This window comes from Ursus maritimus, unplaced genomic scaffold (genome assembly GCF_017311325.1).
Source record: "Ursus maritimus isolate PB19 unplaced genomic scaffold, ASM1731132v1 scaffold_21, whole genome shotgun sequence".
In the NCBI taxonomy this organism is placed as follows: domain Eukaryota; kingdom Metazoa; phylum Chordata; class Mammalia; order Carnivora; family Ursidae; genus Ursus; species Ursus maritimus.
Window position 1 is genome coordinate 48,247,433 of NW_024424564.1, and position 108,710 is coordinate 48,356,142.

Below are 108,710 nucleotides of genomic sequence, written 5' to 3' on the forward strand. Positions count from 1 at the left end.
AATAACTGAATTAAAAACCAAATGGGAAGATTTAACAGCAGATTAGACACAGCTGAAGAGAGAACTAACTGGAAGATAGGTTGGAAAATAATCACCCTGATTCAGGTAGTAAGTTGCAGTATTCTGTGGTGAAGTGTCAGGATATCTGGACCTTCCTTTCAAATGGTTCAGCAACACGTGTGTGTGTCTACCTATTTACCTGTCTACATAATGTGTATGCAGATATAAACATGTTTAGCAAGGGAGGGAGATACAGCGAACATGGTAACATATTAACTATTAGTGAATCTTGATGGAGATTTAGATTTCTATCAACTGTTACGTTCCAAAATTTAAAAACTGGCAAAAAGGTAGCATTTACAATAGCACAAAAGTATCAGGCATGAAAGGATTAAATCTTTAAAATAGAAACAGAAAGCCTCTGTGGGGGACATAATGAGTTTACTGAAAGAAAACTAAGAGAACACATAAATGAACATAAAGATATACCATGCACATGGATTGGCAGACGAAACATAAAGCCTTTTATAAGAGGAGACCCATAGAAACATACAGATAGACATGCTCCTAGATCAGAAGATTAAATTTGTAAAAAAATTCCCTAAATTACCATATGGTGCACCTGAAACTAATATGACACTTCATGTTAATTAACTGGAATTTTAATAAAAACATTAAAAAAATCTAATAGGATTTGGAAAGAACTTGGAAAGGCGCTTTTGAAATGCATATGGAAGAGGCAAGGGCGAAAAAGAGAAAAGCACTGTAGGCTCCCAAACACTACACACTGTACTGTTTTGTTCCTACCTCAGTATAGCTCCTTCTCAGCCCCATTCATTGATTCCTCAACTTCTTGATCTTCTTCTGTTAGAATGACCCAGGGCTCAGGCCTTCAACTTCTCTCCACTATCACACTCACTCCTTTGGCAATTTTATCCAGTCTCATAGCTTTAAATAACCGCCAATTACTAAACCCCAGCCTCCATTCCAGTCTAGATCTCTCTCTCAGACTCAGCTCCCACATCCAATTGTTTACTTGATATCTCCACTTGGGTTATCGAATACACATCTGAGATTTAACCTATCTAAAACCGAATGCCTCAAAATTCTCCCTATCTGCAACATTCCTCATTCCAGCTGATGGCAAGTTCATCCTGAATTTCAATTGCTCAATCCAATACCTTGGGTTTAGCTGTCACTCTTCTCTCTCATATATTTTATCCAAACCATCAGCAAATCCCTAAATGAATCACTTCTCATGTACCTTCACTATGCCTACCCTGGTTTGGTTCACTATCCGCTCTTCTCTGGATAATTGCGATAGCCTTCTAATTGTCTTACCTGCCTCACCCCATGGTCCTGCCTCCGTCTCTCCCCCAAAGCCAACATGATCATTTAGAGCCCTAAGATCATCTTTTTACCCTAAAACCTTGTCACAATTTTTATTTCATAGAGTAAAGGCCAAAATCTCTAACAAAGGTCTTCTAGAACCTATGTCATCTGGCACTACTCCTGCTCTTTCCTCTATGACCTCAAATCCCCTACTATTTTCCCCTTTCCTCACTTCACACCAGCCACAGTGGCTTCCTTGCCCCTCCTCGAATATGTCAAACCTCCTCCCACGTCACAGTCTTCCCTCTACCAGTTTCACTAGCAGTTCCCTCTAGTTCTTAAACCAGTTAACACGGTGAAAATCAGTTTTGGCTTGGGAAGGCAGCCAACATTAGAATATTTTTGAAATGTCCCATATTTCTTCAAAATAATCAGGAATTATTTTAGCTTTTAGTTGGTAATTGTCGAAACTGAGTGATGGGTACATGGAGCCCTTGCACTGTCCTTTCAAATTAATGCAGAACAGAATAAAAGCATCTCTGGTGATTCTAATGTGCAGTAGGGTTGAGAAGCACTGGTCTATGACCCCCAAACTAGATCATTTTCCCATAAATGTAAAAATTGAGACATTTCTACTTGAAAGCCTGTCTTAATGAATTAAAAAGATACATATTAGATGAAAAATATCAAATTTATTTTTCCAAATACAAGAAAAAAGTATGCATTTGAATTCACTTTGCAATATACATTAACAATAAAAACTCCTTCCTGTTCCGTGTCCTACTTGTCTCAATGTAACCCCCAACCAACAGTGGCAGCCACTAGAAGGGAAAGATTGCTGGCCCTTGGTCTGAGGAATCTGAAACTTGGCATGAGACCATAGGAAAACTCTACCCCAGGCTGTGAAGGGCTTCTTACTGCTGCTTATCCCAAAGCTCTAGACCAGCCATTTGCAGTTTAAGGTCTTCCCACAACTTCCACTAATGTTTAACATATTTTGAGGTAAAGTCCAGAGAGTGGAAGAATGAAATTCTCTTCAGTTTCAAAGGAACATTAGTTCATATCTAAACTGATAATATTATAAAAGGTGATACCTTTTCTCTTTAAAAAGTAAACCAAATGAGTTTATTGGTTTGAAAGAGATTTGTTAATGAGCCTGACAAGGAAAAATCAAACCACCACCCTATTTTTGCCATAATAATGAGAATCTATAGGAGGTTAACTTAGTCTTTGGGAAGTGGAACCACGTGAGTTCTACCAAAAAAGACTATGGAGCTTATTAGATGTGATCTGAGTTCCCCTCAGAAGACTGGGGAAGCTGTGAAGACTGGCTTAGTTGCAGACTATTCCCGCTCATGCTCACCAGACGGCTGTTGATGACATGAAGCTCCCGTATCACCATGCTCAGGTCTTCATGTAGTTTGACTATGGCATTTTTTACCTCCCCGAGGAGAATTTTAACAGAATTGTTTCCTTCAGGCTCTCCTGGCAGGGCTTCAGTTGTCTGAAAACTCGGACAGGACATAGAGGTGAAGTGGTCTACCTTTGCAGTGGAAAACTCTGCCCAATTACTGCCAGAAGCAGGACTTGGGTGCTTCCTGGCCGACTCAGAGTTATCCGGAACACGTTTCAGTAGATTGAGGTTGTCATTTTCCTCGTCATCAGAAGACACTAGGCCCCTAGGAGCTAAGGGGTCATGAGCCCTGGCTATCTTATCTTCATCCTTACAGGAGACAGAAGACTGTTGATGAGACAGAGTCCAGAAGGAAGGTCCAGCCAAAATCGGGTGTAAGAGATGAACAGACTTCTCTGAAGAGGCTGAATCAGGAGGTGACATGGATAAAGTGGAAAAGGAGGATGTTCCTTCAGAGGTGGTTGAGACTAAAAGGTATAAACGGGAGAGAAAGATTATGCAACATACAAACGAGAATAATAGCTAAAATAATTCTACCATGTAAAAGGCTGTGGGCACGGTCTCAACATAAATATATGACTTATAATGTTATATGTTAAATATTCATAATAAGCCTAAATAAACCCAAAGCTGGAGGTGGAGAAAATCTAAAGGCGTATCATACACCAATACCGCCATGGAAATGAAACTAACATGTAAGTATCAATACTCGCCTTGGCTCTGAACTGTGTCCGACATATTTTTACACTACACTTACCAGAGAGAACAGAAAAGTAAAGTATTACACCCTATTCTACTGGCTGGTGGCATTTTAAGTTGGCATTTAAATTAGACGGTGTGAGAAAGCTGTAACTTAGATTCCTTCATCTTTTTTTTTCTTCTACAGAGAATATTATGGCAAAATGAACAACCAACTACAAGTACCCAAAAGCTGTGAAACAAATCTCTTTCTCTAACTGCTCAAATACAGTTGAGACTGAACTCCAGCCCACCTGAGATCTGGAACATTTGAGTACACATATATAATTTTTTTTTCACCAAGAAACAAGTAAAATAAAAAGCATTCTAAACTTGTTTTTTGTAAAATTAAAAATTTGATAACATTTTAACTTCATTTCAGGCAAAATCATACTAACTCTCTTCTGCACTTCACTCTAAATCATTATTTCCCTACCTGAGGACTGTTCTGAGGAATGCTGTGTTCCTTACGGTGTAAAGATGTTTCGTGAAAACGGGATTGTAAAGTCAGAGAAGACTGGGCAATTGCATATTGTGCCTCTCTTTAGGAGATTAACAATGAACATTAGCACACTGAAAGTTCTGAGAAATCTACAGTAATTTATTCAAGTGGTTTCCAAACTTTCTTTGACACAGAACTGTTTCTTGTCTTGGGATGGCTTTTTACACGCATGTGTGTATGAGGTGGTATGAACTGGCAAACTCAGGTTCCAACGTCGTCGCAGCTAACTAGACTTGCTACTCTATAATAATAATAATAAGAAGAAGAAAAAGCTGAAGTCATAGAACAGGGAAATTAATGCTGACCCCTTAGCACACGTGACTTATATATTATTTTATTTGCTTTCCATCTGCATGTCCCTTTAAACTAAATTGAATCTCCTGTTAAAAAAACACGGCTGGGGCAGGCGGCTTCTATTTTCTGCTTCAAAGCTCTCTGAGGCCCGTCTCCAGCTTTTAGGAAAAATTCCAATCACAAGACATTTTGGGGGTGAAATGAGTATTCTCAGCCGCCGCAGTAGCAGGACACGAAAAGGAAAACAGGAACTTCATCGGCACATGGTCGAGGCAAGAGGAGCGCACAGAAGAATCTAGGTCAGCCTTATCCTGACGCCTGTCCTTGGACTGAAAAGAGGGCATGATGGTGACAGGCGTGCTAATGATGAGAGCGCCTCAACGCGTGTGCATCCTGAGTTACTCCGCCGCTCGGTCTGGCTGTGCTCTGTTTGGGTCACAGCTGTCACCTGACACATCCTGCACCATCCCCTGTGTTGGTTGTCCTGTTCTCTATATCCCATGTCTCCCTCTTTCTTGGCGTACGCCCGTTCTGGGGTAGCACGTTCTCCGGCAGTTCACTGGAAAAGGATAACACAGTTGTGGTCGTCGCATGGGTGTGACGTGATGAAGATAACCTGGTTAACTTGAACCTGGTTTCCCTTGATGCCAGTGGTTCTCAGAGTGCGATTGCCGAACACGCGGCAGCAGCACTCGGGAATTTGTTAGAAATGAGGTTCTTGGGCCCCATCCCCTTAAACGAAATCAGAAACTGGGGTGGTGCCCAGGAAACCGAGGTTCAGCAAGGCTCCGGGTGCTTCTGCTGCCCGCCAAAGTCTGAGAATCACCGTGTCCTCCTCTCTGTCCACCTTTCCTTCGCATTGTAGCTACAAGTGCTGACTAACTGGCTTATCGTTGTTTACAGTTGTGTGGCTTCGATTCACAGGCGTTTGCTCATAAAAAGCCACTCCATCTCTAATTGCCGCACACCAATTTACTTTTGTTTCCAAACACACCACAGCTGTAGCAGACACTTCAAGCTGTACTTCAGGGGCCTTTCCTGCCCGTTTTGTTACCCTGCTCCGGCTCCCGCTCGCTCCAGAACGTATGCGACTATCTCATTAACGTTCATCCTCTTCCTACAGTGTACCCACCAGAGCTGAAACGCAGCAAATACGCGGCTCTAGTTGTAAATGTAAATTTTTCTGTTAGCAGCAGGTCCTTGGTCAACTAAACACTTCTAACTGCTCACTGTAAAACCAAGGAACTTTTTATTCTTCGTCCAATTCCTCCCTCTCAGTTTTCCTGATATATAATGACTGTTGAGTTAACTATACACATGAATTAAAACAGTCTGATTTTTGTTCTGTGATGTAAAAAGTAACATTTTACATAAATGTCCATAGCAAAATTATTCACAATAGCTAAAAAGTGGAAACAACTCAAATAACCACCAACTGATGAATTTAGGATAAATAAAACGTGTTTATCTCTACAGTGGAATATTATGCAGCCAGAAGAAAGAGTGAAGTACTGATTCATGCAACAACATGGATGAACTTTGAAAACACCGTGTGAAGTGAAAGAAGCCAGACACAAAAGGCACATGTTGTATGATTCCATAACATGAAATGTCCAGAGCAGGCAAAGGGAGAAAGTAGATTACTGGTTAGGGGGAGCGCCAGGGGGAGGGAGGAATGGGAGTGACCACTAATGGATGCAGGACTTCTCTGGGGTGATGAAATGTTCTGGAATTAATGGTGATGATTGCACATCTCTGAGAATATACTAAAACCCACTAAATTGTACACTTTAATAGGGTACGTTTTTTGGTACATGAATTAGATCTCAGTTTTTAAAATACAATATTTGAAAATTTACTTTAATGTTATTATTATAAATAAGCTACATGAAAGCAAAAGATTTAGGAAGAACATAGGGTTAGAGAGAAATGCTAACGAGTCTGCTCCTAATCACTAATACTAAATTGTTATTGGGACGATTGGATTATTGGATTAATGATGACTTTTCTCACTTACCTATGAACTATAAATGTGGTTTACTGAATTAAAAAAATCAAACCGGTGTGTCGTTTTGTCTGCAAGAAGGCAGGCAGGAGCTGCACAGCTGGAGGGGTTGCTGGGGCCGTGTCTGGGGGCCGCGCAGCCGGGTGCTGCCCTGACCTCCCTGCCGGGTATGATAGACCCCCTGCCACCCTCCACTCTGCTGCTGCTTCTGAACCAGCCTGACCGGGAGCTCAGGGTTAGCTGAGACAGTTTGCAGAGCTGTTTTCTACCATTTCCCCCATTTCTTTTTGGGAAATGTTCATCATTCTGGCTCTGAAGCCTTTATAGACAAAAAGTCAAAGAACGTGCGTGCACGCATGTGTGTGCGTGTGTGTGCGTGTGATGTTTGGTTTCTTTCCTTAGCGAGGATGAGGTGAAAAGCAGCTCTACCGAACAACCACTACTGAAATGCAGAGCACAAAAATGGAATCAATGAGATATAAACAAAGGATGGAGCCAGTGAGAATGCTCACCACCATCCCAGCATAAGAATGTATAGATTTTTTTTCCTCCCTCCAAATTAGAAAGTGAAGTCCAGCACAGTCTAACACACTCGCCCAAACTGTGGCTCATGAATATTATGGTCTGGCTCCTGTGCATCTACTGGCTCCTTTCTTCTTTTCAGTGTGTGTGACAAACGATCTAATGACTTAAAGGAATAGTCTGACCTCCAGATAAATAACTTTAAATTTAAACGGAGGAGGAGAAGGAATGGACTGTTCTAGGAACAGAATTATTTAGCATCAAAAGGTCAAAGGAGGTTGCTGCAGCAAATCTGTCATTCAGTGAAAGTATCAGAATGAGAATATTAACGTGTAATTGGTGGCTGCCTTGGACAGCCCCCTGACGGCTGGAATCTGCTATCCTGTGAGTGTATAAATCTTATTAAATGTACCCAGCTCATTATCTCCAAAGTGTTTATACCACCAGGCCTGGACCCTTCATAGACACAAATACTTCTTAAAACAATAAAATAGAAAAAGCAGAAAACAGATGCTATCTTTTCTAGCTTCGATCATCCAGTGTCCATGGAGACTAGTGGTACATCAATCCTACCTCATCATTTCCTGAATTCCTCAACCAGAGTCACCTTCAGCCACTCCTCTGAGTACTTCCTAGAACACGTCATCACTCAGAACTGCCCTACTCTGAAATCCTGCTTCCAAGGTTACCTTTTCTTGATTGCATCCAGCCCTCTCATTCCTTTGAATGCATCTACACTTTGGCCTCATCGAGACAGTAGATCCAATGATCCTTTTATTTTCTCTCACTCCATCAGTGCCCACCTGACTCTCCTTTCTTGTCTAGTCTAGAATCCCATTATCCATCACTTGAACCACTTTCTTGCTCCACTCCCCCCATCACTCCCTGCCACGTTCTCTGCTTTATCTGCTGCGAATTCCTAATCCAGGAGTCAGCAGACCTTTCCTGTCAAGGACCAGATTGCAAATATTTTAGGCTTTACGGGACATACAGTCTCTATTGCAACTACTCAGCTCCGCTGTTGTGGCACAAAAGCAGACAAAGGTTACATGTAAACCAGTTACTGCGGTTGTTCAATAAAACTTCATTTAGAAAACCAGGGAAGGGCCTTGTTTGGCCCCAAAGCTATGGTTTGCAAGTTTCTGTCCTAATCCCATTTCAATTCAAATATCTACCTTTTTCATTCCTACCCCCAGGCTGCTCAGCACTGTTGGAGAAAAGGATCCTGCAAATTAGGATTCCTATAAATTACCACTCCTGGCTCCTTCAACGAATCGGTGTCTTACGGCTCCTTCTTCCATTCTCTGGAGTGGCCGTTCTAAATCTTACTAGTCCTTTCACCGCACTTCCACCACTCCAAACCCCTCAGTCTGGGCAGGCGACCTCAGACAGTAAGATATGGAGGCCATGACATAACGTGTGGCGCATGAAAACTCAATACATCTTAATTATTAAAAACCACAAAACCCTTCCCTCACATCTGTTAATCCTTTCCCCTCCTTCCATAGAGGCCCTCAGGATGAGGTGAGTATTTTTTCTGTTCTGGATTCTAGCCCACTTGCCCCGGGCCATGCCCCATCTCAGGCTAGCCGCCCTCCCCTTTGCCTGCTTGAGTCTTCCGTCTCCCACCCGGTTTCCTTCCCAGCAACAGCCTCTGCCCGGCTCCCTGCCCCAGTTTCCCACCCTCCGTGACAATCCTCCACATTCCCTGACACAGTAATTTTTCTAAAACACATTTAAAAAGCCACTCACCCGGCCTAACACCTTTAGTGACTTGCATTCTCTTCAAAATAAAGAAAGTCCAAGCTTCTTAACCTGGCACACACAGCTCCTCATTATCTGTCCTGGCATAATTTTTCCAGTGTTTTCTTCTGTTACTTCTTCATGCACACTTTCCATCCCTGCTTTACTAGGTTGCTTTTGATTCACTTATTAAATATTGGGAACCTATTATGTACAAGACACTGTGTTTGGTGCTGGAGATACAATAATAAAACAGGCAGACATGGTCCCTTCCCTTAGGAAGATGCCATTCCACTTGGGGAGTGGGGGAGACATTAAACAATTCAATACATACATAATTCTGTTGAATTAGAATATGGGCTAGAAGGATAATTATAGGTACTAAGACAACATATAGTGGGAGGGGGATCTGAAATAATCAAGGGGCTCATGAAATATTGCAGAAGTGCTGTTTGAGCTGACCCCTAAAGGAGGAGTAGGAGTGAACTGGGGGAGGGGGGATCAGAAATGTTCTGGTCCAAGGGAACAACAGTACAAAGGTGGTGAAGCAATTTGGTTTACTTGACAAACAGAAAGAACACCAGGCTGCTGGGCGAGGCAGGAGCTAGACCGCACAGGGTGCGGAAGGCTATGTGATCTCTAGGAACACAGAGAGAAGTCTGGGGTTTCAGTGGGGAATATGAGCCCTCATGTCATCTGGCTGCCCTGTGGAGAATGAACTGGAGCTCCCTAGAATCCCTTTGTTCAGTCACAACTGTGCATTATTCCTCAGGCTGGAATGCCCTTTCTGGAAGCAGAGGAGTTTCCTCGTTCCTGAGAATAAGCAGGGAACTCCTGGGTACTAATGGGAAATAACCAGAATGGATCTGGAGGGTTAGGAGGGGTCTGAGGGCTTAGAGCTTGAAAAGTGGAACTAAAAATACAGACACTGGAGTAACAGCAAACTTTTCTATGGCATTTGCCTGCTACCAGATCCTGCCCGGATCCATTTCATGTTTGTGAATTCATGGACCCCCTCCAGCAGCTGTGTGTGGCAGTGCCAGCCCTATCCCATTCTGTAGATGAAGACACTGATGCATTCGGGTCACGCGGCCAGTGGCTGGGCTGAAACCATGAGCCCTGGCGGTGCGGCCCCAGAGACTGAGCCCCTAACAGCTCTGCAATTCAGCCATTCTCTGTGCTATGTTGGAACCTATACTCCATCTCCATCTTTTAGAACCCAAACACAGTACGAAAATTTTGCCTTTAACAATCACATGCATTAAAAAAAATCAGAATAAAAATAAAGTTTATATTTACCCACATATTTATAATTTCCAGTGCTCACTTTTTCCCCCCACCTAAAGCACTGGGGTCTTCCCCTCTATGTATAGTTCGTCAGTCAAGGATTCAGGCAGAGTTTATATACGGAATGTGGGGTGAGGTTCACCCCTCCCAAGTTTCCCTCCCTGTTGGGATTTCCGGCAGAACTGCCCAGCTCCTCTGCCAGGACCGAGGCTCTCTTTTGATACCTCATTTGACTGAAGTGTGCCCTCCAGGTCTTCATGTGGGCTACTGTACTTTTCAGCTCTGGAACTTTCATTTCATGCTAGTATTCTGATGAAATTCTCCATCTTTCCCTCTGTGCTCTTTTTTTTTTTAAAGATTTTATTTATTTGACAGAGATAGAGATAGCCAGCGAGAGAGGGAACACAAGCAGGGCGAGTGGGAGAGGAAGAAGCAGGCTCATAGCAGAGGAGCCTGACGTGGGGCTCGATCCCATAACGCCGGGATCACGCCCTGAGCCAAAGGCAGACGCTTAACCGCTGTGCCACCCAGGCGCCCCTCCCTCTGTGCTCTTGATCCTATTAATCACAGTTATTTTAAAGTACCTATCTTATAACATCAGTATCTAGCTTATCTGTGGGTCTGTTTCTGCTGTCTGTTTTTCCCCTGAATTTTAAATGCCAAAAATTTTGCATGAAAAACAATAGGAGCTCTTAAGAAAGGATTGCGTTGTCTTCCAGAAGATAGACGGGATATGAAGCAATGACTTTGCTCTCACTGGAGTTGGGTTTCAGCATTCGTGGGGGCTGTTCTGGTTCTGGTTTACCCTTCCCCCTAGACGGTAGTCCTGGTGCTCTGGGTGGGGCCTGTGGGAGGTGCCCGCTGAGAGCCCGGAGCACTCACCAGAGCCGCTACAACCTGGCAGATCCGGAACTCCAACCTCTGTCTCCTAGTCCCATGATCAGAATCTCTGCTTAGTGTGTTGGCCCCTTAGAGGCTGCTTCGCACTGAGTGTCTTGGCACCACACCCAGAATGTGGGCAGCTTTAGCAGGAGGCAGATGTTCCAGTAGGAAATTACACAAAGACTTTTGGGCCTTCTCCTCTGTGACTTCTTCTCCTCTGGAATATTGACCCCTGGAGTGCCTGCCGCCTGGGAAGCCCCAAACTCCAGTCCTATCACCCAGGCTCAGTGAGATCGTGGAGAGTCCAAGCCTCTGACTTTCCCTCAGTTTCTATCATCCTGCTCTGCTAAGAGGCAAATGATCCACGTTTAGTTGGGACCAACTAAAAGTAAACTAGTTTCCTACTTTATTCATATCACTCTGATACCAAATGTGTGGGTTTTACACACAAGGATTTCTCTCATTCTCTGTATGTGACACCAACTGGGTATCCTATAATATAACTCCATTCTGACACTACCCAGAGTTAGTGCAGACCTCAGAGATTAAGGGCTCAATCCCTTAATCTCAAGACTCAGGTTTCAAGATTGCCATCCACTTTAGATGCCAATCAAAAGTCTAGGCCTCCCGTATTTCTGACTTGCCGGCTATAAATTGAGGGATCCTATGATCCCCTCCGTGGTTTTGATGATTCACTACAATGGCTCATGGAACTTAGGAAAGTGCCTTACTTACTATTACTGGTTTATCATAAAGAATACAACCAGAACAGCCACATGGAAAGGATGCACAGGGCAAGGTATGGGGAAGGGGCCCAGAGCTCCCAAGCCTTCTCTGGGCATGCCACCCTCCCAGAAACTTCATGTGTTCACCAACCTGGAAGCTCTCTAAACCCCACTGTCTAGGGCTTTTCATGAAGGTTCCATCATAGAGACATGACTGATCAAATCATTGACCATGGGCGATTAACTCAATATCCTGAGAGGTCAAGGGGTGGGGCTGAAAGTTCCAAACCTCTAACCACCCGATTGGTTACTCTGGCAACCAGCCCCAACCTCCAAGGGTCACCTCGGAAAAACACAGGTATGGAAGAAAGGGGCTTATTACAAATAACAAAAACAGAACTCTTCTCACCCCTATCATGCAGGAAATTCCAAGCGTTTTAGGAGCTCTGTGCCAAGAGCCAGGGATGAAGACCAAATATATATTTCTTGTTATATCACAACATTCCAGTCCTTTTCCAAAGGATCTTGACCCATTCTGTGTTTTCTACCTTGGTTGTTTTACAAGACTTCCAGCTTTCACTAGTATTTGTGGTGGGAGGCTTAGAGTAATACTACCTGCTTCATTATGAAGAGAAGCAAGTCTCCCTTGCTAACGGGCTTTAGAGGGGCTTCCAGCTAATTTTTATATCTAAGTGTACTTGGTATACAGGCAGCGGCCAAAAACTCTGTTCAATAATCTTTTGGGGGGTATTTGTGAAAGAAATGAAGTCAAAGGAACAACTTCCCAGGGGACAGCCATTCACCGAAACCGTCACAGTCACCGTGACCAGTCCTGTGTGGTTTCCGCAGTGGCAGTCTCTGCAGAACAGTTAATTTGGTGACTAATCTAAGAATCGGTTTATTTTTAGGCTATTTTGTCCCCCCAAGTTCTGGAAAGGGCAGGAAGGAGAATCTGCTATCATTCACTGACCTTACCAACACCAAGGTAAATCTCTTTAGCCTCAACACGTTGGCTTCCATTGTTTGTACATATACGGCACTTTGGACCTGAGTTTGAGGCAGTTTAAAATATTTATATGAAACACTTTATGTTTATATGAGTTAGTCGGCATTATTATACATAAAAACCAATAACTACAAAATGCATGAGCAAACAAATTATTCTTTTACTAATTGACTTTAAAGAAGAAAGCATAATTATACAATGGATTTGGTAACTGACAGCCAACCACCTGGATTCCCAATTGGCTTTATCCTTTACCACCCAGGCTCAAGAATATTGCAACCCCTTGGATGTTTTATAGGACAGAAAAAGGCAGAGATTCTCCACCACTGTTTTGCAGTCAGTACACAACCCTTTAAAAAAAGGCCGCACGAGCACGCGTGTGCACACACACACACACACACACACACACATATTGTGTGTATACACAACAATACGAATAACTAATTCTTTTTAATATAGTTTCTTAATAAGTAACCTAAATGCCTAACAGGAAGCTCTTATTTAATGCTAGTTCTTTCTAATTTGTTCAGCATTCCAATTGCTCAGAACCTGTGCTTCAAACAAGCACCTGGAGCCCCCAGTGACGAACCGCCTCTCAGGTCTTCAATAAAAGGGATCCCTTCCCAACTGAGAAGTCCCTCTCTCTGGTGTGTACCTTTTAATACCACTGGATGGAAAGTGAAAGTAGGGAACCAAAAACAGAGGTAGAAAGCACAGAAAAGTAACAGAAGAATGCGCCAGAAGAGGGGTGTGTGTGTGTGTGTGTGTGTGTGTGTGTGTGTGTGTGTGTGGACTCACCCCACGTGGTCACAGGCTTGAGGTTTTCCTCATCCATCGGAACAATGCTGGATGGTGCTGGCTTCTGAAAGTTCTTATTGCTCACAATCTCCTTCACGGGGTTAAATGTTTTAAATGAGGGAGAGACATAGAGAGTCTCTACAGAGGCCTGGTTATAGAAAGTAGACTCTGACTTTGACATCCTTAAATTAGGGCTGATAAACTCTTCTTTATCCGATGACCAAAATGATGGTAAAGCTGTCAACGTTTCAAAACTTTTTGCAGCTGACTGCTTTTCTAAAGGCATTTGCAAAGCGTGTTCGGTTACAGTGTTTGTAATGGTACTGTCTGATTTCTTGTCCAAACTCACATTTGTCTGCAGAGATGGGCTCTTTTCTGAGGGAGCAGGGACGGCATCTGTAAGATAACAAATAAAAACTATGATCAAAAAATACAACTGAAAATATTCTATTCCAAGTCCTTTGCAATTTTATTTATTTTCTATTTTTATTTTTTTAAAGTAAACCCTACACCCCGCGTGGGGCTCGAACTCATGACCCTGAGACCAAGAGCTGCATGCTCCACGGACTGAGACAGCCAGGCGCCCCCAAATCCGTTACAATTTTAATAAATCCGATTTTTTAATGCCATAACAGGATTCTCTATTTAGTTGTTTCTCCTTTGTTACTATGTTTCTCTTCTGCCTATATAAAGTATACCCCGGCTATTACTGATGCATTAGTCATTTGGTGGCTGTTTCTCTCTCTCTCTGCACTGAAGCACAAGGCAAGGAAAGCTTCAAATAACTTGTCTTTAAATATTTCTCTCTTCACCCACTTATCTGTCTCTGAAACCACTGTATTTTTAGTACCTTCAAACATTCATCTTTTAAAGATAAACTAGAGAAAATATGCCACATCATATTGGTCTATCCCTATAGAACCCCCAGCTACAAAAGAAGTCTTTTCCCCCTATATATAAAAAAAAGTCTTCTTGTCCCAGTGTCTATGCAAAGCCCATGAAAGAAAACCCTACTTTAGGTAGCAGCCTAATTTTAATAAACCCTTTGTCTGTGTAGGAGAACAATCTTTCAGAGCCGCTGTGAGGATTACCAAAACGTAAGTTCCATCAGGTCGGAATCTTTGTCCATTTCATTCATCACTATCACCACAGTGTACCCAGACTATAACAAAGTACCTGGAATGTAACAGACAAGTAATATCTATTACAAATAGAAGGAATTGAAGGGAACAGATATTTAAGGTGGGTCTGATATATGAAGATCTATTGAATCTATAAATTATGAGCCTGATCCAAATTTCTAGATGTGAATTGCTATCAACACTCAGTGCTAGGGCTTGCCCTCAAGTTGTTTTACCTGAAGTTGGATATGGAAGGAAAGAGAATTATTTTAAGAGATAGAGTTGATGAAATGAGAGGCATAACGAGATGAGAGTGGGCAAAAGGAAGATGAAACCATTTGAGCTCCTAGAAGAGAAGAGGATACAGGAACTGTGTAATCTGCTATCAAGGGCTGACATATCACAATGTACATCATAACCTAGTTACAACGCACGCTTATATGCTGTCACCGTCACTGTCAGCCTCGGAGTTAGTAAAGAAAAACAAATTTCCTGTGACTCTAAAAACCTTCCTTCCCCTTTTCATCCACCGTTGGAGGCCACGCTGGGCAAAAGGGCTGCTGGGAAGCCACAGCATTGGACCTCACTGTCTCTGTCAGGAATCCCACTTCTTCCCAACCCTCTCAGCTGCGAGCTTTCTCATCTTTTCAGACTCAATTCACGTTTCACGTTCTCCTGCCCAGATCCTTTCCTTTTCTTTCCTTGCCCTATCCTGTTCTTGTTTTTCTTAACCACACCCTGTTTGGAGCCCTGTGGGTCATCATTACACTTCATCTCGTTTCTCACCAGTCTGGCCCCTACCTGAGAACAACCCTGAGGAGACCTTAGTGGGGGTCCTGTCTGTGCCCCTTAACAGCGCAGCCCCTAGGATGTGCTCAGTAAATGCTTGTTGAGGAAAAGGACAAATCAAAGCACAAGGATAAAGAAAAAATAAAAATAAAAAATAATCTTCCTTTTGCCCACTCTTACCTCGTTATGCCCTCATTTCATCAACTCTGTCTCTTAAAATAATTCTCTTTCCTTCCCTAGGCCCCTAGGATGTGTTCAGTAAATGTTTGTTGAGGAAAAGGACAACTTGAAGCACAAGGATAAAGAAGAAGTAATGCCTTTGTTTTTTAAAAAGCAAATATAGTTTACTAAATAATAATTAAGAGAAACAGCAAATCAGTAGATGAAAATAACTTCTAAAATATTTCTAATTTGCATATGACCGAGTTATATCTAGTTGGTAAAAGGTTCTGTTAAAAACACTAATTTACTCCTGGTAGAATAAGCTAGATTTACGGTATTCCCAAGTACATGTGTACATCACCATATTTACATAAAAGCATTCCTTAGAAGTGAATTGTAGTCAAAGATTTCTCCATTGATTTCCATTTTACATCTGAGAAAAATGGGGGGAAAGCATTTTTCTTTAGTAACAGAATCATCTTAAAATTTAGCAATATATAAAGTAAAATAATTCAGAATGACAATGACTTTCTGATGGAAATATTCATAATAAGACTCAATCTAAATCTCAAAACTGGGATGTATAAACTCATCTGTATAGCCATCATTTTACTTTATTATTTATTTTTTTAAGTAATCACTACACCCAACGTGGGGCTCCAGCTCATGACCCCGAGGTCAAGAGTTGCATGCTCTATCAACTGAGCCAATCAGGTGCCCCTGGTCATCATGTTAATGTTAGTACAAAAGCTTAAAACTACAAAAGAAGATATTATCTTAAAATTCAATGAGACAGGGGCGCCTGGGTGGCTCAGTAGGTTAAGCTCATGATCTCAGGGTTGTGAGATGGAGCCCTGCGTCGGGTTGGGCATGGAGTCTGCTTGGGATTCTCTCTTTCCCTCCCCCCAACCCCCCACCGGCTGCTCATGCTCAGTTCTCTCTCTCAAAAAAAAAAAAAAAATTCAATGAAACAAACCAGACTCACGTCTATCTACCCTCTTTCCCAATTGTCCAGGAGGAACAGAACACAGTCTTCTGATTGCTTAGGCTTTCTGTTCGTTTGTTTGTTTGTTTTAAAGATTTTATTTATTTGTCAGAGAGGGGGAAAGCACATGCAGGGGAGCAGCAGGCAGAGCAGGCGGAGGCAGAAGCAGGCTCCCTGCTGAACAGAGAGCCCGATGTGGGGCTCAATCCCAGGACTCTGGGATCATGACCTAAGCCAAAGGCAGATGCTTAACCAACGGAGCCCCTCAGGTGTCCCTAGACTTTGTTTTTTAGATTGGAAACTTTTATTTTTTTTTTAAGATTTTATTTATTTGAGACAGAGAGAAAATGAGCTGGGGAGAGAGGCAGAGGAAGAGGGAGAAGTGGACTCTTTGATGAGCAGGAAGCCTGATGTGGGGCTTGATCCCAGGACCCTGAGATCACGACCTGAGCTGAAGGCAGATGCTTAACCGACTGAGCCACCCAGGCGCCCCTAAACTGTAATCTTTTTAATGAATAAAACACTATGATCTGAAAGAGGAAAGTATGACAACTCAAAAATAATGATTTTAAATGCAGAGTAGATGACAGAGGAAAATGTTTACTAAACTAGAAGGTGGAAGAGGCCTGAAGAGTCTAGAGAGTGAGCTGTGCTGGGGGCCCCCGCCACCTCCCTGCTCCACCCCTCCTGTGTGACACACCAAACAAACCCTCTGCAGTCCAACCACTACTCTATTTGTAGTTAATATTCACAAATACTTCAAAAACTCCCTCTTGTTTCAGGGACAAAGTCTAAATTCCTTGGGTTTTAAAGGCCCTCCATTGTTGATTCTTTTTTTTAAATTCATTTTTCCTTTTCTTTTCTTTTTGATTACTGTCACTCTAGAAAACTAATATACCTGCTAAGGCCTTTACTGAGCTAAGAAACTCTGAGCCACTTGCATCTGGCCCTCCGTGGTCTGGAGGTATCAAGTGTGGGGTGTCAGCCATACTGCAGAGTCAGGCTAGCGCTAAATGCAAAGTGGGAGGTGGGAGAGTTAAGATCTTGCAAATGCTCTCCCAGCAAATCCTTCCAGTTTCTGGAGAGCACGACCCTGAGTAACAGCTTTAATTCTTCATCAAAGGACCCTGAACACCTTTCAACTTGATTTCCACTTATTTACACATTATCTAGAAACCTCTACTGCCTTTCAACTTTTAAGAACTTCACTTTTTTATTGTTTCTTCTTTTTTTTAAATCGAGCTACAATGGACAGATAACACTGTGTTAGTTTCAGGGGTACCCATACGGATGGGATATGTGCCTATACCGTAAGACGATCACCACAGTAAGTCTCACTAACATCCACCACAGTCACATATTTTTTTTCTTTTGATGAAAACTTTTAAGATCTACTCTCTTAGCTGCTTTCAAATACACAAGACAGCGTGGTTAACCTCAGTCACCATGTCGTACGTTCCACCCCCAGGACTCATTTTATAACTGCAAGTTTGTACCTTTTGATCACCTTCACCCATTTCTTCTTTTCCCATTATTGTTACTCTATTGCTTCTTTTCTTTTCTTTTCTTTTCTTTTTTTAAGATTTTATTTATCTATTTGACAGAGATAGAGACAGCCAGCGAGAGAGGGAACACAAGCAGGGGGAGCGGGAGAGGAAGAAGCAGGCTCCTAGCGGAGGAGCCTGATGTGGGGCTCGATCCCAGAACGCCAGGATCACGCCCTGAGCTGAAGGCAGATGCTCAACCGCTGTGCCACCCAGGCGCCCTCTATTGCTTATTTTCTATTGCTACTCGACAGGAAACTAACTTCTGGTCAGGTCATCTCTTCCTCACTCACATATCCCACGTTCATTAGGGTCCCGTTAGCTTCATTCTCCATGGTTCTTTATCTTTACTACCATCCATTTCTCACCCTGCACTCCAACACTGGAATACCCTCCCCTTCTCTGTCTATTTCAACCCTACCAACTTCTCAGGGCCCATCTCAACCATTTCTGGAAACTATTTCCAATCATGTCTACCTAATCCTTCCCTTCTCTGCACAGTAAATATTAGTTTCTGTAAATCCATTTTTCGGTAAATTCATTTTTTTCACTAATTATGTGCTCTGTAGAGCCTGTAACACAACATACTAAGTTCCCCCCTCTGACTTTAGAGCCTCCACCATGCTTTTGCATGTAGGAGGTATGCAAGTATTTGTTTAATAATTTGTAAATTATCTAATATAACATACGTTATATGTTGATTTTGTGTATAATAATATACACTGTATGTGAAGGCTAAAAGGAAGAATGATCAATCAAGGAACACTTGCTGAGCACCTACTGTTTGCACTGGACTGTATTAAACTCTGGAGCCATACATAAGTGCAAGTCATAGTTTCTACTGTTGTCGAACATAAGATCAAGTGTGGATTTTATATAGGTCGATAGGTAGAATATATATACATACTTGCATATACATATGTATATACATACAAGTATATGTATGATAAACACACAGAAATAACTATAATACAAGTTACCAGTTCAATTTCATAATGTCTAAGAGATTGTAGCTTCTCAATCCGTGAGTGAACATAAAGAATACATTTGTATAATACAGTAAATCGAACATGTTTCAGATTGGGTTCCTCGGGAAGCAGACTCTGAGGAAGAGACTTGGCTGCAGAGAGCTGATCTGGCCAGCCATCCCAAGAGCATGTGTGAAGGAGTGGGAAAAGTAAAACAAAAAAGGGATAAAGTCAATAGAGTGTGTTAATGGCCCGATGACCACTGTGGCCAAATGAGGTCCGATCCTGCTGGGCGCTGCAGAGCTGTCCTTTCAGGAACGGGAAGGAGTCTCTTGCCTTCACTGGTTCAGTGTTGCCCCCATGAGTAATCATCTGTGGCACTTCTAGGCTGTCCTGCGCTTAGGCTGAGCAAGTCTCCAGGCTCCAGAGGAAACTCTGGTAGAGAACTTGGGAGACGCAGGCACTCTCGGGGTGTATGGGAACCAGTCACTGGGACTGCAGGGGTCCGCAGAGGCAGGCAGAGAATATGGGGTGGGGCATTCACAGCGTTGCTGCAAGACAGCTTTCCTTTCCCAAAACCCTCTGGAGTGACACGAATGGGACAAAGAGGTATAAATCTAGAAACGCAAATAGAACGGGAGAGAAGAGAGGACAACAGAAGATGAGAGATGTCGGCAAACTGTTAGAAAAACAACAGCTGATGGAGTAAGGAAGCACACCCCCAGACACCTGGTGAGGGGAAGCCAACGTGAAAAAAATCAATTCCTACCACAGAACTCCAGAAGGCTTCAGGAAGGGGAGGGTGAGGCACCTTGGAAGGCTGGGGATTTCTGCCTCGTTATTTTGGGGAGAGGATCTGCATTCGGACAAACAGTGAGAGATGTGTTTGTTGCCCGGATGCTGAGTAGCCAGTGGATGGGCTGGGCCGGTTACGAAGCTATTGTCTCCTGGCTTTGTGACACTGGGGACAGGACACGACAGACCACACCTCTGCTTTGCTGCCTCATTTTGTAACACATTCTTCCTAAAACTGTCTGATCCTACTACGCTTAATTTCTTTCAGTTCTTCGAATTTACCATGTTTCTTCTTTGTACCAAGCTTTCACCCTTGCTGTTTAAGTGCCTGAATGCCCTTCTCCCTCTTTATGTCTGACTTCCAGTTTCCACGCTGATGTCCATTGGATAGACACACATTTGCATATCTCTGTTTTTGCTCACGCTGCTCCCTCAGTCTAGAATATCCTTCATCCCTACCCTTCTCCTCTATCAAAAATGGTTTCATTTGTCTAAACTCAATTGAAATACTACCTCTTTTGTGAAAACTTTATCCTCCAAGCTAAAATGAATCTTTTCTTTGTTTTTGCATAATACAATGTGGATATTCATATTTTCCACTTACATCATTATTTCAAATATTAGTCACTCATTTGACAAATACTTATTAAGTACAAGGACGTGACAGGCACTATTCTAAGCTCTGTAAGAGCAGCAAACAAATTTGTTGTCTATCATTCATTATAATCTCTTGTTTACGGATGTGTTACCTCCAGTAGACGGCAGACTCCTTCAGGGCACACATCTTACCCAACCTGCTCAACCCATAAGTGACCAGCAGAATATGTGACAGTCATTTGATAAATGTTTGGTCAACAAATCATTATATGGATGGTCTAGTCATTAAAATAAACTCAACTGTCGAGGAAAAAGTCATGGGGGACATCCTAATTCAGTCCCTTTGCGATATACATGAGAACTCGAGACTTTCAGGATCGGGGGGGCAGGGTAGAAGCTCAGATTCTTGAATTCTAAATCAATGCTGTTTTTATTAGGGGCATAGAAGAAGAAATAAAAAATGTGGTAGAACCAGCTGTACTGAGTACTTCTTCACTGACAATTCTTCTAATGGTTCCTAACTGTGAAGTGACTGAAGTTCACCTTGGGGTCACTCCTGTTGTCCCTGGTGCCACTTTTACAGATACAGGACCATGTGGAGGAGGACTGAGTTAAGTACACAATTGGCCCATGTATCTGTGCCTATTTGCCTCCTCCCAGGAAGGGCTTTGGGGTAGATGTTTTCTTGGATCCATATAAAGAATGCATAGAATTTATGGAACATTTTCTGAAGCCCATGGGAACTCCTGAGGATTTGCTGGAAAACAGCAATTAATATTATTTCTATATGGTTGAACGCAAAGCACATAAATGTATACTGGGTAAACACTAAAGCAATTGTTTCATGAGGGCTTCCCAACTTTCTCTGGGAGAGAATTTCTCTGAATTCCACTAAAAAGCAGAGAGGACTACAGAGTGAATTAATTTGGTTGGCTTGCTTTATCTGGTTTCTCATTTTCTTTCAATTTAAACCTGAATGTCAAAGAGCTTTGTTCTCAAGTATCTATCTGGCAGACTCCTGGATGAGAAGCTCAGTATTAAATTATGAGACTGTACCCAGTTTTCTTTATTGTACAGTGCTTTACACCTGCCAATATACTTGATTAATGCAAAACAGGACCTTGAAACATCGGTCATTGTAAAGCTGGTTTGATTACTCTTGATAGCTACCTTTAGGAAGAAGCTTATTCCCTGTGTAAGACATCAGACTGTAAATGTAAATACAGACTAAAATGCCTGAAGTAAGGGGGAGAAAAAAACCCAAACAACACCTCTCCATGCTTTGAGCCTAAGGACAAAAGAGAAGAGCTATGCTGTTGAAGGTACTGAAAATGTTTTTGCTCCTTTGGAGACGATGATGAAATAATTTTTGAAAGGGAACATCAGATTTAATTCTGAGTTAAGAGACTTTGCCTACAGATAGGAACATTCTATACTGGTAACTCTTTTTCATTTTTCAGTAATTCCACTGCCTTATTTCAGGTACTATAATCATCGCATATTATTTTATATTCTATTACATGGTGAATCTAATAATGGGTGTTAATTCCAGCAGAGCTATCGCTGTGATCAATTCTCCTGTTGGTCTGATACATTGTAACCAATTACAGCTACAAAGCACAGAGCTGGCAAGCCTGACAAAAGAGGGGTGCCAAAATATGTCTTTCTGTAGTTTAAAAATGTGTAACCCAAGTAGCTTCTATTTTGCAATTATGTTAATCAAAGGAAATTGGATCTGACGATAAGAAGTCCATTTTGCTAAGATGCCACAGTTATAAATTATTAATATCGAGGGATGATTTGAATTGCTCATTAATATATTGGTTTAAAGTAGATAGAAAGCTAATTTAAAATGGATACTGAAGGTGAAACTTGAATAACATGTTTGATGTGACATTCTTAATATATTTTCTTACAGTATATGCATAAAACCCCAAATAATCATGTTGGAACAGCTATAATCGCCCTCTGATCTGTGTTAAGTATGTGTGTGTACCTAGCTGTAGGTTTTGAAAATTTCACGTCATCATATATCATTACATTTAACTGCAGAATATATTGCACCCAAGTTTTAAAAAAGGAAAATATTTTGGAAAATGTGGCTATGAAATATGGCAAGTATATTTATCACTTCTTTCAATATAAATTTGAGATGATCGTTTAACTTCTCATAAGAAAATAGAGATATGCACACGTTTAAAGGTGCTTAAAAAATCTCTTCAAGTAGGGCAGTTGAAGACTTTCAGGCCATGAAAATGGATCACAGTGAATGGATTATAAAATAGGTACCGGATACTCATTATTAAATTTTATATCCTAGTTATGGCTCCATCAACAATAAAAATTGTAATTTCCCTTAAGAGATTATCACTATAAAAACTGAAGCTGAGCATGTCTTTGGGAAGGTAGTGACCATTACCTATCACCATGTTTCCTGTTGTGTAGGCTGGGGTTGAAACGGAAACTGATCTCTGGCACATGAAGGTCTCCTGCTTTACAGAGCGTCCTCCAGGCTGAAGGAGACGAGCAGGTGGCTGATGGCACGAACGTCTGTGACCATCAGACCAAACCTTAGCATACCAATAAAAGCCTACCTGGCACCCTAGGAGAATAAGAAATTAAGATAAATTGGTCAGAGGTTCAATTCTGACATGAATTAAACACAGGAAAAGCTTGAAGTGGTACCTGGCACACGGTAAACGCGACATAGGTCCTGGGTATTGTCATTATAGAGCAGTCTGAAGGAGGGGATGGAACTCCCGAGGCGTTCCCGCGATGGCTGTGACTGGAAGCAGACGGACACTGGCCCGCACCAGGTACTCTCCCTTCCCCCTGGAAACTCCTGGATACACAGATGGCAAGTGTGATGCGCGGTCCGCTGTGCCCACTGTTCTTAGTAGGCAGTATTTGAGACCAAGAGAACTGATGTTCTATGGAAAGGTGACGCTGAGATGAAGACCTATCATTCTCAAACATTTTCCTTATTAGATGTACAGACCAGTGATTAACCTGGACTTCAATATGGCATAAAAGTCATGTCTGAGTCTGCAACACTGCAACAAACCTGAGAATATCATTTAAATTGTGAATTCAGATGAAGTATTACTTCTCATGAATTATGAATGCTCTATTTACAGCAATAAGCCAAGGAAAAAACTTCACCTATTACAACTCCCTATGTTGTACAATATACGTCCCTGTGGAAAACACCTTCCTGCATACCTAAGAGGACATATACCATTTCTCTTTCCCAAGCACAGTCCATGTACGGTCCTCGTTCTTAGAGCCCTTTGCTTATATTTTTATAATATGGCTTACGGCACTGTACTGTAATTTACCTAATAATGTTTCATTTGCTCTCTTTATTCCAGCACCTTCCACATATTTTCATTCACTATCATTTATGCAACAAATATATCGAGGATGGACCATGTACTATGCACTGTGCCTGAAAGTGCAAAAGCCACCAGAATTATACCAGCAAGATCTTCCAACATGGTAATTCATTTCAGTTACAAAACACAGAGGATAAAATAGCCATCAATATACTTAATATGTTTAAAGAAATACAAGCTTGAAAATATGAGTGAGGAATAAGAGATTATAAAAACAAAACCAAGTAGAAAATCCAAGTAGAACTTCTCAAAATGAAAAATAAATAACTGAAATTAAAAATATAATTGGTGACTTACACGGCAGATTAACTCCAGTTAAGAAGAAAACTGGGAACTGGAAGACAGGTACAAAGAAATATTTAAAAATATAGTACAGAGATCACAGAGATCAAAGTGAAAGAAAATCCAGGCATTGAGTTGAGACAATATGGCGGATGGAGTGTTTTCACACTAACGCCATGTCTAGTCAGAGTGCAACATTCCTTCCGGTCTCTAGTGACCCACCCCAACACATGTCAGCCATTCCGAATCACTAGAAAGAGTCCCCACACACCTGGTACCATCATACCTCTGGGCTTTTGTGCTGGCTGCTCTCCCTCCCCGGCCTGCTTTTACTTCTCTTTCCCTTCTCTCATCTGGAGGTTGACTTTGACCTACTTAGGGGACAAAGCTCCCTCCTCTGAGCTCAGCTCTATTCAGTGTCAGAGCAGAGACAGGGGAGTGAGAGACAAGTGTCTATCTCTTCCTCATCTGGCCACTGTCCGGTCAAATATCTCTTGGTTGCTACTACTGCTTTGGCTAATATGGCCATCCACAGGCTCTCCACAGCAGGCACCCAAACACTGGCTCTCCTGTGGAATGAATATGAGAGTTCTTCAGTGCACCCTGTGGAGCACCTAACCACAGCACCAATCCCTAATATGGGGCTTCCAGGTCTGGTCCAACCATTTCCCTGCTGTACCCTCCCCACAGTGACTTTCAATGTTTGCATCTAGCACCTTGGGCCTGGCACATATTTGACTCCCTTCTTCCTCTCCTCTCCTAGTGTCAGGAGCTAGTTGGACAGTTAGGGAGTCAGGGCCAGGGTCCCCAACAAGAAAAGGTGGAGTCAGGACAGCTAAAACAGCACTGACGTCCTGCCTGCAGCTTAGATGGGACAGCGCTAACATTCTGCTTCGCAACCTTTGCAGAAATGACTTCTACAAAACGTCCTATAATAAAACAATTAACCACAAAGCATTTGTCACCATCACAGGCAAGGGGGAGTTAAGACATAAGCCCCCAGACGTCAGCCAAAAAGGACCATCAGCGCGTAGACATTAACCTAATTGGTAGACAAATACGTGACAAAAGCCCTGATTGGCAGGACTCAGCACACCCTGAAAGCTTAAGATAGTTCTGCAAGAGAGCTCATAAACCCCCTAACCTTAGAAACTCTGAGGGCAACCCTCTCCAGCCCCCCTCCCTCTCCGGGAGCTTTCACTCAATAAACTTCGCCTTGCTGCCCACCACTCTTCATCTGGTCTACCTCTTCGTTCTTTGAAGCGGCGTGACCAAGAGCCATGGACACTAAGGGGACAAAAAATCCTGTAACACCAGGTGACTGACTGCTCCTGGGGAAAAGTCACAACTGTTAAGTTCAAGGTCTCCAAGCCCCATGCGTACTCAGGACTGTCCATGAACCCTTTTGTTTGTCCTTTGCTCTCCCATTTCTCTCAAAGACAATTCCAAGCCTTCACTGCCCTCCTCAAGCACCCTTGTCAACTGCACCTTTTCTTTCTTGTTTTTTAGGAGATGATCTTCCCTATTCCTCAGGAAAAGAGAGGCTTTTCAACGATCTGTTTCAGCTTCTCATCGTCCCGCCAGCCAACTGAATTACAACCCACAACTACTCCTCACTCCCTTCCCTTCAGTCTTGAGGGTCAGAAACCCTTCCTATGACTGTTCAGACCTGTCCTGCCACCTGTGTCACCCAAACACCACCTAAGTCACCTGCCGTCTTAATCTTCAGCTCCTTTTTGTTAGCTTTCTCCTCTCAGCTGACAAAGGTGCCTGGTCTCTTTTATTTTAAATACTTCTCTGGGCCTCTCTGTTAGTGTTTCTCTTGCTCCCCTCACCCAAACACACTGAAAAACAAATGTCCCCCCACCCACTGAATTCATTTCTGTCTTTCCTGTTTGCCTCCTCAGACCACTACAATCTGGCTTCCATTTCTACTCCTCGACTGAAGCTGTCCTCTCTGAGGACCACTGACCTTTTCATTGCTAATTCCAATGAACACTTCTCAGTCCTATGTCATAGGACATCTCTGTGTCATTTCAGCTCCATTAGCCTCTCCTCCCTCAGCACCCCTTCATTTTATACACTTTCTCATTCAGAAGATATTTATCAGCCAGTGTGGCACACACCATCCTAGGAACTAAAAATAAAACCGTGAACAAAATCACCAAGTCTGCCCGGAGCACAGTTACAACATGCATTACAGGGGGGAATTGTTAACAACCAAAGATTCACACACAGTATGTCGGACGGTGATGAATTCTGTGGAGGACAATGAAGTGGTCGGGGGCATGGGGAGGGCCAGGGGATGAGCAGGCCAGCGGGGGGTGGGCGGGAGGTCTCACTGTGAAGGTGGTGCTTGAGCAGAAAGCTGAAGAAGACGGGAGACAAAGGCATGTGGAGTAGAGGAGGGCAGCATTCCAGTCAGAGGGAAGAGTCACTGCAGGACCCAGAGGCACGAGGGCGCCTGGCAGTCCCCAGAACAGCCAGGGGCCTAAGATGGACATGGCAGAATGAGCAAGGACAAGAAGGGACAGGAGAGGAAGTGGAAGGAAACTGGGAGTCAGATCGGAGCTACTCTTGTGCGAGGTAAAAGTCCCTGGCGGGTTTTAAAGCAAAGCGATGATAGGACTTCTTTAAAAAAAAAAAAAAAATCACTTTGTCTTCTTTCTGAAGAAAGGCCAAGGGGGAATCAGGGGAGAGGGGAGGTCCCAAGCAAGGAGACCACCGCAGGCCCCGTGTGAGCAATGACTGTAGGCAGGACCAGGACCAGAGGTGGAGGTGTCCCGTGTCTGGGTGTGTTCTGAAGGCAGAGCTGCTATGAGAGAAAGCTGGGGGGGTGACTCCAAGGTTTGCAGGGATGAGCACCCCTGTCCAGCAGCCTGTTCATGACACCGTCCTCACGGACCTCCAGCCTCTTTCTGCTGAGCTCTTGCTGTCCTTCAGGCAGCCCTACTGGACAAGACCCAAGATGACCACCGTGGCTTTCTTCCCATATGGCATACATCAGCGCAGCAATAACCCTGATCAACTGTGGGGCACAGGCCAGGCCCTTGTGGCCTGACCTCCAAAGCTGCAGGTCAGCTTGTCTTTCTCCCAGGCCAGAGTCAGATCCCGACTACGATCTCAGGCATGGGTCGGGCACTGGTCCTCCAATTCCAGGGAGCATATGTCAAAGCCTCTCTCACTGGGGCTGGGTGTAAGCAGCAGTGTCCCTGCTTCCCCAAAGAGGGTCTGGGTATAGCCTCAAAGCCTGGCAACAGTCCTCCTCCCCAGAAATCTCCTCACTAGATTCTTCCTGTCCCGCCACACTGTCCCCTTAAAATCTTCCAAACTCTATCTTTCTCTATGTGTGTGTGTGTGTGTGGTGAAGGCGGGGCTCAAGAGTTACAGAGCAGGTTTTCATCCATTTTTTAAAAAATCTCCACAAAAGGATTGGATATCCGGCATCTATTTTATTATTAGCACCTGAAGCAAAAGAGAGTCAGAAGAGTCCCATTGAACGTTAATACACATACGTAGCCTGGCAGAATCTAAAGTTAATATAGTAACCTAACTCCTGAGTTATTATTTGGAGACATTTAGAACCTGTAACTCTAACCTACCCTCCCTCAGTTGCACGCCATTGTTACCCAGTATTTTAGTTCTAGCACCAAAATTAGATGTTATAATTAATTGTAAAAGACTACATTTGTTTAGATTTATGTACATATTTACGAATTTCTTTTGGGGGATGAGAGGGGCAGAGAAAGAGGGAAAGAGAGACTCCCAAGCGGGCTCCATGCCCAAAGCCGAGCCCGACGCAGGGCTTGATCTCCCAACCCTGAGCTCATGGCCTGCAGCAAAATCGAAAGTTGGATGCTCAACCGACTGAGCCACCCGGGCGCCCTGACCAATTTCTTTGTTCGCTATTCCTTCTCACACCTCAGACCTTCCTTCCCAAATATTTCCTTCTTCCTGAAATAAAGGTCTACGAGTTCCTTTACCGGGAATCTGTGGTGATAAACTCAGTTTTTGTTTATTTGAAGCCTCTTTCTTGGAAAATATCTTCATTTCACTCTTGCTCTTAAATGACTACCCACTTTGGGTTGGCAGATATTTTCCCTGCGAAAGCAGATGATATTCCCCGTCTTCTTGGCTTCTAATGTTGCTGTTGAGAAGTCTGCTCTGTTATTCTTTAATGGATAATCTGCCTTTCTATCTCGGGTGTTCTAGATGTTCATTATAACATATGAGTTTGCAAATTTTTGTAGTTATTTATCCTATTTGGTATATATTATGCTCCCTGTATCTTTGTTGTTGTTTTTTTTTTAAAGATTTTATTTATTTATTCAACAGAGATAGAGACAGCCAGCGAGAGAGGGAACACAAGCAGGGGGAGTGGGAGAGGAAGAAGCAGGCTCTCAGTGTAGGAGCCTGATGTGGGGCTCGATCCCACAACGCCGGGGTCACGCCCTGAGCCGAAGGAAGACGCTTAACCGCTGTGCCACCCAGGCGCCCTGCTCCCTGTATCTTTGAATGCATGCCTTTCATCAGTTTTGGAAAAATGATCTTCTATTATCTCATCAAATATTGCCTCCAATCAGCCATACTAAACTCATTTATCATTTCTGTCTCGGCTTTTAAAAAATATTTTCTACCTTCTTGGCCTCTTTACTACATTCTGGGGAATTTCTTCGGATACACATTCCAATTCAGTAATTCTCACTTCAGTTTTATCAAATCTAGTGTTGAAACCATCCACATCCACAGAGCTTTTACTTTCAGTTTTTTCTCTTTCCAAAAGTTTTATTTGGCTATTTTCCAAATTTGTCTAGTCATCTGTCCCCTACTGATGCCATCCTTTTTTTTTTCTCTTTAAACATTTCATAGTCAGCTAATACTGTGTAGCTAACAGTTCATATCTGAAATCCTTGGAGGCTAGATCTGCTGTCTGTGTCCCTGTGCTTTTGGCAATCACGGATTGTGACACCATGTTTGGTTGAGGTTAATCTGTTAATCTTGGGTCTCAGTGGGGTCTCCAGAAAGCGTCTGTATTTTTGTCAGGAGCTGGGACGACACCCCTGAAGCCAGGGCAGCCCCCTCCCGTGCTCCCCTGAAGGCCAGGTCTAAGGCTCCACGTCCTCCCCACCGGCTCAGGGAGGCGTCTGCGTGTGTGCCGTCAGGGAAACCTGCCTTCAGACTCCTTCACACTCACAGCTCCCTGCTCCAAAGAGGTTCCAGGTCTCAGGTTTACACTGCACGGTTTTTGTTCTGTTTTGCCCTTCGAGATTTCCTTTAGTTCCCATGAACCCAACAATGTATTAAAAGGTATCTTTCATCCAGAATCTAGGTTGTTGGGGTTTTTTTTTTTTCTCCCATAGCAAGAGGCTCTTCAGAGCCTCTAGTCCACCACACTACTGAAAAATGTCAGGAGTACAGTTTTTATCCTGTAGATAATGAAAAGCCATTAGAGGCTGTTTTGAAGATTTGTGTGTTAGATCTCTGTGGAGTTTATGTGGCTGATAGGAGCGAGGTTCAGGCACAGAGATCACTGACAAAGGTATCTTAATAGTGCAGGTGACAGATGACAAGAGTCCCCAAAGTAGGGACAGAGATGACAGTTAAGATATGATTGTCAAAGAACTCACAATTGAGTGACTGAATATTTCTGAATAATTAAGCTTCTCCCAAGTTTGTAGGTAGCAAAGGACTGGTAACTATATTAGCAAAGCATTAAGTACTCCTTTCTGGGTTTTTCTTTTCTAAGTTAAATGAATCAAATACCTTCAAGGAAGCAAAATGCCCTTTTAATCTATATTTATTCCAAGTCTTTGACCTTGGCATGAGCCACATGAAGCTATCAAGATTTGGAACTGCTGTAGCCCTTGGCTGATCTTGTGGCAAGGCCATACTGCGCGCTGATCTGAAGTATAAAAGAAACACCTGCGGCCAAACTCCGAGCACTTCCAGAATACCTGTGTAGTGCAGTAGTGCTACCATCTCTATCTCTCTCTCACACACACATGCACACACGTGCATGCACACACACGTGCGTGCACACACACGTGCGTGCACACACACACACACTATAAAATCTTTCAAAAGGAAAAAAGGACATTTGCAGTAGTCTAATCAACCCATCAGAAAGTAGGTCATTCATTGTCTACTTCGCCCAGTCCTCTAAAGCACCCATACTCTGGTGTATGGAGGACAGCAACAGGAAGAGGAAAAATCAAGTACCACTATTTATATTTGGTGAAAACTGCTAGCTTCAGGGAAGGTGAAGCCGTGGTTTGAACACATAGGGCACGCTGGGCTGAAATCAGTAACGAGGGCAAAGAGACGAACAGCTAGATTGCTCTCAGAATTGTATTAAGGGATTGGGCATGTCCAGTGATGACCTACATTTGAGGTTTGTGGTGCCTTTTTTTTTTTATATATAGTAATGGAATGCTCAGATCTCTGAAATGCAGAGCAGACATACAACCAGCATCCCGAAAGCACAGTTAGGATTTTTTTTAAAAATTAGGTGTCTCAAGGAAAGAGAAACTGATTCAATAAGTAGGAAAACAATCATCTAAGTTCCAATTTAGTTACTTTAGTGTACTGATATTCAGTATTTCCAGAATACAGGAATTTAGATGGATGTCTCACAGGCACCTCAAACGTAACATATCGAAGCCACAGCCCTTGACATAATCCCCAAACTCGCTCCCTCCCCACCACCTTCCCCTTCTCAGTAATGCCATCACACACACACACTTCCCAATGGTGGAAAACTATGGCTCATCCTCGTTTCCACCCTCGTCCTCACTCCAAGCACCAACCATCAGGAGTCCTGAGGGCTGAAATCCAAAACGAATCTCCAATCTGTACACCTTTCTCCATAGCCACTGCTTCCGTCCTCAGTCATGGTCACTTGGACAGTCTACCCATGTTCTTCATTCATCTTTCTGCTTCTGTCTCTCCCCACAATGCCTTCTCCCCCAGTTTAGATTTAGGTAAACACAAATCAGATGATAGCATTCCTGTGCTTTGAGTGTTCCCAGTGTGCTCAGAATTCAGTCTGAAACCCCTCCCTGTAACTGCACAGTCCTGCGTGACATGGCTCCTGCCTACTGTTCTCTGATCTCTGCTCAGAACACTGTCCCCTCATTTCCCTGCAATTCTAGGAGCAAGCTAACCTCTTCTTCCTGCCCCTGGGCCTTTGAACTTGCTGTTCCCCCTGCTTGGAATGTTCCTTCCAGGCCTCTTCATCCTTATCTTACAGGGCACCATCTCTGTGTAGGAGCTTTCTCTTACTTCCCTAACAAAAGCGTACAAGCTTGCATCACCTCACTGAAGCTCCTGTGCATTTCCTTAATAGTACGTGTTACACTCAGTAATATGTTATTGGTTTATGACTGGTTACCTTCACCAGAACAGAAGTTCCTTGAGGCAGGTAGGGCCTGCTCTGCTCACGGCCGTATCTCCCTGCCTACCACCAGTGCCTGACACATGATAGAAACTCGATAAGTGCCTGTTGTATTAAAACCAAATTTCTCAATCTTCCCTTCTAGAATTTTACTCCTGTTTAGCAACCAATACCTAGTTGTTGATAGCCATTTCAGTTCATGCCTATAAAAAGCTGGACAATCTCTGGGTTTGGCTCAAATTTAGAGAGTTAGTTTACTAAGCTGGGGTCTAGGGAACACCTGGCATTACAATCAGTAAGAATTATAGCAAAACTCCTCATTAGTATTAAAATGAACAAATCGTGTGTCTTTGTTGAACTGAATTCTGTTTCAGCAAAGAATTGACGATACTGAGCATTCTTCTAGATCTCATTCCATCTTTACCCTGAAGACCCCCCCGCCGCCAAGCTTCCACTCTTCTCCCTTCAATATCTCAATAATTTCTGACTCATCAAGTATTCAATTCAGTAAAGATGAACTGAGAACCCACTCTGGGCCAGGCACCATGCTAGGAACTGGGGCCACAAAAGTAAAAAGATGATGGATGAAGTACCAACAGGCAGCATCTCCCTCTCCACAAACTGAATCCCCAAGGCCCTTCACCAAGCAGATCCCTAAATGCGAAGTTCCTGTGCTCAGGAAGAACTGTCTTGACGAGTCAGAGACAAAGACTTAGATTAGAAACAAAAGCCAGAGTAACTTGTCACAGAGGGAGTTTGGGGAGAATATCGCTTCAGCCTGTCTCGCTGCCCCACCCCTCTAAGCACCCACCTCAGACTAAAGAGCCTCTGAGGGAGGAGACAAACAGAAGCAACAAGAGTTAGATCCTGGCCAGGAGGTCTTGTGCCCTGAGTCTCTCCAGAGCCCAGTTGTGGGAGCTGAGGAGACCAGGGAGAGGCCAGTCATCCCTCTACCTACCAAGTATTTCTTGGGCGCTTACTGTTGGCTAGCCACCCTTCTAGGCCCTGCACATTCAGCAGGGAAGAGAATAGAAAAACATTCTTTCCCTCATGCTGCTTTCATTCTGAGGATGAAGAGGATTTCTGCTTGTTCCCCCAGGTGGAGCCTGGAAAAGTGACACTGAGAATCCCTTCACCTGTCTTTCCCTCAAGCTAGTGGCACAGGATGGAAGCAGCCGAACAGAAATGCAGGTCGGTGGGTCTGGGAAGAGGGCATCTTGGGCAGTCGTTCAGGGGCCCCTGCAACATGCGAGAGGTGTGGGAGAGCATCCAGCAGGCCCAAGGCTGAAGAATCAGCTGAGAGCTGAGAGAGTCAGTGGCAGAAGTGAGAGGGCCTCACTCGTGGGACAGAGAGGATGCCGAAGGTATGGCCTCACCACCTCACACCAGCAGTGCTATTAAGATACCAGTGGACTCCGGCAGAAAGAGATGTAGACAATTAGAGAACAGTGGGCTATTTCCTCTCAGCAGAAGTCAGTGTGAAGAGATGCCCATCCCCAAAGTCATGATGCTAAGCTGGTCCCTGGAGCTTGGATGCCGTCCTCGAGAGGAGGAAAGAGAAAAGGAAATCCTGAATTAATGGAGTTTAAACCGGAAATGACTGAGGAAACAAAATAAGCTTATATTTTCTACCATCAGGAAATCTAAGACTATCCTGAATTGTAGAAAAATACAGCTACCCCTTTTGGCGCACTGGAGGTCATAGCTTGAAAATATCATGCCGATGACTCAAGGATGAATAAGACCCACCTCTGCCTTTGAGGGGGCTCTCCCATCTCCCAGAAAGCCCTTGGTCTTGCCTCCCCACCTCGTCCCCACAAAGAGCTGCTGAGCTCTCTCTCTGCCCTCCAACTTTCCTCCCTCTACAACCCACTACCTTGAGTAACACCATCCAGAAACTGATAAGAAATCATCCATGCTGTGTCTCTGGGCTCCTGCCACAACAGAGACAGATCCCGGTTTCAGACTTGAAGCGCTATGAGGGGTGCCTGGGTGGCACAGCGGTTAAGCGTCTGCCTTCGGCTCAGGGCGTGGTCCTGGCGTTGTGGGATTGAGCCCCACATCAGGCTCTTCCGCTATGAGCCTGCTTCTTCCTCTCCCACTCCCCCTGCTTGTGTTCCCTCTCTCGCTGGCTGTCTCTATCTCTGTCAAATAAATAAATAAAATCTTTAAAAAAAAAAAAATGAAGCGCTATGAAAGGAAAAGCTAAATAAATAATAGCTGGGCCAACATCAGTGCTCATGTGTGTTCCCTCTTTATATCCTTGAACATGATTTCAAATCGTATGTGTTTTGAGCACTTCCTCCTTTTAAACAGATTCTCCTTTGACTAATATAACAATCAAGTGTCAACCAGGGATGAGGAAAATTCTACAAAATTTCAAAAGATGACTCTGCTGGTAGTGAAACTCCTCAGTGAACTTGGAGTGCACCCATGTGCTGCTTGTGCTGCTCTCCTTTTACAAAACTATGATAACTCTTCTCTGAAGACACTTTTAAAGGACATGCAAAAAATTACAGAGAGAGCACCGTGAGGATGACTGTCTTCAATTTAAGGGCACTTCAAATGACACTTATTTAGCCAACAAGTATTTAGTGGATACTTAACTATGTGCTAAGCCCTGGCTTAGAGGCAGAGAATAAAGTGATGAACAAGACGCAGACCTTCTCTCAAAAAAAATCATAGTCAAATCAACGGAAAAGAATAGAGAGCCCAGAAATAAACCCACTCCTACAATGGTCAACTAATTTACTACAAAGCAACCAAGAATGTACAACGGGGAAAGGACAGTCTCTTCAGTAAACGGTGCTGGGAAGACTGGACAGTCACATGCAAAAGAATGAAACTGGACCACTATCTTCTACCATACACACAAATCAACTCAAAATGGCTCAAAGATTTCAAGACCTGAAGCCATGACACTCCTAAAGGAAACATAGGTGGTAAGCTCTGTGACATCAGTCTTGGTGAGGACTTTTTTAATTTGACACTAAAAGCAAAGACAACAAAAGCAAAAGACAGGAAATAACAAGCTTTGGTGGAGATGTGGAGAAAAAGGAATCTTGTACACTGTGGGTGGGAATATAAGTTGGTGATCGCACTGTAGAAAACAGTGTGGAGGCCTCTCAAAAAATTAAAAACAGAAATACTGTATGATCCAGCAGTTCCACGTCTAAGTATTTATCTGAAGAAAATGAAAACACTAACTCGAAAAGATATTTGCACCTCCATGTTCATTGCAGCATTATTTACAATAGCTAAGATATGGAAGCAGTCTAGTCTAAATGTCCATTGATGGATGAATGGATACAGAAAATAGGACACACACACACACACACACACACACACACACACACACAGGATTATTTAGCCGTAAAAAAGAAGGAAATCTTTCCATTTGCAACATGGATAGAACTTGGGCGCATTACACTAAGTGAAATAAGTCAGATAGGNNNNGACAAATTCCATATGATCTCACTTCTATGTCGAATCTAAAAAACAAAACAAAGCCAACCAAACAAACAAACAAAACGAGCTCATGGATATGGAGAACAGATTGGTGGTTGCCGGAGGTAGGGGTAAGGGGTGGGCAAGATGGATGAAGGGGGTTAAAAAGTACAAACTCTTAGCTATAAAATAAGTCAGTCAAAGCGATGTAATGTATGGCATGGGGGCTTAGTTAATAACACTGTGTTGTATATTTGGAAGTTGCTAACAGAGTAAATCTTGAGGATCATCTTGTATTCTCTGCACAAGAAAAAAGTTTGTGACGATGTACTGGTGATGGCTGTTGACCAGGCTTACTGTAGTGATCATTTCGCAATTTACACAAATATTGAATCATTATGCTGTACACCTGAAACTAATATAATGTTATACATCAATTATATCTAAATTTAAAAATCATGGTCTAGTTGGTTTGACAGCAGGGAGAAATAACAGGCAATTACAAGGCAGCATCGGCGCTGGATCTGGAGTATGCACAGAGTGCCACGAGAGCCCAGAGGAAGAGCAATAACCCATGCCTTCGGTGTGTCAGGAAAGGCTTCCAGGGAGAAACAGTATCTTAGCTCAATCTTAAGGATTCACACAAATGAATTCGCACCTGAGGGGCGGGGCTTCGCAGCCGAGGAAGTGGCATATGCAAAGCACTGGAGACAACGTGGCGTGTAAGGCAAGTAGTTCAGCATCCATAGCTAGACCATCATCCCATGTGGCGGGGAGAAGGGAGGCGATGGGGAAAGCTGGAGAGAAAACCAGGAGCTTGTCTGCCATGCTAAGGTGTTAGGACTTCATCCGAGGGGAGCTTCTCAGAGTTGTGACCTGATTAGTGTTGCATTTTAGAAATGTCTGAAGTCTCTTAACTCTGTTTTGACCTGACTGCTCTTTCTAACTTGCCTCCTCCAATCCTTTCTTTAGACTACCTCCACGGCCACCTTCTTAAAGCAAGGTTGTATCACGTCCTTGCTTGAAACACTTCAGAGGCTCCCCATTGTTATTCAGACACAACTGACAGCCCTCAACATCGGTCATCAGGAGACAGGGCACACAGGACGGTCTTAGTCTGTGATGGCTGTGATAACAGAATACCACAGACTGGGCAGCTGATAAACAACAAAAATTTATTTCTCACAGTTCTGGAGGTTGAAGTCCAAGATCAGGGTGCCAGCACAGTCAGGTTCTGGTGAAGCCTGTCTTCTCAGTAGCAGACTGCCATCACTGTGTACTGACATGGTGGAAGGGGCTAGGCAGCTCTGTGGGGTCTCTTATAAATCACTAATTCCATTCACAAGGGCTCCATCCTCATGACCTAATCACCACCCAAAGGCCCCATCTCTTAATACCATCACCTCCTGCATGAAGTTTTTAGCATATGAATTTTGGGAGCGGGGCACAAACATCCAGATCCCAGCAATGCCACTTTGCCTAGGGGCTTCAGCTTTACATCTATGATCCTGGCATAATTATTCATCGTGCTGCCTTTCACATCAAAAGTGTCCTGGTCCGGGGAGAGTAGCTCAGTTGGTTAAGGGTCTGCCTTCTGCTCGGGTCATGATCCCAGGGTCCTGGGTTGGAGCCCCACGTCAGGCTCCCCACTCAGTGGGGAGTCTGCTTCTTGGTCTCCCTCTGCCCCTCCCCCCAACTCATGCATTCTCTCTAATAAATAAATAAAATCTTTTAAAAAATAGAGTGTCCTGGTCTGGACCATAAATTACATGGTCACTTTTATTACTACGACGACAACTTTGCTTACCTTTCTCGCTCCATCTGGTACCTCTCCTGTCATCCACTTAATCCTACGGCCCTGCTACATTTCTGTTTGTTGTTCAAACCTGCGGAGCTTCCTCTTACCCCACACCCCTGGGCTCTTACACAGTGTTCATTCTGCCTAAGATATTCTTTTCTTTTCTCCTCACTTGGTCTGGTTCCTTCTGCATAGTGGGCAAAATAGTGTAGTAAACTGTTTTTCAAACATTAGTTCATTGTGAAATCAAATTGTGGGTCGCATCCAACATTTTTTAAAAAAGTAAAACTGTGGGGCTCAGTTAAGCATCTGACTCTTGATCTCAGCTCAGGGTCATGTGTTTCAGCCCTGCACTGGACTCTACACTGGATGTGGAACCTACTTATAAAAAAACCCCAAAACTGTCTAGAATAAAACAGAATCGATTAAAGTACATTGCCAAAACTATTGTTTTGTGAAGCTACTGTTGCAGGTGTGTTTGAGCCCACGTGTACTGGGTCATGGCATAAAAGGAATTTCTGACTTGATCACAGTCAGAAGGTTTGAAACACATTGGCGTAGTCTCTGGGGTCAGATTATTTTGGTCTAAATCCTGACTCTACCCCTTCTAGCTCTGTGACCTTGGGCAAGTTATTTAAACTCTGTAAGGGTTTTTCTCATCTATCTCATAAGATTGGTATGAAGATGAAATGAATTAAAATGCTTGAAAGTATACTCAGCACACACAGTGTAAGTGTTGGCCATTTTACCCATCCTTCAGGTTCCAGTCTCGACATCACTTTCTCCAGAAAGCCTCTCCTAACACCTGAAGTCAGGGATAGGCGCCCTCCTGGGTGCTTCCCTGTCCTCTCCCTATGCTAACACCTACCTCTCTTGTCCGACTAGACTTGATCCCTGGGCTGGGAGCTACAGAAAGGCAGGGATCTTGTAAATCACTGAATAAAAGCAGTTAGCACCATGGCTGGCACATAGTAGGTGTTTGGGCAATTTTTATAGCACAAATAATTTACTCATTTTTGGAAAAACATATACAGTCATTTGTTTCATTCAAATAAAGTCCACTTGGGACTTACATATCTGAGGGGTCATTTTGATGAAGAATCCGTCACCTTACTTTAGATTAATTTTGGTTCTCCTAATTTGGAATGTTGGAGTGGTTATGTGACATTTTTATAATACATACACTCGTTGGTAATGGAGAAAAGGATTTAGGTTGGATGGTTTCTTGACCTAAAATTCATAAATAATTCAGAAGTCAGTATCTCTTAATATTTCTTTTAATCATCAAAATGATGAAAACAATTGGCCACTGTGTGACAAATAAAAGGTGTCATCTTTAAATGCAGTTATATCCTGCCAGCCTTTTATTTGATTGACTTCTACAAATGATTGTGATTTTGCTCTATTCATTCATTTCAATGGAAGCATTAATAGTTTCATTTATGTCTGTTCTTCACATGTGAATCATGTTTTCTTATATTTTTGAAGGAAAAAAAGAGGGAACAATTAAGTTAAAGGTTTTAATTGGATTTCTTAATACCAACCATATAATACACAGTTGCTATGTTGATAACTTCTCCAATCTCTATAGTCCTGTAATTCAAAGCATGCTTTGTAATGCTCTGGTGATTGATATAAAGACTCTTTCCGAGAAATGTGAAAGCATACAGCAACTGCCCTCAAAATGGAAGACACCAGTACAATGCACCCAATTCATGAGCAACGATGACGATTAGTGTTACTGAGAAGACAGAGTGGGGACAAGGCACAGGGAGGGCCGGTGGTGGCGTGTCAGTTTTTAATAAAATGTTCAGGAAAGCCTTCCAAGACTCTAACATTTCAGCAGAACGGGGAAAAAAAGGGGGAGAGAGAGAGAGAGCGTGCCAGAGAGTGAGCGCACACCATGTATAGGACTCAGAAATGGCCTTCAGAACAAAAGGTCCTTCCCTGGCACGTGGAAAGGAAGCCTGAAGGCTCCACAAGGCAGGACTCCTGGGAGGGATCTATTAGGTACGACACACTCAGCCATCTTCTAATTGTCCTGGAGGATTCTTGCTTCACCAAGGCTTCAGAATGTACTGTGACAGGGCACCCACGTACTGAAGAGCTTTGTCGTGCTGTCTTCTCTAGGCTCAACATGACCCCAGGGATGATGCAGAGGTGACAAGACTGGTGACAAAGAAATATGTGGATGGACCTCTTGGGATGAATATGTGAAGATATTCACGTCCCACAGAAATGCCTGCCATGGGACATTCCCTATGGAAGAGGTTCTCAAAAAGCAGGTGGGCAAGACACTCTGTTTGCTGGCCGCCAGTCATCCTCTTCCCCTGGTCACTCTAGTGGCCGTCCAATAGGCTTTGACCACGTGGTGGGGATGGAGGCGATGCATGGGCTCCCTGACATGAACTCCTCCTGACCAAGGTGACCTGGCTACCCAACTGCTGAATGCCTAAGCTGTCAAGAGTAGATAGAGCTGACTGCTACATCCCTAGCATGGTACCATTTTCCAGGGAAAACAGTCAGTCACCTGGTGTCGGCTGGGTTATACTGGCCCTCTCCACTAGAAAGGGAGCAGCGCTTTGCCCTCATAGGCACGCACACATTCTTGGGGCAGACTTGCCTTCCCTGCCTGCAGCCCTTCCATGGCACCATGAGCGAACTTACACAAGACCTTATCTATTTTGGCATCATCTCACAAACAATTCTACACACACTGGAGTGTGCAAAAAAGAGGAAATGTTTCCAACTCTTTTTATGAGTCTAGCAAAATCTCAATATCGAAACGTGACAAAGAGAATATTAGAAAAGATAATCCCAGTTAACTTCACTCCTAGATGTAGAATCAAAACCAAACAAAACATCAGCGAATCAAAGCCAGCAACATATCCATAAGATAATACAGCACAGCTAAACCGAGTGTATTCCAGGAATTCAAGGTGGTTTTAATATCTGGAAATCAACTACTTTACAAATTAATAGCTCAAAGGAGAAAAACCTATAACCATTAATACAAATGCTAAAAATGGAGAAAATTCAACATATACTCATGAGAAAACTGTTAATGAATTAGGAATGGAGATCTGCAAAATACATACAGCAAATCCGTCTTAATGGCAAAATGCTGAAAGAATTCTCTTAAGATACAGACCAAGTACAGGAAGCCCACGATCACACTTTCATTCAACACCGCATGGTTCTACTTCGCATGGGGCGGTAAGAAAACAATACGAAGGATACAGTTTATAAACGAAGAAACAATTTTGCCATCATTCACAGATGATATAATTTTCAACATAAAAAACCCAGAAGAATCTACAAGTGAATCAGGAAAATTGGTGAGTTAATTAAGCAACGTTGCTGGCTACAAAATCAATATACAAAAATTAATTCTACTCCTTTTCACCATCAACAGTTAGAAAAGGCAATTTATAAAATATCATTTATAGTAGCAACAAAAATACATAAATACCTAGGACTAAATCTCACAAAAGATATAGAAGACCTGTATGGGAAAAAACTATAAAATATATTAAAGAAGACTTAAATGAATAGAATGATGTGATGTTGTAAAGATGCTACTTCTGGAAATTGATTTAAAGATCAGAGCTAGCCAGCAGGGACGACCTTAGGGACAAGTCCCTCTGTACCTGGGACACTCCCTGCTGGCTGTTGTCACTTATCTTGCTTAGCAAAGCACCAGCCAGGGAGCGAGCCTAGACGGGTTGAAACTAGTCCAAGACATGGTGGCCACCAAATCTGACTTTTCATCAACTTTCCCCTCATTATAATGCTAAAAATCACGCCCAGAGATGGAGACTTAACATGCAAATGAAACATACAATGTATGAAGAAGCTTATTCTGTCACTGCGCGCCCAATTCCCTGTACTGTCCCACCCCTACAAGATTAGATGTCGCTCCTCGTTGGTCTTAGGTCCTTTAAACTTTCCCTGGCTATTGTTCAGGTCTGGCTGCTTTGTCGTGGCTGTGTTTCCCTTCAGCTGCAGCTGTTGCCCCAATTAAGCCTGGCCTGTGCCTTTAAATTTGGGGTTCAGCCTCATTTCTACCGTTGCTGGGTCCCAGAACCCAGTCTGGTAACAGACTCGCAGTGCCTATCAAAACTAATAGGTTTTTTTCCCAAAGAACTTGACAAGCTTTTATGTGGGAAAGCAAAGGACCAAAAAGAGACAAAAAACACTCCGGATCAGGGAAAAGTCATCAAGAATTATTACAGAGGTAGGGTTATTAAAACTATTTGTTGGTGCAGGGATAGTCACATAACTTCTGGAACAAAATAGAGTCTAGAAACCAATCCATACATACGGGTAAACTTGCTTTAGGATTATAAATAGCATCACAGCTCAGTGGAGAAAAAGCAGACTTTTCAATTAATGATGCTGGGACAGCTGGTTATCCATTTAGCAGTAAAACTGGACTCCTGCTTCAACCACACATAAAAACCAATTCTAGTGGTATTAAATTTTAATTGTGGAAAGCAAAACTAGGAAAATTTTAGCCACGAAAGAAGTAGGCTATACAGTCTTGAAACAAGACCGAATTAAAAAAATAACAAGATACAAAAATTACAATCCATAAAGAAGAAAATTGAGAATTTCTATTATTCAAAGGACTCCTTACAAGGTGAAAAGACAAGTCACAAACTGAAAAAACTTTACAAAATGAAATGTTTGGCTTCCAGAATAGATACAGAATTCCTACAAATCAATTAAGAAAAGGACAAAAAACCAAATAGAAAAATGGCCACAAGACACGAACAGACATTTCACAGATGAGGAAACATGAATGAACCACACACATATGAAAATATGCTCCATTTTGTTATTTAAAAAAAAAACAACACACACACTTTAGAACAAATGCTATACCAATTTTCACTCAGTAGACTGGCAATTTTTCTTTTTCCAAAAATGACAATACGAAGGCTGGGTGAGGCTACGGGACAGCTAGAACTCTCGAAAACACCTGGGCATTATCTACTCAATCTGAAGGTCTCTATGAAGAACCATCAGCAATTTCACTTCCAAATGGTGCCCCAGAGCAACTCTTGTTCATGAGAAGGAGTCTTATGAAAGTATGTTCATGAACAGCACTGTTCTCAATAATGGTACTGATGATAGTGGAACAGAATAAATACACCCAAATATATGCATATACAGTAAGGACTGAACAGCATTTGTGAAAACAAATGACAACCATATACACGCATACATGAATCTTAAGAACATATTATTGAGTGATAAAAGGAAGTCACCAAAAATAAATTCAAAATGACTCCATCTAGGTAAAGTTTAAAGGCCTGTAAAACTAAGTAAAATATGGTTTAGAGAATAAACGTTAAATCGTAAAACTATAAAGAAAGCAAAGAATGATGAGCACAAAATTCAAAAGAGTGGCCACTCAGGGAGTGAGAAAAAGGGACGGGATCAGTGGAGCCCTACTAGACGGAGGGCTAGTGTGGGTGTCAGTACCCCACACGCTGCAGGCCGTGTGAACAGCAGAGCACTATGTGCCCAAGCAGGGAGAAGGCACGGGAGAAGAGGCTGTCGTACAGAATGACTTTCCTCCTTTATTTCTGCTTTGGGCTGAAGTCGCCAAAATCATAACATGAAAAGTAGAACCATTTGACGACAGCATAAGTTGTGAACTGGACAGAATTTATCAACAGAGGTTCAGAATAGTGTATTTAAGTTTCTGTATCAAATTGTGAAAAAATAAAATAATAATATAAATAATGATGAAATAAATAAAAAGCCTACTTTATTTGAGAGAGGAGAAACATGTCATTTCATCATCATAATAGTAAAAATATGGAAATAAGTAAGTTACCATTAACGTAATACTGGTTAAGTAAAATAGAATCATTCATACCATGGCATATTATTACAGTAGTTAGAAAAAATTAAACAGACCAGAACTGGAAGAATGGATCAACAGAACAGAATAGAGTTGTTAAATAGATACTATTTAATACAGGTTCAAGAGTCATTTTAAAACAGTAGAGAAAAATGAATTAGTTAATAAATGTTCTTGAGACAACTGGCTGCCCACTGATCATATCTAGAAACAATCACAAATACTTTAAATCCAGATAGAATAAAGCACTAAAACAAAATAAAAAATGGGTGAATATGTACTATGAATTTGGTGTAGGGGAAGCCTTCTTTAAAACACACAAGGGGGCCACCTGGGTGGCCCGGCTGGTTGGGAGTCCGACTCTTGAGTTCAGCTTGGGTCACGATCTCAGAGTCCCGGGACTCAGTCCCATTTTGGGCTCCGCGCTCAACGGGAAGTCTGCTCGAGGAGTCTCTCTCCCTTCCTTTGCCCCTCTCCGCCCCATGCAGGCACGTGTGCATTCTCTCTCATTCTAAAAGAGCCAAAACAAAACAAAACACACACACACACACACACACACACACACACACACACACGTATGGGATTTGTCTTTCTCTACTTATTTTACTTAGCATTATACCCTGTAGGTCCATCCATGTTGCTGCAGATGGCAAGATCTCTTTCTTATGGCTGAATAATATGCCACACACAGGAATATTATTCATACACACACACACACACACACACACACACACACACACCACATCTTCTTTATCTGTTCATTTATCAATGCACCCTTGGGTTGCTTCCATATCTTGAACATTGTAAATAATACTGCAGTAAACATAGGGGTTCAAGCATCTTTTTGAATTACTGTTTTTGTCTTCTTTGGGTAAATACAAGCAGTGGAATTACTGGATCATATGGTATTTCTATTTTTAATTTTTTGAGGAACCTCTATGTTGTTTTCCACAGTGGCTGCACCAATTTACATTCCCACCAGCAGTACACACGGATTCCTTTTTCTCCACATCCTTGCCAACACTTGTTATTTCTTGTCTTTTTTATTCTAGCCATCTGACAGGTGTGAAGTGATATCTCATTGTGGTTTTGATTTGCATTTCCCTGATGATTACTGATGTTGAGCATCTTTTCATGTGTCTGCTGGCCATCTGTGTGCCTTCTTTGAAAAGTTAGACCAAAAAAGACAAATACCATATGATTTAACTCATATATGGAATCTCACTGTTCCTTGGACTCCGAAATGAAATGAAGGAACAAACAAAGAAACAGAGACAAACAAACAAAGAAAAAAACAGACTCTTAAACACTGAGAACAAACTGGTGGCTGCCAGAGGGGAGGTGGGTGTGGGGATGGAATAGATAAAGGGGATTAAGAGGTACAAACCTAAAAAAAAAAAAAAAGAGATACAAACCTCTAGGTTATAAAATAAATAAGTCACGGAGATGAAAAGTACAGCTCAGAAAATATAGTCAATAAGACGTAATAATGTTGTCTGGTGACAGATGGTGACTACACTTATCGTGGTGAGCCCTACTGAGTAGTGTACAGAATTGCTGGATCATTATGTCCTACACCTGAAACTTACATAACACTGGTAATTACACTTCAATATAAAATAAATTTACAAAAACACAAAGAACAAAAGCTCTGGAGGGAAATAATAATACATATGACTACATAAAACATAAAACTTCTATAAAAACAACAAAACAAATATCTTCTATAAAGAAATCTGAAAGACAATTCATAGCCTGGAAGATGATATTTGCAACATAAATAACTTTCAGAAAGGATTAATAACTGTGGAAAATAGTAACCTGGAACCCTCACTAAAACGAAGTCTGGAGGTTTCCCCAGGGGAGCTCTCACGCCCTCCCACTCTAGCCAATTGCAGGTGCAACAGGAAAAGTTGGAGCTGACCTTGCACGTGCAGACACTTTCCTAACCCCCCCCCCAACAACAGCTCAGCCAATGAGAAGCCACTACACTTGGAACTCTCAGTTTACTCCAATGCACATGTAGCTTGTGACAACCTTCCCAACTACCCCTTTTGTCCTTGAGAAAGTGTACCTCTCCTTTGTTCCTTGGACGTGCCTATATTTTGCCACCACTTGTTTGTCCTGGATTGAAACTGTTTTATTCCCAAATAACCCCATCTTTTGCTGGTAAAATAACTGGCAGTTTTTATTCTTAAGGTTAACAACATATATAAAAATGTAACAAAGTCATTTAATTTAAATGAACACAACACACAATCTAAAAGAAAAACAGATTAAGGATATAAGCAGGCAATGCACAGAAGAGGAAATACATGGAAATATGCAAATTATACCTACCACGCAATGCAACCTTTTCCAAGTGATAAAAATATAAGACTTGAAAAATATCAAGTGATGGTGAGGGTATGAGTGAATAAGTACTCTTATAAACTGCAAGCCAGTGTAAAAATTGGTATTGATATTTTGAGGGGCTATTTGGCAGTATTAACTAAAATGAAAATAGGCATAAATTATGACCCAGGGATTCCATTTCTAGGAATCCACCCTAAAGAAACACCCACATATGTGCACAGAGCTATTCACTGAAGCATCATTTGTAATACTGAAAAATATAAAACACCAACTATCTATCAGGAGGGAAATAAACTATAATATCCAGGCAATGTAGGAGTTAAAAAAATATATGGTAAATCTCTAAATATTGACATACATTGAAGGACTGCCAAGTGATACTGCTTTAAAAAGTTCCAGAAAAATACAGAACATTCTAAGTCAAAATAAAGTCAGTTCTCCATACTTTTAAAGGTACAGGTACATATACAAATGCACAGAGAATGACCTGGAGAGTAACCAACAAATTGATAGTAACAGTTAACACTGGGGAAGGAAAGGGACAAAGAGGATTTTGACTCTATATTGCTTGAATTTTAAAAAATAAGAGTATATTCACTTATTATTTATCTAATTAAAAATAGATAAAACTTACAAAATGATATGCAACTATAAATTCATATTTAAGGTTATAGGCAAAGTCCCATGGGAACACAGTGAAAGGAAATATTGTTATGTAGAAAAGATTTTATAGCAGTAGTGACATTTGAGCTGGGCCTCACTGTTTGCATACGATTTTGTCAAGCATCCATAATTTGGTGGAGGACTGTGGCAGCTTGTATTTTCCAAAGATGACTGTACTAACACACACCATCCTGTATGCTTCTCTTTCAATATGACATTGACACTTGTCCATAGAGGGGTGGGGGGTCTACATTTCCTCCCCCTTGAACTTGGGCAGGAGTTTGTGATTTCTTTGATGAACTGAATGGGAAGGAAGTACCACAGCATGATTTTTGAGATTGTTCAGCTTCTGCCTGGTCTTTTCTTTTACAGGATGCTCACCCTTGGAACGCAGCCACCATGCTGTGAGAAAGCCCAAACTAGCCCATGTGGAGAGACCACATGAAGAGGCTCATGTGGAGAGAAACTGAGGCCCCCAGCCGATAGTGGGCACCAACTACCAGACACATGAGTGAACGAGCCTTCAGATGATTCCCGTTCCCAGCCTTTGTGTTCCCCGGGCCGAAGCCCAAACATACGTCATGGGGGCAGAGATAAGTCATCCCCACTGTGCCCTGTTCTAATTCCTGACCCAGAGAATCCATGAGCAGAATAAATGGTTATTTTATGCCACAAAGTTTTAGAGCAATGTGTTACACAGCTGAAGTAACTGGAACGAAGACTTTCTAAGGAGAAGAAACTATAAGTAATAGAACAAGTAACAGAACATCACAGAGCATTGTGAATATGGGCAGTATTGGGTGGTGAGGTCACGAAAAGTCTCGTATGACAGCATAAAAAAATTAGACATCCCATTGGCAGCGGAAAACTGTGGACAGTTTTTAAGCTGGGAAGTGAAATGCTTAGACCTGCACTTCAGCAAGGTATCTCTGAGATTGGTGTGAAGGAAAAACGGACTCAAAAATAAGAAAAGCTCCTCCAATTAAGATGAGTTCCAACCAAGTAACATGGTGGAATCATCCCTCACTCGACCTGTTCTGTGACTTTTCTCCTCTTAAGGGCTGCCTCTTAGGCTCATTAACATTCCATTTCACTTATATTACAATGTTGGCAGGGGAAACTTACTTCCACACAAAAACATGCGCATGGATATTTACAGCGGCTTTGTTTATAATTGCCCAAACTTAGACACAACCAAGATGCTCTTCAGCAGGTGAATGGATAAATACCCTAGAATATCCGATTCAGCACTATAAAGAAATGGGCTATCAAGCCATGAAAGGATGTGGAGGAACCTTAAATGCATGCTGCTGAATAAAAGAAGTCAGTCTGAAAAGGCTATATCCTGTATGATTCCAACTATATGACTTTCTGGAAAAGGTAAAACTATGGAGACAGTTAAAATATCAGTGGTTGCCAGGGGTTAGGAGGAAGGGAGGAATGGCAGGCGGGACACAGAAGTGTTGCAGGGCAGTGAAATACTCTGTATGATATTATAGTGTCTTTATACACATGTCCAAACCCACAGAATACACAACACCAAGAATGACCCCTAATGTAAACTGGTCTCTGGGTGGATGATAAAGCATTAATGTAGGTTCGCTGACTGCAACAAATGTGAGGTGTTGGTAGTGGGGAAAGTTGTGCTTGTTTGGGGCCAGGTGTATATGGGGAAATCTCTGTACCTTCCACTCAATTTTACTGTGAACCTAAAACTGCTTTAAAAATGAAGTCTATTTAAAAAATGTTGGGGGGGGGAAATATGAGGGGACATCAGATCACAAAAACGTTTTCCTTACCATTCTTCTTTCAAGCTTCTGGATCTGGATCAGTTTACAGAAAGTGTATTCTAAGAATACAGCGCAAGCTGTCTTAAAAATGGTAACCACTTATAACTAATTATCCATGTGAGTAATACCATCCTTGTACTACAAATATCACCATAACCCACAACCTCGTGGGATATTTGTTCCACGTTTATTGAAATATCCTCATCATCATTCTCACGACTAGTTTTGTAAGAAAATTACATAAATGTGAACCTGTAAAATAAATCTATTCTGATCAACTACAGTTTTTATATTTTGGATATTGGGGATCTATATAAGGAGAAAATCGCAGAGCGAGGCCCAAAGATGAGGGAGAAGATGAAACTCAGAACATAAGGAGCCACCTCTGCAGTGAGGGAAAGGATGCCTGGACGGATATAAAAGCAAAGATAAATGAAGGGATGAAAGCTACTAATGAGAATGTTTCATTCTCATCTTGGCAGAGGGTCCTGAGTCCTATTTTTTGAGAAAAGCAAGAGGAAGAATGTACTAAAAATTGAGAGTTTCTGAAGAATAGGGACAGTATGGAGTGGCTCCTCTGTGAATCAATCAGATCCTGAGTAGCAGCGGAGCCCAGTTGGAATTGGATAGTGTAATTTATTGGAGGCCAGTGTGTATCATTTTATATTGTACCTTCTCTAATGCTAATTATTCAAGAGGTGATTAGCCAATTTGTGGGATGCCGTACATCTTGCTTTTCACATTTTGGTCTAATGCTTGCTTATGAAAAATGTCATAATAAGCAATTTAAACTCTTTATCGAAGAGAAGTTAATACAAATGAAAAAAGGAACTCTAATTTTTCTGCATTTTAAACCATTCATAAGAGATTTGAGGTTTGCAGTTAATAATTTTTGAAACAACGAAAAAGAAAAAAAAAAGCAAAATAGAGGGAATAAAGCCCCACTGAAACAAATGGTAAATAAGATTACAAGATCACGTGTGGGTTGAATTCATCCACGCTGGTCCCATCCCTCAGTACTGAAGTTAAAACCACTGCTGTCATATTTCACAAAACAAAATCTGATTCCTGCCCAATGTTTCTTATTCATGTTTCTGAGTAACTTTTCTATTCTTTAACCAATTTACCTGCATCGCAGAGGTTACAAACGTCTGCTGGCCCTTCTGATAACCATCTAGTTGACGAGATAATGGAAGGAGGAATTGTCAGCAAAAGTGGCTTTGGATCATCCTCATAAAATAACATCAGGTCCTTAGAGAAAACAGGAGAGCACATGAAGGTTGAAAAAAATAATTGATCCCAGTGCTTCAATTTGTTAAAGTAGATGGACAATTTATGGAGATACAATGTGTCTATATGTGCTAACATAAACACATTTTAATTGAAAGAATTCAAATATAAGTTAGCTGTACAGTCGGTGTCCACTGAGTACAGGGTGGTCTTCCACCCTTGGAGGTCCTCACTCCTTGATGAAGCCAGCTGGTGTAGGCAAGCAATGATTTAGTTTGAGGCATTAACTGTCCCTATCAGTCCTTGAGCACCCTTAGAGCACACTAGCTCAGAAGCCAATTTTTCTGTTTTACTGGTAATAATAAAGCCACCTGTGTATATCTTTTATTCATATTTTAAAACTTTAACTTTTTAGCATGGAGTAAAAAAAATAGATGATAATCAATCCAGTCATGTAGGTTAAACAAACCAGTGCACGACCAGTCTTGTTTCATTTATAACCTCCCACTCCATCCGTTTTATTGTGAAGCAAATCCTAGATACATCACTTATTTCGGTATATCTAAGTGACAAAAACTCTTTAACATAATAATTATTATTTTATACCTAGAAACTTCACAACTCCTTAATGTCATCAATTATAAACTCATCTTCCCAATTTCTCCTAAGTGCCATAAATAGGTTTTTCTATAGCTTGTCTAAGAGAGGATTCAAATAAAGTCTACACAGTGGGATCAGTTGACATGTCTTTTTTCCCCCATGAGCAGAGATTCGTTCTACAGTACTTTAAAGTATAATTAACACAGAATGCATAAACCTTAAGTGTAGACCTCAGTAAGTTTTAACATCATGTGTATACCTATGTAGCCACATTTTTGTCATTCCAGAAAGTTCCCTCAAGCTCCTTTCCAGTTGATACTACCCACCCCCCCGCTACCAGTACACAGTATTCTACCTTCTACCATAATCAATGAGTTTGCCTGTTCTTGAGCTTCCTATGAATGTAACCATATACTATGTGCTCTTCTGTGTCTGATTCCCATTGCTTAACATGTTTGTGAAATTCATCCATATTTTGTGTGTATCAGTTCCTTTTTTTTTTTTTTTTTTGTAAGAAGTATTCCATTGTATGAATATACGACAATTTGTTTATCCATTCTCCTCCATATGGACATTTGGATTGTTTCCGAATTTCAGCTACTATGAATAAAGCTACTATGAACATTCTTATGCAAATCCTTTTATGGACAAATGTACTCATTACTCCTGAATATTTACACAGGAGTAGAATGGGTAGGTGATAGGCTAAGTTAATTTTTTAACTTCATTGAAACTACCAAACCATTTTCCAAGTGATTTGCCACTTTTTATATTTTCAACTTTTATTTTAAAGTCATTGTAGATTCATGTTCAGTTGTAAGAAATAGTACAGAGTGATCCTGTGTATCCTTTACCCAGTTTTCCCTAAAGGTAATATCTTAAAAAGTGTAGTACAATATTATCCAGGATACTGACATTGATACAGTCAAAATAGAGAACATTCCCATCACCATAAAGATCCTTCCTGATACTTTTTATTACCATAGCCTGCCCCCCACAACTACTAATCTGTTCTCTATTTCTATAATTCTGACATTTAAAGAATGTTATATAAATGGAATCATACAGGATGTAACCTTTTGGAATTGGCTTTTTTCACCTGGCATAATTCCCAGAAATTCATCCAAGTTGTTTCATGTATTAATAACTCGTTCCTTTTTATTGCTCTGTAGTATCCATGGTATAGATGTATCACGGTTTGTTTAATCTGTTAAAGGAAATCTGGATTGTTTCCAGATTTTGGCTATTATAAATAAAGTTGCTGTGAACACTGTGTACAGGTTTTTGTATGAAAATAAATTTTCATTTCGCTGGGACAGATGCCTAAGAATGCAATTGCTGGGTTGTATGGTAGATGCATGTTTAGTTTTATAAGACATTGCCAAACTGTTTTCAAAGTAGCCATACAATTTTACATTTCCACTAGTAATATTTGAGCGATCCAATTTCTCCACATGTCCACCAGCATTTGGTGTTGTCATTTTTTATTTTAGCCATTTCGATATTTCATTATGTGTTTAAGTTACATATTCCTAATAGGTAATGATGTTGAACATCTTTTCACATGCTTATTTGCCATCTGTATTTGCTGAAGTGACTGTTCCTGTCATTCGCCCATTTTCTAATTGGATTGTTTGGTTTTTAACTGTTGGGGTTTGAGGGTTTTTCAATTTTTAATTTTTTAAAAAGTAGGCTCCACGTCCAATGTGGGGCTTAAACTCACAACCCTGAGATTAAGAGTCACATGCTTTACCGACTGACCCAGTCAGGAACCCCGAAGTATTTTTTTTTTTTTTATGCTCCAGATATTAGTCCTTTGTTGGATATGTGGGTTGTAAATATTTTCTCCCAGGCTGTAACTTGTGTTTATACCCTTGTGTGATGAAGTCTTTTTTTTTTTTCTTTTAGGGATCATGTTTTTGGCCAGCCCTAGATCCCAAAGATTTTTCTCCAGTATTTTTAAAAAGCTTTATAGTTTTACATTTTACATTTTAGTCCATCATCCACTTGGACTGAATTTCTGTGAGGTTTAAATTGAGGTTCATGGTTTTGCCTATGAAAGTCCAATTGTTCCAATATCATTTGTTGAAAGGTTATCTTTCTTCCATTGAATTCCTTTTGTTCCCCTGTTAAAAACTGATTGGCTATATTTGTGTGGGTCTATTTCTCGGTTCTCTATCTTGTTGCACTGACCTAGGTATCTATCTCTCCACCAATACCACACTATCTTGATTATAGTAGCTATGCAGTAGGCTTTAATATCAGGCAGAGTGATTAGTTCCACTTTATTCTTCTTTTTCAAGATGGTTTTAGCTATTCTAGGGCCTGTGCCTTTCCATATACATTTTATAATAACCTATTGTCTCTGTATCAAAAAAAACAACCCTCTGGAATTTTGATAGGAATTGCATTAAACTTATAGAGTAATTCGGGGTATCTTTACTATGACAAGTCTTTCAATTCATGAACATAGTATGTTTGACCAATCCTTAAGTTCCTTCATCAGTACTTTATAATTAATTTTATGTATTTTATAATTTTCAGCATACTGATTCTATACATGTCTTGTTACAATTATACCTAAGGATTTCACTTTGGAACATTAATTGCAAATTGCATGTGTCTTAATTTCATTTTCCACATGTTCACTATTAGTATATAAAAATGCAACTCATTTATGTATTTTGATCTTGTATCCTACCACCCTGCTGAATTCACTTGCTGGTTCTATGAGGGTTTTGTTGTTGTTGTTGTTGGTTAAAATTTATATATTTTAGGGGTGCTTGGGTGGCACAGCGGTTAAGCGTCTGCCTTCGGCTCAGGGCGTGATCCCGGCGTTGTGGGATCGAGCCCCACATCAGGCTCCTCTGCTATGAGCCTGCTTCTTCCTCTCCCACTCCCCCTGCTTGTGTTCCCTCTCTCGCTGGCTGTCTCTATCTCTGTCGAATAAATAAATAAAATCTTTAAAACAAATTTTATATATTTTAGAGAAAGCATACGCATGTGGGGGGAGGGGTGGAGGGAGAGGGAGAGAGAATCTGAGGCCGACCCTGCTCTGAGTGCTGAGCCCTACATTGGGCTCGATCCCATGACCACAAGATCATGACCTGAGGTGAAACCACTATTCAGATGCTTAATTGACTCAGCCACCCAGGTACCTGAGGTTTGTTTTTGTCATCTCTTTGAGATTTTCTATGCATACAATCTGTAAATAAGGACAATTTTATTTTTTCCTCTACATTTTACATACCTTTTTTCTTATTGCAGTGACTGGAACTTCCAGTGCTATGTTGAATAAGTCCTGGCCTTATTCCTGATCTTGAAAGGAAAGCATTCACCGTTAAGAATGATGCTTTGTAGGTTTTGTGTAGGTAATCTTTACAAATTAAGGAAATTCCCTATTTCTAGTTGCTGAGTTTTTATCATAAATGGGTGTTGAATTTTGTTAATACTTTTCTGCATCAATTAACAAAATCTTATTTTTCTTCTTTAATTTGTTGATATGATGAATTGCATTGATTGACTTTCAAATGTTGAACCACACCTGGATTTAATCCCACTTGGACCTGGTGTATAATTTTTTTAATACATTGCTGGATTCAATTGGATAATTTTTTTGAGGATTTTTGCATCTAATTTCATGAGAGATAGTAGTCTATATTATATATATAGATTTTTTGTACTGTCGTTTTCTGGTGTTGGTAACAGACTAATACTTGGCTCATAAAATGAACTGGGAAGTATTCCCTCCTATTTTTGAAAGACATTTGTGTAAAAATAGTGCTAATTCTTATTTAAATGTTTGATAGAATTCTCTAGTAAAACCATCTGGGCCTGGAGATTTCTTTTTCAGGAGACTGATATTACAAATTCACTTAAAAAATGGTTATAGAACTATGCAGGTTCTTTTTCATCTTCTTTGACTTTTGGTAGTTTGTGCTGAGAAGCTGTTCTAGTTCTTCTGAATTGTCAAATTTATGAGTATAAAGTTGCTGGCAGTAATTCTTTATTACCCTTTCATACCTACAGGAACTGCAGGACTATCCGATTTCATCCTGATATTGGTAATTTGGGTCTTCTCTCTGTCAGTCTTGCTAGAGGCTTATCAATTTTATATTTTTCAAAGAACTGGCTTTTTGTGTCATTCATTTTCTCTGTTAACAGTTTTCTTGCTTTCAATTTTACTAATTTCTGTTCTTTATTATTTTCTTTCTTCTGTTTCATGTAGGTTTATTTTGCTTTTCTTAGTTTTTTTAAAGAAACTTAGATTATTTATTTTACACTTTTTCTCTTTTCTAATATAAACATTTGGTGCTATAAATTTCCCTCTCACCACTATTTTACCTGTATCTCATATATTTTGATATGTTGAGCTCCCTTCTCATTCAGTTCCATGCATTTTAACATTTTCTCTGAGACTTCCCCTTTGACCTATGAATAATTTAGAAGTTTGTTTATTTTCCAAAAAATTTCAGGTATGATTCTTCATGAGTTTATACTGATACACTTTCAATCCAATTCAGGTCTATTAGGTCATGACAATCTCTTCTATCTTACATTCATATCTCCTTTCCCCCAGCTGAGAATCCCCATTCTCAAGGACACCAAAGATGATACAATTAAGAGTATCACATTTGATTCATTTCACATTATACTCACAACAATCTCGGGTCAAAAATGACAACATCTTAGAATATAAACACCAACTGAATGCAAGGAATATTTGTTTAATTTCATTTTACATTTTAAAGGATTACCTTCTTTAGTATAATCTTGTTTTATAATTATGCAAAAATATTTCCAGGATTCCAATGACAAATCTAAAAACATGGTATAATCAAAGAAATCTAGCTTCTCCACCTTGTTCCCCTCTTTCCCTTTATGAGTAACCTCTTCTTTTTATTTTTAATGTTATAGCTGATCTTTAAAATGGTACATCTTTAATATAAACAAATGGAAAATCCAAGAATGGACCTAAGCATAAATGGGAATTTATTATGTAATAGAAACTACAATTCAAGTCAATGGGGAAAAGATGGATTGTTCAACAAATGACATTGAGACAACAGATTATCATTTGTAAAAATAAAATTTAAAAGGTGGATCTTGACCACTCTCCATTCATCAAATAAATTCTTGATGGATAACACTTAAATATATTTTTTAAAGCAAAGCATAAAAGAAGTAGGGTAGTTTTTTACAAAACTAAACATATGCTTATCACACAACCTAGCAATGGCACCCCTTGGTATTTACACAAAGGAGTTGAAAACTTACGTCCACACAAAAACCTACATACAATTGTTCACAGTAGCTTTATTCATAATTGCCAAACGTTGGGAGCAATCAAGATGTCTTTCAGGAGGTGACTGGGTTAATAATCTTTATATCCAGACAATGGCTTATTATTCAGTGTTAAAAAGAAATGAGCCATCAAGCCATACAGCAACCTACAGGAATCTTAACTGTGTATTACTAAAGGAAAGAAGCCAATCTGTAAAGGCTACATACTGTTCCAACCATATGACTTTGGAAAAGGCAAAACTAAGGAGACAGTAAAAGGATCAGTGGTTGCCAGGGGTTAGCAGGAAGAGGAACGAATAGATGGAGCACAGAGGATTTTTAGTACAATGAAATTATTCTCTGTGATACTATAATGGTAGATATGTAACATTATACATTTGTCAAAACCCAGAGAATACACAACACCAAGAGTGAACCCTAATGTACACTATGGTCTTTGGATGGTCATGAGCATTGATTTAGGTTCACTGATTATAACAAATGACCACTCTGGTGTGGTTGGTAATAGTGGGGGAGGTCATATGGAGCAGAGCAGGTGGGGGTACGCATAGTGTATATGGGAAAGCTTCCTGCTTTCCACTCTCTTCTGCTGTGAGTCTAAAACTGATCTAAAAAATAGCTTTTTAAGATAAAAAACCAGGGTGGGGTGCCTGGGTGGTACAGTCAATTAAGCATTCGACTCTTGGTATTAAGTGTCCAACTGTTGGTTTTGGCTCAGGTTCTGACCTTGGGGTCATGAGATCAAGCCATGCACACAGCCTGCTTGGGACTCTCTCACTCTTTCTCTGTGTCCCCCCCCCCTTTATGTATTTACATAAATCTTAAAAAAAAAAAAAGGTCAGGGTGATATTTAATAAAATCTTAGATTACCGAAGGTCTAAGAATGATTTAAAATCTAGAAGCCATAATGGAAAGGCAATTTTAATTACTTTTTAATAAAAATTGAAGACTTCTTTAAGGCTGTGATATTGCGATTTATAATAAATATATATTTGGTTTTTGTCCATGGTTCCTGGCACAGAGCTCCTAAACTCTTATAATTTCCTAAGTGATAAAAGCACTAGGAGCATCTTTTGTTCTAATATTTGGTCTTTGACTCCCTTTTCTGACACAAAGTTCCTAAATCCGTTGGAATTTTCAGGGAGATGAGAGTGTCTTTTGTTCTATGAGGTGACTCTTGGTGGGCTCCTAGATAGCTTCAGGATGGGGACTGGTCACCAGAAAGAGCAAGCCATGATTAGAAGCCTGGGCCTTTCAGCCCCACATCCTATCCTCCTGGAAGGGGAGAGATACCAGAGATGGAGTAAATGATCAATCATGCCTATGTGATGAAGCCACCATAAAAATCTCAAATGTCTGGGGTTTACTGAGCTTTTTGGGTTGGTGAATACACATACATGCCAGGAGGGTGACATAGCCCAAATCCATGGGGACAGAAACTCTTGCACTTGGGAAACTTTTTGGCTTCGTCCTGGGCATTTCTTCATTTGGCAATTCACCTGCATCTTTTCTCATATCCTTTATTATATAATAAACCAGTAACTGTAAGTAAATATTTCCATGAGTTCTGATGATTGGGAACCCCAATTTCTCGTGGTAGGTCAGAAGTACAGGTGACAACCCGGGACTTGCAATTGGCATCTGAAATGGGAGGTGGGGGAAAGGGAGTTTTGGGGACTGAGCACTCAGCCTGTGAAATCTGATGCTATCTTCAGGTAGAGAGTGTCAGAATTGAGTTGAATGGCAGGACACCCAGCTGGTGTAGCAGAGAATAGCTTGGTGTGTGGAAAGCCCACATCTCTGCTGTCAGAAGTGAAGTGTGACCACAGTGTGAGAGGAAAAAAGAAACAAAGGAAGAGCAGTGTGTTTTCCCTTCACAAAGGCCAAAAAGAAAAAGAAGAAAAAAAAAAGAAGCCATAAATAAAGTAAAAAATCAAATGAAAAACTGAAAATGAATAGACAGTTAAAGCAGCAGACAATGGGGTAATCATTTAAAAGCCAAATAGCTCTTGGAACCTGGTAAGAAAAAGATGAGAAACCAAAGAGAAAAAATGAGAAAAGGACATGAATAGAGTTAATAAGGAAAAAGAAACACAAATTCCCAATAAATGCATGCAAAGTTGTTCTAATCTGACCTATAATTATCATGGAAGAAAGTAAAATAAACTCCCACCTCTCAGGCTGACAAAAATGTACAAGATGATAATCCTTAGGATTTGCGAAGATGAGGGGATACATTTTTGGTGGATGTAAACTGATGCAACTTTGGGGAGGACAATTTAGGAGGACTTTTCCAAAAGAAAAATAAATATAACCTTTGGGTGATTCCACTTCCGGGACAGCATCATATAAAAATATGTATCAGAGCGGTTATTACAATATTGCTTTCAATAGACAAAAACATAAAAATATGCCTAAATGATTACCAACAGGGGGTGGCGAAATAAATGAAGATTCATTCATGCATCAAGAATACAGCAGGTATACATACTGATGGAGAAAGGTATCCATAATCTACAGTTTAGTGAAAAAAGATTTGAGGCAATATACATTAAATGACTGCACCGATTACATAAAAAGATGTCCAATATGTATTGCTTAGTTCAAACCACGCTGCAGAGCAGTACATACTGAACATTTTACCCTTTAGGTAAAAGAAATGTATGGACACAGAAAATTGCCCTCCCAAATCTCTAAGAACCTAGTTAGGAATGGATGCCTCTGAGGAAAGGAACAGAAGATGTATAGAGAAGTAAGAACAAACTTCGTTTTTCACTCTTTACCCTTTCTTATTGTTTAAACTTTTCCCCATAATTATCTTCCAACTTAAAAAGAATAAAAATACAAACATGAAAATAAAAAGGACTTTTAAGCATGAAGTAATGACGCAGAAAGGAGTACAGGGATGATGGATTAGCATGATTAGAATAGGTATGATTTCCATTTCCCTAACAGCTTTGATGAGTTCAGATTTTTGCAAATATAATAAACGATATGCTAATAAGCCCGAGGATAAAAACTGTTTACTCTTCATTTAGCAAAATAATAAACAGAGGCAATAGGAAATAAACATTTATCTTCCATCACTAGCAATTTAGCAACTCACAACTAGACTGAAGGCTTTGGTCAGCTTTAATTTTGTGTGAACCAATTCGTAGCATCCCTATCTGTTGCTATAGAAACAACTGTGACAAAAAAAAAAAAATCATAACCCTTATTGTTGAATCTCCTCAAACAGGAAAAGAGGAAGGTCTTTCGAGGTGGTGAAAAGCTACATACAACCTTATTAATTAGCAAATTTGATAATAAAGACTCTGGACAATAGGCAGAGAGAAAACATATCCGAGTCTAAGTGTCATACATTTGCAGGCTTTTCTTAGTTTGGGAAGTACCACAGGCAAGCACTGTTCTGCTTCTGAAAGCCCTATTCTGTTAAGAATTTTGTTTACTGCTTTTAGATCATTCTTTCATTTGTGGAAAGAGAATAAAGGGGTTTCTATTTAAAGTTTTGAAAAGCTATTTTCAGCACCCCTCATCTGCCTAAGCAATCGACAGTATTTCTATTTCATTCTTATTAAGAACATGAGGATTTTAACGTAGATGTAGTACATTTGGCAACAACAATTAGATTTGACTGTTCAGCTTGGTAGGTGTTGTCTTCTGCCACAAAAGCAGATTTCTGAAGAGGACATACTGGGCTGCATCAAATGTTCCTGACAGTAATAAGAGGAGATGCTTGTCAACAGAATGATGGAATCATGCCATGATACGGTAGTAAGGCACCGAAAAAGGAAAATCCAGCTTTAAACTTCTTTTGAGAGAAGGGCACCATTTTTTGCTAACTGATATAAGATGCTGAATGATACAAATCAATTACGGTGGGTTCCTCTCAAGTAAGAAAAAACAATAATAATGAGAATTTGAAGACTGATACAAAAAGCTCGGTGGCATTTTATGCCTTTGTTAGGGTCCAAAGCATATAAGATTATTCAACTCTGTTTTCTCCCCTAAAAGCCAGCAGCAGCAAATAAAACTGATCTCAAATTTAAAAATCATTTTGACTTAATGTCATATCTTTTAAACTAATCTGATACAGGAAAGACGTTAGGGTTTGAAGCCAACAGCCAAGAAGGAAACCCTGAGATGTATTTGGTGCAAAAAGGTGGTTTTATTAAAGCATGGGGAACATCGCCAGTGGGCGGAAAGGGCTGCACTGGGGTCGTGAGGAGTGGCCGATTTTATACTTTCAAGTTGGGAGGGGGTTAGGGATAGTGTAAGCCTCCCAGGTATTTTGGAAGCAAGGTTTCCAGGATCCTGCGTGGATTAACTATTGTTGGGAAAGGTCATTTATTATTGTTTAGTAAACCCTCAGTCACAACACCCTTCAGATGTATATCGGTGGGTCCTATGCTTGGAGGGTGATTGCCAACATGTATGGGGGGGAGGGTAGAGGTAAAGGAAGTTTCCAAAGGAATTTTTATATCTTAAAGTAGACTTACAGGGTCCTGGAGGTTGGGCTAAGATTACCTTTGGCCCTTGGCAATTATTAACATCTAGGCAGAGGAATGTCACTCTGCCTGTTTCAAGGTCTTGTCAACGGGCTGTAACTAATAAAGAATTAAATAATTTTTCTCCTGCCTTTGTTTCCCACATCGTAACCTACATATTTTCAGTCTGTGGGCTACTATGCAATTAAGGAACAGTGAAATTTTAATTTTAAATACTTTACCGAGCTGCTAGAAAATCGGGTAAATCCAGTACCTAACTGGGTTCAGGAAAAGGGTTGGGAACAGAAGGTCGATAAATAATTCCAGCCACTCTCATAGGAACGGTGGCAGGGAACACTAAAAAAGCTCTCCAAGCAGGAGACCAAACAAGCCTCTTTCACAAGAAAGGGAGAGAAGGAGGTTCATATGGAGTGTCTAGTATTCAGTCATTTCTTCATTAACAAATATTTGGCAAATGAAGATTGAGTAATGAATAAGACTAAAATGGTTTCTATGCTCAAGCAGCTTTCCTTAGAACAAGAAGCACACATAAAACAGAAAAACAAATGAGTGAATGAGATAATTGCAAATAGTTTTGAGTGGAACAGATTTCCACACTTTGGGGATACCATCCTTCCCCCCCCTGCCCCCACAGCAACGACAGAGCAAATACAAATGTGAAAGTTAAAGACACAGGTCATGCTCAGAAACAAGATGAGTATCTTCATGGATGAGAGCATGAATAGAAACACAATGGTATCCAGAACATACAAAGAACTCTCAAAACTCAGTGGTAGTAAGCAGTCCAATTAGAAAATGGACAAAAGACCTGAACATGTATTTTACCAAAGAGAAGTTATGATGGTACAAATGAGCACATGAAAAAAGGCTCGACATCGTTAGCCACTTGGGAAACACAAATTAAAACCACAATGAGATATCACCACACAGCTATTCAAACAGCTAAAATAAAAACGGTAATGGCAAAAGCTGGTGAGGGTGCAGAGAAACTGGATCTCTCATACACTGCTGGTGGGAATGTAAAATGTTAGAGCCACTCTAGAACACAGTTTGACAATTTTTTTTACCAAATTTAGTATGCACTTGCCACACACCCCAGCAATCACACCCTTAGACATTTATCCCAGAGATATGAAAACTTCACAACCTGAATGGATCTCAAGAGTATTATGCTGAGTGGGAAGAAAAAAAGAAAAACTTATCTCAAAAGGCTACATATTGTCTATCTCCATTTACATAACATTCTAGAAATAATAAAACTATAGAGATGGAGAAAAGATTACTGGTTGTCAGGGGATGAGGTGGTTTGGGGGTGGGGAAGAGATGGGGTGGATAGCATGAGAGACCTCTTTTGTGTGGACATAACATTTCTGTATCTTGATTTTGGTGCTGGTTACCTGAATCTATACTTGGAATAAAATTGCATAGGAAACTTCCCCCCCCCACACACACACACAAAGGGGAGTTAAAAAATTCAGTATTCACTGAATTGAAAATTTGGAAAATTTGGAAACTGAACAAGGTCTGTAGACAGTCAGCAGTGACATACGGACGGCCATCTCCTTGTCTCGATATTGTACTAACGGTCATAGAAGATGCCAGCAGGGGGGATGCTGGATACTCGGTACGTGGGACTCTGTACTATTTCTGCAGCTTCCTCCAAGTCTGTAATTTTATTTCACAATAAAAAGGTTTTTTTAGAGGAGGAGAGAAAGATGGACTGTTCAATAAATTAAATATTGTTTATCCACAGGGGTACAAAGACAATAAAACCCCTACTTTTTTTTTTTTTTTTAAGATTTTACTTATTTACTTGACACAGAGAGAGAGCACAAGTAGGGGAAGCAGCAGGCAGGGGAGAGGGAGAAGCAGGCTCCCAGCCGAGGGGTGGCGGGGAACAGATGCAGGGCTTCTTCCCATGACCATGACCTGAGCCAAAGGCAGACGCCTAATGACCAAGCCACCCAATGACTGAGCCACCCAGGCACCCCAATAAAACCCCTATTTCATACTATACAGTAAAATTCTAGAGGGCACAAAAATTTCATTTAGAAGAAAAAATAAGGGATCTTTATTATATTAGGATAAAAAGAATTTCTTAAATAAGATGTTTTTAAAAGCATCAGCTATAAAGGAAAACTTTGATAATCTAATCTTATTCTTATTTAAAACTGTGTAACAAAAGACAACAAAAACAAATTTCAAAGACAAGCACCATTTCCCTTAGAACACAGGAAGCTGAAGCTGGGAAGGACAAGGAAACAAATTCTCCCCTCGGGGCCTCCAGAAAGGAATGCAGCCTGCAGCCAGACACCTTGATGTTAGCCCAGGAGAGCCGCGTCGGACTTGTAACCCACAGAACTGTAAAACAGCGCACTGGTGCTGATTTAAGACACTGGCTGGGTGGTAACTTGTTACAGCAGCAACAGGAAAACTGCCACAAGTGACTTACCTCTGTGGATTTCCAAGCATTAATCTTGACTGGTAGTGTTTCCTGGGACAACACATTTCCACAAGGCAACTGAGTATCTTGGCACTGCTCTTGTTTCGATCCTGCCTTGGAAGTGTTTTCTGTCAACAACATAAAGCTAAGATTTCACTTAGGCAAAAAATAGTAATGTGTTTACATTAGATCACAATTTTTGAGTTAATTACTTCTGAAGATCCATTCTGTCTGCCACATACACATCATCCACTGATGGTCACTTTAATATATCCCTTTACAATAATTGACAAATTCAGGCCAATTTAAAAATACACCTTTGATTCTAGCCTTTTCTCCCATCAACAATTTTATTGTATGCTTTATTATTTGAAACATCTTTTTAAAAATAAGGCACAATACAGTGTAGAAAACTATAGTCTGAAAATTACCCTTAGCAAAGGAGGAATGACAACTAGAATTATTCTAATTAATATTTAAAAGAACTCTATAACGGCAGTGTGGATCTCCTGTATTCACATGTATGAGGTATAGGTTGTATGATGAGAATGCACTTTTAAACAAAATTTTAAAAAATTTAAACATAAGAGAAATGCTAGTGAAAACAGAGATTTCTGCTTGTATGTTTTTACTGAATGTAATGGTTTTGTAGTTGCCATTTTCCTCTTTTTTTTTTCCTGGGGGGGGAGGGGCAAAGGGAGAGGGAGAGAGAGAATCCCGAGCAGGCTCTACACCCAGTGTGGAGCCCATCGTGAGGCTTGATCTCAGAACCCTGAGATCATGACCTGAGCCGAAATCAAGAGTTAGATGCTTACCCGACTGAGCCAGCCAGGCGCCCCTCCTTTCTATCTGAGTTACTGTGTAAACGAAGTAATAGCACTATCTCTCAGCATATTATTGGGTACAATAAGAAGTGTAAGAAAGCTATCTTCAAACTGGTGTTTGCACACCACTGGGGTAGGCTTCCCAAGGGCTAGGTGGGCACAGATAGTTTTAAAGGAATCAATGCCGACATCTGCCGCTTTTATATACACTCTTTCCAAAAACTGATCTGCCTGAGAATGCGACTGTGTGGCAGCATCAGGCTTGTTCTTCCCTCTTCCTCTCTCCTAACCGATTTCCTCCACTTGACAAAGAAAGACCCATCCTCTACCCATCTTATTATGGTCATCTTCCTTTATGCTGTGAGCATAAGAACCGCTAAATGCCAAACAATAGTAGAAAACACTGGTATAGGGAAGCCTCCTTCAATCAATGCAGGAAAAATCCAAAGAAAGCTCCAAAATTTGTCTTGTTTTACACATATTTCTCTTAATGGCAAAGCATGGCATAAATAACAGGGTATTTTGGTCCATACTGGGATGTTTGGTACTCAGATATACTACAGTATGGAGGAGCAGAACAGTTGACAAGTTTCATTTAATGTCCTGTGCTTTTCATCCCCCAGCTGTTGTCTAAGAACGCATCATTTCTGAGGAGGGGTCCTGCGAGAGGACAGAAGGAAAGCACCACACGGGAGACAGGGCACCTTATTTCATCAATGCAACAGACTTAGGACCAGGCTCCATGCCTTAGCCATCTCCCTTAGGAATGTGAGCACAACCACAGTGATGCTTATTTGAATAAAGATGTTTTCTGAAAGAAAGTTGAAATCTGATTTGGCAGACCGTTTTGACAACAAGGGCCGGCTTTGCCAACTAGGTAAATATGGTCATTATTTTCCAAAAATGGGATGAACCAAATCTGTAGTTCTGAAGAGTTGCTGCAACATAGTTCATAGTTAAAGCATATGAAACAATAAAATGATTATCTAGAGAATTATTATACTGACAGGTATAAAGCAATTAATGTTTTTCTTTTTCACACTTTGAGTATATTGGGTTAAAATGTAACTGGCAATAATTAATAATCATCTGATAAATTTTAGTAAAGGTTTTTTTGATGTTATTCCCAGAAATTGAGAAAGTCCATTACTCCTAATGACTGTTCAACAAATCTTTTTCTAAGTGGGTTGTTTCCAATTCTTTGCTTTCAACAACACTGAAGACAGACCTAATCAAGTCAAAAGCTGACAAGACATGAAACCATTTTTATAATAAATTACTATATAAGTCTGGAATATTACTTAAAAGGAATTCATAGAACTGACACTGCTATAATAAAACACCTTCTATTCCCACCTACAATTTTACGTGAATAAGTCTCAGCATTTCCATCCATAAAAATGTAAAAGAGAAACAGAATTTATGCTGAACCCTGCTTATTTCCAGCAATAAGTAGTATTCATAGGTGGGTAAACAAGCAGGTCCATGTATCTCATAGAAACATGTATTTCCAATAAAATGGTATTCTTTATGTTTAATGTGTTTATAAAAATTTATAATACACTTATGTGGTTTTGGTTTTGATCAATTGTGTGCTAAAAGTAATTGTAATGATAAATCAATCTAGAAAGAATATTTTACCACTTAAAAAAAAGCCTCTGGTCCTAGAAAATGTAGAAAAACAATTTCAATTTATATACATGTTTGATGTAGAGAACACTTTCAGGCATCAAAATACTTTCTATTCTGATGAAATCCTGTGAGGGATGTGGAGTGGAAATATGACTTCAAGGAGAAAAGGGAATTACATGATGTAAAGCTTCCAACGGTTAAAGACTGTGTTCTTTCAAATGAATGGCTGCAGGTAGCAGTCACACAGTGCTTAGTGCTTAAAAGTCTCATGGAACTGTTTCATTTTGTTTTCTTTTATCCTTAATGTCAATATTTTGAATTATGTCCTTTGCAGGGACTTAGGATACAATTTCACATGTCAACCTAAAAATGCATCAGGAGGGATGTAATTTTTCAAATAATTTTAGGGGCTATGCAAGGAAAATAGCTTGAAAACCTATGGTATAAGACCTGGTAGTCCTCGCCTTCAGAAAGTTTACAGCCTGACTCGGGAGATAAGACTGACACACAGACTTAAGGGAAACAATCAGAGGAAAACAAGACCATGCAAACTTTCTTAAATTATGTTACTTTAGGAATAAACATTCTAAGGAGGGAAAAAACGGTGCGCACCAGAGTAATCACAAAGTGCCTCAAATAGGAAGTCAAATTCGAACAAGGCTTTGAAGGAGGGCTAGGATCCTGATAAATGTAGAATGAGAAATTATCCCAAGTAGAAGGTACTATGTGGGCAAGAGGAGCGAATCTGATATATGCCAAAGACACGGAAGAAAGAATAAGAACTTCGCAATCATGGCTCTAACTTTTCATCTTCTCCTAATGTCACATGAAAATGAATAATTAAAATGAGCTTATTTTGGGGCCTGGAGATTTTATAATGAATACTGGCAAACAGTAGTGGCTTGAGGCTTAGATCATCTATGTACTTTCATGTGATTCATCAGGAACTACCTTTATGATCACGCTTTGAGTATTCGGCAACAAAATTATCCTTGGAGTGATAAGGACTTAGGTTTAGACATCACAGAGATAGATTAATAACAATTGCAGGAAGTCAACTTTGAAGTGAAGTGTGAGGAAAACTGAAGGATAGCAAGAACTGTGAAAGAAAAAAATATCTTGAGTATTTAGAGACATATTTTAGGCTAGAATAGCTAAAATATTCTAAACCTGTATTAAATAATCTTCTAGGGGCAAGAAGGAGGCAGTTAGCACAAAGTGAGTCTATGGAAATTCATCTGAGACTTTTTTTTAGCATCAGCACAACACTGGAAGTGAGGTGTCCTTAATTAAATTAGGCGATTACACAAGATTTATTTCTGGATTTTCACAAGCAAATGGAAGGGGAGAGCACACGTTCAGTTTCTTGGTGGAAATGAAGTCCTTTTGGTATCATAAGCTATTTATCAGTTGAGATGGTGAAGTCCCAAGCCAGAAGGACTCGTGTGCAAATGTGAAACCCCAAAGGGAAAAGTGAAGGCGCTGAGGTAGTGATGCTATCGGGTCATTCGAAGATGAGAGGTTAGATACCAAGGCTGGAGATGCCGGGAGGAAACCATCGAGAGAGAGGCTGTAGATTTCACAGAGCCTGTACAACTCAGATAATACTGCAGAGCAGAACTACAGACCCTGTGTTTGTTTCTTAGAGGAGATACCAAACTGACATTCAAACCGTCAGACATTAACAAGGCAAGAGCACACTTTGGAATGAAATGCAGCACAAATTTGGTAAATTCCCAAACTGCTCCACTTATTATACAGTACCTAATAGATACTGTTGCTATGTATAGGGTCCTTTCAGGTGTAGTGTAAATAAATTAAATCATTTACTTAACCAAATCAGCTTTAAAAAGAAAATGCATCCACCAAAGAAAATACTCTGTGGGCTAATGAACTGATAAGATATGGAAGTCTCATGGTGATTATCTTTATATCTAACTTGTGCAGAATCACGAGTTTGGAACCTTAACAACTTCACTGTCTTAGAGCATAAATGCACTTAAGCATCTTCAAGTAATTGAAATTTGTCCTAATTTTTTAAACTTCCATTTTGTAATAATTTCAAACTTATGGAAATATTGCTGCAAGAATAGTACACAGAACTCCCATATACTCTTTATCCAGGTTTACCAATTGTTAACATTTTGTTCCATTTGCTATATAATTCTCTTTCTTCACGGACATACACATATTATGATACTCCTATATTTTAAACCTTGAGGAAAAGCCACTGTCATAGGTTGGGTTCCCCAGGAAACCAATCCCAAGGTTCATTTTTGTATAAGGGAGATCCATTAGGCAGTACTCTCTGGAACAAGACCGGTGAGGAGCGTGGAAGGCAGGACTGGGCCAAGGGAGAAACTGATCTGTAATATGGCTGCAGCAGAGGCCGTGACGGATGCTACCAGGAGCTATGGAGCTGGGCTGGCTCTTCACAGTTGTCCTGCCTTGAAGCAAGGGAGCAGCCCAGCCACAACCACAGGTCACTGGATATTGTTTCCCTCAGGAAGGGGCTGTGACATTGGGCCAAGAGGTTCTCTTCAACTGTTGGGAATTCCCAGACAAGGACTGAGCTGAGATTCCTCACTGGCCTACCCTCCCAGCAGCCAAGGGAACGAGTGCCTTGATCCTGAAGGGGGGGTCTGGGGGGCACCACAACGTTCACCATAGACACCATCTTTACACTCCTATTTACTTCTGAGAAATGCTGCGGAGGGCCTGGAGGTAGAGTGTGAGCCCTGTAAATCTTTTTTGAAAGATGAATTTTGAGATTAGTGGAGAAAAGCCTTTCTCCCCCCAACGAAAACAAAACAAAACAAAAGAATAAGAAAGTAGAGATGTTTAAGCAACTTTAAAAATTAAATTTTAAATAGATAAGAAAAGGTGAGAAAGGGGGCGCCTGGGTGGCACAGCGGTTAAGCGTCTGCCTTCGGCTCAGGGCGTGATCCCGGTGTTATGGGATCGAGCCCCACATCAGGCTCCTCTGCTATGAGCCTGCTTCTTCCTCTCCCACTGCCCCTGCTTGTGTTCCCTCTCTCGCTGGCTGTCTCTATCTCTGTCGAATGAATAAATAAAATCTTTAAAAAAAAAAAAAAAAAGAAAAGAAAAGGTGAGAAAGGACAGACCTCTGTTGTAGGAGATCTTAAAAAGGGAGTTGAGGCAATTTTATTTCTGTGTTTTGCTAACAATAGCATAGGAAATTTGAGACACTGCCAGTAGTTCTGACTTAAGAATAACAGGGAACAGGAAAACGCACAGACTGTGTTAAGTGCTCAGCCGGAGACGAGGCGCATACAGTCACTACACAGGCAGGATTAAGTAAGTATTCAGGGGCTGGCTCCTAGGTTAAGACAGTACATGGAAACTGCAACACATCTTTACTACCTGCAAAACACACATTTCCATCACTGAAAATCTAAGAAATTAAAAAATGTAAAAGAAATTTTTTAAAAAGTCAAAACTAATCCAAAAAAGTTTACAACGGCAATCTAACATTTTAAATTTAAGTTTAAAAATCTAAAAAATTTTAAACGGAAAATGACTGGGGGCCAAGGAAAGTATCCCCTATCCCCCAAATGTGATAGCGATGAGGTGATAAGATTCTGAGATTTCTCATCACTATCCACACGTCTGGAACAAGGGGAACTGAGCAGACAATCCTCTTCTCACTCCTTATGACTGAGAAAAGGTGGAAATTGGTAAAGGGGAAAAAAGAGGTGTACCAGAGTGCGTAAATACAGATGCTGGCGCTTTAACGGAAGGGAAAGCTACAGTTTCACACTGAATGGGGTGGATGATCGGAAGTTCAAGAGCATCTCCCCACCCCAGGGCAGCAGGACACATTTCCTAGCTGGACAGGATGGGCAGGACCCCGTACAAAAGGCTCAGAGGACGGAGCAGAGTCCAGGTATTCCAAACAAGATCGCATATGGCCCCCAAGGCTCCCATTCCTCATGGCCGCAGAAAAATGGATAAAATAAGAAACAGCACACAAACTGCAACTTGGTGAAGAAAACAAACTGGTCTCAGACATGGTGGGAGGAGTCAAGAAATCACTAAGTGTATCTGAGCCAGTAGCTGCCGAATATGACGGTGCCGTCCTACATCACCTCTTTTACTTCTTACGACAACCCTGTGATAGAAACCGTATCTCCCCATTTTACAGAAGATGAAATTGTGGCACAAAGGCTTGCATGTCCAAGGGCACACAGTCCACACAGCCTGAGTCAGGATTCAAGTCCAGTCAACAAGGTGCGAGGACCCAAGAGATTAACCCTTACTCGTTACTGCCTTCAAAACACAGTGCCTGGTGAGAGCTGTCTAAGCGTCAGCAAGAGGGGAAGAGAACAGGCAACTACACGATCACAGTCCAGGGGGAAAAGAGGAGGAGGAAGGGAGGGGGAAGCGAGAGAGCGAGAGAGGAATATGCAAAAAATAGACTCCAAATGTACAAGAGAATGTACTTTAAGGAACAGAAGGATGTTCCTCACAATATGGCATTAGATGGTTCTGGAAGTTATTGTAAATTGTGTATTTTCATATATTTCATTTTAGAATTGTTGCTACTATATAACAATACAAGGTTGAGCATTTAAAAAAAATGTTTCTTGGCCTTACATGTTTCCTCCTCTTTTTTTAGGAAATGCTTTCCATATCTCCTTCCTATTTTTTCCGTTGGGCTGTCCTTTTCTCACTGATTTGCAGAAATTCTTTATATATTCTGGATAATCCTTTGTCACTTACATATGTTAGAAATTTTTCTCCTAGTTTGGGACTATCTTCTTCACTTCTTATAGGGTGTTTTTTAACAAAGAGACGATTCTTAAATTTAATATAGTTTTAGAAGTTTTCTATTGCTGCCAAAAATTACAACAAACTTAGTGGCTTAAAACAACGCCCATTATATTATGCCACAGTTGTATAGCTCGGCAGTCCAGGCAGGTTTGACCGGGTCCTCTGCTTTGGGTCTCACAAGGCCAAAATCAAGGTGTCAGCCAAGCTGGACTCTTCTCTGAAGACTGTGAGGAGCAATCCACTTCCAAGATCATTCAGGCTGTTGGCAGAATTTGGTTTCCTTGTGGTTGTAGGACTGAGGTCTCCATTTCCTTGCTGGCTGGCAACCAGGGCTCACTCTCAGCTTCTAGAAGCCACTCGCATTCCTTATTACTCCATTTTCAAGCCAGTAAGGGTGCATCAAATCCTTCTCAGACTTGAAATCTGTGACTTCGTCTTCTGCCGCCAGCTGGGGAAAACTCTGCTTTTAAAGGGCATGTATGATTGGATTAAGCCCACCTGGATATTCCCTTTTTTTTTTTTTTTGAATGTTTAAGTGACTTTATTAGAAAGTTTAATTGAAAATGACTATAAAATGGTAAGCGTTTTACACCAGTAAACAAAGAATATCCATTATTTTTATATTTATTTATTATTTATTTAAAATAAATTAATTAACATATAGTTATTATTCGTTTCAGAGGTAGAATTTAGTGATTCATCAGTTGCATATAACACCAGTGCTCGTTACATCAAGTGCCCTCCTTAATGCCCATCACCCAGTTACCCCATCCCCCACCCATCTTCCCTCCAACAACCCTCAGTTTGTTATAGTTAAGACTTGTCGCTTATAGTTTGTCTCCCTCTCTGATTTTATCTAATTTTATTTTTCCTTCCCTTCCCCTATGTTCATCTGTTTTGTTTCTTAAATTCCACATGAGTGAAGTCATATATTTGTCGTTCTCTGATTGACTTATTTCGTTTAGCAAAATACCCTCTAGTTCCATCCACGTCGTTGCAAATGGCAAGATTTCATTCTTTTTGATGGCTGTTTTGACATATAATGTAACATAATCATGGGAGTGAGAACGCTTCCCATTCACAACCTGTAATGCCCACCTCTCAAAGGGGAAGGGATTACATAAAGACAAAGTCATTGGGGCTTATTCTCAGAATACTCCCTACCACAAGAGTTAAACTTACAAATGCTTTTTTAATACTTGGCACTTTTTCGGTTACGTTTAAGAAATCCTTCCCTATCCCAATGTAAAAAAGATATTCTCCTTTATTTTCTCCTAAACATTTTGATGTCTTTTTTTTTTTCTCCTTTAAGTCTTGAATTCCTCTAGAAATTGTTTTTGTGCATATGAGGTAGAGACCCAATTTCACTTTTTTCAAAATGAATAAATAATTGCCCCAGCATTATGTATGAAGTAGCCCATCTTCCCCCCACCAATGTGGAACACCACCTCTGTCATATACGACGATAACCCCGCTGCACAGGTCTGTTTGCTGGCATCTAGTTTGTTCCGTTGGCGCACGCGCCTATCCCTCCTCCGTCCATACCACACTGTCGTGATGACTCCTGCTTTAGTCATGTCATCCAGAAAGGCAAGCCCTCCACTTTTTCTTCTTCAGGAATGTTTTGGATATTCTTGACCTTTTGATTCTTCCAGATAAATTTGGGAATCAGCCCATCAAATTCAATTTTTAAGATCCTTTTTGGACTTTGATTATAATTGCTCTGAATCAGTGGTTCTCAACTGGGGGCAATTTTGGCCCTCAGGGAACATCTGATAATGTCTGCAGACAGTTTGGGTTCTCACAACAGGAAGGGATGTGTATTAATAGCATCTGGTGGGTAGAGGCCAGGGATAATGCTAAATGTCCTACACTGCACAGGACAGTCCCCACAACAAAGAATTATCTGGCTTCAAATGGCCATAGTACCAAGCTTGAGGAAAACCTCCACTAAATTTGTGCAATTTGGAGAGAACTGATATTTACATTTTTGAGTATTTCTATAAACAAACATGAATATCATTCTATTGATATAGGTCATCTTTAATGTATTTCATTTAAGTGTTATAATTTTCAGTGTACAGGTCTTGTACATCTTTTTTTAAGATTTATCCTTAAGTAGATAATGATTTTTTGCTATTATAAATGGTATTTTTAAAAAATTATGTTTACTGCTTGGTGCTGATAATAAAAAGATAATTTGATTTACATATTTTGATATTATAGTCAGCCATCTTGCTAAAACTCTATTTCTAATATGTCTGTAGATCCTTTCAAGTTTTCTATGTGTAGATCCTATCACCTGCAAATACATTTTTCTTCCATTTCTATACTTTTCCTTTCAATTTCTCTTATTTTACTGTGATTGGTTAGGGACAGTATAAAGCTGAACAGAAGCAAGGAGAATGGGAACATATTTTTCTACCTGATTCTAAAAGGAGTACTTCCACATTTAAGTGTCTGAAAAATTAAATTTACTTTTTTAAAATTCAAACTTAATTACATTTTTGCTAGAAAAAGTGGTCTGTGTAATATAGAGGTTTTGAAATGTTAAGACTTTATAATCAATTATAAAATCCATATTTTAAAAAGATGTTTTACTTACTTGACCTATCAATAATTAAGAGAGAGACTTTAAAATCATTACTATAATGGGATATGCTTCAATCTCTTCCTATAGTTCTACCATTTTCTGCTCTATGTACTTTGAAGTTATTTTATTCAGTATACTCACATTTAGAAATGTTATGTCTTCCTGGGGATTTAAGCCTATTATCATTATCCTTAATAATGCTTTTGGCTTTAAATTCTACCTTATCTGGGGCGCCTGGGTGGCTCAGTCGTTAAGCGTCTGCCTTCGGCTCAGGGCGTGATCCCGGCGTTCCGGGATCGAGTCCCACATCGGGCTCCTCTGCTGGGAGGAGCCTGCTTCTTCCTCTCCCACTCCCCCTGCTTGTGTTCCCTCTCTCGCTGCTGTCTCTCTGTCACATAAATAAATAAAATCTTTAAAAAAAAAATAAATAAATTCTACTTTATCTGATATTAATATAGCTACACCAGTTTTCTTTAGTATATGTCTGGTTTTTTTCCACCCATTTGCTTTTAACCTTTATGTGGACTTATGTGTGCCACATATATCTGGACTTCTTTTTCCCCAATTTGATGATCCCTGCCTTAAGATGAGCTTAATCCACTGTTATTTATCATGATTATTAATATATTTGGACTTATTTCTAACATTTTACCTTTCTTATTTCCATCTATCCCACTTTATCTATGCTTCTTTTTTTTTTTTTTTAAGATTTTATTTATTTATTTGACTGAAAGAAAGAAAGAGAGTGCACACAAGCAGGGGGAGTGGCAGGCAGAGGGAGAGGGAGAAGCAACATCCCTGTAGTGCAGGGAGCCCAATGTGGGCCTCGATTCCAGGACCCTGAGATCATGACCTGAGCCGTAGGCAGACACTTAACAGACTGAGCTATCCAGGCGCCCCTATGCTTCTTGCTCTTTATAAACTTTTATTTTCTCATCCTATTTTTTCACTACTTTGGAATTTATGCACTCTACTTCTCTTCTTTTGGTGTTAATCCTTTCAAGTTTATCATGCACATTTACTTTTAAAAGTTGAGGGTTGGGACACCTGGGTGGCTCAGTCTGTTAAGCATCTGCCTTCCGCTCAGTTCACGATCCCAGGCTCCCAGCTCAGTGGGGAGCCTGCTTCTCCCTTTCCCTCTGTCTGCCACTCCCCCTGCTTGTGTGTGCCCACTCTCTCTCTCTGACAAATAAAGAAAATCTTTAAAAAAATTAAAATTAAAGTTGAGGGTCAGATAATATCCTTACCCTTCTCTCAAAAAATATAAGGATCTTAGAACACTGAGTTCTGTAGACTCACTTCCAACGTACATACCATGGCTACCCATGATTTTAGTTGTTTTTCACACTCAAAAGTTAGACATTACTATTTTACACAGAAAGTGTTTATTTTATATACAAGTTTATTAGTCGTTAGTCACTCCTTCTTGCATTTCCAACCATTCTTCCAGAATAATTTTCCTTCTTTTTGAAGTATATCCTTTAACGAAGGTCTCTTGGTGGTAAGCTCTCCGGTTTTTTATTTATCTGTAAGTGACTATTTCACCCTTATCTCTGAATGACAGTTTTGCTGGGTACATAATCACAAGCTGTTATTTTCTCTCAGCACTTTGAAAATGCTGTATCACTGTCTTCTGGCCTCCGCTGTAGGTGAAGAGAGAGGTCACCGGCAGGGTAACTGTCATTCCCCTGCAGATGTGTCCTCTATGTCTTAACACTGCTTTCGTGTTTTCCTTTTCCTTTGGACAGATCCCCTAGGTTCACTAAATTAAGTTTTTGATTTCTGTGGTTTTTCTCATTTCTGTAAGTGTCCATTTTTCAAATTCATATATGCATGCCTAATAATCTTTTTTTTAAAAGATTTTATTTGAGAGAGAGAGCACAAGCAGGGGGAGCAGCAGGCAGAGGAAGAATCAGACTCCCCGCTTAGTGGGGAGCCCAATGTGGGGCTTGATCCCAGGACTCCAGGATCATGACCTGAGTCAAAGGCAGCCACTTAACCAACTGAGCCACCCAGGCACCCCATAATCTTTTCTTTTCTTTTCTTTTTTTTAAGTAAAACAGTTTTAACTTTTAGAGTTTGGTTTGGCCCAAGGAGCCAGGCGATGACAGATATAACTGACATTTGAATAACTGGATTAATTTAGAGAAGGATAAATCCAGTTTTGACGCTTTTGCTTGTGTGTTAGTCTTTTTAATTTAAGACTTTATTTTTCAGAGCAATTTTAGGTTTATAACAAAATTGAGAGGGAAGAACAGAGATCTTCCATATACCCCTCCCTGGCACATGCATCAGCTCCCCCCATCAACACGGTGATTAATCCTTTATTTATTTAGATATTTAAATGCCTAGCTATTCTATATCACGTATCTGACCTTTCTACTATCTACAATCTCTGGGGGGCTACTCATTTTTTCCTGGGTTGGTGATATGGATTGTGAGCGCACTGCCTGATTTTAATTGGTGGGAACCCTATGGGCCTAACCTGTGAACTGACCTTTATTCTTGCAGAGAAAACTACTTTGAGTCACTTCAGCCCCACCTTGAGTGTCTGGGTTCAGCACAGCAAACCCAGGCTTTCCTTCCCAATGCTCAAGTCAGGACCCAAACCACTTTCTTAACTATTGACAAGCACCCTTAAACAATTCAACCCCAACAGGTACCTGCGGTGTCCTACAGGCACCAGCTCCACGTTCCTCTGACCCTAGTTTATATGTCCTGTCCTTATTTTGTTTATTTAATTAAGTTAATTAATTAATTCAAATTTTTGGAAGGCAAGATCTTTGGAGACTTCCCATACCCCTAGCAAGGCCAGAAATGTCATGATGGTTCGTCATTTACAGTCTTTGGTTACTATGCAATAAAGGAGTTTCTTGGAGCCCCTAGTAAGTCTCATCACTAGAAGTAGACTGAAAATATCTTTTAGGAAAAAATGCATCTAGTGCAATGCCATTTTTATAAAAATAAGTTCTCTCTAGTTATCCGTTTTCTGTATGTATATATGCACAGAAAGATGCCTAGAATTTATGCTCATCTGACATGAATTATGGCTATTTCTGAGTGATGAGATTGGAAGTGATTGATTCTTTACTGTTTTGGAGCCTGTATTGTTTTTATAAGAATAGAGTAATTTTTCTGAAACAAAAAAAAAAGAACGAAATTAAGGGCACTCCACTGGCTCAGTTGGTAAAGCATGTGACTCTTGATCTCTTGATCTTGGGGTTGTGAGTTTGGGCCCCCTATTTGATGTAGAGATCACTTAAAAATAAAATCCAAAAAAAAAAAAAAAAAGAAGGAAAAGAACCAGACTGGAAGTGAATATTCTAAGATGTTAATGGCACTTGGTATAGGGTGATAGAGATTGAAGCTACTGTTATTTTCTTTATTGTACACTTGTTTATTTTAAGTTGAAAAAAATCACTGCTTGACATTCATCAGTGCAGATGTTTTAGTAGGAACCTCCACTTGTACCATAAGCCCTGCCATCTAGACTGTGTGTGACACGGCAACCAAGTATGACTCCACATCAACTCTGTTAGTACAAGGTTCACCGTAGGAAGTAACATTAACACTGGTGTTTGTGCTTATAAAAGCATGACAACTACTTGGAAGTTTTACTTTTGGTCCAACAGGAAACATACATGATTTTTAGGGAAATATTTCCCTGATATAGAGTGCTACAACATTTAACATAGACCAGAATAATCCTTCTCTAATACAAGTAAAGTCCCATTGCAAAGAATAATACCGCTAAAGAGCTCTTTATGGAAGATCAGATGACCAACAGAGGTAATGCTTGGCTGGTCGGGTTGTAAGCGACGTCTCTGGTGATAGTTTTTATAATTATCACCTCTAAGGAAAGGGTGTGATGCTGATGCTTACGGCTCAGAGAAGCAGAGTTGTAACCATGCACATATAGTTTTTGTGTGTTTCTGCTCTCTTAGAGGTTATATCTAGTGATAGCTTTCACTCTGTTTTAAAAAATAGATGTTCAAAAAGAGTTTTGGTGAATGATGGCATCGTGGAAATGTTTGTCGTGAGAGCACATGTACATCAAACAACTATCGTTCGGTACATCTCTTACTTCAAACAATAGAATCACCTAAACAAAAACCTTCCAAGCCATCTACCACAATTAAAACTTGGGGAAAACATCTAAGAATAGAAACAAAGGAGTAGCGGTAGTAATGTGTGTATAACACCTTCTCCAAAGTACTTTTTCCCCTTGCTAATTTACCACAAAGAAGCGGGGCACAGCTGTTTCAGCTCTAGATCCTAAAGCCTGGGAATCAGATTTCTAGCAACGCATTCAACTTTACATTTCAATGTAACTAAGTAATTTAGAGATGTCTTTAAATACCTCCTGATGGAAATGCACCTGTGTAATACCATCACTTGCCTCTCTGAAATGTTAGTTGTTTTCAATTTCTCTTTCTTCTCCAATTCATCATCTACTTACCCCATTTCCTCTCTATATTCTATCTCTACACATTACCTTTCCCTCATTTCAATGACCCTAGAGCAGGATGCTGCATTGAAACAACCATCTCTTACAGAGCTTCCCTCCAATTCGTATCGCCTTCATTTCTACACAAAGCAGTAAGAATTATCTTCCACCAACAGCTGTTTTCAGTAATAAGAAAGCTAAGTTCTGTGACTAAGCTAAGCATCCCTTCTGTTCTCCAAGGCCTACAGTGGTTCCTAGTTGCTAGTGGTACTGAAGTGAAATCTCCAAGAACTGCTCATTATGTCCTTTATGAACTCTCAATGACCTGTCCACATTTTTGACATATTCAAATTTATGTTTTTTTATTCCATTTAGTCTGACAACCATGCATTAACATGATTAATTTGTTTCTTGTTTTCTTTACCACTACAGTAGCGACTATTTATTCTCCTGTATATTTATTCTCTCCTTCCTTAACAATGGATCCTCTAACTTTAATCGGGACACATGGCTATCCAGGATAAAGACCACATTTTTCAGCCTCTCTTGCGGTGAGGAGCGTCATAACTAAGTGCTAAACAATAATATGAAAGCCAAAATGTTATAAGCAACTTCAAGAAGGGGATGGAGTATTCCTATTCTCTCTTTTTTTTTTTTTCAATTTTATGTATTTGAGAGAGAGAGAGAGTACAAGCAGGGAGAACAGCAGGCAGAGGGAGAAGCAGACTCCCTGCTGAGCAGGGAGCCCAACACAGGGTTCCATCCCAGGACCCCAGGATCATGACCTGAGCTGAAGGCAGACAGTTAACTAAGCCACACAGGTGCCCCCATAATATTCATATTTTCAAGCGCTCCTCCTTCCTACTGGCTAGAAGGGAGATGTGATGGCTGGAGCTCAAACAGCTATCTTGGATCATGAAGTAGAAGTTATGTGATGAGTTTGGTGGAGCGACAAGACAGACAGATCCCTGGGTCCCTGATATCATGAAGAGCCGTATCAGTCCTAGAATATCTAGTTCTGGATTATTTTTGGAAGAGAGAAAAAATCCTATTATGTTTAAGCTGTTAACATTTTTGGGGCCTCTTCTATCACTTCTGGGAACGCCTAATTCTAATTGATCCACCTATCTCTGAGTTTTCATTTGCTACTTCTGTCCCTAAATGTTCCCCCAATTTATTTTCTTATCTCCCTCAGCAACCCCCCCACACACCAAATTGTCAGTTTTCTTTCTTCCTTTAAAATACAGCTTCTGGGGTGCCTGGGTGGCTTAGTTGGCTAAGCACCCAACTCTTGGTTTCAGCTCAGGTCGTGATCTCATGGGTCGTGGGATCCAGACCCACATTGGGCTCTACGCTCAGCAGGGAGTCTGCTTGAAGATTCTCTCCTCTGCCCCCCCACCGTGTGCATACTCGTGCTCTCTCTCTAAAATAAATACATAAATCTTTCAAAATAAATAAATAAAATACAACTTCAGATTCAAATGCCTATGTGGAAATGGTTAGTATTGCTAAGCTTGATACAATTACTCTTTTTTGAACGCAAACACACACATCTATGTATCTAGTATGTATGTGTATATATACAGAGTGATGGATAAATGAAGTTTTTAAATAATTTAACAAATTTACCAAGTTTTTACATCTAAACATTCACTATTCACTTTTAAATAGTACTCTTACTATAAATTCATTTTGATGATGCCATCATTCACCAAAACTCCTTTTTTAACATTTTTTTTTAAACACGCTGAAAGCCATCACTAGATAAAACTTCCAAGAGAGCAGAAATACACCCAATTTGGTTACCAGTCCTGGAACAGTGTCTGGCATATAGTAAGTACTCGATATATGTTTGTGATAGGAAAAAAAATTAATTGTAGCAAAACTTCATTTGAACGTAGACTGACTTTAAAAACAGTCAAAAGTCATTCCAAGCTCAGTTTGGTGAATAAGATGTGTCATAAAGCTAGAGAATATCATTTGGAGTTAAAAAAACAGTGACTATAAAGCAATAAACCTGATTTCCTTGTATCAATCATAAAGATGGCTCAGAGCTGAGCTACTTCTTTGGCAATTTCAAGGTTCATTTCTTAAGCTTACAGGTAAGTACGCCAAGCTCGCTCCAGCTTGCACTGGGAGTTCCCTTTGCCTGGAACAACCCACATATACATGGATTGTCCCTCACTTCATTTGGGTCTCTGTCTAAATTCCCACGTCCTCCAAAAGGCCTTCCCTCACTCCCTGACCTAAAAGTAAAGCCATCCTTGTCACTCTCTGTCCCCAATAATGCTTTCCTTTTCTTTACAGGAATTGTACCTAACATAATATTTTATATCTATTTTGTTTATGTGTGGATAGTATCTGTCTCTGTCATTAGAATATTTGCTCCATGATGCAAGGGAGTATGTTTTACTCACTGCTATAGCTCCAAATTTCTGCTCGATATGCAAATTTCAAATAAATTCCATAAATATAAGTCTATAATGAAAGAGAAAGCAAGAGAGAAAAGCAATGGAGGGAGAAGAAGAAAGCCAACAGAGAAGTAGCAAAAGGAGTGAAGAAACTCTGGGGTGAGTTATAGTTGGTGATTTTGCTCTGTAACTCTTTTTCTGTATTACTTTGGACTGAAGGCTTCCATGAGAAAATTTTGGAATGAGTCTCTTATCACTCCTGGAGATTTATTTCAAAATAAAATGGCAACCCTAAAGAAAGAGGTTATGTTTAGAAGCATATAGATGGCATTTACTGTCTTTTACAGTCTTTCCATCTCTCTAGTCAACAGATGCACAAGCTGAGTGAACATTTGAGAACTCTTGACTGAGTCAAAGAAGTACTTTCGTGATTTTTAGCAGGATTGTTCCATGTTGGTATTACTATTAACATTCTTAATTTCCATATTGAACTGACATTTGGAACATCTGTTCATACTGAATACCTGCAGCTCTTTCAGGATCTTGCTTAATAGAGTTACATGATAAAGCTAGGAGGCAAACCTCTGAAAATACTTTTAACTCTCTGTTCCTCCTACTGTGTCCCTCACTTCCAGCACAAAGTTTAGTTCCTTTCAAGGGACAGTGATTCCAGTCACATTTCTTTAATGTTTTTTGCTTCCTCAAACTGTCCATTCTTTATACAAAACTTATCAACAGGGTTTGTGCCAGAGAATACAGAGCACAATGACATTCCTTTATATTTTAGCAAATTTAATAGAAAAGATAATTGCATTTTCCTAATGATTTCTATAACATTATAAACAAATCCCTTTTTGAAAAAGTTCAATTCATGCTTAAAATTTCAGGCAAAGGAAAGAGTTATATAATACAAGGCACTGTCGTCCTGTAGGAGTTTTAGAGACTTTCAGAATTCTGAGGCACATTTAAGAAAATGTTGATTTCCTGATTGGCAGGATCAAACAGCACAAAACGCACAGATACCCAGACCCTGAGTCTCACATTCCACTTATGATTAAAATATTAAAATGAATCATGATGACAAATAAGTAGTCACTACTTTAATCCCATTTAAGCTCAAAAATCCCATTTTATTTGAAACCCAGATAAACTGCATCTGAAAATAGTCAAAGTGTTCTGCTATTATTCTTCAGCTTTGTTTTGTACAATACAATGCCTAACAAAGTAACAGGAGTACTAGTATAGTATTAATATTTCACTACCAAAACCTAATGTTTTATATATATATATTTTTAAAGATTTTATTTATTTATTTGACAGAGATAGAGACAGCCAGCGAGAGAGGAAACACAAGCAGGGGGAGTGGGAGAGGAAGAAGCAGGCTCATAGCAGAGGAGCCTGATGTGGGGCTCGATCCCATAACGCCGGGATCACGCCCTGAGCCGAAGGCAGACGCCCAACCGCTGTGCCACCCAGGCGCCCCTATTTTTTAATTGTTCTTAAATGATACCTACTACATTGTAGGCCAATGTTCATTATACGTACTTTTATAACGTAGCCTTGCAACCTTAAGAAGCTTACGTTTCCTCTCTGAAGCAGGAGTTTCTGGTGTGTGGGCAGAAGCACATGCTGTTGGTGAGTTAGCTGTACCAGGTAATCTTTTAGGAAATGTCACAGAGTAGGAGGTACGCCGTCTTGTCCGACATGCTACTTCCCTCTCTCTGTGCAGCAACTGTTCATCCATCAGCAATGTTATGACTTGCTTAGACTTTTCCCGGATATAATAACCTGAAAAATACATTGAATTTGCATAGGAAGGAAATATTCATTGAGGGTCCAATTTTTATTCTAAAGAAAATTAGGAAAAAAATGTAAGCAATGTAACGAAGTGAAAAAATCTGCAGCAAGTGAAAGGGAAACCTGAGTTTCATTGGAGTTGTCGATAAGTACTCCTTTTCTTATACTTTAAGAAGTAACTAAATGTATGATGAAATCATATCACATATTGACATGACATTTTTCACTTTAAATATGCTGTTTCCTTTTAAAAGCAATACATACCCTGCAATAAATTAAACAATAAAGGCATAAAAGAAGAGGAATAAATTAGATCTAGATATATGACCATGACATATAGCTAAAGATTTTGGGTAATATGGTATCATTCAAATCAGTAACGCACAGGGAAAAATCAATCATTATATATGTACACAGGGCAGAGAAATACATGGGTAGATGGATGGATGGATGATGGATGGGCAGGCAGATGGCCAGCTGTGTCCCCATAACATTGTTAATATTGGCTACCTTAAAGGAGTACAGTTGGGGTGGGACAAGAGTAGGGAGGACAATTAGATTTTCTTTGACCTAAATCTTATCAAAACAACTTGATGCCATTAATAGAGTGCCAGAGCACAGTCTAAGACCAGAATCCTAATGACAATGCTGTCCTTAACCATCTGTCTCATTCTGATATGTTAGGTGGTCTGTCTGGGCTTGAGTTTTTTATGTGAAAACCAGTAGAAGTATAACTGTTCAGTGTAATTCACAGATATAAAAGTGTACTCATTCAAATATATAGTAGTATTATTACTATTCTCAATCCCCTCCCACGAAAAATGGTAAAGGAAAACCACTTCCCTCTCCACATCTTGGGACCAACTCATATTATAACATCTCATGTTTTCCCAAGCCTTTTTACAAAAGTAAAATGAAAAGTCTCTAAAGATCCACTACTATGTTCATTTTGGGCTTAAGCATGAAGAATTAAAGCATGAATATATGCAACTATAACTTACTAGTAGTGGAAGTAATGAGAAATGGTCAAATGTAGGGCGCCTTTAGACAAAAGAGGCCAACATGTTCTCTGCCAGTCATTTCATAAAGGACTGCTATGGACAGTGACAGAAACCTTTGCTCAAGTTGCCATCTTTCCCAAGATTATTTTATCTACTCTTAATTTCATTTCTTAATCACCTCCTCCTTTCAAACTTCTTTTATAACTGCGGTGAACCGTATCATTCTCGACACCCTTAATTTCCTATGAGTAATTTGTAGTCCATAAACAAAAAATCCCACAGTGTTTTAGGTTACCACTCGGTGTTGCCTGATAGAAGCCTGCTGTGACTGTCAGTCCTTGGGGACAAAGTGCCAGACACTACTTTTCCCTGGAAAACTGCTATAGCTTGGTTTGGGGGAAGGGGTGAAAAACTTGTTTTTCCATTTCTAACTTTACAAAAACTTATCTCCTTCTGCTTCCTCTCTTTCCCTCTACTCTAGCCATCCCGACTGCCTTATTCTGTAATCACACCAGGCTCTCTGTCTCCTGCAAGCTGTGTGCTAGCTGTTGCTTCTGCCAGGGACTCTGCATGGCTAGGTCCCTAATTCATTCAAGTCTCTACTCAAATGTCACCCCCTCAGAGAAGACTTCCTTCTGCCCACCCTCTCTAAAATTGCCCCATTCCCATCACTCTCTATTCCCTTACCTATTTTATCACTATCTGCTATTGTTATATATATACACGTATGTGTGTGTGTATATATATGTATAAATATATATTTGTGTGTCTATATAATCGTATATATACATAATGTATATATAATAATATATAATAAGAATATGTATACATTTGTTTACTTGTTTACTGTTTGTTTCCTTACCTACAATACAAGCTCCATGAAGGCAGAGAGCCTCATTGCCCCAGTATCGCCAGTGTCTGCAAGAATGATTGGCACATAGGAAATAATCTTTACTGAGTAAATGAATTGATAAAGGAGCAAATTACAAAAAGTCTCCATTTTCTCCTTGACATAATACAAATGGAACCAGATGGATGAAAGATACTGAGTGCCAATTTACAATGTAGCTGCCTGAGAAAGTTGCCTGGCCTGAAAGAGTTTCTTGCAACACCCTTAATTACAAGAGGTCAGTACTAGAAATTACGGGACAGATGTGGATTATTTCACTTGGAGTCTGCATGAACTGGTGGGACTTGAAAGCAACTACAAAAGTTCAAAGGTCCCAGCAGGTACATCAAGGAGAAAGCCAGCCACAATGAGGAAGCACTTCTCCCTGAAATATCAGGGCTCCTCCCTGAGGGAGCTGCTGACAGCATGGGGAAGGTCAAGCCACAGTGGTTTACTTCTCGCTCCATTGAAAGTGAAAAAAATCCAAGAACCCAATAAACGTGCTTCAAGGATGAGTTAGATAATAACAATAGTACTAACAAGATGGCGTCTCCTCACTGCTAAGGAATATGTTTCTGAAAGGAAAGGAGGGACATAGCACTAAAACGGAATTGTACTGGAATAGAACACATGTTAGGAAGTAACTGCTTTGTATCTGAAAGACAGAAATAAAAAGGGGGGAAGACGGTGGGAAGGAGAGAGAGAGAGAGAGAGACAAAGGGAGGGAGAAGAACATGGATTCTTTGAAATGAGAAATCAAACTATGAAACAGATTGATACCCAAAGATACATCAAGACGCAAAGCCTGTTATTGAGGTGAAGGGTAAAGTAAAAATTAACCTATCTTCTGCTTTAATTAGGAATCTTCGGGTTACAAGTGACAGAAACTTATATTGAACCGGCCATGGGAAAACCAGAGGTTGCAACTGGGGCTCAAGTACAAAAGAGGCAGAGACTAGAGAACTACTGGGACTCCTTTTTCCTCTCCCAGCCCTTCTTCCCCCTGTGTAATGCCTTCATTTTCTCCTCCTGCAGATTGGCTTCCTCCATCTGAATGTGGGCTGGCCACAGACAGCTCCAGGTTCATGCCTCACACTCTGCGACCTGAGAAGCCTCTCTCTTCCTTCAAGCAAATTGGAAAAATCCAGGAGAATGACTCAGCTTGGCCCAGCTTGAAAGTCACATGCCCATCCCCTTGGCCGGAGGGTGGGATGCTCCCACTGGCAACCCCATCAGAAAGGCCCAGTAGAGTGAGGGGAGAGTCAACAGGATAGAAAAATGAATGAACAGAAAGCCAACTTGAGGAGGCTTTCCAAACTCAGACAAAGGACAAGGACCTACAAATCACTAGAGCAACTATGTGCCAGACCAATATCCAAGAACACTCACTTATTCACTTAGGCAGTCATTTGATCATTTTTTGAACAATTAAGTTTCAGGAATTGTTCTAGAAGCACAAGTGAGGGGAAAAAAGACAAGACCCCTACCAAGATAATTTCAGATAAAAAATAAATGCTCTGGAGGAAAATAAAGAACAGTGAGGTGCTACACATCTTGAACAGCGAGAAGAAGCCAGCGGCTCAGGCAGAGGGAAGAGCTCGGACTTCACATCTTCATGAAGGCTCCCGCTGAGAGATAGCAAGCCCCTCCCAGCTCCCCCTGCACACGCATGGTCAGGCCTGGTTGCCACACTTGAGGGCACCTGCACTCGTCTCTTACAGCACTTCCACAGGCTGTAATTGCTTATTGATTTGATAAGTGTCTTTTTCCTCCATTACAGTATAACATCCATGGAGGCCAGAATTATACTTGTTCACTTAAGAGATACTTCAGAAATGTCTGTTAAATAAATGAAGGAACATGCTGAGAAAAAATGTCCCAAATGCAGGGGAGGAGTCTCTGTAAATGCACAAATGAGCATCGTGTGAAGGGATCTGGAAATATGGTAAATTCAAAGATGTTGGGCAATGAGATGTGCCAGCAGCAAAGACACACACCAGACTTCTAGAAAAATATGTATTCAGCTTGAAACTGTGGTCATAAAATATCCTAACACCCCTCCCTCCATACCTGACCCACTAACCAACCAAAATTTACTCTTCTTCCTATATTTCTTTCTCAATGAATGTTATCTCCTTTCTTTCTTTCTTTTTTTTTTTTTTTAAGATTTTGTTTATTTATTTGACAGAGATAGAGACAGCCAGAGAGAGAGGGAACACAAGCAGGGGGAGTGGGAGAGGAAGAAACAGGCTTCCAGCAGAAGAGCCTGATGTGGGGCTTGAACCCAGAATGCCGGGATCACGCCCTGAACCGAAGGCAGACGCTTATTGACTGAGCCACTCAGGCGCCCCAGTTATCTCCTTTCTAAGCCTGAAATATGAACATTCATGGCCCCACACTTAGATGGTACCAAGTATCTTTTTTTTTTTTAAGATTTTATTTATTTATTTGACAGAGATAGAGACAGCCAGCGAGAGAGGGAACACAAGCAGGGGAAGTGGGAGAGGAAGAAGCAGGCTCATTGCAGAGGAGCCTGATGTGGGGCTCGATCCCATTACGCCGGGATCACGCCCCGAGCCGAAGGCAGACGCCCAACTGCTGTGCCACCCAGGCGCCCCCCAACTAAGTATCTTCAAAATCCATCCTCTCCTCTCCATTTCCCCTAGTTGAGACCCTGCTCATTTTTTGCCTGTGGTGTTCTGAATTATTTATTTATCTCTAGTCTCCCTTATCCTCTATCCTCTACAGTGTCTCCGGAGGTGAGGGTGAGGGTGAGGGTGGGGTGGGGAGGGAGGGGAGCAGTATGTTCATGCTAAAAAACCTTCAGTCAAGTTGGCATGGTAAGTCCATGCTTCAAAGTACCCCTCTGCTCTGCTCCGAATACATAGCAGTGACAGACATCGCCAGTCTCGAAAACAAGATAAAAACCTTCACAAGCCAGAAATATATGAGAAATGAAAAGGCAATGAGCAGGGCTAAAGCCCCAGGGCTGCTGGGCTCTTGATCCGGCAGCCACGAGTTTGACTCCGCAGCTGTTACGGAACGAGAGCTGGTCTCACTCTGTGATGTTAGGGGGTATCTGAGTTTGTGAGAAAAGGCTGAGAAGAAAAGAAAAAGGAGGAAAAAAACCCACCTGCTAATTGCTTCCTGGGCTGTCACATATTTGTAGCTGTGGGTCTAGAAGCTAGAAGACACACGTGCAGCCTTAAGGCTGGGAACTACACCGAGCCACCCACCACCTCAGTGACTGCATCTAAGACACTCTGGTTCTATCACAGGGCAGGAGCCCTGAGGTGACTTTATAAGGGCTGTACTGGAGGATCTAAGGACCTGGGTGGCAAGAACTGAAAACCAACATAAAGGGGTGAACACAGATGGAGGAGAAAGGATCCTCCAGTCAAAATAAGACAGAAAACTAAAATTTTAAAATAGTTTTATTAAAAAATCTAATGCTTAAGAAAGATGGCTGATAAAAGCAGCAATCAAAACACAACTTCACTCCAAATGAAGTCAATGTTCTATAGGATTCTGTAAGATCTTCCATAAATCAATATTCTATATTGTTAAAGACATAAAATCATAAACGAAGATTTTTATTTTTATGTATTTATTTATTATTTATTTATTTGAGAGAGAGAAAGAGCACACATACGTCAGGCAGGGGTGGGGGGAGGAGGGGCAGAGGGAGAAGGAGAAGACAAAAACCCAAGCGGGTGCCACGCCCAGTGGGAGCCCGATGTGGGGCTTGATCTCAGGACCCTGAAATCATGACCTGAGCTGAAATCAAGAGTCAGACACTTAACCACCTGAGCCACCCAGGTGCCCCCTAAACAAAGATTTTTTAAGTAAATGCGATTAAGAGAGATTAATACAGGAATCATATCCACAACAAGAAATATGAGATTATGAAACAAAACAAAAATAGGCAGACATGAAATAAAAACAGATGGATATGAAAACAGCCAATTAAAAATCCTAGAAATGAAAACTATAGTCAGTGAGATTAAAAAGAAAAAAACTCTCATCCAAGATAAACTCCAGAATTTAACAGTTGAATAGAAAATTGAAGAATAGTATTAAGGAATTCTTCCAAAATACAGCGCAGAGAGGCAACAAGATTAAAAAGAGTAATTAAAAGTCATAAAGGACAGATTGCAAGTCCCGGTATTCACTTGGAAGAAGTTTCAAGAGAAGAAAATTATGGTAATCACAAAAAAGCAATATTCAGAGCAAAAGGGGCTGGAATTTTACAGAAAAGACATGAATCCTCACATCAAAAACGATCTCCAAAAATGAAGCAGGAGAAATAAAAATAAACCTGTCTGCAGAAACACTGTAGAAAAACAGAAGAGCATTTAGGATAATGAGAAGCTCGTAAAAGCTACCAATCAAAAAAAAAAAAAAAAAAAAAGGCTACCAATCCCTTCTTGGACCTACAGTAGCCCACTAGTCAGCTGTACAGTTAGCAAACATTTATTCGGCATCTCCACCAAACTGCGTGAAAAAACAGAGGTACCCTCCAAACCCCACAGTCCAGTGAAGGAGACTGACATGTACTTGGGTCATAACAGCAGCGTGCTTCAGCAGATGTGTGGGCAAAGTTCATCGGATGGGCAGAAACCGTGGAAACAGAGCAGTGGCAAAGCCCTTCCCAGTGAATGGTTGCACTGAACGTTATTTAGACATGAACATACATTGCAGGAAATAGAAGTAATAAAAGTAAAAATATGTCAAGGATTAATAGTATTAGCTAATATTGACTGATGACTTACTAGGTGCCTGCCTTTCAGACATTATCTCCAATCCTCATGAAGTCCATTTTACAGATGAGAAAAGTAAGTTTAGGGGGAGTAAAAAAAGTTTCCCCAAATCATAAAGTTAATAATAAGCTAGAAGGTAGAGACTGGCTCTATAGAAAGACCACAATATAGACTTTAATTTCTTTGACTGCATTTAGCATACAAATGTAAGCTTTTTTATTTGATGAGAACCTTGAGAAGAGAACAATTGTGTTGACACAGCACCGAAGTGCTAAACTGGTTATTCTCCCCTGTTTGTTTGTTTACTGTGCTCTCCTGTCCACGGGCCACAATATGTAAAGAGCAACGTGGGAAGACTGCCTGGACTAGCACACTGAAGTCTAAACAGATTCATGGTTTGTTTCTTGCTGTCATGATGACCAATGACTATATTTGTTCAAAGGAACAAAAGGTGATCAAAAATACTCAACTGTTTTAGGTACAGAGGTTTTCTTTGAACTCACAGTAATATAACTTTAAAGTAACTCTTAAAATAACAGAAAACTGTTAACAGTAACAGAACAGGCTTATGATGACCCAAAGCCTGTATGTTTGTTTAAAGGAAATTCATTTGTTCATCAAAACTATAAGAATGTTTGTTACAGGAAATCACATTTGTTCAGCAGCCTTGTGTTAATTAATCCACCTCTCTGTAAATGAGCACGTCTACCTTGCACTAATGAATCCACCCACCACCTTCCATCAGGTGGGTTTGATGGTTAGAGAATTCCGACTACAGCTTTCTGACAGCTATACAGAGAAAATCAAGCCTAATGCACTGGGAAGCTAGATTCTTCCCACAGTGCTTAGCCACTACCCCACATGCCTGGGAAATGCCTGCCTCACACCTGGCCCCCCATGTTCTGTCCCTCCTGTAAAAGAAGGAATACCCTCAGATTTCAGTTATTCAGCTTTTAGAGTCTTAATACAGCTAACCAACATCTAAAGCAATTCTTTTGCACTTTTAAGTATTTTCTTTTTCTTGAACTCACTCTTTCCAGATATCTTGGCTCTGTTTAATTTATTCTAGTCACCTTGAAAGGGAAATTCCAACCATTCCTTTTTTCTCCTACTTGCCCACGTTCCCTCTTTCTCCAAACCCTCTCAGGGCCCAAATACCTGGTGTTTTCTCCCCTTCTGTGAGAACCTAAACTCAAAAAACAACCTCTTACTCCTAAAAAAAAAAAATTGATTTTAATAACTTCTAAACTAGTGTAAAAATATAAATGTATCACATCTTCCAGAGTCCTTGCTTTTTTTTTTTTTAAGATTTTATTTATTTATTCGACAGAGATAGAGACAGCCAGCGAGAGAGGGAACACAAGCAGGGGGAGTGGGAGAGGAAGAAGCAGGCTCATAGTGGAGGAGCCTGATGTGGGGCTCGATCCCATAACGCCAGGATCACGCCCTGAGCCAAAGGCAGACGCTTAACCGCTGTGCCACCCAGGCGCCCCCAGAGTCCTTGCTTTTTACATTTTGATTTGTATCTCTTAACTCTGGCTTATGAGGCTTACTTCCTACTCTAAGACATTAAATGTCAGTGAGCAAATGGGTAGGTGATTGGTAAGGGCCAATCCTGGAGGCAGAGAGGCAGTTTGTACAAAATCAGCCATGGATATAAGTGTGAAGCGCCTAATTCCCCAAATTAGATGACTGATAATGACGGTGGAAAACTAAAATGGCAGTAATGTCACCACTGCGCACTAAGTTACTTCTACTTAAACTACTTAACATACCTTTTTTTGAAAATAGATTTTATTATTTTTTTAATTGTATTTATTTATTTAAGACAGAGAAGAGCACAGGGGAGCGGCAGAGGGAAAGAGAGAAGCAGACTCCCCACTGAGCAGGGAGCCCAATGCGGGACTAGATCCCAAAACCCTGGGATCATGACCTGAGCCAAAGGCAGATGCTTAACCGACTGAGCCACCCAGGTGCCCCAAATTTTATTTATTTTGTTTGAGAGAGAGAGAGAGTGTATGAGTGAGAGAAAGCAGGAGCAGGGGGGAGAGGGGGAGGGAGAAGCAGACTCCCCGCTGAACAGGGAGCCCAATGTGGGGCTTGAACCCAGGACCCTGAGATCATGTCCTGAGCCAAAGGCAGACGCTTAACCAACTGAGTCACTCAGGTGCTCCAACATAACTTTTTAACAACACTGAAAATTTGTCTTTTTAAAATGTACCTTTTCAAAGAAATCTATCTTTAATTTGAGTGTACGTACATATAAAATGGCCCATTTAAACAAAATTAACTGCAATCTCATGACTTACCTAATTGAAAATAAAGTAGTACATAAATTTATAATGCACACATTTCCAAGAACCTGGATTGGTTTTATAAAAGGAATACCATAATTTGTATAAATAAATAATCTGATCGTATGAAACATTCAATTGGGTGTTTTTCAGACAATTTTAATTAAGTTCACTCTAGTAGTTCAGTGAAACTTCGTTAGGATATTTTTAAAAACTCAATTAGGAGAGGCTGTGTAGCATAATAATAGAATAGGACTAAATAGTATTAGGATGTACGAGCTTTAATCATGTTCAGTCATTAATTAGCTGTGCAACCTTACCTAAATAACTTAATCTGTCTGAGTGTTAGCTCCTCATCTCTGTAAGAGAGATAACACATATTCTTCATACCTCTAAGATGTTGTAAGGCTCAAATGAGGTACTGTACATGAAAATGCTCTATTATTAAAATCTAATAACTCAGACAACTAGATGCCTCATGGAAAAGAATGAACTTTACTTCTACCTCACAATAGACACAAAAGTTAATTCCAGATCAATCACAGACCTAGATAAAACTGTAAGGTGTCTGGGGGCGCCTGGGTGGCACAGCGGTTGGGCGTCTGCCTTTGGCTCAGGGCGTGATCCCGTTGTTACGGGATCGAGCCCTACATCAGGCTCCTCCGCTGAGCCTGCTTCTTCCTCTCCCACTCCCCCTGCTTGTGTTCCCTCTCTCGCTGGCTGTCTCTATCTCTGTCGAATAAATAAATAAAATCTTAAAAAAAAAAAAATGTAAGATGTCTGGAAGAAAACATAAGAGAATTTCTTCATGGCCTCGGGGTAGGCAAGTTTCTCAGACAAGACACAAAAGGCATCAGCCATAAAGGGAAAAAACACACTGCACTTTATCAAAAGACATTAAGAAAGTAAAAAGGCAAGCCACAAACTTGGAGAAAATACTTGTAATCCATGTATCTGACAAAGGACTGATATCCGAAATGTATAAAGAAGCCCTACAAATTAAATCAAAAATAAGCAAAAAAAATTAAAAACTGAAAATAGGCAAAACACTTGAATAGGCAAAAGATGTTCATATGCCCACTAATCATACAAAAAGGTGCTCAACAACTTTTCAGGGAAATGGAGATTGAAACAACGCTATATACCCATCAGACTGGTTAAATAAAAAAAGAATAACAGTATTTAAGTACTCACAAGGATGTGGAGCAACAAACTTTCGAACACTGCCGATGGGAGTACAGCATAGTAAAAACCCCTTTAGAAGACTTTAGTCGACTATACACCTGTTCTATGACCCAGAAATACCACTCCTGAGCATATGCCCAAGAGAACGGAGTATGTATGGCCACAAAGACTTACATAAGAATGTTCATAATAGCTTTATTCTTAATAGCCAAGAACTATATACACACCAAATGCCCATCAACAGAAGATGGGCAAACAAACTGTCAGATGTTCATATAATGGAAAAGGACCTACCAATAAACAGGAATGATACTACTGATCATATGTAACAACATGCATGAGTCTCAAAATCATTAGTGGAGATAAAGGAGCCAGAGGCAAAAGAATACATATGCTTCCATCTGTATGAATTTCAAGAACAAACACAACTAATTTATGCAGTAGAAGAAATCAGAATAGCAGTTGCCTCTGGGAAAGAGGGAGAATTGACTGGAAAGGGGGATAAAAGAAATTTCTGGGATGATGGAAATATTCTTTATCTTGATATGGACGACTGGTTATACTTACCAACATTCATCAAACTGTACACTTAAGATCTGTGCATTTTATAGTATATAAATTATATCTCAATAAAGCACTGTTAGCATTAAAAATCTATTTTAAAAAGTAATTTATAGTAAAGAGATGGAAATTTTATGGTTAAAGGAGTCAACTTTGATATTTGTATTTTTTATATTCCTTCAAGAAAGTCAATTGTTATAAATCCGCTAAAAGTATAGAAGTATTAAGGTATTAGTCATCCATTCATCTAATATCTATTGAGTGATCCCACTCCGAGGCAATGGAGTAAGTGCTAGGGATGATGTTCTTGCCCTTTAGAAATTCACGGTTTTGCAAGAAATATGGGCATGTATATAAATGTGCTCTGACAGAGGCATGACAGAGGTATAGAGATGTTATGCACACAAGAGGGAGAATGTTACACCCCACCTGAGAATGTCAAGGAGATTCAGGACTATCAGTTGGAGACCCTGAATCACCTGCAAGAACATGGCACCCTTTCTGATGAGTTTGAGCCTAACTTGTAACAGGCCCTAAAACTGAGATAAAAGAAACGGGCCCAGCCGTGCCAACTGTGTCTAGCTATTTGTCCAAGACCAAAGAATTAGTTAGATTTGAGTGAAGGACATTTTAAGTCATGACTGCTGCAAGTACAGAGTATTAGGTATACATTTCTTGTACCATCTTTGGCCTAAAATAACTCTGAAACAGATGAAATAAAGGATAAGCTTCTCAGTTCCTGTCCCAGATTAATCAACGCAACTAGTTCAGTTCTCGGGTCCTTCCTACGTGTTCAACCGTCCTGCCATATGTAACTAGTTAAATGCTTGGTCAAGTCTGGAGACGTGACACGTGTTGACAGCATGGAGTAGAAGAGCTAACAGCATGAGCAGGATGGGGATAACATCATTCATTCATTCAATCATTCGTTCAACAATATAGTAGTTAAGAACATGGATTCTAGAGTCAAAACGTCTAGATTATAATCGTGGTTCTGCCACTAACTAACTGTGTGAACTAGCTATTCAACCTCTTTGTACCTTACTTTCCTCATCAGTAAAATGGAGCCAATACTGCAACCTGTTTCAAAGGGTTATTATGAAGATTAAAAGAGTTAATACACGCAAAGTGTTTAGAAGAGTCTTTGTCACGTAGTTAAATGCTATAAACTTGTTTGCTAATATAGGGGGTCCAAAAAGTTGGGGAATACAGAATAAACTTATTTTTAAACAGTATGTTGGTTACATTTTAAATTAATATGTTCAGTGTTTTCCTATAGATTCTAGAAACTGTTTCAGGTAAGGAACCTCTAAATTGAAAGCAATGTGTTCAATTGTCAACCTAAAAAATTTCCAAAACTATAATACAATACAGTGTCCCCAAGATCTGGAAACATAATGAAAATCATGTATTTATTGTAAATTTTTTCAGTTTAATAATTAGACTCATTGCTTTAAATTTACTTCATCTGAAAAGCTGCCTGGAGGTTGAAGAAAAGCATACTGAGAACCTTATTTGAAATGTTAACTAACGAACTATTTGAAAACAAGTTTCTCCTGTTCCCCAAGTTTTCCGAATTGTTTTCTCAACTTTCCCCTCTATAGTACAGTTGCCTCCCCTTAGTCGTGGGGAATACTTTCCAAGACCCCCAGTGGATGCCTGAAACTGGATAGTATCAAACCCTATATGTGTTTTTTCTACACATGCATACTTACAATGAAGTTTAATTTTGAATTAAGCACAGTAACAGATTAACAATAATAAAATAGAACAATTATAACAACATACCGTAATAAAAGTTATTATATGAATGGGATCTCGCTCTCAAAGTATCTTATTGTACGCCACTCACTTTTCTTCACATGATGATGTGGGATAATATGATGTCTATGTGACGTGATGACATGAAGTGAATGGCATAGGCATTGTGATATAGCACTCGGCTACTACCAACCTTCGGAACAATATGTCAGAAGGTAGATCATCTGCTTCTGGACCAGGGTTGACCACAGGTAACTGAAACTGTGGAAATCGAAACCACAGATAAGGAAGACTGCTGTAATGCTTCTATTAATTACCGGGCAGGCACTGTGTGATAGGCACTGTCGTAATGTTGGAGATAGAGCATGGACAAAGCAGACATAAAATAACCCTGCCTTCATGAAACTTATGTTCTAATAGGAAGAGAGAGAAAACAAATAAATAATAAAACAAAATATGCCCTATGTCAGAAAAGAAAAGCTATGAAGAAAAATAAAACAGAAGATGACTAGGGGTTTATCAGTGCAAAGAGTGGGGTAGGGCTGATTTTTCATAAATAGGGTAGATATAAGGGGCCTCACTCATAAGATGACTGGCTCAGCAGAGATCTGAAGTGTGGGAGAAAGCAGTGCAAGTATCTGGGGATGAGCACTCCAGGCAAAGGGTAAAAACCAATCAAGGAAACAAACAAAAACGGGTCTTCTTCCTACAATTTCTTCTGCTTTTATCTTTTTTCTTGGTCTCTTTTTCCTTTTTTTTTTTTTTCCTTTGTCTCTTCTTGATAACCTATATCTCAGGTAGGATCCAGCTATAGATTACCTGGATCACTGCAATTTCTCTTTCATTAATTTCTCAGTATAAACTTCACTCTCTTTTTTTCTTTTCTGATTCAACAAAATCACTCTTATCAACTAGTTTTTCAATGATCACATTTCTCACCTCAAGTCTCTTGCTTTTTTTATGACTTCAATAAAAATTTACTGATGTCTAGTATGTACCAAGGTCTGACGGTAAAAAGATGATTATCATATGACACATACCCTCAGAATCTAGTCAGGGATATATCTGTACGTATATATGTATACATACACATGCACACATATATACATGCACATATATGTCAAATGGATATACTGTAAAAAACACCACACTCATTAGTAATGAAGTGCTGCAACAATTAATGCTGCCCAGTGAGAAAAAGAAGAGATAGTTGGAGAAAGAGAGGAAAAGACCTCTGAGCTAGGATTTGATGACTAAATAGGAAGCCGACAAACATATAGCAAGAAATGACTATTACAAGAAGACGAAACATCTTAAGTATCAGCACAGAGAGGTGGAAGCAAATAATATATTAGTAATGCTAGATGCAATGTATTAGATTGAAGACTAAGGACATAAGAGTAGAAAGGTGAATTGGGAGCATGCTAAGGGGCCTGACTTTATCCTGAGAGCCAGTGGTTCCCAAATTATTTTGACTGCACACCCAATCAGGAACAAATTTTTGTGCATGCATCCACCCCCACTATATACACATTTGTTTATGTATAAATTAAATTATGCCAAGAGCTACTATTCTAATATGTTACACTCTGTAGAAAACAAACACAAAAAGATAAATGTGTAAAAGATAAAAACGAAATAAGTAATATTATTTTTGCCATATTGGTGCTATCAAATCATCAGGAGTATTTACAAAGTCCAGGATAGTATACTTGTGCTTACTTCTTGGATCCTAAGCTCAACTGTTAGGAAACTAAAAGACCTTTATGATAGTGAATTTAAACATATCCAAATATACCATACTTTGTACATATAAAAGGTATAAATAGATAGATAAGCTTGTTTGCTTATAATTTCATGCTTACATGAAATTTTTTTTTTTTAAAGATTTTATTTATTTATTCGACAGAGATAGAGACAGCCAGTGAGAGAGGGAACACAAGCAGGGGGAGTGGGAGAGGAAGAAGCAGGCTCATAACGGAGGAGCCTGATGTGGGGCTCGATCCCACAACGCCGGGATCACGCCCTGAGCCGAAGGCAGACGCTTAACCGCTGTGCCACCCAGGCGCCCCCATGCTTACATGAAATTATCTCAAAATAACTCATAAACTTTTTAGAGCAGGGGCTGATCCTCTCTTTCCACTTAAAAAAAATCATCAAAGGGCTTAGTACAGTGATAAAATAGCTGCTCTGTAAAGTAAAAAAATTGATTATATTCCATTCACTATCATCTAAAATATTATGCCTTTTTAAAGACCTAATTCTTGGGGATGGCAAACCTTAATTAGTATTTTATTTCCATTTTTAATAATAAATTTAATCCTCATGGAAGTTGATGCCTTTACAATTTCTAGATTAAGAAGCACAGCATGATTGAAACCCAAGAAGATTTTCTCCAATTTCATCATTAAACCTCAAACCTGGGGCGCCTGGGTGGCTCAGTCGGTTAAGCATCTGACTCTTGATTTCAGCTCTGGTCATGATCTCAGGGTCATGATATCGAGCCCCATGTCAGGCTCCACGGACAGTGCAGAGTCTGCTTGTGATTCTCTGCCTCTCCCTCTGCCCCTCCCCCCTTGCTCATGCTCTCTCACACTCTCTCTCTCTAAAAAAATAACTAAACATCTTTAAACCTCAAACCTGACCTTAAGTAAACAGTTCAAAAAGAAAGAGGATATATATCATGACCAAGTGAAATTTATGCTAGGGATGCAAGGTTGGTGCCCATAAGGAAATCAATCAATGCAACATACCAGATTAAAAGAATGAAGGGAGAAAACACATAATCATCTCGATAGATGCAGAAAAAGCACCTGACAAAAGTCAACAGGCTTTCCTCATAAAAACACTCAACAAACTAGGCAAAGAACTCCAACAACCTTACGATAACAATCATCTATGAAAACCTACACCTAACATCATACCTAATGGTGAAAGACTGAAAGCTTTCTTCTTAAGATCAGGAACAAGACAAGGATTTCTGCTCTCACTACTTCTATTCAACATTGTACAGGAGGTTTTAGCTAGGGAAATTAAGCAAAAAGAGAAATAAAAGGCATCCAGATTGGAAAGGAAAAGTAAAACTGTCTCTATATGCAGATGACATGATCTTGCGTTTAAGAAATTCTAAGGAATTAAAAAAAAAAACTATTACAGCTAATAAATGAGTTCAGCAAGTAGCAGGACACAAGACCAATATACAAAAATAACTTGGTCAGTTGTATTTCTATACATTAGCAATGAATAATCTGAAAATGGAATTAAGAAAACATTTCCACTTACAATAGCATCAAAGAGAATAAAATACTTACAAATAAATTTACTAAAAGAAATGAACCTGTGCACTGAAAACTATAAACATGTATAAAAAAAATGAAAGGAGACCCTAAATAAAAGGGAAGACATCTTGTGTTCTTGGATTGGAGGAACTGATGTTAAGATGGCAGTATTCTCAAAATTGATCTACAGATTCAATGCAATCTTGATCAAAATTCTAGTTGCCTTTTTTATAGAAATTGACAAGTTAATGCTAAACCTGATATGGAAATGTATGAGACCCAGAAAGGCCACAACAATATTGAAAAAGAACAAAGCTGGAGCACTCAACTTTATTTCCAAATTTACTACAAAGCTACCGTAATCAAAATTGTGTGGCACTGGTGTAAGGATAGACACAGAGATCAGTAGCACAGAAATGAGAGTACAGAAATAAACTCTTACAATCTATGGTCAACTGATTTTCATAAGGCTGCCAATATAATTCAATGAGGGAAAGTATAGTCTTTTCAACAAGTAGTAGTGGGACAACTGGATATCCACGAGCAAAAGAATGAGGTTGGATTTCTACCTCACACGATACACAAAAATTAACTCAAAATGGATCCAAGGTCTGAATGGAAGAGCTAAAACTATATAACTCTTAGAAAAAAAAAAAATAGGTATGATCTTCATGACCTTAGATTAGGCAATGATTTCTTACATATGGTACTTAAAGCATAAGAACCAAAGGAAAAATTGATAAATTGGACTTCATCAAAATTTAATAAGAAAGTAAAAAGACAACCTATTGAATGGGAGAAGATATTTACAAATCACACATCTGGTAGGGGTCTTATATCCAGAATATACAAAGAACTCTTTTTTTTTTTTTAAGATTTTATCTATTTATTTGACAGAGAGAGACAGCCAGTGAGAGAGGGAACACAAGCAGGGGGAGTGGGAGAGGAAGAGGCAGGCTCCTAGCGGAGGAGCCTGATGTGGGGCTCGATCCCAGTACCCTGGGATCATGCCCTGAGCCGAAGGCAGATGCTTAATGACTGCGCCACCCAGGCGCCCCCCAGGATATATAAAGAACTCTTAAAACTCAACAATTAAAAAAAAAAAAAACAGTTAAAAATGGACAATGGATTTCTACAGACATTTCTCCAAAGAAGATCTATAAATGGACAACAAGGGCATATAAAGATACTCAACATCATTAGTCCTTAGAGAAATGTGAACTGAAACCACAATGAGATACTACTTTTCACATTCAGTAGAATGGCTATAATCAAAAAGATGGACAATAACAAGTGTTGACAAGGATGTGGAAAAACAGGAATCCTCTTACATCATTGGTAAGAATATAAAATGGGGCGGCCGCTAAGGAAAACAGGTTACTGGTTCCTCAAAAAACTAAACAGAGAATTGCCATTTGATCCAGCAATTCCACTCTTAAAGATACACCCAAAGGAATTGAAAGCAGAGACTCAAAGTGACACTTGGATGCTTTCGTTCGTTGCAGCAATACTCACAATAACCAAAAGATGAAAACAACCCAAGACTCCACCAACTGGTGAACAGATAAACAAAATGCAGTATGTTTATACAACGGAATATTCTTTAGCTATAAAAGAAATGAAGTTTTGATACATCCTACAATACAGATGAACTGGAAGACATTATGGTATGTGAAATAAGCCAGACAGAATAGGGCAAATACTGTATGATTCCACTTACGTGAGGTACCCAGGATAGGCAAATGTATAGAGACAGAAAGTAGATTAGAGGTTAGCAGGAGAGTCATTGCTTAATGGTTATGGAGTTTCTGTCTGGGGTGATGAAAAGTTTTGGAAACAGATGGTGGTGATGGTTGTGCAACACTGTGAATGGAATCAATGCCACTGAATTGCACACTTAAAATGACAAATTTTGTTACTTACATTTTATCACAATTTTTAAAAACTAATAATATACCTAAAGCCAACAGGGTCGTATACTTTAAATGGGTGAACTGTATGGTATGTTGAATTGTATCACAATAAAGCTGATTTTTAAAACATGAAGAAAAAAAAGAAAGGCGCTCTGGGGCTATAAAAGGACATGGGAGAATCTTAAATGCATACTGTCAAGGAAAGAAATGAGTCTGAAAAAGCTACATATTGTATGATTCTAATTATACAACATTCTAGAAAAGGCAAAACGATAAGGATAATAAAAAGATCCGTGGTTGCCAAGGGTTCTAGGCAGGGGAGAAAGAACCAACCGGTGGAGCACAGGGCATTCTCGAGGCAGTGAAACCATGCTGTATGACACATTCCAGAATGGTACATACATGAGAAGCATTTTTCAAAACCCACGAACTGGAGAACACAAAGAGTGAACCTTAAGTTAAACAAAGGACTTTAGTTACTGGATTAATAATGGTTCATCAGCTGTAGCAAACGCACCACACTAATGCCAGACGTTAATAGGAGAAACAACGCATGGATAGGGAAGGGGATGTGGAAACTCTGTTCTTTCTGTGTAATTTTTCTATAACCTAACACTGCTCTTTAAAAAAATCTATTCTAAAAATGTATACTTAACACAAAGACTACACTGAATTTTATCCTCTTCTTATGATTCATGAGACTATTCACTTTAAGTACAAATTATAATTTTACATTAGACGAGGAGGAAGTGCTGATTCTTTTAGCACTGTAGATCCCAGACACTACCAAATCATCTCAGTTCAGTGTTCCACACACCCTTCCCCTACTTCACCTCCTCCTCCACCCCCGACAAGATTATTTTATGACCTAAATTTTTGTATTCATATAAGTACTTCCATCTAGATAGTCTTTGAAGATTCTGTAGTCTTTGGAAACACTTCCTTACATTTATGACTGAATTCCAGTCTAATTATGATTATGAATTACAGTGACATTATCATACCAAGCTGCCATGCCTCCTGTTTTATTCACTTTGTTCATTTTCTATGAGATATCATTTTATCAGGAACGTAGGTGTGTTAGTTTTACACCTCTTTTTGGGGGAAAAAAAATTGTTCTCGAAGACCCTCAAGAGTCAACACAAAGGGAAACTATAACTATCCCAGAAGAAAGGTGGCTAATACATTTCAGAACAACTTTTCCCCAGCTCCTGGTTTAAAATGATCCCCTCCCAAACCTCTAATCTTTATTGGCGCATTGTAGGCATTTCATTTACCTTGGTCTTTTCCAGCTTCATCTATGTGTTGAAAATCTTTCAGTGTCTGAAGGTTACAGAACCCCTCTCTGCAATGCTGAATAACTTTCTTTGATCCATTCTTGATGAGATAATCCATTAGTGTAAGGGATTTATACACATGGCGCCAGTTCTTCCCGTGATCTTTGAGTCTCTGCCATAGCATATTCATAATCTCTGACAGAGAAATTGTATTGAAAGTCAAGTCACTGATATCTAACATCAGAGAACTCGAAGGACCCCAAGGGTCATTAGAAGTTGCTTCTCTGACTTTTATTTCAGCATCTGAGTAATTTTTCACAAAGTTTTTCACTTGCCTCCTGAATGCCATAGGTAAGACAAGTTTGAAGGTGAGATGGGGATGAGAGAAATGGAATAGGAGTTAATATAATTGGTTTATAAAACTCTTGAGAGGTAATTGGTCCCCAGTTCTGCTGCTCCCAAACACAAATGATTAATCTCCATTTTGATGAGGCATCAATTTCCTGCAAAGCAAAGCACAAAATATATGTAAGTTAAATACTTTTCGAAATGTCCGTAGAAGACCAAGTCAGTCTGAAAAATCTAGGTTTACTTAGAAATCAGCCCCTCACTTACATCAGCCAGAATTAAGGGCATTATCTAAATTCTCCTAGCAGAAGTATGGGAAAATCATTCGTAAGGGATTGGCCTATATTACTTAAACAAATATAGGTGGCCTTTCTAGTCCTAAAAATGTCTGCAGAGAATAGCATTCAACCTCTTTGGCCAGGAAAAAAATAATTTTAAAGCATTACAGGACAGTGGGCAACTTAGGAGAAGAAAATGGGACTTGTACTCTGAGATCTCGTGCGTAAGATTTGTTGTCATGTATAAAAATAATATGTCCTGGGGCGCCTGGGTGGCACAGAGGTTAAGCGTCTACCTTCAGCTCAGGGCGTGATCCCAGCGTTATGGGATCGAGCCCCACATCAGGCTCTTCCGCTATGAGCCTGCTTCTTCCTCTCCCACTCCCCCTGCTTGTGTTCCCTCTCTCGCTGGCTGTCTCTATCTCTGTCGAATAAATAAATAAATCTTTAAAAATAAAATAAAATAAAATAAAAATTAAAAAAAAAAAATGTCCTGAAGGTAATTAGGATGGTAACAACTGAATCTTGGAGTCATCGAGATGTTGTAGTCTTCTTAGAACTACGAGTCACTAGAATCAAATCTAAATATGTTCTACTTTATTGTTAATCTGAAAGTAGAGAGGGTTGTCAACTATTAACACAAGTAGTTGCACCACAGGGGACCCCACATCTAACTCATGGTACCCTCGATCAGTATTTTAGTCCTGGTAAGTTTAGTAAGTTCGGGGAAAAGGTGAAATTACTTTCTTTACTGGGCCTTAGAGAAGGAAGTATGCATTTAGGAGTAAACAATGTCAATAGTATGATTCAAATCCGGTAACAATTTCCCTAAAACCTGGAGTGATCAGCATGTATCTGTCATATCCCAAAACACATGCACACAAAGAGAGGCCCATTTAGGTTGATACAAAATATATTAAAACCTAAAGGAGGTCTGCAGCCCCCAAACCTATAATGATGCTTATGAATGAATGATCAATTCACAGTTCATATGAAACCGTTCCTTTCCTTCTTTTTCATTGCTTCGAATTAAGGTGGGTCAGTTAGTTTGCAATTTCCCTGGTGATTCACCCTGACAGCCACCACGATAGTGTACTAATTGATTTCAAGCCCTGACAAGCATCCAGACCCAGTGAAGCCTCAACGATCTATAATCAGATTTTACTAGAGAAACTGCACGCACAAAAAAGATATTAAAATCCATAACAAATTTGTCTTGTTTTCAGTTTTGTTTCTCTTCCTTGACCTTCGCAACTCCTAGCTCAGGTCTGATTAATTTCTGTGTGTGTATTTAAGGATGACATAAATTTTCAGAAGCAAACTAAATGAGCTATTCTTTCTTTTTCAAAAAAATAAGAGAAGGGGTAATTAACCTTTTTTTTTTTTTGGTAGAAGTACAACACATCCTCAAATAAGCAAGATGGAAAATGTATCAGTTTAATTAACATTTCTCAGAAAGAGACTATCATCAACCTTAGGAAGAAAAAGTGAAGTTGTGTGTCTTTACAATTCTCTGATTTTCTCTCGTTTGCACTTCAAACACAGGCATTTTTATCTGACTCATTCCTGCAGCGAAAACCAGATTTATAATGTGTTTCAATAAGCCATTAAAATTTTCAATCATGAGGGTTTTCTTTTTCTATTGTCCTTCCTTCCCCTTCTACCAAGCTCACGCAATGCAGAGACGCACTGTGACACTGGCTTAGAGCAACAAATATCGATCTGTTTCCTCACACGTCTATTAAAAAAAAAACAACCTGTTAGAATCATAACCTGCTGGAATTGAACAACAGTCATCAAAATGCTATTTTTTTCTTTTTTGGCAAGCTACCTATCTATTTTGGAGAGACAAAATTCTAATTTCTAGGTTTTCCTATATTCTCTATCTTGTATTTAAAAAATGTTTTCTTAAATGAATTTTCTGCCCCAGGGAAGTATCAAATAACAGGCTTCAATCCAATAGGGTAGCTTAAAATGGATGTGTTTAACATCATACTGAAATTAAATACATGCCCAACCATTAGAAAAGCCACGAAGTAAAGAGTCTAGACGAGTGAATTAATACCATTTACTAATGCACGGTACTTTGTGACATGACCGTAGAATACGTAAAACACCATTCTACTATTGTTATCTTTTCAGATTAACAAGGAGTTCAGTTGGTGTTAGTTGTAAATTATATGTTGGTTTTATGTGTTTTAGATACCTGACTACATGCAAATGTTCAGTTTACTCATATCATCAGAAACTTGAAATTGTAATTACAGTGATGTGACATCTGAGACAAAAGTGGTGCCCAAGAGTGTAAATATTCACACCTGAATCTTGGTTTTCTGGCTACCCAAATCCCTAGAATATTTAGAAACGGAGGCAAGTTAAGATATTCCATGTCACCAATCTGGGTCACCTCCTCCGAGAGGCCTTCAGCTAGCACACTAGCTACTTAGATCTTCCCAACATATTCTTTGTGCACCTGATTTATTTCCTTCACAGCACTTACCATGATCTGCGCCTGTATATTTGTCATTTGCTTTCTTCACCACCAGACCAGAAATTCCATGACAGCAGGGACCGTGACCATCTTATTTACAAAGCAGTATAATCCTATTGCCTAGTAAGTGCCTAGAACATAGCACGTACTCAAGAAACAAGTGTTGAGTGAATGCCCGAATGACTGAATGAATCTGCCTAGGATAAACCTGCAATGATTCTACAGCTTTGGATTATAAACACGACATTTTAAAACTACATTCCAGCCCTGTAACTGTCAAGTAAAATTCTGGAGTTTGGAGTAAATATTTTAAAATCAATCAATAAATATTTCTTGAGTAGCTACCATTTGTACCGCATTGTGGATGATATAGGAAATATAAAACATGATTCTAACATTCAAAAACCAGTGTTTGATTAAGGAGCTTTCTCCCTTAAATAATTCCAAAATAAACACATGAGGTAGAAAAGGTCTCTTGGCGTCCTTTCTAGACTTACTCACTTCCACAATGCTTTGGCAAAGGCTGTTTCCTCCCCCAACTTTACCTTAATCATAACAGAAATCATTTAAGTTATCAAGTGACATTGTGGAATTCAAACTCAAGATTTTTTTCAGACTTTTGAAGGGTAACGCAGTGCCTATACTGTATATTACATGATACCCACAGTAAGGTGTGAGGCCGCTCTAAACAAGCAAACACATGAACGTGACTGCAACAAAAACTTGTAAATATTTGGAATAAGTAAAGACAACTGCCTCGCTTCAATTCAGGTCTTCCTGCCAAAAGAGTTGGGAGGAAAACTGGTCTTCAAAATTCTTTGGATATCAGCACTGAGAATAAGGAATGGGAGCTGAACTGACTTTACCCAAAGAACTAGGACAATAACAGCGGCATCTTAAGAGGCTGAGTGTGAGAGGCATCTGGAAAGATGCATTTAGGGTAGAGAGCAGCTTTCCTCTTTGTACAGGTTCTGCCTATAGACTTAAGTTTACTCAGGAGAAAATAAGCTCTGGCCAAGATTGTTGTGGGAGAATGATTATAGAGAATACCATGGCATTAGGAGGTGTTACTGTTTGGATGGGAAGATTACTGCAAGGGGCTGAGAAATCAACTTTTTGGAGCACTCCTGTGTGTTCACTAATGCATTCAACTATTCTCTAGAGTTCACCACGTGGCAGACTCCATTCTAGGAAATGGAGAAACAGGTGCACAAGACACAGTCCCCATCCTCTGGAATAAAGGGCTACTACTCTTTTTTTGAATGCTCACAATGTGCTCACACCTAGGCATTCAGCTACCTCATCTCATTACTTTAATTAGTATTCCAAAGGCATGGACTTGAGGTCTTGCTCTGCCATTTCCTAATTAAGGTTTAACAACTTCACCGAGCCTCAGTTCCTTCATTCGCAGCATAAGGAATAACCGCCATATAGAAAAAACAGCTGAGAGGAAGAAATGAGATGCTTGACAAAGAATTTTGAACAGAAAGGGTGAAGGCTGAGAGAATCGACTTCCTGTAGACAGGGTCTTTCCTTGGCATCCATTTCTTCAGAACGACCACTGTGTACAAGGCAGGCCCCATGCCAAGCCCGGAGCCACACAGATAAGCCCGACCACCGACTCCCCTCGGAAACCACGCAGTTTACTTGGAGCGGATGGCTGGGCCACACAGAAGCTTCTAGAAGGAGGGAGTGTGACACGACGGCGTCACACAATGGGGACCTTCCCTCACGCAGACCGTGGTAACCTCGGCCCCTTCTCGCCCGCACCCAGTCGGCGACGGCACTGGCCTGGGACAAGAGGCGGGGAGCAAACCCCTCTACGCCCGCCTGCACCCCCAAACAAGAATCTACTACCTGAGGGGAAAGTCCAGCCACGGCGTCCGGACCTTTTCCCCGCTCAAATTCAAGTCCCTCGGTCCTAGGCCGACCGCCTCCTGCAGCCAGGCCCAAGCGCTCACGCCCTTCCCCACTTCCGCTTCCTCACTTCCGGACCCTCACTTCCGGCCTCTCCGAGATCAGGTGTCCGCGGCGCCCAGGGCATCAAGCAAGAAGGACGCGAGGCGTTAAAATAACTCAGCTTTGGCGGGGGGAGGCGGCGGATATCAAGTGGAATGAAGGCACATGTCTTCGTTTAACAATCCTTAGGGCTGCGATGCTGCCCTCATGCACCTTTCAAAGAAAAATTTTACAATTTGTGTTACTAATGTATTTTAACTGACTGGAAACGGCGGCCGCAGCTGATCTCCACCTCAAAGCATAAAGAAGGTAATGGTAGTTTGCAGGATAAAAAAAGTGGTGTGCGTGATGGGCAGTGACAGAGTGCCTCCAGGGAGGGCCTCGGGTACTCTGATGGGTTGTCGTTGAAATATTCAGCTGATCTTCGGTGAGCAGCGCCTCTGTGCCAGGCACCCCACCAAGCTGTAAGGACCCAGAGATAAAGCATGAGTCTGAGGCTGCATGAGTTTACAGGCTAGTGGAGGTGACAGGCACCGTCACGGAAGATTGTGACAAGATATGTATCTTGTAATAAGAGAGGAGAGAGCATCTAATTCTGCCAAGGAGCATTTAAGGGCAGGTTTCAGAGAAGACTTTACATCTGTATCTTAAAGGATGACAGGGAGCTCACTGGATAGACAAAGTGGAGAAGGCCATTAGAGGCAAAGGACACATCATGTGTAAAGGCTTCAAAGCTGAGAGATCCTATTATCTTGGTAAAACTACAAGTACTGTAGTTACTATGGCTGTCTCAAAGGCTATTAGTGGAACAGCAGAGGGAGAGGAAGTGGCAGAGGAAAGCCGGATCATGAAAGACCTTGTCCGTGATGCTAGGTGATTTTATCTGGTAGGCATTGAAAATATAATCAAACCCATGTTTTAAAAGCACATGGCTAACTGTGTGGACTGTGTCAATATTCCTCCAGGGTGGAGGGAAAACACTTAGACAATAGAAAAACTCTTTATAGATGAAAGTGACATTTGCTTTTAGCTCCTACTACTTCAATCATAATAATTATTATAACAGATGTCATGATCAGTACTGACATGTAGTTAGGTAATTATAATATAAAATGGTGGAAGATGTGAAAGAAGTTGGTGTGTTTGAAATACTACTTAGCTGGCTATCATATAGAACAGTGGGCAAAGTAGCCAGAGGGAAATTAAAAAGGTGGCCTGGAAACGGATTGTTCAGGGCCTTGAATGCCAGGCTAAGGTGTTATTCTATAAAATAGCGGGGAACAAACGACAAGTGTTTTGTTTATATAGTGAGTTATAGTTTATGAAGATGTTTTTTGAGTTATAGCTTATGTAAATTTCAAAGGAACTCTGAAAAGTAGGTATAATTATTCCATTTTACAAATGAGGAAGCTGATTTGGGGGAACATGCATTCATTCTACATTATTGAGCACCTGCTAAGTGCCAGACACTATGCTGAGCTATGGGAATACAAAGAAGTAATAGTCTAATTAAAAAGACAAAAATAAATTAGCAATTATAATAAGTTGCTGTGATAAAAGTGCTTTGGGAGTAAAAAGAGGATTTGTCTAAATCTACATAATTATAGAAGTCTTCCTGGAAGAGGTGAACTTGAGCTGAGTTTGAAGGAACAAATAGGTTACGTGAATTGCTCAGAAATATTCACCTAGCAAGCAACTTAGCTAAAACTTGACCCAAATTTGCAGTGTCCAATTCTATGCACTTTCCTCTACCTTAAGGACCAATTTTTGGTTCTCGATGCTGAGGTCCACTGACATTCTTTTTTTTCTTTTTTAAGACTTTATTTTTAAAGTAATCTCTATACCCAAGTGGGGCTCAAACTCACAACCACAAGATCAAGAGCCGCAGGCTTCACCGACTGAGCCAGCCAGGCACCCCTCCGTTGACATTCTCAGTCACAAATCTACCTGTTGTATTTTGAAAACATTGGAGATCCCAGTTTTTCCTTTTTAAACCCATTCATTTCCTCCTTTTAGAATGAATCTTTGGGTGTATCTGAAAGGATGTTGACTAGGCTCAGCAAAACTGTAAAGTGTTACCTACTTAGTGGAATTAACTTCGTTAAAGTAACATTGTGTGAGAGGTCCTTCTTCTCTGCTTTCTTCCATTTGGGGGCACCATAATTTAGTTGCACTCACCAAATACAGACATTGTTTTACAGTCATAACTTGGTGTGTTTTTCCCCTGAACTCAGAGTTTGATAAAAGTGAACAAAGTTTTCTTCACTTGGTTTCCAGGAAACCATTGCTCCTTCTCATCTCCTTGGCTGGTTTCTTCTCATTTCTCTGACCTCTCAACACTGAAGGGGTCTTTTCTCTATCAATATTCATTCCCTGGGTGGTTTTATCCAGTTTCATAACTTTAAATAACCTTCTCTCTGTCTCTCAACAGCACTCAAGTTATCTCCAGCCCTAACCTCTCCTGACCTTCAGACTCATATCTATCTTAACATCCCCACTGGTATTTCTCATAGATATCTCAAATTTCATATGCCCCAAACCAAACTTCTGATCTTCCAAGCTTGTTCCCCCGTCTCAGTAAGGACACATCCTTGCTTCTAGCTTCTCAGGCCATGAATCTTAGAATCATCATTGGCACCCCTCTTTGTCTCTCAGACTTCACATCATATAATCAGCTGGCCTTTCATGCAGGGTGGCCACAAAGTCTGGGTAAAATATGTGATAGGTGATAAATGGTTTATTGATGCCACTTTCTAATTCATGATAAAATAATAATATTTATGTTTCCAGACTTAATTGTTACCCTGTATATTCAGAATTCAGTCATTTCCCACCACCTCCACTTTCCACCACCTGTCCTAAGGTGCTGCCTTCTCCTGCCAGGGCCATTGCAGTAGCCTTCTAACTGGCCTCCCTGCTTCTGCTCTTGCTCCCTTACAATGTAATCTCAACACAGTAATCAAAGCTATTCTTCTAAAACCTAAAACCCAAATTAGATCATGTTCAAAATCTTCCATTGGCTCCTATCTTAACTCAGAATAAAATCAAAGACCTTGCCAATGGCCAACAAGGCGCTATGTGTTCCAGCCCCTGCTCCCTCTCTGACCTCCATCATGACTCCTCTCTCCTCATTCATTGCATCAAGCTTGCTTCCACCATAAGGCTTTGCATTTGCTAGTCCCTCTACCTGCAAACTATTTCCCCAGAGAGCCATCTAACTGGCTGCCTCACTTTGTTCTGGACTTAGCTCAAATATCCTTTGATCTCCCAAGAATATCGCAACCCCCCACCTGGGCTACACTTCCTCTAACTCTTGCCCCATTTTATGATTCTCTGTAGTAGTACAACCATCTGACATACGTGATTATTTCTCTCTCTGCCAGAAGGTAAGATCCAGGAGGGGAAGGACTATGTTTTGTTCACTGCTATATTCTCAGCACTAAGAACAGGCCTAACACAGAATAGGTATTCAAACATTATTTACCAAATGAATGAAAAGAGAATGTCTGAATCTGTACTTTGAATGAAAAGTACACATTTTACCATAAAGGTAAATTAAACATAATTATGTACAAGAGATTCTGATATTAACAATGACCCCTCAAAGGAACTTGCTGAAAAATTGCAAATGAGTTTGGTTTTAAAAGAAACTTCTCTATTATGAGTAAGTCCACATTTTACAGATTCTTGAATCCTCACAATTTTGCTGATATTTTCTGAGTGTCCCATGATTGTGAGGACTGAATAATGGCATTCTCACATCAGTCTTTTTTAAAAAAATTGTTTATTATGTTCTGTTATTCACCATACAGTACATCATTAGTTTTTGATGTAGTGTTCCATGATTCATTGTTTGTGTGTAACACCTAGTGCTCCATGCAATACGCGCCCTCCTTAATACCCTCCGCCAGTCTAGCCCCATCCCCCATCCTCCTCCCCTCTGAGTCTTTATTCTTAGGTTCTAGCCTTTGTGCTTGTTCAAGTACAGAGCATCCATGAAATAAACCACTGGAGTGGCCTCTCTCCCCTGTCAGTATGCTCTATAACACATCTGTTGATCATTACTTGATGCCAAAATAACTTCTCTTTGAGATTTTCCTGCATTCTGTCCCACACTTATAGGGGGGTGTGGTGGTTCCATTCTGTCCCCTGGGGGGATGGTACCCTGTGGAAAAGTAGCTTTCTCATTAAGGTGCAAGATGAAAACTCCATGATACTTCCTATAGAACAGTGTTTATCTTTGCTCCTTTCTTTACACTCTCCAGCCGTGGGAGTTGAGGGCCTCACTGTTCAATCACTTCAATACCACTGACTTGGAATTAGGACTGTGGCCAGAGGATTTCAGTGTCTGGCTATGAAGCTGCTGGGCGTAATGATGGGATCCAAGAATGTCCTTAGACCATGAAGACTGAAGGACACTGAGGCCCACATTAATATGTTTATTGTTTTAAAGTCAGGGACACGCTGTTACCTTTAAAATTCTATCTTTATAACATGTGGAAATAGTGAGGACCCTGTTCAGACACAACTCGGATTTAAGAAAATTGAACAAACTTGCATTAATAAAAAGAAAATCCTGGATTAAGGAGTTAGGAGTAGCAAATTCCTCCCTTTAACTCATTCAATAAATATTTATTGAGCACCTACTGTGACCAAAGTACTCTGATGATTCCAAACCAGATTCTTCTTTTCTATTTCAATTAAAGTATTGAGCAATTGTCACCGGGGAGAAATACCCTCCCCCCCCCCACAAAAAAAGGAAATTCTGAACAAGATTTAGGTATAAAGGAGGTGGAAAGATTTAAAAAAAAAAAAGGTATCATTCATAATGTAGAATGAGTTTAAATTTTAGAACTCCAAACTGAGTCTTCCATGATGCCCTCCTCCTTAGCCTTTAAGGGATTAATGCTGGGAACATCCTGTGA

At 40.2% G+C, this 108,710-nt stretch overlaps 1 protein-coding gene across 1 annotated transcript; it reads right to left on the minus strand.

Annotated features, from left to right (window-relative positions):
* Nucleotides 1-2,611: 2,611 nt before the first annotated feature.
* Nucleotides 2,612-99,138, minus strand: ENTHD1 (ENTH domain containing 1). The gene is made up of 6 exons (XM_008705539.1): nucleotides 98,710-99,138; nucleotides 79,539-79,781; nucleotides 61,302-61,420; nucleotides 48,335-48,458; nucleotides 13,249-13,644; nucleotides 2,612-3,213 (listed from the first exon to the last, which is right to left on the minus strand). Exons 1-6 carry the CDS (start codon nucleotides 99,056-99,058, stop codon nucleotides 2,612-2,614), a joined length of 1,833 nt encoding a protein of 610 aa, XP_008703761.1. The 5' UTR covers nucleotides 99,059-99,138.
* Nucleotides 99,139-108,710: the final 9,572 nt, after the last annotated feature.

Bases quoted from the DNA above. Each gene is read 5' to 3' on its own strand.
- ENTHD1 (XM_008705539.1), bottom strand. From the start codon at position 99,058: ATGGCATTCAGGAGGCAAGTGAAAAACTTTGTGAAAAATTACTCAGAT. The intron at 13,645-48,334 runs GTAAATTGGTTA...GTTATCTTACAG, and splicing joins TTGTAACCTCTGCGATGCAG to ATGCCGTCCCTGCTCCCTCA. The intron at 3,214-13,248 runs GTGAGTCCACAC...TATACCTTTTAG, and splicing joins CAAGCCTGTGACCACGTGGG to TCTCAACCACCTCTGAAGGA.